Raw genomic sequence first — 110,667 nt, 5'->3', positions numbered from 1 at the left:
TCACAGTGCATAACAATCCAGCTGAGCCAGCTCTATTTGACAATGTACAAGCGCCATGTTCACAGTGATTGCTCCTTTTGGATCTCACAGACTCAAGCGGAGCCTGAAATCCACCTGGAGAAAAAGGTCACTTTACCTGAATCGTTACAGCACACAGCCAGCACGGAAAGCTCTCGCTAGCAATATGAATCAATAATATCCGTGGGTCCAGTTAATGTTCTCATAGAATTTTAATCCTGTTAAATTTTGGCTTTGCAGAAATTAGCCCAACTGACATGATCTTCACATTCAGTTAGAAGAAACCTTCTCTTTATGAAGATGTAAGTGATGCTACTCTATCCTCATCAGAGAATGGTGTCACGTGATGTAAACATCAGCATCTCTATTAACGTTTAGTTGCACCAATGCCCCAATCATTGTAAATGCAAATTACAATGTATTATTAATAGGGGAGGAAATAAATACAGACAGTCATAGAGATCGAGGCTAGTGTCAGTCCCCATGTTGTAAAGCATTATTTGGAAGACAGGAAAGACATTTTCATGCTCCCAATGCCTGGCCAGAGAAGTGAGGTAGAGTTTGCATGGTAACCAAATGTTATTTACATAAAACACAGAAGGACTCAAGATGCAGGAAGTCGAGGATGCGTAAGTTACGTCATCGCGCACGGGCGTTTCCGCTGTGACGCAGACCCGGAACGAATCACGTCTGTGTGCGGTGGAGGGGGAAGAAGAGAGCGGCGCACACGTTTGTCAAAACGAAAGCGTGAAAAAGTGTTTCATTTAGCAATTTAGGAAGAAACCGGTGAGCATTGTCCCAATTTTACATCAAACCTGACTAAAAATTGACCCTTGTTAGCGATATTTATGTGCAGTTTAAACAGACGTTAGCGCTTTAGCTAATGTTAGCTTCGACATGCCAGGTTTTGCCGGTCACTTGAGCGTCACCTTTGTGGCGTTTTAACGGTATTATATTTAAAGTAAACGAGCCAGCTCAAATGTTCTGTGCATGTCCAGAGGTTGGGGACTTAGTTGGGGATTCATCTCTTATTAAATATACTCCAGATGCGATCGCCTTATTTTGTATGGATCGTTAGCTTGGGGTTTGTTTGTGCGATCCATTCACAAATGGAATGACTTTTTTTTCCAAGGATATGAAGCATTTAAATGTAACATCTGAAAGTTATGTACCTGCAACTCTAAATATAATTTCTTTTCTCCACAGCACTTGCAAAATGTCTTCTCTGGACACTGTTATCAAGTCCAGACAGAAAGAGAATGAAATAAATGGGATTCTGACTCAGGTGGTCTGCACTGAGTTCAGCAATTACATATTTGTTGTTCTCACCCAATATGGCAAAATTGGATCACTGATATCAATCACACCTGACTCCAGGTCTACTGACATCAGCACCCCAACATTTTCCACCAAAGTACTGCTGGGCAAAGATGAGGTACGCTTGGGGTGGATGAGGGAGGTAATAAATAGGGGCAGTTACACAGGACCTATTTAAAGCTTCCAAACTGACCAGTTCACCTACAGTTATATGCTTCATGTTGGTCTTGGCTGTTCTGATTATCCACCTAAACTGCTATCAGTTTCTTTCAGAATGTAGAATATATTTTAAAAGGTTTAACCCCCAAACTAACATGGGCAATTTAACACTGGCCAGAATTTTCTTATTGATGAATTCTAAATGTTTCACTGCCATCCTTGCATTTCCTTATGTAGTAACATGTGGTTTGTATTTACTTGCAGCCGCTGACACACGTCTGCGCCAAAAATCTGGCAACTTTTGTCTCCCAAGAAGCCAGCAACAGGCCGGTCTTGCTGGGACTCGCACTCAAAGATTCCTCCATAGACGCAATAAAACAAATGAAAGAACTCATCAGAAGTTGTCAGGTGTGGTAGGAATAAAGGATCTAGATGAAGATGAAGCCTGGATTTTGCGCAGGCTGTTAAGAACCCACATGTTAATCAGACACATTAGAAATATATAAATATAAATCCAGTTTATGTGTCTCCAGAATGTAATGTTTTATAGCATTTTTCTATTGGAACGTACGCTTGTATTGATATAGTGATGTTTGAAATAAAGGATTTTGTTTTCATCTCTCTTTAAACTATAACACAGTCATTTCTGTTTTTGTTATTTCTTGAGCGACCCAAGTTGTGGTTAATGTTTACTGCAGATTAAATGTTTATTAGGTTTCACGAATATGTGAACTAGTGTTAGAGTTTAATTATAAAGGTCGTTTTTCAACACCGATGCACATTATGACAAAAATCATTGCCATTGCATTGTTTATATACACATTAAAATTTACAAACTAGGCTTCCTAAAAAAGACTTCATGTCGAAAATAAAAAGATATAAATTCTAAAAAGCTAAGCTGCTAAATTAAATAATTTATAGAGCTATGCTGTAGCGCTGTTCACCTGCGGCTTTTGTCCGGCGGCCATAAACGCAACGCGATGACGACACACGCAGGACACACGTGACCCGTTCACCTGTTCTCAACCTGTTTATCTTGGCTCCTCCTGGTCGCGCAAGGATAAGTTCGAATCCTCGTCGTTTAAACTGGAAAACTGACTTTACACTGGTTTCGCTGGGTAAACGCTTCGGGCCGTCATCGTATTTGATTGTTTTTTAAGCTGCGGTTTGTGGTCGCAGTTGTTCTGAGCGGACTTCGACCTCAGTCAGGTAAGCGCCTCGAACAAGGAAGTCAATACCTTTAAGCCCTTTTGATTAATAAAGCCTTTAATTTGCGCGGGGCAATGAACTCATTTAACAGGCTGCTTTTAATCGTAGATGTCGATTTTGTCGGGGCAGAACTGATCCAGGCTCCTCGGTGTCGGTCCGCTCTTTGACAGTAGGAAAGAAGCTTATGAAGACGGTGATCTCTCGCTGGATCTGGATGTATTTATGTGTTCTTACTCGGCAGTATTCGAACCAACAGAAACGACATTTTTACGCCACTTTTATTTCGGGGGGGTGTGTTTCAGATGAGCTTTCCTGCCGAAGTCATGGCTTCATCAGCTGAAAATGGCTCCATCATTCACCTGGATGCTCCAATTCTCCCAGACAAGTCGGACGTTTCCAACATGACCATTATCCGGACCGGGACCGGCGCGATCCTCGAGGATCAGTTCTTTTTAAACACCGTGGTGGCCCGGATGGTGTCGGGGATCTTTGTGTGGACCGCCCTGCTCATCACAGGTCACCAGGTGAGTCTCTCTCATGGCCTCCAGACATCGATGTTTCGAAATCGCCCAATCCCGAGGAGGCGTCAATCATTGCGGCATCAAGCGGTGTTGAGTAATGGAGCTTCCAAGCTGAGCACAGGCTCTGCTGCGGTTCCACTGTGACAGATTGCACCCCCCCCCCCCTTTGCCACAGGACAGAATCAAGCTCTTGGTTCCATAAAAAGGATTATTACCTGCCTGCAGGATCCACTTTGTTCCATCCACTGCAGTCATAAAGGATATCTCAGGCACTTATCTCTTCTCCCTGCGCCCGCTCCAGCGTTCAGCATTCTAGGGAAGGGAGGTTTGCTTCCTCATTTATATTCAGATGCACAAAAGCGGCCTTTCGGCCGACGAGAGCCGGTGACGCGCGCCGTCGGCGGTCAGGACGTGGAAGCGTCTGATCTCATCCCGCCTGCACCCGGAAACAATTCGCTCCGAGTGCTTCCTCTGGCATCGGTGGGTTTCCCCGCTGCGCACGCACAAAAGTATATGGAGATGGCGTTCGTGGGATAATGAGGAGCGAGCGGTGTTCGGCTGGTGGCTCTCCAGCTGTACCAGCCCCCATATTTAATTGATTCAACGTGCTTCAGAACAATCCGCGGGCTTGAAAGCCCGCACTTGTCCCCCATATGTGGGCTTTAAGTGTTTATGTTATGTGTTGTGGTTAATAACGGCTGTTCTAACATCTCTCTGCATCCGTGTTGCGTCCCACAGCAAAGCTCCTTCTGGGATTTGCGAGTCAATTTGCAGCAGATTGATTCCCGACGTTCCGGTGTTGCGTAAGTTTGGCCTAAAATTTGCCAGAAAGACGTTTTAATTGAGGTAAACAAGAAAGGTGTGTGCCACAGGGAGACCAGGACGGGCCTGCGGGCAGCAGCAGGAGCACCACCGGCCTGTGGGGATGCCGCTGGTGTCTCCTCTCATTTGGGTTTGGATGAACTGCGATGGACTGTTTCACTCGTGTCCCGAATGCTAAACCGTGAGCCGCATCTTCGTTTCCTTTTTCGCTGTAGCAAAACAACTTTAAGATGCCCCAGATTAGACAATGGCATCTTTTTTCTTTTTTTTAACGATAAGACGTCCCTGTAAGAGCCGCACGAGCGTTCCGCAGCTATGAGGAATGTTGGGAGGGAACGCTCATCAGAGATAAATCTGAGCCGTCGTGCTTCGGGTTACACAGAACATCCACTCTTGCATCAGACCGATAACAGGAAGTTGTGTTTGAGCAACAGCAACCTGATAGACGAGCAGGTTTTCTACTAATAAACCAGCTGATACCTCAGTGCTGAGTTCAGGTAAATGTGAGCCATTGTTTGTTAACCCCCCCCCCCCTTACACACACACACACACACACACACACACACACACACACACACACACACACACTTTGTTAAAGTGGCGTATGTTACGTATTAGTGTTGTCTCTGTAGTTAAAGTGTAATCACTGTCCCATTCTTGTCTATCTCTTCCGCATTTATAGAGGCCTCGTGGGTGAAGACCTTTGAAAGAGCGCTGTAAAATAATCCTGCTATCTCTTCATCGCCTTTATTTTCAGCGTTCCGAAGGGAAGTAAACTTTTCATCCACCCGAGAAGCGACGTCTCGCCACGGAGCGAGCAGCGCCGGGCGATGACTTTTAGCTGTAATAAGCTAAGGGAAGAGCGTAATCGATGGGCTCTGTTTGCTCTTACGTGGCTGACACGCCGACTTTATCACGCCTGCGTCCGTATCCAGGAGAACCGAAGGATTTGTCACCAGTTATCGGCGGCCGGGCGGTTCAAAGTCCAGTCCTGCCTTTTATCTAATGCAGCAGGACAGGACATTTCATGCTACTGTCACGAAGAGATGAGAAAATGTTGTCTCGATCCGATCATAAGTATCAGATCGGCCTTGTAATAGTATCGGATCTGAGGGGGGGGGGGCATACATAGCTGCTTTGGTATGAATGACTGTATCAGCAAACTGTATCGGTATCGCCACGGCGGTGGGTATTTAGTATCGGATCGTATCGGGAGCAAAAATCTGGACCGGGACAACCCGTTTCTGTTCCCTAGAGATGAGCATCGAACCCATCGTCATATTAACGACTTTATTTTCTCTCCTTTTTAAATTGTAGATCTATACGCATCTTCGGTCCTACACCGTCCCCAACCAGCAGCGCTACATCATCCGCATCCTCTTCATCGTGCCAGTGTACGCCTTTGACTCCTGGCTCAGCCTGCTCTTCATCAATAACGAGCAGTACTACGTCTACTTCGATTCCATCCGCGACTGCTACGAAGGTAACTGTCCCCTTTTGGATCGCTTCCTTCCCTCATTCATTCCTGCTGGCAAGCGGGAAGAGGAGAAACCGCCCGGACCCGTTTTCATTGTTGCTCATTGTCACGTTGGCAAACGTGCAGTGTTGAATTTCCACGTGTCATTTCAGGAGCAGCCTCCTGTTGTGCGCCCAGACAGTTTGTCGCCTAAGAATGATCCTGTTTATTTGAATTACTGGTTAAACGGGAATGCCTGTACAGTGGGAATGAACTCTGGTATCCGGACGAAGCACTGATAGATTTAAATTATAATTATGTGGGGCGGCATTAGCACCGAAGCTGAGTCGCGTGTTGGATTACAAGTGAAATTGATAAAAGGAGGAGGAGGAAATGAATAATTCAGGAGATTAGTCTCAACTTTGAAGGCCAATTTTGTGGCTGATTGATAGCGCGGTGCCTCCGAAAGCCACCGGCCTGCAGCTCCGGCTGAAATGTAGCTAACCCTCTCTTGACTGGACACCATCTGCATTAGCCTGCTTTAATCCCTCCTTAAATAGCAACAGAGTATTAGGAAGGGATTTCCAGGCCTCAGAACCCCGGAAGGCTTCTTAATGTAAAGAGTCAAACATGTATTGTTTCAAATTGTGGGAACGTTTGACTTTTTCTTCATTCTAAACATGTTTTCGGTCGAATCGAGATAAAATAACGCCGAGCTCCTCTTTTTTTTTTTGGCACAGCGTTTGTTATTTACAACTTCCTGAGCTTGTCCTTCGAGTATCTTGGAGGAGAAAGCGCCATCATGTCAGAGATCCGAGGGAAGCCCATACAGTAAGTTCCTCAGTCTTCCCGCAGCGGCGCTGCTCCTGGGAATGCTAATGATCCCGTGAACGTCAGCTATCCTTACACATCTTTGCTGCTCGGCATTAGATCAAGGTCTGTGTTTCTTGTTTACATTAACATCTGCTTGGATAAAGCACATCGGGTATAAACATTAGTGGGAATCAACATTCAGGGCAACGGATCCAACAACCTGCAGGGAAATCTGAGTGTGTAGCTTCATCTTTTTGTCTGCCGAAGATGAAGAAAATGTTAAAATTAGATGTGCTTATATCCTCTCTGGGGAGGATTGTGAAAGGCCTAATGCTGACAAGCATCTTGGAGTTATGAGCCCAAACATGTGCTGTAGCTCACTGATAAATGTCAGGTGCTATCTGAGTCTAGAAGTTAGTCTTTATCTGTCCCTGCTGCTCAGGCCCAGCCGTCCCTTCACCCCTCCACCCCAATTAAGGCTAATGGTCCAGGAAGGGTTACAGAAATGTAATTACTATCCATTAAGCCAGAGCATTTTCAAGAAAAAAACCTTAATACCCCATCTTCTGCGTGACCCTGGATTCTTGGTTCATTTCTAATTTTTAATCCCAAAGCAATTTAGCTAATTCACCGAAGATACCATGAGCCCCAGAAACTGGGAAATCCAGTGTTATCCTCGCCACCCTGACCTTCCCCAAGTGTTCCAGTTTGACGTATAGTTTATATTAAAAAAGAGCAGCACTCTGAATTACCTTATTCACCACTGGGAACTTGTCAAAAATCAACTTTGGGTCCAGAATTTTCAATGAGTGTATCAAAAACCCAGTGAGCAGCTTGTCTTCCATTTTACCTGGTTGTCCTTTGTAGAGTTCTAAACAAAACCAAGTGGGATTTACCCGCGTGGGCGGCTTGCATGAATAATATTGCCCTGATTTACATACGCTGCAGTCAAACGAAGCGCCACCCAGCTCTGCACGGAGCAGAATCCACTTATTAAAAATGAGAAATACCCTTTAAAAAAAAAAAGCTTTCTTATTCCCGATTCATCTGATTTCTTCACATCTTGGCCCACAAAAATGGGATTTCTCTCCAGAAAGTGAAGGAACGCATTGAGCAGGTCTCTGAGACAGACTCTCTGCTGTATAAGGAGGTGGCTCCCTTTTGTTTCCACAGGTCAAGCTGTCTGTATGGTACCTGCTGCCTGGTCGGGATGAGCTACTCCATCGGCTTCTTAAGATTCTGCAAGCAAGTGAGTTCCTCCCCGACTGTCTCGGCTCCCTTTCTGAAGTCTGCACAGGAAACAATAGGTGCCCAGCTCCCCAAACACCAAAGCGCTCCTGCTGGGCGACTTTAGGTGGCGGCGTCCGCTCTTACAGCCACCTCCAGGCGCGTTTTCTGACGTTCAGAAGATGAGCCGAGATGTGCGACATGCTAACTGGAAGCTAACAGCGACATTGTTATTAAATGCAATATTAAGGGAAGTGATAATGGAATGAAGGTGAGGTGGAGCCTCTCATCCCCGGCCCGTGAAGTTAATCCCAGCTAACCTAAGATAAATCTGATAGGCAAAGCTCACCAGATCAAACCGATTTTTAAGTAAAAAAAAAACAAAAACTCCTTCCTCGGTCCTGGCAGGCTTTGGCGTGTGCTTAAAAAGAGGTGAACAAATGAATGGGTGATATTGAAAAGCTGCCGAGTGTTGCCGTGGTTCCATGAGATAAGAGATTAAGTAGCTCCGGAATCCTGGGCCCTTTTTTTTTTTTTTTTTTTTTTTTTTTAACATTTCATTTTTTAAATCCTTTATCATATTGACAGACAGTTTAAGGTCTTATTTTCTGGAAAGTAGGCAAAAGTGTAATCCTGGAAGCGGCGCGGGCGGGTTCGGGGACTGATGGGGGCCGTCGCAGAAGCCATTATTTCAATAAGAATACACTTTTGTAATTTTGATAATGTGAACCAGTCAGTCCGGCTGATACTGCACTTTCCCGGCTCATCGGGGGTGTAAGCGTGCGCAGGCGTGGCGAGGGGCTGAGATTCAGCCCACAGTTCACAGGAGGTGGCCGCGCGGTCCCAGGTGACGTGAGTGCGTGACAGGCATCAAACGTCCCCGCGCATATCGCCCCCGAGGCACCTGGTGGTCGGGAACCTGTGTGAAACGCGCCGCTCATGCAGGAACCGTTGGAGGATTTCTCCGGCGTGTATAAAGATGCGTCAGCAAATTCTCCCCTCTTTAAGAATATCCGCTGTGACACGTTGGCAGCAGAAGAGGTTTACCGCCACCAAAGGCTAAATACCTCAAAGTAAATCAATTTAATAAAGCCATTTGGAAAAGCTCCCCTCCAGACTATCAAACTGAGCGCTGCTGCTCTGATGCACCCGAGCGCGGCCACAGGGATGGAACTTTCCTGCCGCCTCTGTTAAATCGGTTGGTTCTGGCTTCAGTACAGACCACAAAGGACTCCCATCTTATAGGATGGAGCACGAAGGTCTACCCCCCCCCCCCCCCCACCGCCCACATCCCCCGCATCTTAATCTTGTTCCACACAAACTTACACGTCCTCTGAATTAGTTGCGCCGCCGGTTTTCACGTATCCTTCCGCCTCCTGCTTGTTTGTCTTCTGAAGTGTGATGTGTTCCGTTCACCAGGCGACGCTGCAGTTCTGCGTGCTCAAACCCATCATGGCCGTCATCACCATCATCCTGCAGGCCTACGGCAAATACCACGACGGGGATTTTAAGTGAGCGCCGCCGTTTCTCGCCCTTCCTCGCGCTTTGCTAGCAAATCAAGCGTTGCAGAGCAGGACTGAGGGTGTTGAGCCTTCCTGTGGGCAGGGTTACTTTTTATCCCCCATCCTTTCCTGTGGATTTTCACTGTTTCACTTTGGTGTTATTATAAATGATTCTGGTGCTTCCTAGCTTTATTACGCACGTGTCACGAGCGCCGACCCCAGAGAGGCTCGTGGAGCCGGTCAAATTATATTCTGAGTGTAATTGAAAGCTCTAAAATATGCAGCACCGTCTGACTGATTCCCACGTGCAGCCGTGGCAACGCTCCGAATAACCCCGGAGTTCACCCCGCCCCCCCCTCCCCGCGTGCTTCCTTGTTCCCTGAAATAGCTCTCTCTTCTATGTCTGCCTTTACGTTCCCTAACAAGAGCCGTGATGTTTCCTGTTGTTTACTCGTACGTTCTCAGCCAGCCGTGCGCGCTGGTAATTAGTGTCGCCACAGCTAGTTCCACGGGGAACCTCTCCAGAATGCCAAGCGTTGAGGCGGGGGCGCTGCCTGATGGATAACGACGTCTGCCCCCAACATGACATAGACACGTACATAAAGGGATTGTTGGCTTTGCGGAGAGGCGGCGCAGGAATCTGGGGTTTCTCATCACTCTCTTCTCTCTGCGCAGCATCAACGGAGGATACCTCTACATCACCATCATCTACAACTTCTCCGTCAGCCTGGCGCTCTACGCCCTCTTCCTCTTCTTCTTCGCCACCAGCGACCTGCTCCGGCCCTACGAACCCGTGCTCAAATTTCTCACCATCAAGTCGGTCATTTTCTTGTCCTTCTGGCAGGGTAAACGCCGCCTTCCGTCGCTCCCTCTATCCGCTCCGCGCCCAGATCCCGCCTCACTGTTCTGTGGCTGCCTTTCAGGAATGGTCCTGGCCATCCTGGAGCGCTGCGGCGTCATTCCCAACGCCCTTTTCATCGACGGGCAGGAAGTGGGCGCCGGCACGGTGGCGGCGGGTTGGCAGAACTTCATCATCTGCATCGAAATGTTCTTCGCGGCCATCGCCCTGAGATACGCCTTCCCCTGCACCATCTACCAGGAGCAGAAGAGTGAAGTGCCAGGTGAGAGCTGAAGGAATGTTGCCCCCACGGGGCAAACGCAGCCTTGGAAGTGCTGGGAGTGACTCCGCTCCGCCCCGTTGGTGTTCATTAAGTTCATTAAGCCCAGAGTTTGTGCATATTTGCCAGCCGGCAAAGGCAGCGCTGCTGTAGGGGGTAGTGGGGGGTGGGTGGGGGGGGTAAAAGCAGCTCAGCAATGCAAAGGAAACCTGGTGAGTAATCGGAAGCAGCAAGCAAATTCCAACCGGGGCTCGGGAGGGAAAGCTCCGATATCAATCACCCAGCCAATTTATTCCCCCCTCCAGGAAGCTCCTCCGTTCCCAGTCTCCGGGATAATAAACATTTCTTTATGACTATTATATGACCTCCCTTTAAAACCAGATGATTTCCTGCTTGCCCTTCTTTTCTTTACGGCCGGCTGTCAATCATTGATCGCGTTGGGCGGTCACATGACCCGCGCGGCGCTACCCGCTGCGATTAGAGGTGGAGTCTAATTAGTTTTTGTCCTCTTCTCTTGCTCGGACAGCGAACCTCCCCCACATGCACAGCATCTCCAGCGGTTTGAAGGAAACCATCAATCCGGGCGACATGGTGCAGGACGCCATCCACAACTTCTCCCCGGCCTACCAGCAGTACACCCAGCAGTCCACGCAGGAGGTGGTGCCGCCCAGCATGAACGGCAAAGTGGCCACGGGCACCAAGAGCTCTCGCAAACTGGATAAAATCATGCTGATCACCTCTGACGACGAGCTGTAACCCAGCCGGATGCGGGGCGTTCCTGTCCCGGGCACATCTGGATCAGATGGAGGCGCAGATGGATCCAACCCAGCCGCTCCTGTTCCACCATTTCATTGTTTAGGACAGTCGACTCGTTTCCTGGTTTAAAGAATTCAGCGTTGGCAGGAAAGTTGCCCGTCACCAGGGCCCAGAAATCCAGAGCTCCGCATTTTCCCTGAATCAAACGGCTTGTTGTTCGACGGCGTCCCTGATTCCGCCGGTGTCATTAGTGTCTGAAGCGCGTTTTCTCTGATTCACATCGATTGTTTTTTTTGTTTTTTTTTTGTTTCGGCGAAGAGACGATTCACGTGCGACTCCGGGTGGGAAGCAGGTGGGACTTTTTCCACGGCTGCTCCGTTTGAACTTTTGTGCTGAGCGTTCTTCTGCGCGCTCCTGATGAATGGAAGGTCGTTCAAAGACACCTTTGTGCTGAAGCAAACTGCTGGCTGCAGCACTTTGCCAGTTGTTCCCGACGACTGTTGCGCGGGCAAAGTGGGTAAACTTTCCTCTGACAAAGTGAGAGCTCGTCTCTCTAACGCAACCTTCGGTTTCACTTGGAAGGACTGAGACAAATGGGCAGAATTTGAATCAGGAATCATGTTTTAACGTGTGATATTTTATATTTGATGGTGTGTGTGTGTTGCCAAAGTAAAACAGACACATGCCCTTTTGGAAATTCTTGTTCCTCTTAGGTTGCAGTTGGAGGCGTTATTAATCCTGGCAGGGAGATTTTACACATAAAGTTGCTGCTTTTAGTTAAACTTTTATTTATGCATGTGCCAATGTTGGCTTTTTTTTTTTTTTAATGGAAATGAATTCACAGTAATTGAATATATGAATAAGTAATTGGCCGGCTACCGTTTAGGCTCATTCATTTTCTTGTGTTTGGACCATTTGTTGAATGAAGCACATCCACACTTCTCAATGAGGGAGAAGAAAGCTTTATTTGAAAGTACAAAAACAGGCAGAGCAGGGCTATTTATAAGAATAATTTACCATACATTTCAATCTGAGCATTAACAGACTTTGTTTTTTACATGAGGGTAGTTCTTTGAGGAAAAACATGTCAATAAATGAAGGCAAACTAAAAAATAATTTAGGTGTTTTGTAATAAAATTACACAAGTGAATGAAATAAATAGAAAATATATGAGCAGAATAAGAGCAAATGGAAGTACATATTCACTTTATGCTGCCTTTATGTTCGTGTCTTACAGGTTACAACACGCAAAACATTTTGTCGTCGTCACATCTGTTTAACTACCTTTGTGTTTGTATGTTTATATATTTACCCACCCAACATTGAATCCGTGCGCATGCTTAATTCTCTGGATTTATAGAGCTTTATCTTAGCAAACCTCTTCAAACTCCATCACTAGAATTAAACCCTGTAGCTTGTCGGGCTGGAAAAGCTTATTTAATTAAACCCAAATTTTCACTGATCAATTTTAAACTAATATCCTTTTAACGCACAACTGAGCTCATTTTTTTCCCCCATAAATCGGTTCAGTTCCGTCAGCTGACGGGAGGGAAATAATCTCGCGGTGCGTTTAGTGACATCGGGGCCAATTTTCTTCCTGGATAAAAGCTTCAAAGGCAGAAAGGGGCTCGTCGATTTGTGAAATCTTTGCGGCTTTACTGCGTTTATTCACTGAGGTTTGTCTTTTATGGCGCAGAAACACTCTTAGACGGCCAAAGGCACCAGGTCGCATCCACAAACAATAAGTGCTACAATCAAACGACTGGTTTTCCAGCATTGACCTCGAGCATCGGAGGTCACTGTAACGTTGGTCAGAAAAGCCTTTAAATCATCTGCAGGAGGAGCTGCGCCTGTATTTTCCTGTTTGTGCATCTGCTCAGGTTTTTAATGTGTGAAAACCTCTCGGCTAAATCGCTCCGTGTGTATTTCTACACGTCTTAAACCGGCGGTGCTGCCAAGGTCTTTGATTCGATTTGTGGTCTAGAATTTTTTTTTAAAAAAACAAATAAAAAAGAAAGAATACTGTGCTGAGAAGAACTACTCGAAGGGTTAAGCTGCGGGAATAGTTTTCTCGTTGTAAATGTGAATATAACCTCTTCAGAAAAGGTCCGGCGTCGGCGTAATTCGACTTTTACGAATGATTACATGATCACACCACTCCCGGGATAGTAGAAGACATAAATATAGAAAAATATGTAATATCTATTTACTGTGTATGCATATAAAACTAGGTATCGGAGAGAACGTGGTATACGCCAGCACGGGAACGAGTGAAAGTACAAAACGAGAGTCACAACACAGCAATGCCCCTGCTGGAGAAAATCCCAGCAGGTTCTACAGCAGCAAAGTTCCCCCTCCTGTTCTCCGCAGCCGTGGAACAGTGGGAGAACTTCAATGTCCTCTGAGCCAAGAGACAAATCCCGACACCAACCATCTCCGACGACTTCGCTCCCGACTAGGAATGGATCCTCTGTAAGAAGAGCTTGTTTTCAAGTGAGTTTCATACTTAAATATCTCGTCATGTGCAACAGGAAGAAGCTTTTGTTTGCTGTGCTGGTTGAGCGGCTCCCTCCGGAGTCGGGAGTTCTTGCAGAAGAGGGCGCCTAAAGCGAGGAGAACGGCTACAGGTTGCAGACTTGCCAACGCCAGCAGCAGCACTTGGGACCCGGCGGCAGGAATGGTTTCTATCTGGACGGACTTCTACATGGAGAGACCCTTAAATCTGTAATATACAGGAAGTAACCTGAGCTGCGTCCCGCTTTAATGTGACCCCTCTCTATCACCATGATCCAATATGGATTACCTTCCCAAGATTTACGTACACGAGAGTCGGACGCCGCCCGACCGGTGCTGCGGAGTTTACGTGGTGTGGTCGGACCACATTCAATCATCATGTAACTCGACAGTTCCCATCGAAGTGCTGTGTTGGCAGAGCCCCCCCCACCCCCTTATTTCTTCAACAGCGTGAATATCTGTCGGTCCAAGTGAGGGATTATTTGGATGTGAGAGAGAAAGGCACGTGTTCCGAGGAGGAATCGATTTAAACCTACAAAAGGCTGACAGACTAATCCCAAACCTGGAGGAACCGGCGCACGTACGGAAGCCTCGGTTGGAGCAGCTTTACTTCCTGAAGTCTAATGGAGAGCCGCTGCAGTCAAACGCCGCAATGGGGCCTTTTGCACTGCTCGGCGCGTTTAGAGAGGAACTAAAGGGGGGGGAACCTTTTGGCTGGTGCTTGAAGGCAGCGGACGGCGTGGAACTGCAAATAAGGCGACGGCTTCGGGTGAATTTATTTTAACATTATTTGAATGTGAGTAAAAGAGAGGCCCGTGGCCGGAGCTGCCGCAGTGAGGCGACGGAAACGCTTATTGCCACGCGGCAGTAAACGCACCGTCTCCGCTATCATGGAGGAAGGGTCACGGAGGTCCGAAACCGGTGCCGGTGGGCCGGGGAGGCGGGTTTGCACAGTGACCAGACAACACAGACTGTGTGAGACAGAAGGGAGGACAGAGCTGTGAACGCAGCGTGACAGCTAAGGAAGAGTTTTGCCGACCCACTCCGTCCCTCAGTCCAACTACTGAGCGTCCTCTCAGTAGGGTGGGGGAGCGGGTTCAGGCTGGATCGGAACCGGAAAAGGACTAGGCAGGAGAAGGAGAGCCCAGTCCTGTCAACACTACGACGGGGCTGTAAACGGGGCGGGGCTGGAGTTGTTGTGGTTGGCAGACTTGACGATGGTGATCACGCTGGTGGTGGCCACCTTGCCTGGCGAGAGGGGCCCATGAGTCACAGTCCGGGCGAAGCACTGCAGGGCCTCGTACTTGGCCCGCAGGGCGTCGAGCTCCAGCCTCATGCTGGCGTTCTCTCGGGCCAGCTTGTCCACCTCCTGCTGCAGCTCGATCTTCTGTCTCTCCAGCTCCTCCTTCTGCGTGACACGCTTGATGCGGCAGCTGGCGGCGTAGCCCCGGTTCTTCAGGGTCCGCCGCCGCTGCTTCAGCCGCACCACGTCCTCCTTGGTCAGCCCGCGCAGGTGCTGGTTGAGCTCTCGCACGGACATGGCGACCAGCTCGTCGTCGCTAAGCACGGGGGCATTCTCGCCCGCTTCCCTCTTGATCTGCAGGACAGGAGCAGCGGATGAGCGAGAGCCCGACGTCCCGAGGAACCTCGTTACAAGCTTGACTTCACTTACCTTTAAAGCTTTGCTCGTCTTGAAATGAGTCGTCATTCCCTGCATGCAGACAACTGGCCAGAACCTCACAGAAGACCCACTGAGAACTAAACAGAAAAGAAACAGCATTACTACAAAATCTAGTTTACGACGAAAAAGGAGAATTTTTTACTAGACCAACGTTTGATGGTAGATTTTAACAACAGGAAGGAAACAATTCTGAGATGATAGGATGGTATAAGAGGGTCAGTGGTTCTTTCCAGGGCTGACGCAGCAGCAGAATCCTGGTCGATCAGCTAAGTAACTAATTAACTTGCCTGGCTTTAGTGTGTGAGAGCTATTAAAGTCACTGTGACTGTGAATCAAACAAGGTTCTCTTCTTCTTACCATTGCTGCTGCTGTTATTGTCGTTAAAAGGATTTCTGTTGTTGTCATAGTTCACTCGTCGTAATAGTAGCAGCAGTTGGAAGTGTAAATGGGTTTTGCACGTTGCAGAGGCACAACATAACTGTCACCCTGCCAAAGCTTTAAAAACGTCTCTGCAGGGTTGTCACACATGCCTGCTGCAGCGTCGGGGGACCAGCAGGGGGCAGCACAACACCACTTATCCGATCAGAGAGGGAGGCCTTTGTCAAAGTAGTTCACTAGACCAAGTTTATCCATAACAAACATCTCTCCCTCTCCCCCCTTCTCTCTCTCTCTCATGTAAACCTTGTGTATAATCTGCGTTTTCCAGGCTTCATGTGCTCATTACAGGGAGGCACATGCTCTCCTCTCTGCCGGGGCTAAAAAAAAAAAAGTGATCCCGTGAGAGACGCACAACCCCCAAGGCTCCATTTTGGGACCAGCCATGAGTACAAACGTACTGTTCCGTGCTCAACTGCTGCCATGGCAACGCCCTGCTGAATGGGTGTGGGAGTGTGAGTCACATGGTCACTAAAAGGGTAAACAAGTCTCATTCATAACCACAACACAACCCGAGCACAGTCGCATTAAAGAGAATCAGGAGATTTGTGCAGAATCCACCCCTTTCTTTTCCTTTTTCCCGTGACCTCCCCTCAATTCGGTCGGACGGTTTCCTCCCCGATCCGACGCCCGGATCGGTCCGCTCGGCCTCCCGCGTGAGATACAGCAGATCTTATCATCGTAATGTTGACTGTTGTGCTGAACTTTACAGGGCAGTGGATGTGCCTGTGGAAAATTCCTGGAGACAGAGTGTCACAGAAAAATAGTTTCCTTTCTAGTCACTGGTGTATTTTTGCTGCAATACAACAATGTATTCAGTTCTGAGTGCTGCGTCTGGCCGGCTGGATCCTCTTACACTGGGCTTTCCTGAGCTGTTCTATGCCCTTATTTAACTCGAGTGGATATATTTAGCTCGCAGTGCTGACACAAGTTTCTGCCAACTAAACAATTTAAGTGAACATGTGATAAGCAATACCTCGGCAAGAGAGCGAGTCTCTGCAGCCCAGCTGGACGAAGCTCTCGTGGAAGAAAAGCAGCCTGGGTGTGGCTGTTCTTTTTGGGATTTTTTTTTTTTCGGGTATTTTCACGTGCTACGGCTACACGGCTAATCCAGAGCTTTGGCGGCTCTTTGATGGGAGCCGAACGTTAGGCGCTGCCGTCTGAAGCGGCGCGTGCTTTTGCAGCAGGAACTGAACAGGAGTGCGCAGGCCCACGGAGCGAAGCCCAGAGAGCAGCTGCAGCTCTTCCTGAGGCCCTCGTGTTTTGCAAAGAGCTTAAAAAAAACCCTAAAACTGAACAAGTCAGAAGTGTAAGAGAGACGGACCGAACGTCCCCGACCAGCAAACAGACTCATGTCGTTGATGTTGCGTCATGAGGGCTCCCTGGGTATGCGGCTGAGCAAAGATCATGGAAAAGTGGTGTGTGTGTGTGTGGGGGGGGGGGTCTCTCTCTTCACACAAGAGGCCTCCAAGCTTAAACCAAGAGGCCGGATTGTTTCCCAGAAATTCTTTGGCCGCGTGTTTGTGTTTTTGCAACGTTTCAAAGTTCTCCTGAGCAGAAGAAGCACAAAGTGGCCCCTGTGACACAGAACCAGCCTGAAAGGGACTCTGGGAAAATACCTCAAAGTAGAAGCCGCACATGGCGCATTTCAAATAGCAATACCCCCCCCCCCCCCCCCCCCCCCCCCCCCCCCCCCCCACTCCCAACCCCTCAAAAAAAACCACATTCTTGAGCGAACACACATGTGCAAACCCTCACATGTAGAACAAACGGAGGGGGGGGGGGGGGCTTGGTATGTCCTGCAATGCTCTCAGCTGTGGGGGAGGTGGAGCTCAGACGATCCCGCTTGTAAAACAGCGGCTGCAAAATTCGCGAAATGTCTGGAATCCCGACGCGTCTCGCATCTTTCGCCTGCCCAAACAAATCCTGAAGCGGCCTGCGTGCGCGCATGTGGAAAACAGGAGTCTTCCAGCAGCTCCTCCGCTGCCAGACTCTGGAAACACGCTTCCATTTTTCCCCCCACCGTCTGTTTTCCACCCGTTCTCACGCGCCGCACCTTTATTACATCACTTTTTATTCTGTTCTACCCTTCAGGCCCATCGGCCAGAAACCGGACCTCACAGATTTCCCAGACTTCCCTTCCCTGCACGTGCGGGCCCACCTGGGCTCGGAACGCCGCGACGGCAGATTTGTGCGAGAGGGCGCAGTCACGCCACCTTTTGCTGCTAAATGAACAGCTTCTCCAGGCTGGTGAGAACGGCAGATCTTTCAGGGATTAAAGCACAAAGCCGGCAACCCCGGGAAAAGCTCCCGCCGCTCCTGCGTTTCCATCAGGGAGGCGGAGGGAGCGGCAGCGTGCGGCCCTCTGCTCTTTCTCCAGCGCAGCACATTTGCTGGGATCTTAGGCGAAGGAAATGGAGAGCATAGCTGAGCGGTGAGTCACGCTGTTTACTGGTAAAAGCGACGACCGGCGGCAGGGAATCACGCCCGCCCGATCTGACGTTTCCTGGAAAATCCCGTTGGTTCATGGGGAGGAAGGAAAAGTACACAAAACTGAAAATGGTTGGCAGCCTTGGCAGAACGTTGCTGTGGAAAAAGGAGAGATGACCAAATGTCTGAGCTAATCCCATTGTCTCCCATTAGGAGGGGCGTGGGGGGGGGGGGGGGGGGGCAGAGTTACACGGGACATTTTAGCCCGTTCTCGATTATTACGTCAAGGTTCCAAACTAGACATTCCAAAACAAAGCTCGGCCCTGCGCTCGAGCTACGGTCGCGGTGAAAATGGGTCTCCGTGGAAACGGCGAGCAGCCAGCCAGCCACAACGTCAACGCCGCTCTCAGGCCTTTATTTTCACATGCGGACGGTTCGAGTGTGTGTTTACGTTGTCGCTAACGTGTAATTTAGGCCACTGTGGAGCCAGGAAGCGGATCGACACTGGGATCAGTGGGGGGTGGGGGGGGGGGCAAGAGATTCCCAATAAAACAACCTTACTCAGGAAAAAACAAAGTGAAAGGGGAGAAGTGTCTGGGTGGGCAACAGGGGGGTCGCTGATGCTCTGTTAGCAGTCGACTCTCTTTCTGGTGCTTCCAAGGAGTCGGGGGGGGGGGGGGGTGTAACCACTGGCTCCCAGAGTCAATCATCAAAACTCCACTAGTCTTTTTTTCCAGTAAAAGGAGCAAAACACATCCTAGTGAACGTGAGTCATCACATCGGCGACCGCAGCTATTCAACTTTCACAATCCTGCACCACAAAAACGCCCCGCGTTCCCTTTGATCCGCCTCTGCGGCCCGCCGGGGACCCGGGGCTGCTCGCAATTAGCCTTTCTATTATTTGTTGTTGTTATTTTGACGGGGGGGTGGAGGAGGGGTGGGGGTGGGGGCTGGTCTCAATGTGCCTCGTCACCGTCACAGGCTGCGGCGGCGCGCGGATGACGCGTCCAGAGGCGACCTCACCGAGCCACATGTGAGCCTCATGACGGGGGAGTGGACCCAGCAGCCATCAGGCAGCCGGAGACGTGACGCAAACATTCGGCACCGCCAAAGGTCACCAGGCCGTGCGGCCAAACATGGTTGGCCGGGGGGGTCGGACTCAGCACAGAGCTGAAATCCAGCATTTCCTTCCTCTGTTGGAGTGATTTATGGTCTCTGGAAGTGCCCCCCCCCCCCTCCTTTACTGACTCCTAGGCTCTGTTGGTCGGCCATCAGCCGCGGAGGTCTGACTTCATCGCGCCCTTTGTCCCACATGTCTAAAACGCGGCCCACGTGTTGTGTCCAATGTCACGAAGCTGCTGGTGGAAACGGGCGCTGAAAGCAGCCGGACTGGCGACTTTCAGGAGGATGTGAGATCTTTGCTATATGGAATTAATGAGAAAATTTCACTTCCATATTCCCCAAATGAGCTTGCAAAAAGGTGCTAAAAATAACTCAAAAAGATTCTCTGGTGCGGCGGAGAAGCTGCAGCCTGTGAGACGCGCTGGGAGTATAACTTTCCTCTAAAAATTGTAGTAGAAATGTAGTAAACATTTTATTTATGTAGTCACACACACAACCTCGCGCCCACGAGATCCATTTTTGACATTTGAAAATCAATTTTAAATTCAAATTCGCCAGCAGGAGAGCGTCCTAAACTAAGGTGACGGGGGAAACGGTCGTTTTCGAGTGGTCGCTTCTCCCCCAGCACCGCTGACGCACTGATGTTCCAACACGTGCAGACGCTCCTGAAACCGCTGACAAAAACAACATTAACTCCCAGAAGCGCGTCCGCCGTGCGTGCGTCCCTCCACCACACGTTACCGTGACAACTTCCACGATCGAAAATAGGAATGTCAAAACATCTTCAACCCCCTCCTATTAAAAAAAACAAAAAAAAAAAACAGCCTCACCTTTAGGGACGCGCGGGTCTGCGGGCAGGAACGGGGGTAAATCCGGCCGAGCGGCTCTCCGGTCCAGGCGGCGGGAGCAACTTTACGCGGTCCGTGCGGTGCGTCCACCGGCGGCGGATCCTCGTACTGAATTAAGTCCAAAACAACAACAATGTCCCAACATTCCACGCGCTGCTTCCGCAAGCGCTCACGTCACCGGCTCCTCGTGACCGCCCCCTCCATTCATGAAAATAACTTTGTGCTGACGTCAGTGTGGGGAAGGGGGGGGTGGGGGTTGGTGGGGGTGGGGGGGGAAGGCCAGAAATAGACGGAGGACAGAGCCGGAGGCTGCTTTTTACTTACTTTCCTGCACGGCCCCGATGCGCGCACGATCAATCCGAACAGCAGAGCAGGTCCCGCTGCCGCGCGTCCTCTGACACCCTCCTGTTCCGCGCGCAGCCGCAAAAATGCGCTCGGACTGGGAGAAAACAGCGGCCACCGCCTCCCCCCACCACCCCTCTGCCTCCCTCCCCTCCACCTGCCTCTGGAGCAGCATTCCATTCCAGAGGAAAGTATGTGGAGTAGTGGCCCAGCGGTCCCAGGGTTCCTCCGGTCCGAGGGCCCCGTCACAGGTTATTCTGGGTGATGAAGCCCTCGGAGCCGAGCTTAGGCCACCACCACCTTTTAAGGCCTTTTCTAGTTTCCTTCTGCTTTTCAGTGATGTAAGAAGAAGGTTTGAGCAGTGCTTACACAAGCGGGAGGGGGGGGGTCTGGTGGTGGTGGTGGGTGGATGGTTGGGGGTTCAGCTGAGTGAATGAATGTGGCTTCGCTCAGTCCGAGAGGAGGAACTCCTCTTCTAACGGACGCGAAGGTGCCTGACCTGGAGGTGAAGGCTCCCGTTGGACCGACTGGTTTCAGGAATCAGCCCAGTTCTCCTGCCAGGTCTTACTGGGAGCCTCTCTGGGGACCAGCGGCGGCTCTCTTTCAGCTGCCGTCCAGCTTGTTGGGATTAAAAAGCAGACAGAAGCTGCTGTTTGTGTGTTTGTGTGTGTGTGTGTGTGTGTGTTTCTGAGGGTATTTATGATTAGCAATGTGATGAATGAGTCCACTTCTCTACACAGACTATTTCAGCTTCCACGTGGGGCTGGAAACATTGAATCATGAGGGATTAGAGATGAGATCAAACATGAGATGATCTGGCCAGTGATCCTCCAGGTCCGGTGATCCTCCAGGTCCGGTGATCCTCCAGGCCCGGTGATCCTCCAGGCCCGGTGATCCTCCAGGCCCGGTGATCCTCCAGGCCCGGCGATCCTCCAGGCCAGGACACCTGACACCGAGCAGATTAGTGATGACTTTAGTTCTGAAATGACTGGAAACGGAATTCAATGGAATCTGATCGATCATTTCAGATTACCGAGAGTTAATTAAATGAGAGATTATGAGATTCCTTTCTGATGAGAACAGATGATTTGGGCAGATTAGATCAAGTGGGAGATTTAATTAAACTGGAGGATGAGAAATTGAAATGATTAGAAGTGAGAGGTGAACGGACGGATGGAACGAGACCACGATCATTAATGGGATGCAGACGCTTTTTATTTACATTCGATGACTCCAACGACACCCAAACAAGCTGGTTCCCGTCCCTGTTCCCTGCAGAGGATTAATGACATCATCCTCCATCGGTCGGACATCCAGATGTGCACGTTTGCCGTGCGCTTCCTCGCGGCGTTCACAGATGACCTCAGATCCAAGCAGCAGAGCCTGTGGGGCTCCCATCAGAGGGACCTGCTGTGGGGTCTCAGGAAGTGACCCGGGTTCAGCTCGGACTCAGACTGGAAACCTGATCCGGATCAGCCAGGCCTCCTGTTGTCAAGGAACCGCTTTCTTCTTCCCAGCTGCTTTCAATTACTGGACGGTAAAAGGCCGACGTTGACCAGGCCGACGCTTTAACCCTCCAGCTAATGAGCCCGGTCAAATAAGAGGAAAAGAGCCTTTTTGCATGGAAACTTGAACTCCCACAGCTGGCACGGATCTGCAAACGTGCACCATTTCACGAGCAAGTGTTTCCGCAGAGCTGGAGAGTTCCCGCATGACACAAGATTTCACTTGGAAGCCTGACTGGACATTCCACTGACTTCACTAAACATGTTTCAGATGAGAACACTTTATGTAACCAGCTGGCAGGTCTGAAACCAGCGCCGCGGCGTTACAGTAGCGGGCTCGCTCGTACACGTCCACGGATGAGGACAAGCCAAAAACACCGACCGGATCCTCGCGGTGTTTCTGGAATTACCTGGAAGTGTGGTGACTATTAAGTGAGAGGGGACACTGATGCGGCAGCCTGAAGGCAGAGTCATCAGGCTGATGAAGAGCTCTCTACGGATACATGGCTCTCGTATGAATCACCTTCCTGACGCAAGGAGATGAAAAGGGCATCTGCGTCTTCATTTCTTCAGGATTGAAATGATGACTGGACTTAATGGCTGTTGGCCTAAACGAATTCAAACAAGTCATTATTTGGAATAGGTTAGTTCAACTTCTCTGATTACAGTGTTCTGTGCTGTTTGAGGGGAGGGGCTGGGGGATCACTTGTTAGTAATCGTACATTTACGTAAAGGATGTGACTCTTGTATAACCTGGAAACCTCCCTCCGTGTTTATGGAAAATGTGGGCTAAAGGCATTGGAATGAAGAAACTCGCCCCCTTGTGGTGTGTTGATGTACTGCGGATGCAATGTTGCTTAATTTGCATTTTAGTTGTGAAGCAAATTCTTAAAATACTATGAAATCGAATTAGCCATAACCCTAATCATATAAATAGATTTATTTTAACATACTTATACAAACATACATATAAATAAAATAAATCTATACACATAAACAATAAATTATTATTTTCTGTCTTAAGTAGTCTTAAATGCGGAAATGTATTTTGTATTCAGTTTATTTATGAGATCAACTATTTCCTAAGGACTCCCAAAGCAAAAGGTGCAAAAAGAGCGAAAATAATCCTAAATTCTGCCGTCAAAACAACAATTATGTCACTGCTGACGTCTTCTTTTTTCCCCTTATTTCATGCCAGTAATGTCTCGTTTCAGCGTCATCCGGTGGATGGAACTAATAACTGCAACGTGCCTACTAAGAATTTTCGAAGAGCATAACATGGAGTTGTTGCTTGCTCCGAGACAGACTTTGGACCTGTACCCTTGGATCTATATAATTTATGATAAGATCTTGGTGAACTATAGTTGTAACAGTGGTCGTTGACTATCAAATCACGCAGAGTGACATAATGAGTTACAGTCAATTAATTTAAAATATGATTTTCCCATGCAGGAATACCATCGACTATAACGCAACATAAGCATCCAAAGCTAACGTGACGGGGACTGACAACGCACATATACAAATCAAATATTTTTCTTTATCATGGAGTACTCTGACAATACTGAACCGCTTCTTCACGCCACTAGGTGGCGGTATTATAACGACAGCTCGTGATGCCGAGAAGTTGAAGAAGAAGAAGAAGAAGTCAAAGAAGAAGAAAAAAAAGAAGTCGAACTGAATGGGAGAAAACTGTGTTATATTCGTGTTTATTTTCCTTTCCTGTAATTTGAGTTTCCCCAAGGCCGTTTAATGAGGCATTAGAAATACGTAAGCTCATTTTATTTACTTCGTGTAAATTATAGGCATTACTGATCATCATCTCACAGCTAAGCTAATTGAAATTGCTAATAGTGCATCTGTTTTTATCCGTAGCCTCAAGTCCAAAATGTACTATGAATGTAATTAATATCATCTGCTGCGCATTACGTTGCAGCACGTTTAACGTTTGTGTTGTGACATTAAAAGTTGCATCTTTGCTTTTCTCCCCGTTTTTCACATTTAGACATATGGCTAGCTAATGAGTTGATCTGCACTGGATTTTATGTGGTCACCATGAATCGTCCAAAGCCCACAACCCTGAGGCGCCCCAGCGCTGCAAAACCATCAGGTACGTGACCACACCTTATTTTCTCCTGTTGGTTTTCCTGTCAAGCAGCCACTCGGCAATAATGTCCTCTTGTAATGGACGTCTTCCCCAGGTCATCCTCCACCTGGAGATTTCATTGCTCTTGGGTCAAAGACTCAGGGTGGAGAACCCAAAGCCCCCACTGTCCTCCTGAAGCCGGCATCCACAGGTCTCCCCACTGACCGTAAGAGAGAGACATCGTCCACGCTGCCCTCCTCATCGGGTTTGTCCAGCCTCACCAAACGCCCCAAACTGTCCACCACTCCTCCAGTCAGTGCTTTGGGACGACTTGCTGATGTCGCAGGTGTGGACAAAAGGGCGATATCACCCTCGATAAAGGAGCCATCAGTGATACCTATTGAAGGTAAACAACAGCCTAATTTCTGGTAGAACTCTACTCTATTTATGTGTGCTCATGTTAAATTGCTGTTTATGCCGGTAGTCTCACCAGTGGTGCTGTTGGATGAGATTGAAGCCGCTGAGTCTGAAGGAAATGACGACCGCATTGAGGGACTGCTGTGTGGAGCGGTGAAGCAACTGAAAATGAATCGAGCCAAACCCGACATCACGCTGTCCCTCAGTCTCATGTTTCTGGCCAAAATCAAGCCCAATGTTTTTGCCACCGAAGGAATTATTGAGGTACCCTCTATATAAATGACGTTTTGAGTTTTCGAATGCCCAAACTTGAAAGCATGGATGAGGTTTAATCGTTTTTGTTACTCTCCAGGCGTTGTGCAGCCTCTTGCGCCGGGACGCTTCGATCAACTTCAAAGCCAAAGGGAACAGCCTGGTGTCTGTTCTTGCTTGCAATCTGCTGATGGCAGCCTACGAGGAGGACGAGAACTGGCCAGAAATATTCGTTAAAGTAGGAGTCATCTGGATTACTGATTTATTTGAGTTGCGTTGGAGCTCTCTCTCAGTGTCTGCTCTATTGCCAGGTTTACATCGAAGATTCTCTGGGGGAAAGAATCTGGGTTGACAGTTCTCACTGCAAGAACTTTGTTGACAACATCCAGACTGCTTTTGGGACAAAGATGCCCCCTAAGAGTATGTTGCTGCAGGCTGACACTGGCCGCTCTGGTGGAGATCTCAGTGCAGGTGGGGCTGAATCTAGGATGCCCGCAGGCCTGACGCATGTTGAAAACAAGTCTCGGTTGGTCAATGTCCTGTCGGTGTGTGTGTGTTTAGGCAGCAGTCCTCATCCTTCAACACCAGATGAGGATGACGCACAGGCGGAGCTGCTGATTGCAGAGGAAAAGCTCAGTCCTGAGGATGAAGGGCAGATCATGCCCAGGTGAGAATGAATGAGTCAAACACATGTTAAACTTTTAGTTCATAGGCATTTGTGGCTTTAACTTTGGTGCTTTTATAGGTATGATGAACTGGCAGAAAGCGTGGAGGACTACGTTCTTGAGGTCCTCAAGGATCAGTTGAACCGCAGGCAGCCGATGGATAACGTGTCTCGGAACCTGCTTCGTCTCCTGACCGCCACATGCGGTTACAAAGAGGCGCGGCTCATGGCTGTCCAGAGGCTCGAGATGTGGCTCCAGAACCCAAAGGTTAGCGACTATCGCCCTCGACAACCGGGCTTAGCAGTAAAGAAAGAAGCAATACAAACATCACTGGCTGTATGTTCGTATGTTGACAGTTGACTCGACCAGCTCAGGATCTGCTCATGTCTTTGTGTATGAACTCTAACACCCACGGAGCCGACGACATGGAGGTCATCTCCAACCTGATCAAGATCCGACTCAAACCCAAAGTTCTGCTCAACCACTACATGTTGTGTGTCAGGTCTGCCGAGCCGCTCACTATGCGCCATAACACAAAGGTCACACTGGGGCTGAAACGAACTGGTGGTTTTTTCACTGATTTTCCAGAGAACTGCTGAACGCTCACAGGGACAATCTGGGCACGATGGTGAAGCTGGTGATTTTTAATGAACTGTCTAATGCCAGGAATCCTAATAACATGCAGGTCCTTCACACGGTGCTGCAGCACAGCCCTGAGCAGGCTCCAAAGGTAAAATGCTGCTAGTTCGCTGCTCGCAAATGTTCATCTATTTGTTTTAATCTTATCTGTCAAATACGTCATTAACTCCTGCCTCCATGTTTTGTGTGCCTTCAGTTTTTAGCGATGGTCTTCCAGGATCTGTTAACCAATAAGGACGATTACCTCCGTGCCTCCCGAGCTTTGCTGAGAGAAATCATCAAACAGACCAAGCATGAGATTAACTTCCAGTCCTTCTGCTTTGGTTTAATGCAGGAGAGGAAGGAGACCAGCTATGTTGAAATGGAGTTCAAAGTGCGCACATTTGACTGATCCCCCCTTATTTTATCGTTGCTGCCGTGAGTTTAAGCACGACTCTGAAGCGTTTGTCCTCGTCTCTCCCGCAGGAGCGGTTTGTTATCCAGGTGACAGATTTGCTGACTGTCTCCATGATGTTGGGCATCACGGCGCAGGTTAAAGAAGCCGGCATTGCCTGGGACAAAGGAGAGAAGAAGAGTGAGCGCTGTCTTTCTTCAAAAGCTGGGTGTGATCGGTGATGTTAACTAAACTGTAGTTCTGCTCTCAGATCTGGAGGTGCTGAGGTCCTTTCAGAATCAAATCGCTGCCATCCAGAGAGATGCTGTGTGGTGGCTTCACTCTGTGGTTCCTACAATCAGTAAACTTGGTGCAAAAGACTACGTCCACTGGTCAGTGATCTAACAAGGAAATCCTGTTTTCATTTAAATAATTGTTTAAATGATCTCTTTCGTGTGGACAGCCTGCACAAAGTACTTTTCACAGAGCAACCAGAAACTTATTATAAATGGGACAACTGGCCTCCAGAGAGCGACAGAAAGTGAGGAGTATTTTTTTTTTTTAAACAAATTTTAACTGCACTGAGCACTTTGACCTTACCGAGCTTGTTTTTTTTTGTTCCTCAGCTTCTTCCTTCGCCTCTGCTCAGAGGTGCCTCTGCTGGAGGACACACTAATGCGCATCCTTGTCATCGGACTGTCGCGGGATTTGCCTCTGGGCCCAGCGGACGCCATGGAGCTCGCAGATCACCTGGTCAAGAGGGCTGCTGGGGTTCACTCTGATGGTGTGTGAAGGTCGAGTGGTGCCAAAGCCACGTGAATTTTACCGCCATAGTGGGGAAACCAGAAATGGAGGAAATATTTTACGATCAGAATTCTGTAACATTGACTGGATTGAAACACTTTTTTACAGACCTGGAGGTGCTGAAAGTGGAGAGAATGCAACTGATTGACGCAGTGCTAAATTTGTGTACATACCACCATCCAGAGAACATCCAGCTGCCTGCTGGGTACTGTTGTTACTGGCGCTATGCAACTTTCTCTGGACATGTTTACTGCCTCAAATAACAAGGGAACTTTAATATTTAAGGTACCAACCTCCTAATTTGGCAATATCCACCCTCTACTGGAAGGCCTGGCTGCTCCTGCTTGTTGTGGCTGCATTTAATCCACAGAAAATAGGTAGGGATTTATGTTGCAGACATATAATATCTATATTTCCAAGATATTTAAGGTTATTTTCTTTTCAGGCTTGACTGCCTGGGAAGACTACCCTACTCTGAAGATGCTCATGGAGATGGTCATGACAAAGTAGGTGAACGTTGCCTTTTACAGAAAAATGGTGTTATCTAAAGCAGTCAACCCCATCCTTCATCCCTGTGGTTCCACAGTAACTACACATACCCTCCGTGTACGGTAGCGGATGAGGACACAAAAACCGAGATGATCAACAGGGAGCTGCAGATCTCACAGAGAGAGAAACAAGAGATTCTGGCCTTTGAAAGCCATCTGGCTGCTGCATCCACCAAACAGACCATCACAGAGAACAACAGCTTGCTGCTGTCTCAGCTTACAAGTTTGGATCCACAGTAAGAAACTGGGACATGACATCATCGGCCTAGCTCATGAGAATATGTAGTCTCGTTTCCTTTAATGGGAGTAGTGGGAGAAGAGTAAACACCATTTCCATTTTTGAAGCCAATCCATCAGAGAATATCCAAAATCCCTGGCTTAGATTGGCTCCCAAAGAGAAGTGTTCTGCCAGATGTGTGAATGGAAGTTAGACTCTTGTCTTTCGTCTGTGTTCAGGGGTCCTCCTCGTCGACCTCCACCTCAGGTCCAGGAACAGCTGAAAAGCCTGAATCAGTCTCTGCGTCTGGGTCACCTCCTCTGCCGTAGTCGCAACCCCGACTTCCTTCTCAACATTATCCAAAGACAGGTAACGAAATAGAACTTTGGAAAAAGAAAAACGGAATGAAATGAGAAATTTGGAATTTGTTTTCATGTGTAGTGTTTCACTTGAACACACTGGAATTCTCCTCAGGCCTCCTCTCAGTCCATGCCGTGGTTGGCTGATCTGGTTCAGTCCAGCGAGGGGTCCTTGGATGTGCTGCCAGTGCAGTGCCTGTGTGAATTCCTTCTGCATGACGCTGCTGATGACAGCCTGCCCATCGACGATGACGAAGAGGGCGGGAGTAAAGAACAGAAAGCCAAAAGGAGACAAGTATGTGGACCATGAACCCAAACGTTACAGCTTCTACATCCACAAAATATCTATGACATGATAAAACGAATTTTAACCCCAGAATAACTGGGAGTAAAACCCACTGTTTTATGTCGGCTTCTGTCTTGTCAGAGACAACAAAAGCAAAGGCAGCTGCTCGGACGCCTCCAGGATCTGCTTTTGGGTCCCAAGGCAGATGAACAGACGACCTGTGAAGTGCTGGACTACTTCCTGCGCCGTCTCAGCTCCTCTCAGGTGGCGTCGAGGGTATTAGCCGTGAAGGTAAAACCCTCTGCCGTGCGTTGCTGTGTTCAAAGAGAGGTTTTGTTCATTGTGCAGTTGTGTGCAGGGTTTGTCTTTGGTTCTGGGGGAAGGTGCCTTGAAAGATGGAGAGGAGCGAGACCAGCCCATGGAAGAAGACTCTGTGGATGCTGAGCTCCTGTCTGGGTACCAGTGGCTGTTACAAGACCTCCCAAAGCTCCCTCTATTTGAGAGTGTCAGAGGCATGACATCCACCGCTCTACAGCAGGTCGGAACCCAACAGTGGAGACCCTGCGGTCACCCGAAGCAGATGGCTGATTTTAGGATTTTTCTTTTCCTTAAAGGCAATTCACATGGAAACGGATCCACAGATGATCAGCGCTTACCTCATTTACCTATCCCAGCATGCACCAGTGGAGGAGCAGGCATCTCATAATGACCTGGCTCTGGTAACACTGCTTTTCTTAGCTCTTAGCCGTGTTCTGTGCTGGCGTGAATCTCATCTTCAATCTTCTCCACCTTCCCCTCCGCAGGATGTGGCCCGACTTATCGTGGAGCGCTCCACTATCATGAACAGTTTGTTCTCCAAACATTTGTGCAGGCCTGAGTCTGACGCCGTGCTCTCGGCTTTACTCACCATCTTCTCTGCTTACATCAAGAGGATGAGGAAGACTAAAGAGGGAGAGGACCTCTACAGCTGGGTGAGCACCATTTTCTTTAGAGTAACTGATAAAAATCTATCCGGATAAATTTGTGTTTGAATGTAATGGAAACAGGTTGAGGTTGACAGCATAGTACCTCTGTTCCTTCCCAGTCAGAGTCCCAGGATCAGGTGTTCCTGCGTTGGACTACTGGAGAGATGGCCACCATGCACATTCTGGTCGTGCACGCCATGGTCATCCTGCTGACTCTGGGGCCCCCCAAAGGTTGTCCTCTTCATGTTGCAGTGAAATGGAGAGTAAGACCATGTTGACCAGTCTGTTTGTTTGTAGGTGAGAGTGATTTCTACCTTCTGTTGGACATCTGGTTTCCTGATAAGAAACCTCTGCCTACTGCCTTCCTGGTGGACACCTCAGAGGAGGCCCTTCTGCTCCCTGATTGGTTGAAACTGAGGATGATCCGCTCAGAGGTTTCTCAGCTGGTCGATGCAGGTACAACCTTTCAGAGAGCACAGAGAGTCTAGCGTGGGTGTGTTGCATGTTTCCACATTTTTAAGAGAGCACTATCTTTCCCCAGCACTTCAGGACCTGGAGCCGCAGCAGCTGCTGCTCTTTGTGCAGTCTTTTGGCATTCCAGTATCCAGCATGAGTAAACTGCTTCAGTATTTGGACCAGGCTGTCTCCCATGATCCCCAGTCACTGGAACAGAACATTATGGACAAGCGTAAGAGTGCTAACATGCATTGCTCAAGTTAATTTAGGGTTCTTCTTATTTTTATTTTTATTTTTTGTTTTATCTTGTTTCAGACTACATGGCCCACCTGGTAGAAGTGCAACATGAGCGAGGGGCCACTGGGGGGCACACTTTCCATTCATTACTGAGGTCTTCTCTTCCTCCGGATAAAGGTTGGTGGCTTGAGTGGAAGAGCGGTTTCAATTTTAATATCTGAGAAAAAGCTTTTAATAAATATCTGTAAATGTCTGATTTTTCCTGGCAGATTCTGTTGAAACGAGTAAAGCCAAGGTGACGGTGGAAATGTCCCACAGCTCTGTGAAAATGAGAGCGGCTGCTCAGCTTCCTGTCATCAAGCCCGACGACGATCTGACCGGCATTCTTCTGCAGGTGGGCCGTGCTTTTCCATTCGTCACTCAAAGTCCCGCGTTACCTCTATGTCCCATCACCTGAGCTGTTTTCTATTTTCTGAACCTTTTCAGATATTCCCCATGAAAGTAGACCATCGTTGGCCCGGCCCCCCCGCCAGCCAGTTCTCTCTGGCCTTGCAGCAGGCCCTGGCTAAGGAGCTGATGAGGGCCAAGCAGGGTCAGAACCAGAACGGAGGCTTGGCGTTCCGGCTCCTCCAGGCCATCACAGCCCTGCTCACCTCTGCTCACGCGGGGCCTATTGTCATGTCAATGCACCGCAGCCATGCGCTCTCCTGTCCTCTGATGAGGCAGCTTCATCTCTACCAGGTAAGGCTGGGTGGAAATGTGCAGCAATTCCTCTTCTTCGTCAAACACTTCAACTCTTTTTGGTGGTGCTTTTTGTTGTCGTTCCAGCGTCTGGTGTCCCAGGACGTTGCTTTCTCCTCACTGTTCATTAAGGTGATCGTTGAGATGTTAATGTGGTTGGACAGCCCAAACGTGGAGGGAGGACCGTTAAAGACGCTGCTCAAATCCTTCGCTGGTCAGAATTCTCACAAACACATGCAGAGCGACGGTGAGCAGCCCACCTCTTTCTGCAGCTCAGCTTAGGACGCCTCTTTTAATCGACCTTTCTCTCCGCTCTGCAGTGCGAACAGGTTTCCTCCACATCGCTGAGGCTCTGGAAGTTCACCGAGACGCAGAAGTGCCGCTGAGAGCCGTCATCGCGATGCTGAAAGCGGGAGACAGGTGTAACACAGAAGCAGAGCTTGTCGTTAAAGGTTTGCTTGGTTTGACCGTGCAATACTCGCAGGTTCATTCAAATCTCTTGACCGTTCGCACCGTTTTGTTGTGTAGTGCTGCAGGGCCTGATGGAGGCCAGGTCGCCCTACTTGGAGGAGCTGCTCTCCCTATTGATGACACAGAGCGGCACAGCAGGCTCTGTCACCACTCTCATTTCCCTGTTGCTGCAGAAAAGCGAGGAGGGAGCTGTGAAAAAGGAAGCGGATTCCAACAAGTGAGCGCCGCGATTCTATTTCCCTCTTCAGTCATGCAGGAAACATTCATATTTGACAGGAATAAATGACAAACACGGTTGCCTCTGTCAAAAAATAGCAACGCGGGGCTTGAATGCTGTGGCTTTGTACTCCGAAACTGCTTCAGGATTTGGTCGGGAGAGGTTTAATTGGTTTTGCAGGCTTGGCATCGGCTTAACGGTGTGAAAATCACTGAACACTTTAACAAATCTTCTCTGCCTTGGGTTCCAACCACACTGGCAGTGAGGTCAGGTACACACAGGATGGTTTCCTTTTGTCGCACAGTCTGGACCGATGCAAGCCTCCGGAAGATGAGAACATTCAGTACAGTTAGGATGTAGAAGTGTGAGGGTGGCAGGTTTAGGAAATTTGGTTTTCTGCCTCTGTGTAAGAGCTGAGTTGTGTTTAAAGGATCACTGTCGAGCTTTCGGACTATACTCTCGTGTCTACCCACCTCACCTTTGGTCTGATCTTCTCCACCAGCTGCGAGGTGACAAAATCTGGACTGAGTTCTGGATTATTGGTGGACTGGCTGGAACATCTGGACCCTGAAGTCACCTCCGTGTGTCCAGACCGTCAACAGAAGCTGCTGTTTGCCCTCAACAAGGTGAGGTCATGCGCTCTCCTTCCTGTCAGACTGGAGTTGCTGTTTGCTTGGTGTTAATGATGCCGCCGGTTGTGCTCTTTCCTGCTCCAGGCCCGAGGAAGCCCTGCCTACAGACCGTACCTTTTAGCCTTGCTCACGCATCAGTCCAACTGGTCCTCCCTGCTGCAGTGCATCAGCACTATTCTCAGCAAGCACAGAGACTACAAGTACTGCCTTTTAATTCTTTCATTGTCATCCACTGGTCTCGTAATCAACAAATGTGCTACGAAACATGTGATGTCTTCCAGACTAGACCCGTCCTCCTCTCTGGATTTCCTCTGGGCCTGCAGTCACATCCCACGAATTTGGCAAGGCCGCGACCAAAAGATCCGTCAGGTAAGATCAAAAATCCACCCACGAACGCCACCGAGCCCTTTGGCGCGACGGACTACTTTTCCTCCCGCGCAGAACAAAACGGACAAGTTCGTGCTGCGGCTCGCCTCGGAGGAGCTCATCAGCCTGGTCGACCTGATCCTGTTCGAGTCCGAGCTCAACAGCCGCGAGTCGCCCGGCGACGACATGGGCGGCCTGGACCAGGTGGCCTGCTCCCTCATCCAGTCCAGGCTGCCGCTCCTACACTCCTACTGCAACGGAGATCTGGAAAACATCAAGAAAGTCTCCGAGTACCTCATCAGCTGCACAAAGAAATATGAAGACAGGTGGGGTTTAAATCAGGTGTAACCCGGCAGATTTAGTGTTTCTATTAACTCAGCCGTCTAATAGAGACACATATGCTCCTCACAGTTTATTGAATACGGTTTTCCCACCTATTCCCACACACTCTTCTCTACCTAATTAGCTCAAATATGGAAAACATTTTTTTTCCCGTTGTGGTGGCTTTGTGATAAATGCGCAGTGAATCGCACTAGCTTTGCCTTCTCGGCGCAGATGAACTTTTTACACTTCCTCCGTCAGCCACAATGCCGCGGAGCGGGGAAAACTCGATAATTAGGTCTATTGGTGTGAAATTAAAACCAGCAGAAGTCGTCTGTTCTGTGATCTCTTTAAAAGCTCAGTGTATTATAATGAAGCCAAGAGGATTATTGCCGAAGCTCTAAACTTGCCTGTGTTGTGAATTCCTGCTCTGACTTAGCTGTCAGAGATCGGGGTGCAACTCTTTGTGGAGGCAAACCCTCCTTTCATGAATATGTCTCTAGTTATTAAACTGCTTTAATGAGGAAACTTTGGCCAAGGTCAAACAAAATTAGGATCCAAATTACAGTATTTTAAGTATAGCTAAGCTGTCTGGTGAAGCAGTTTGGCCGGATAAAAATCACGTTGAAGTAAAGGGTTTTGGCCTCGTGTTGCACACACACGCGACGGTCTGTCTGGCATTCTTCCCGCGAAACCTCGCTGTCACGTAAGCTGCTGTTTATTCCAATTACACACCAGCTTTTGAACAACAAGCAGAGGCTTTACGCTCAGTCAAGGTCGCTCTGATTAGCGTAATGCCCGGTTGTTGATACAAGAGAGAGAATCATTTCAAACTTACAAGAACAGCCTCAGATTTTTTATTTAAGACAGTGACTTCAAGAAAACGGCATCAGAGTCGCATTAGATTGTTTTTCATCTGCCTCTTCTGTTGTAAAGTCCGTTCATTATTGTTGCCTTCAGAGAGAAACAATAGAGAAGTCCGTTATTGTCCTCCGGAACCTGTGATCTGGTAGTAATCCATTAAAACCCGATGGATGAAAGCTTTATTTTCCTGTCATTTTCCCTCGGACACAACTATTAAGTGGAAAAGTTGTGGCACTGACAGTTAAAGGGCTTCAAGTGGGGCAGAATCGGGGATTACGCTGCTGAGCGTGTTGTTGTTAAGCCTCGAGCTCCAGTCAGAGTGAGAGCGGTGGCGGCGGAGCCGTGCCTCTGAAACGCTTTGTCCTTTCCTTCTTGCAGCGTGATCAGTAAACGCTGCCAGAACCTGCTGTTGCAGATCTACCTGCACTTCCCCGAGGTCATCCAGCACGTTACGCTGCCCGAAGGCACCTTCAGCAGCGGGGGGGCGGCCCACAGCAACAGCTGCAAGGTAGAGCGATGCGTTGGATCGGGCCCTTAAGAACGATTTTGGAGTTATTTTGCGGTCCGTGTACGTTACGGTCGTGTCTGTCTCAGCTGGACGTCCTGGTGCATCGCCTGGTCACGCTGCTGGCCGACGTGGGAGATTCAAAGTCCGCCGAAAATCGCGCATCTGACGCCAACCTTGCGTGTCGGAAGCTGGCTGTGTCTCACCCCGTCCTTCTGCTCAGGTGAAATCGATTATTTGTTGACGCCTGACAGGTTTTGCTCTGTAAGACAACTGAACCCTGTCCCCCCTGCCCCCCCCCCCCCCCAGGCATCTGTCTATGATTGCAGGTCTTTTGCACAGTCGAATCCACCTAAACCTGCACGAGTTCAGGCAGCAGAACCACATGACCTTCTTCAGCAACGTGCTTGCTATCCTGGAGATGCTGCAGCCGCTTGTTTTCCACGGCGACCACCAGGGGGCGCTTCAGGACTGTCTTCTCTCCTTCATGAAGGTCCTTCAGGTGGGTGTCTCGTGCTGTCAAACCCTGACAGATGCAGGATTTAGGCTTGGAATTTGATGTAAATATGAGCAAATATCAGTCCGCCGATGTGGATATTCATCTTTGTCCTTGTAGAACTTTCAGAGGACTCGCTCTCCGTTGATCTTCATCAATAAGTTTTTGCAATTCACGCAAAAGTACATCACCCACAATGCCTCAGCGGCCATCCCTTACTTACAGAAACACTCTGACATCCTACAGTAAGTCCCCCCCCCCCCTGCAGATGTGGCCATTCTATAGCGAGGGGTCATTTAGCTTGTGTTTTTGTGCCCTCCAGGGTTCTTTGTGCAGAGAATCCAGACCTGGTTCAGCTGAAGTCACTTCTGGCCGGACTCACTCTGCCGGTGAAAAGTTCTTCTGCCGAGGTTCCACCAGAAGAGAGGGACGGTGAGCCTGGACCCATCCGTTGTTATGAGCCACAACCATCGATACCAACCTGTCTTTGCGCTCCCCCCCCCCCCTCCAGATGATCTTTCCTCCGGTTCCCTCCCTCTCGTCAACATCTCAGCCTCGGTGTCGCTCAGCGGCGCAGACATGACCACGTACGTGAAGAAGATGTCGCGCGGGGAGGCGGTGGAGGGTGAGTGAGCGAGCGGCGCCGTTTACCCACAACTCCCGCTTCCATACGTCTAATGTCATGTTCCCACGGTCCGCCGCAGACGTGCTGGAGGTGTTGACGGAGGTGGAGGACAAGTCGAGGAGAAGCCCTGAAATCATCCAGTACTTCACCGTGAGTCCGACAGCCGAGCAGAAGGTCGAGCGAAGCGGCGTCCGGCGCCTTAATGCCTGTGCCACTGTTTACAGAGCGACCTGCAGAGACTCATGGCTTCATCCGAGGAGCTGTGTCGGAACATGGCCTTCAGCCTGGCGCTGCGCTGCATCCAGAACAACCCCAGGTAACGCGTCGCACCCACCCAGGAAGTGGCTCCGCCAGCCTGTTTAGGGTAACCGTGGGTGCCCTCTCCCCTGCAGCCTGGCCACGGACTTCCTGCCGACCTTCATGTACTGTATGAGCAGCGGGAACTTCGATGTGGTGCAGACGGCCCTCAGGAACCTGCCAGAATACGTCCTCCTGTGTCAAGGTCAGGACTTCTCTGTTATTACGATTCGCAGGTTTCCTTAAAACGTGGGGTCGTGACCCAATTTTGCCCCTCCGACAGAACACGCAGACATCCTGCTGCACAAGGCCTTCATAGTGGGCATCTACGGACAGATCGACACCAGTTCCATGATCGCGGAGTCGATGAAGGTCCTCCACATGGAAGCGATATAACCATCATCACGGTTTCATTGGCTTCAAACGTTCTTATTCCAGCAGTTTGGCTCTGCTGCCGCTAGTGTTGGAATCTTCATGATAATCTGGTGAAAGGGTTCAAAGCCCCCCATGTGAGCTGATTATTAAAGCAGCTGTTATTTTAGTAATACTTTAATTAGGGCATTTATGGCCTCTTATAGCATGTAAGCCATTTTGAACTGATAACAATGACACGGTCAACAATAATTTGAAAAGATAACAAGAATTAAAATGTCATTGAGTGAAGTTATTGTGCCCCATTAAAAATGTGCCAAATTAGACTCGGTCAACAACGTTTTAATGAATATTATACTAATGCACGTTATAATTCTCTGGTTTAATTAAATTGAAGGATGCTAATTGCCTTTTCAGAAATTGTCCAGGAAGCTTTTGTACTTCTGCAGTCACAGTTCCTGTTTGGATAATGACTCTTCTGGCTGGAACTGGTCTCACATGGACCAGTAGAGCGCCCAGTTGGAGTCGTTACTCGGGGCTTTGGTTCAAACGGGTCTCAAACAAACATCCTCAGCCCCCCCCAGCTGATACAAATGGTGGAATTTAGGAATAATTTAGCCATCGATTCCAACTGAAAAGCCAAGATGAAACTGTTTGAATTCCAGACAGTTTCCAGACTGGTTCTTGCTTAAAACCAGTCTGGAATCCGGTTTTAAGCACGGAGCGCCCCCCCCCCCCCCCCCCCGCGTTCATATTCATTCATTTCTGAATCATTGCTGCATTAAAGGGAGCAGAAAAACAACATTTCACCGGAGTAATGGGGGGAAATAAGTGGAGTGTGTTTGCGTTTCAGCCCGGTTCCTCTGACCCTGATGAAATCAGCCGTCGCTCGTCGCCGGGCTGTGACGGGCAAATTAACGGCGTGGAGCGCGTGCTGCGGCGGAGGCCGCGGCGCCGCGAGTTGTTTTTGCTCGTCGTCACCGACGATATCTGAAAACCTCTTGATGGATGTCAAAGTCCAACAACACGCAGGCGTGCCGGTAAACTGGGAAAGTGGAAGCTCCCATTGATGGTAAATTAGGCATGGTGGTAATTGTTCAATCACGGCGGGAGGGGGGCGGGGGGGGGGGGGGTGCGGGCCGCCCGGGTCTTTTCCAGCTCGTTCTGCTGCTGGTGTTTTGTTACAGAGCGAAGAGTTGATGATGATGGCAGAACAAGCCCACACTGGTGGGTCAGTGGAAGCTGCCAGTCAAATAAGAGGTGTTGGTTAAGGCTCACTTCTGTGTGAATTCATTATCTTTGTCTCCCCCCCCCCCCCCATCGTGCCTCCAAATCCCCTTTAATGAATATGTATTCACACATTCAGTCCTATAATTAACTTGATCACATGCAGCCACCATCCGGCCCCACCCCTCCTGCTCCCTCACGCCTTAATTGCACCTGTACGGTGTCCTATAACTCGCCGAGAGCTCTGTTTATGGTTATCAATCAACCAACCACACAAGCCGTAGCGGACCCGGGCTCTTGGTCAGGCGCCAGCGTCCTATTGGCTGGGAGGCAGTCAGGCGGAACAGAGATGAATGACGGCTAACGAGAGGAAGGGGGGCGTTGGGGGCGGGGTTGGCCTGTTGCTGAGTGGTGTGACAGACCACTGACAAGTTAACCACCCCTGCCTTTAGTCACCGGGCACGCTGGGTGCCCCCTAATGCAGCTGCTAAGAGCTAACCGCTCATTTATCCAGGCTGAACGCGCTTCTTCCTGTAACGACGCAGCTGCCAGTTGAGCGCTTGTGCTTCAAACGGTCAGTCGCAGGCCCCCGACCCTGACCCGTTCAGCCGGATCAGGTCCACACCCCCGCTCCAGCCTCTTCGGTCCTCCCCCATCTGGTTCTGGACTTCTGAGATCTTGAAAGATGTTGCTGTTTCGGTGATTTCCCCCCTAAGAAATTCCCCTTTCCCCCCTGAAATAGTTTGCACGTCGGCCCCGAAGACACCTGGAAAAGTGCAGGCACGCGGCTGTCAGTGGGCCCTCCCCTGTCAGTGGGCCCTCCCCTGTCAGTGGGCCCTCCCCTGTCAGTGGGCCCTCACCTGTAAGTGGACAGTGGATGAGCAGCGAGCAGGAATGCGACCGGCGGAGGCTCCTCGCCGTCTCTCAGCTTACAGGAGGGGCCCCGATGTGCCGCTACCTGCCCGCGCACATCTGTCTGCTCTCCGCCTTCCTCTCGATGGCACCCCGGCCTTAGATCATCTCCTCTTCCTCCACGCTTGAGCTGCGCTCTGGCTGGCGTGGAGGAGGGGGGGGGGGGGGGGGCGCCCCGTCTCTCGCCTCTCTCCTGCCTGGCACTTTGATGTCTCAAGTGTGATTGTGCGCGGATTGTGGCAGCTTTCCCTTGAAGGTTTTGACATGAAAAGCAGGCTGAGCTCTCAGGTTTACGCCACGGCCAGTGATCCAGGACTAAAACAATCAGCCCCATTGCTGTGGGATACTATTACCACTAAATGACTCGCCCCGCATAGGGGCTTCCTCAGCCATGAAGGACCCCTTTTCTTGCCCCCCCCCCAGTTATGGACACATTTTAGGAGTGTTGATTGAATTAAGCTGATCCGTGTTCCCATTCATGGACTTTGGAAACTTCTGCAGATGCCACGGCAACCATCCCAGCAACACGGGGGCAGAAACGTGAAGAAATCCGAACGAAAAGGGGAGCAGTAATTGCGGTTAAGCTAGTCTGATAAGGGAGATAAGGTGACATGTCATTAGCAGCAGAGACATTAGCGACAACCCTTAAGCTTCGCTTACACTTTCATTAAATATTGATCTTATCTGCGCCGATCGCCGCTGCGGCCCGGGCGAACGGCGCCGGGTAGATGGATCCCCGTGACAGAGGAGCCGGCGATAATCATCCATCGCGCTGCTGACATTTGACAGAACTCTTGTTTTATGAGCTGGAGTGCCATCGCGGCGGATGAGAGGGAATAATAATGTGGCGTGATGGCCATCGCCATGGTGATGGATGGTACTGTGTCGGAGTGAGGGCAGAGCCTCAGAGTTAATCCACTTCAGCCGCATCTGTCTGACAGGGGGAAAGGCAAATCTGGCCTGTGTCATTCCTATGTTCTCTGTTTAAAAAAAAAAGGGGGGATTTTTTTTCTTAAGAGGTTGAAGAAAATTGGCTTTTTAAACCTCACTGGAGTTTGAAATCTTCTGGGCACTGTTGGAGGTTCCTAATCCACATTCCGCCCCTCCTGTCCAGGATCTGCAGATGATCTGGTGATTGCTGTTTTATCCGTGGATCTCGTGTTGCTTTGTCGTCCCGGAGACACCTGAGAGACTAATGAGGCCCAACGTGAGCCATTACCATTGTTGTCCTAATGCCTCCTTCAATTAGCCACGAGCGGCTCCTCGGAGCGACGACTGTCAGTCCCTCCCTCGCTGGGGTTTCACCAATTTTGTTCCCGATTATCTGGATCAATGGGCATTAAAGGACCCAGGGAAAGACAAACACGGCGGTTTGTGGTGGGGGGGCGGCGGCAGAGAGAGGGGGGTCCGCTTTCAAACGGAGCAGAAATCCCCGTAACTACCTGTGCAGCGGGGACAAACACGGGCGCCATTCAGGTGTCAGTCCCGCCACACACGCTGTTTGTTTAGCCACAGCTCAGGAGACACTTTTAATCTCCGCTGCTTTCCTCACAGAAGCGGCGATCCGGGGAATTATTCCTCCCCATCTCAGTCTGTCTGACACGAACATTAACAGATTAAACTTTAGATTCCCCCCACCCCACCCCATGGTTGCATCACCTTCCTGCTCCCTGATGAGCGGCGACGTGAGGTGGCTGATTTGGGGTCCAAAAGTGCTGCTGCTGACCTTAATTCTGTGTGTTTTTTAGCATTTTCGCGTCACAAACGCGGTGCGTTCGGTGGCCGACGGACATTTCGTCACCCAATCCTCAGGTTTCAGCCTCGCCGTGAAGCCCAAAGGTCTAATTCTGCCCCCCTGTCCTCAGCCGAGGCTTTAATTTAATGTTTGAACAGGTGCGGGTCAAAAGGTCACACCTCCGCTCCGGCCGCCGGCGGCCACCTGCAGAGGCCTCCATCGCGGCTCGCCGCCGTCACAGACGACGGGCGTTTAGGGAGACATTAATTCACGCGGACGGCGGCGTCTTCTCATCAGGGAGCCGTCAGCACTAAGCTGCAGCTGCCGCCCTGGAAAAAAAAAAAAGTGTTAATAATCTTCCTGTCTGAGACGTTAATGTGTTGATGCGCTTTGATCGGAGCCGGAAGAATCCCGCAAGTGTTCCGGAGACGGCGAGGAGACGGCGAGAACAACAGGTAAAACCGTCCACAGGAGGGGGAAAAGACATTTAAATAAGTTAAAAACATCTGGAGTCTTTTTGTTACTTTACCCCTCAAATAAATGCCAGTGTTTTTATTTAGATCCTGATCCCACTTCCTGTTTTTCCCACTTTAAAGGGATTGAGACCGGGAAGGGGGCGTCCGGCACAGAGAGGAAAACTTTCTCTTCACGCATCGCCGCACGAGCCAAAATGTTCATCCCGTCGCCGCCGTCATCCTTGGTGATTTTCAATCGCAGAGGTTAAACGCCGCAGAAACGTTCTGGGGGGGGGGGAAACATATTGGTGTCGCGCAGCTCGAGTTGATTATAAATCACATGTGTACTGCTGAAGGCAGGCGCAGGATCACATGACAGATGACACCAGGCTGGTTGACAAACCAAGCGCTGCTGCTTGTCTTTGAGGTCATGTGACTGGGAGAGGGGTGGGGGGGGGGAGTTAAGGTGAGACCACCTCCAGCACTCGAGTTTTACCTTTACTCTCCAGGCGACACCTGAGCTGAGCCTCAGGCGCGCTGCAGCTTTAACAAACCCTCGCAAACATCTGCCGGACGTCCACATCTGGGCTTTTCTCCCTCTGGACCTTAGGATCCAGTTCCCTCCTGAGGCAGCAATCTCCTCCTGGACCCGCCGACCCTTGAAAGCGTGGACATGTTCGGCCCCGGGCAGCTGGTTTCCACGCTCCTGCCTGCGGTGTTCCACTCACCGGCGGCTCACTTTTTCCCCGCTTTCCCGAGCAGGCTGGCGTCCCAACCCCAGATCCTGATCCCGGGGCCGTTCATCACCTACGAGTCCCTGAGGAGTTACCTGCAGCCTGATCCATGCAAGGAAGCCTTGCTCCTGGCCACGCCGCCGGTGGGGATGGGACCCCTCACAGAGGTCATAGGTAGGGCCAAACATTTCTCAAATTTCTGGAGACACAAGTAAATATGGAGGAGAGGTTAGCCACCAGCTCATAGCTAATGATCAATTATCAGGCTTCCTTAACTTGGGCCTGATGCTTCCTCCACTAATTGCCCAATTTTGAATGGTTAGTTGGCTGCCGCCCGTCGGCGACTGTGTAACCGCTGCTCCCGTTATGCGCCCCAGACGAACAGCGGCCGGTGAAGCAGCGGCGTGCACGGGCGAACTACAGCAGCTGGCAGCTGGAGGAGCTGGAGAAGGCCTTCGAGACCACCCACTACCCAGACATCTTCATGAGGGAAGCCCTGGCTGTCCGACTGGACCTCATCGAGGCCAGAGTGCAGGTGAGCCGCCTCCTGAACACCCTCGCAGTCCGCTAATATCAGGGACTCGCCGTCCCACCTGCTAATTTGATGTCTTTGCTCCTGAGGAATTCACATCTCAGTAGAATGTACAGAAATGTCTTTTTCTCTTCGTAGGTTTGGTTTCAAAACCGCCGAGCTAAGATGAGGCGGCAGCTGAAGCTCCAGGGTCAGCTCTCCCGGCCCCAGTTGAACACGGACCAAGAGGCTCCCGAGGCGGCGAGCGGGCCTCCGAGGCTCCAGGCCGACGGTTCCGACGGCGAGCACTGCGAGAGGCAGCGGGCGCGAGAGAGCGGGCCCCCGCGGCCGGGGGCGGGGCCGGGGGCGGGCGCCTGCGCGGCGGGCGCGCACCTGCCGCCCGCGGAGGGGCCCAGTTCGGAGGAGCTGCGCTCCAGCAGCATCGCCGCGCTGAGGGCCAAAGCCCGAGAGCACGAGGCCGAGATCCACAACACCATAAACGTTTCAGGAGGCGACGCACAAACACAGGAAGCTGGCGCCAGACGGGAGGACTGATGGCTTCATCTTCTTCCTGTTTGTGCAGATATTAGCGCTCATTTGTCACCGATGTACCTGAAGGTGTCCTGGTGCTGCTGTGGAGGCGTCACGATTCCTTCCTGCTCTGTACTCCAAAGCTTTTGACCATCTCGTGATTTTCTTTGTCCTTTTGTCTCCGTGTCTCCGTCCTCTCGTCTCATTATCCTCCCTCCTCTCTCCTAGTTAATTATTCTCCCGTGTTGTTGTCGCCGCCTCATATTCCGAGCGCGGCTTCAATCACCGATCGTGTCTTCAACACGTCGCCTCGTCACGGAATCCGGGGAAATTTCCAACCGACCTCTCGGGGTCACCGCCGCCGCAGAGATGCAGGATGTCGGCGTGCGTGCACACGTCCTCACAGGAAACCATGGAAATAGCTGAGAAATGAACTCATGGAAAGTGACACCATGAGCGTGCACAGCTGCTTTTTCCCCCTCTTCTTCTCTCCATGAGTGACTTTAAAGTACAGCGTGTGCAGGTTCGCCCCGGAAAATGCGGGACAGGAGTGAACAAATCACGTTTGTTCACTGTCAACATCTGCGCCGCTGTGACGGAGCGCTCGTTCAATCAAGGTCATTTTTATCCAGTTCTGTTAGATAATTAATGTTTCACGCCAAATATTTGACTTAGGTTAAGGACATTTTACCTACAGATGCACATCCAAAGCTAATGTTTCCTATTTTCTTAAAATAAATAAACGTCAAGCTGAAAGTTGCTGATATTAGTGGCAGAAACTGAAATGTGTGATGAATAAAAAGTATTTGTTGGAGACTGTTGGGAGAGGTGTGCAGCAGCTGCCCCCTACTGGGCACAAACGGGAACGCGAGTCCAAAAACAGAACTAAAACCTACATTAACGCCATTTTTTTTTCATATTTTCTCATTTCTTTTGACAGTAGATCCGGTGTGATTCAATCACTCCGGACGTTCATGTTCAGCTCACTAACCCGTGGTGTCAGAGGTCAGTGCCTTTAAAATACGTCATAATATATATATATTTAGAACCAATGTGTCTGTTGAGCTTTTTTAGGACCTCGTGATTTGGACTAATTGGGTCAGAACTTTCCTGAAACAATAACTGGCCTCAATTAGGCCCAAACATGGACGCAAAACAAAGATGCGTCATGTGCGGTGACCCGGACACGTTGGCTGAGACAGAAGGACTCGTTTTAACGTTCAGAAATTGGTCTTTTTCGTCGATGTAAACGGAAATTTAAAAAACAAAGAATAAATCCCGCAACGTGGTTAGAGAGGGACCTCAGTTCTAGCCCAGGCTGACCTCTTTACGTGAAATCCAAAACATCTCATTCATTATTCAGCATTATTCCGAAGCTTCATCTTTCGTTTTCATCTTTTTCCCCCCTGAAACGCACCATCCATATGTTTGATTTAAACATCGTAATTTACCTGTGTGACTCTTGCGTCTGTGGATGATGGATGGTGGTGACACCCACCCACCCATCCACCCGCCCGCCGCCACCGCCGGCGCGTCCGGGACCCTCCGCGCTCCCTCAGCTGGAGGAAACAGGACGCAGCTGCTCTCCAGGCTCAGATCCTGACTTCCTCTTTAGTCCCGCTCATCCTGCGGCTCCTGCGCATCGAGGAGCCGCTCGGACTGCGCCGCGTTTGCGTTCTTATGGCCGCCATCAAGGCTTTGGAGCAGTGGTGCCGAGCGCACTGCGACGGCTACCGGGACGTGACCATCACCAACATGACCACGTCGTTCAGGAGCGGACTGGCTTTTTGCGCCCTCATACACAACTACAGACCCGACCTGATGTAAGTGTTTCTTCCCCGGGTCACTTCTGTTCAGCAGTTTTTATTAATACTTAATAAGTTTAAGCTGCTGTGACTTGTGCTGTACTTCTTGTATTTATTTGATGTGACACCTTTGAGAAGCGCCCTGTTGTGTTGACCCCTGAAGGTCAAAACACGGAAATTCAGTAAATATGGGAACTTATTTTAAACGTCTATCCAACATATGCCTATAGAATACTCTCACTCCCTCACACACGCACCCAAATACTGCACACAAGTTCATAAATGCCCACAATATGAAGACATTTTCAACATTTCCAGGTAAAAAAAGGTCTTCAGAAGGTTTGTGTGAAACGTTGTGGTGTTCAGTGCTGTATGGTAAGGGTGGGACCTGGGGGGGCGCCTGCTCTCATTGTTTATGTTGGCTCCTTATCTCTCTTGTCTCAGAGACTACGACTCGCTCAGAAAGGAGGATGTGTTTGAGAACAACAGGCTGGTAAGACCAGAACTAGCTGCAACTGTTCTTTATTGCTGCTAAAGTTTTCATTTTTGCTGCTTTCATCCTGCTCAGCTCATTACTTTGGTTAACCTCTGCAGCACCCAGGAACCCCCACCCCACCCCCCCACGCCCCATTATTGAGTGGAGCAGCTTCCTCTGACTATATTCCCTCTGTATGACTTCCTCTGGACTGTCCTGACTGGAGCTGGGGTGGATTATTCATTTTGAATGAGGCCACCTGACCCCCGTCAGGATGGTCCGTGTTTAGAAGCTGTTTTTACTGATGACTGTGGCACGAGAAAGAAGAACCGGGAGCCGCTTGCGAGGCTGCGGCGTTTTTATTGGCCCAGCTTTGCTCCCTGGATGTTGGCTGGACTCGGACGTGAGGCAGCTGTAATTCACACCCGTCTATATTTCATGGACGGTGTCAGATTCCTCACAGGTGTGGAGTTAAATAAGAACGCGCCCTCCCTTTCCCATCACTGTTGTTTATTTGGATCCCAACACGCAAAGAGGAAGTCACTATTCCTTATGCTTTCGGGCCACGGACGCTATTTAAAGGAAATGTTATTGTCTAACCTTTCTACAGAACTGAGGGACACTCCTGTCCCCAGAGGAACCCATTGAGTTTAATTTTAGACGGCCCCTAAATGTGTTGTTTTTCTGACCAAGGCTTTCCAGGTGGCAGAGGAGAAGTTGGGGATTCCAGCTTTGTTGGACGCAGAGGACATGGTGGCGCTGAAGATCCCCGACCGGCTGAGCATCCTCACCTACGTCTCCCAGTACTACAATTACTTCAACGGTCGGCCCCCTAGTGAGGACGCGGTTGCTTTGGAAAGCTGTAAAAAAACTGTCCCGATGCTAACTTTTCCACTTTTCCACAGTGGGAGGAGTCAAACGGCCAGCGGAAAACTTCAGGGAGGCGCCCTCTGGGAAGAAAAACCTCCCGGTGGTCGCCGGCACCTTCATGCCCAGACCCACCACTGAGATTCGTTTGCCGCCCGCCGTCAATACTCGGAGCTCATCCAAGGGCGACGGCGTCCCCGTTGAGGTCAGTCCAGTAAAGACATTTGTAACAGGTGAGCGTGGAGTGTGAGCTCTTGGTTCTTCCACAGACGGCAGAAAGCGGCAACAAAAGCGGCACTCTGAACAGCAAATGTGCTGCCTGCAAGTGTCACGTTCACCTGGTTCAAAGGCACTTTGTGGAGGGAAAGCTCTACCACAGGAGCTGCTTCAAGTAAGGATTGAACCAACGTCCACTGGACGGTTCCTGCATTCCTCATTCCGTGTTTAATGAACCCCTTCCAGGTGCTGGGAATGCTCCAGTGTGCTTCACGCGGGGGGCTACAGGCCGGGGAACCAGCCGGGCACATTTGTCTGCAACCAGAACAGCTGTAAAGGGTCCTCCTCTGTCTCACCTGGGCGTCCGAGTAGCAGCGGTGAAACGGAGCCAGCGCGGCGCCCCTCCTCCGTGCTGCTGGCTCCTTTGAGGGCTCCTGTCGAGCCCGTCGGTCCCAGTCCGCCCTCCAAGTCCTGGACGGCCTCAGCCCAGAAGACGCAGTCGGCCCGGCAGAGGTTTTTCCAGGCTGATGTCACGACCGGTGACGCGACACCGACAGAGCTCAGCAAAGAGGGCGGGACAACCACCGTGAAGACGCTGGCTGAGGAGAACCGCAACAACAACAACAAGCGTCCCTTCACCGTCCGGCCAGCGGACCGCCGGTGAGTGTCTTCAAGGTTTCTGCAGGTCCCACATCCAGCTGATAATGAGACCGATTCGTCTGCAGGTTCGGAGGCGACCCAGTTTCCCCCAACGGGCCCAGTTCAAGAAATGGCAACCAGGTCCAAGCCTCGGCCAGACGCTGGGTGGGAGACCCATCCGATAAGGAATGTCCAAGAGAAACAGACGCAACCGGCTCGAGACCGGCAGCCGTACGCTCAGACGCCAAAGGCAATCCATCCCAGTTGTTCTCCATCCTTCTTTCTGACTCCCGGCCAACACGCTGCCCCCACTTCCCCCAATTGTCTCCGTCTGTCTGCATTCACAGGAAACAAAGCCTTTTTGTCACTGCTGTCCCATTTACGCAGCCCTTGCATTTAGCGCTGTGACATTTTAATTTGTCTCTCACGCACTTAAAAACGAACTTTGCGATCCGAGCCGTCGTTCTCCCGGAAACGCCGTTCATGCTCGGGTGGAGCCTCCTGACAGTCAAATCATTGGGGATAATAACAGAAGTTATTCCGTTTTCACCAGAAGACATCGCACTGTCTCTTTTTCCTGCTTTTACCTAATGAAAAGCAGGTCCATTATCCGACATCTGTCACCGCGTCTCCTGTATCATATGCTAACAGTAAAATATTCCTCTGCAGTTTCCCAAAGGCGATCGAACCCCCCACCTCAGCCCAAATCAGGAGCAAAGTAAGTGTCCCTGTTTGTTAATGTCTGCGGGTCCACTTATGTCCAACATGTGTCCCCTCCTGCTGACATAGAGACGCTGAACCTGAGCCAGGATCCCCGTCCGCTGGTGTCGCTACATCAGGCCTCTCCGTCGCTCCGCCACCCACAGCAGCAGCTCCAGTCAGTCCTGTTTTCCTACCTGGATCCTGGAGGGAGAGCTCCCCCCGCCACCCTGGGCCCGGAGACACCAGTGAGACACATATTTACGGCTCTGTTTCTTAACCTAAAACCTAATTAGGTGAATCGTTTTACAATAACCAAGGAGAAGCCTCCACGGTCAGGACAGCATTCCATTTGTGCCTCCAGGTTTTAAGTGCGGTAGTCAGCACCCCGTGAAGCCCCCACCTCGACGCCCAGCTGTGGAATCTATTAGCGTGTTGAGCCGCGTTCCTGCCAATCCTGGAAATCCGCCAGGTTTGATTAAAAACATCGCAATCCCGGCAATCAACACACACGCGAGCGGCCTCGGCCATCGCGTCAACAGTCATCCCGCACCAGGAACGAGCCAGGAGTCAGACGTGACAATGCGTTCCTGAAGAGCTGCCATTAAAGGAATATCTAATTCCATTTTATCTACCTCTTAGGTGCTAAAAAAGGAAAGTATTTGTCACCCACCGACGCCTCCAGGACTGAAATGAGGTCACCCTCTGTAAGTTCCCTCCATTAAGTCTCTTAAGAGATTAATTACCAGCTCTACAAATATGCTTTCATTACATTGCCCTTAAAAAAAAGGGAAGAGCCTCTTCAGATTTAAGCAGCCCGAGTCTGGAATTTCAAAGCGTCCGATCCCGACTGGAGTTCTTTTGTGTTTCAGGTGAAGCCTTATCACGTTCCAGCGGAGCAGATCGAGAGGCAGCTTGGCGAGATCGAGACAAACGTGGCTCGCTTGGAAAAAGAGGGCGTGGCGCTGGAGAAGAACCTCCGAAGCTGCGAGGAAGGTGGCGACTTCCTGTCACTCCTTCGCTTCCTCTACTTGTTTAGACCTGCACGTGAAACACAATCGAACGGCCCCTCAGATAAAGTTCCGGGCCGTTCCCGTCTCCCTCAACGACCTTGACGCGGGTTTTGATACTTTGTTTGTTCCGAATGTCTTCTGCTGCTTCCCTGTGAGCAGGAGGCCTGGTTGCTCACTCGGCACTAACATGCCCCCCCGCCCCCAAACCGCTGAAGTGGTTATAAACCTTTGTCTTTCAGAAGGGGACGGGGACATCCTGATGGACCCTCTGATGGTCGACTGGTTCAACCTCATTCGGAAAAAGCAGATGTACATCAGGAAGGAATCAGAGCTGGTGTACTTGTAAGTGAGAACCTAGCCGAAAAAAATAATATGGAAGGTGTTTTTGACAATAACCCCCCCTCCTTCAGAGCCAGGACCCAGGAGCTGGAGCAGCAGCAGCCTGGGGTGGAGGGGGAGCTCCGCAGGCTGCTGGAGAAACCCGGTGAGGCTGCGTTTCCAGACCCTCGACTCGGCCGATGCGTCTTTCCTCCCGCTAAAGCCTCTGACCCGCTGCAACAGATCACTTGAAGTCCAGAGAGGAGCAGCGGCAGGAGGAGAGGCTGATGCAGAGACTGGTGGAGATCGTAGACGGCAGGAACGCCATCGTGGAGGGCCTGGACGAAGACAGGCTCAGGTACCAGGAACCGGCAGGGTTCCGAAACAGTTAAAGACGAGCTGAACTGCGAATGTGTCTTTAACAGAGAGGTGGAGGAGGACCAGCAGTTAAACGAAATGATGAAAAACCTCGGTGAGCAGCCTTCAGAACGCATCCTTCCAACATCATCCCAAACGTTGTTCCAACAGGCACCGTTTTTGTGTTGAACAGGAGTAAAAAAAGCCAAACACAAAAGGAAGGCCTCCATCTCGAAGCTGTTCAGGCGAAGGAGTAAGAGACGAGTGGAATGAGGTCTGATATTTATGAACTACAAAAGAAAGAAAGCTGTAATCCATCGGCTAATGAAGGGATGTCAGTCATGTCTCATGTTTTGCCTTTTTGCTTTGAACGTTGAGTTAAAATGTCTTATTTTCCCCTCGCAATATTAACCGGCTGTTCCCGAATAACTGGTTTCCCCTCACGCCTGAACACACCACACTCTCCGATGCCTCTTTTTGGTGTATTTTCATATCCAAAACGTTAATTAATGCAACCACCCAGGAAACAAATGTACTTGAAAACGGGGTTTTCTGAGGGCTGAGCTGTGCAGGATGGATGAGGGGGGCCCCTGCAGACGCTCCTGTCCTGCTCTGTACTGTAGGTGGCAGCCTGGACCTGCTGCATCACCGGGCAGCCGCTTGGAAATCCAATTTGCCACAGCGGGGACAGTTAATTTCTTTGCTAATTTTATAAATGCTGCAGAAACGTTCGGCCGCGCTGATGCAATAATGTCATGTGAAAGAGGATTAGGCCGAGCGGCAGCTTATGGTGGGAGAAGGCTTATAAACTATAGGTTTATCTTCAAACTGGGTTTAATTAAACATTACTCTTCACTAATATCTGCATCTGGAATGCTCCCCACCTGAGCCATTACAGTGTTCAAACACGGTTTGTGTCCCGTCGTGTGTGAAAATGCTATCCGGGCTATTTATCAGGGGCGCGCGCCTTTGCCTCGCGCGTGTTATTAAATCTTATGCTCCATTTTTTTTTTTTCTTAAACTCGAGTCCTCCAATAAATCACTTCCTGGTGAGCAGGTGAGGGTGATTTTTACTCATTAACAGCCTCTTTTTAAAAAAAATCTGTGAACATTTCCGCTTTTGACTGTTAGTTTAACCACAAACCCCCTAAAAAGATGAAACTCTAAACCGGCGCCGGGGCCTTTTTTTTCTTTTCTTTTTTTTCTTTGCCTTAAACCTGCGCCATAATCTCACGGCTGCACGTGCGTTCGCGGGCGCCATTAATCGCGCGCCGCAGCCCCTCGCGAGCTGCCTCATTTTGAGATGCGTGAAATTGTGATGGTGAACTTGGAAGGCGTTTTTCTAGCCGAGCGCATGTCGGCGACGGTTCTGGTAGGAAAATGCCGGGCGTGATGCGGCTGACAGTCGAGACTGAACGTGTGATATTAGAGTTAATTAAAGCTTTGCGCCCCATCTCCCGCAAATGCTCGCACTTCTGCAATTAAGAATCAAAGGCGAGGGCTTAGTGTCAGGGGGGTGTCTAATACATGGTTTTAACAGGAATGGGACCTGATTTGCCGAGCTCCTAGCGACAAGCATTAACAACAGCTTCAAATTAGAGCGACATTAATATTCATAAGTAAAACAATTCATCCTGTGAATATGTGATGAAATGGAATCCTCTGAGGTGAGCTTCTCGTGTCCAGGCTGCCACCGTTCATTAAAACACGCCGTTACCCGTGAAGTGCTTAATCTTTATGAAAGGTGGGTAAAAAAAAAATAAATAAATCAGTTTCAGCTGCTCCCACGCAAAAAAGATGGAGGTCGTAATATTGTTTAGGCACCTTTAAATTATGATCCTTTATATTTTTTTTTCTTTTTTAGTGGTGTCTGATCGGCCTCCTGAATAAAAACGTTAAACATTTGCTGACGCAACTCTGTGACTGCAATGGTTTCAGTACCATACTACTCATACCTGAGTCATGTAGCTTTAGCAGCTTTAGCCTGTCCCACAACACAGCCTGTGTGTGTGTGTGTGTGTGTGTGTGTGTGTGTGTGTGTGTGTGTCGTCTCATTCCAGCCCCTGCCACAGTCTCTGCCACTAGCCTGTAATTATGATCCTCGAGGTAATTTTATCAGGCTCATTAGCTCTGATGAGTAAACGAGAAGCGTGCCTCTAATTTATTGGCCATCCATGCTGGAGACTTAATTCTCATCAGAGAGATCATAATATGTGCACAGAGAGACGGATACACAGCACATACGTGCAGCGATACGGCCAGCGGAACGCCGAGGCCCGGGAGGTTAGAGGTGGCTCGTGGTTGGAGGGGAGCTGGGATTATTTTAATAAACGTGGCGCTGACGCGCCGAGCTGCTGAACAGCGTCACCTTTGATTCCGACCAAAGCCGCTGTTTGTATCCCGCAGACTCCCCTGACTTTATCTCCCCCGCACAAAATGAGATCCTCGAACCCTCCGCAAACAAAATTGCATTGTTTTGTTCCCTGTTCAGTAGAGATGATCCATTTTCTGCGTCGGGGAGCATGTTCCGGGAGCCGGGCTAAACGCGCTCGCCGTTCCCACTGTGTGGAAATTTGCATTGAGGGGAAATTATGCATGCTGGCGAGTGGAAATGAAATGTATAAAGTGCATGACTGGTAGACTTGACAAGTGCAGCTTTCATCCATCTCAAATGAATAATTTTCACTTCCCTTAAACATCCTTAATCCAAGCATGTTATCAGCGGGCGTGCAGGATTCTACCAGACTTCCTCCTTAACGGCGCAGCAACTTTCGACTTGCCTGAGATTCGCCGCCGCGGTTGCTTACCACATGGTCTTAGGGACTCACACTTATCCGTTCCTGCTGGTTTCCTGGATCAGTAAAATTCCTCCGAGACACAATATATACATAAAGCGAGTCTTAATAGATAGCAGAATGTCTCACTCTCCTCTCCTCTGTGCTGCCTCAGAGGCGGGCTGTATTTTACCTCCGATTCACACTGGCAGAACTCGCAGGATGGTGTGTTTTTAAAAGAAAAAAAGGGAAAACAAACACGGTTGCGGGGTGGCCCTTTGTCCTCTGTTCCGGATTTCAGTGACAGACCCCTTCATGCTGGAGCACGGTGGCTGGGAAGAGCATCCGTAAAGGGATTGAGAAGGATATTCATGGTTAATTACTCATTTACAGCCCAGCATCCGGCAGTTAGACAGGTTATTTTGGGGAACGTTTGCGGTTTTTTTCCACCCCCCAGCGGAGCGCGTATTTACAACCACGTCGTAGCAAACGTACCCTGGCGTCCCAATCCATTTAATGCGAGGTGTTTCCTAAATGCCACTGACAATAAACAATTAAATGCGTAATTGCTGTTTATGCCGCTAATCCCTGTGATAGCCTCTAATGCTAAGGGTTACCTGGCTATTTTCAACATCCACTTTCACAGGAGCGCCAGCTCAAGATAAGAATATTAACCTCATCAGTTTCAGGTAACTTTCAACGTTTTAACATCTTGTCTTAAAGACCTGTGTGTTAGCAGGAGTCTCAGCCTTGGCATTTAGTGACATTTTAAGCCTTTTAACAGAATCCAGACAGGGATTTGCAGTTTCCAGCAAAGGAAAATAATTTATATCCTCCTTTCTGAGAAACTGTGGGTAGAGGGATTAAATGCAGCACAGAGATTTGTATGTGGTGTATGTAAAACAATATTGTGACTCAGTTAATACATTTTCCTGCTACCTACTTTCATGCTTCGAGGAAGTCGGGTTTGTTACTCATTGGGCTAAAGTTGCTTTTGATGCTTATGTGGGTTTTTCTGATTTTTGTTGGGTTTGAAGCGTCCAGATCAGCACCTGAACGCATCACAGAAGAACCCTGAAAGTCAATTATTTTGCAATTTCCCTCAAAATCTTTGACTGTCTCCCTCGCGTTTAGCGTTACATCCCGAACGCCGCCGCGCAGCGTGCGCGCGGGCTGTGAGCGATGGCCGGGAAACACAAAGGGCCGTCTCTGCTCGCCGGATGGTTTGCACCACACACGCAGCTCTGTTCTCTCTGTGGGCAGGCAGCTTTGATGCTCAGCTTCTCTTATCTGTCGCCCGGCAAGGTTAATGAAGTGGTGGCACTTTTTGAGGAAGTAAAAATGGGATGAGTGGCAAAGACCAGAGGAAGCTTGGAGATGAAACGTGGCGCTCTTAGCAGCTGTAAGTGGCAATTTTGGTGAATTACATAGACAATGAGGAAGAGGGTTGTCATCCTCTTAAACATAAGAGTTGTGTGAATCAAGAATGGCTGATTGCATCTCTTTCAGTTGGGTTTTCTGTGAAATTACATTAGCATTTCTGCGCCACTTGTAGCTTGATCTGTCAAACATCCCCTTATGAGGCCAAGTCAGTGTTTCCACTCTGTAATGTCATGAATTATGTTGTGGACGCTAAAAAGGACTCCATGAAATGCTAAGCAGCTTTTCTCTTTTTGGGGGGTTTGTCGGAGGCAACAAGTCGGTCATAACTCACAGAGGTGGCTTATTTTATTTGTAATAGTTGCAGTTTAGCTTAAACAAAGTGCAGAGATGCAGGCGTAATACGCTAAATATAACTGGTGATGTAGTGCTAATGCTCCTTATTCTTTAGCTTTTTGGTTTTAATATTCCAATTCCCTTTGCATCTATAAGTGCTAATAGGTAAACAGACCTGAATGGAAGAAATGAAGCAGGTCTGTACATGCCAATGAATTAGCATATAGATGAGTTCATCTCATACAAATAGTGCTCTTTTGCCCAGAACTCCCTGCACTGTGCAGAGATCATGTATGTAAAGTATGCATGGCGCAAATGTAAATTAATCCATTTCAATCATCGTCCAATCTAATTTCTCTCCTCATTCCCCCTCTTGCTTTGTGAAACGTGTGAAAATGTTTCCAGGATATTTCACTGAAACTGTTCCTCAAAAGATGCTAAATTGTTTGAGGGGGATTGTCAATTCCAAATAAACAGGATCGGGATTTTTTTTTTTTTTTTTCCTTTAACAAAAGCGTAAAATCAAAACAAAGCTGTAAAAAAAAAAAGAAAACGAGCGCCACTGACTGCCTGTTTTGTGTTTTGATCCTCATTATTGTAATTCCTCAAACAAACACCACCTCTGTGAAAACACAACTATTTGTTACATAGCTCTTGTTAATATGCTAAAAGAAGCTTATGGAATTGGGTCAGCTAATTAAGCAATTAGCTTATTTCAGCTCTGTGGTCAGGCTGTTACTAATCTACGGCATTATGAGCCAAGATCTGCCAAAACCAAGAGGCTTGCGCGGCTGCGCCTCGTATCCCGTTTGACAAAGGATCATGTTTGAAGTCATCCTTCTCGGAGGCAGAAAGGCAGAAGACTTGTCTCTTTCCGCTAATGCTCACGTTTCTCATGCAAATCCCCCCAACTGAATAGGTTGTTTATTGTCTGGTAAATATATTGAGACATTTATGCGGCGCTGTTGAAGTGTTTGCTCTCTGCAACTGTAACTGTGTTAACACACATGAAATCCCAGACAGATTAGAGTCTGATGGCGCGCGGGGAAACAGAAAAAAACACGATGAATGTCGGAGGTTTTCAGCGGAGCCAGCCATGTGTTAGCGGCGCCACCGACACATCTGCGGATTAATCTGAAATTTTCCTTTCGCTGTTCGCTACTTCCAATCTGGAACGGGAAGGGATAATGTGACATCTTTCACCGGTTCCGCCATGTTTAAAGTTTGTTGGAGTGGTCGTGCTGTGATAAAATAAGAGTAATTAGCAGATTTCTAAATCGCTTATATATGTGAGGGGCAAATTTATCAATGGGTTTTTTACATTTTTTAGGGTTTCTCGGCTGTAAAGAGGGTTCATTAAACCGCTGCTCTTGTAAGTTTCAGACAACAAACCCAATGGGCTGTACGGGCAAAACTTATCATCTTCGCTGCTGAATAAGCAACAATGTTGTTATTTACATTCGTTAAAAGACTCTAATGCTGATGGAAGTCTTTTCAGATTATTAATAGCATTTTGATGAGCAAAGTCTGAGAGAGGAGTGTCCCTAATTGAAGGAAAAGGCTTGAAATGCATTGTTAACGGGTCAGAGCGGCGCCACTTATGGCCCTGATGATGATATGCAAGGTGTGGAAATGCGTTTCCAATCTCCCTGGCTGGAGCCCATCAGTTTCCATTCAGATGTGTGTGCACTTGTTCATTAAGCTTATGCGTATCATCAACCGGCGCACTCATTCTATCAGGCAGATATGGCAGGGATAAAATGATGTGAAGGATGGAAATTCAAACAACCAGTCTCATTTGCAAAGGTCATTAAAGCCCAGCATACATTAGAAAATCTGCTAATTATGAAATGGCTTAACTCCACATTCAGTGGGATTATGTCTGCTCATTTAGAATATGTTGATCCCCTCCCTTACTTGTCACCAGACAGTTGATGTATGAGACTTGTGGCACAGAACTAATGTTCCCAGTGCTTGTCGGTCATCTTAACTGACTGTAAAAAGTCCATAAAAGTGGCCGTCTTGTTCGCGGCGAAGATCTGCGTCAACGCCGAGACAGATGCGGTTTTAGAGCCGCTGGGAAAAATCTGTTGTGCTGATGATATTTGGATCATCCACTTCATCCTTATTTCATATTAAAGTCAAAGTAAATAAAACCCATTAAAGTAATTATGGCTGTGATTAAAACCTTTAAGCTGCTTTTTGCTTCAGATGTTTTACCTGGAAAATCCTGCAGAGGGAATCAGGCGGTCGGGTTTTATTTCTTTTTAAATACAAAATTAACAGTAACATCCGAGATATTATACTTTTAATGCGACACGTCTGAAATATTGAGGCTACAGCAGCGTTAGATTGGCATGAAAACGCTAAAAATGAGCAGATGTGCTTGTTGTTGCCTGCTAACTGATGACCTCTGCTCTGAGGACCTTTCCGAGCGACGCCCACCTTGTACACCTGCCTGGATCAAATCACCCTGAATTTGGTCTATTTAATAATCCAATTGCCAATTAAGACGCGCGGCCCTGCTCAGATCTATAAAAGGTTAATAAGCCTCAGCTGCAGTGTGGTTCTCTTGGGTAAATGTCACTTAGATGTGGGCCAGCGTGGGTCAAGATCTCCCTCCAGATCTAAATTTAATCACATAGCATCGTCTGGCCCCGTCCTCACCCTCATTAGTCCCTCGCTCGTGCAGGAGTGTGATCTGCCCTGTTGGAGCCCCGGCACTCTCCCTTCAGCCCCCCCACCCATGACCCGGACGTGCCATCGGCCGGCGGAATCCACACATTTACTAACCTGAAGGCCAAATCCAGTCCGGCTCGGCGATTTGTTAGCCGAGCCGCCACCTGACGGGGCCCCGCGCCACCTGTCGGCCCGCCCCGCGTAATGGCGGGGTGACCCGAGCCGTTCGAGCAGCCGCCTCGTCTTAATTGTCTCCTCAGAGTTTAATTAAGTAGCTCATCTACCGGCCAAAAGACGAGGGCGGGGGGGAACGGAGCGCCGAACCACTTCAAATCCACTGACACAGAGCGGATCGGGGGAAGATGGCTGCCGCTGCGTGAGGTGCACCATGACGAGGATGTGCACGATTAGAGCGGATACATTTCCATGTTGTTTGTGTGTGTGTGTGTGTGTGTGGGGGGGGGGGGTACTGTCACGGACTCTGTGTGCATTACGAGTGTGTCACTTCCTTCACCGCCGCGCGTTGAAAAGGCGTCGCGGCGTCGGCGAATCCACACGGACCAGGATGCAAAATCATTTAGTTCTGAATATTAATACGAATTATGTACAAAATGGGTAATAATTCTTCTGCCCTACAGAAGTGATTAACATAATTCTGATAAATAGGCAGATGGCAGAATGTGTGAATTGAGTTCGATTTATCTTAATTAATATCTTGAACCTACTTGGAGAAAGGTAAATGGCTCCAGCGGGGCCGGAGATGTTCCTCTGTCTTGTGTGTGTCTTTCTCATGGCCCTGACATGTAGCGGTGGCCCGAGGATATTAGGTGGCTCTCCAGGTATGCAACACACCCGGGCTGATAATGAACACACACACACACACACGTTTATAAAACAGACGCCTGAACTGCTGCAGCTGGGAGGCTAAACATTTATCCTGCAAACACCTTCCTGCGAGCTCTGATCCGCTCTGTCCAATAAAGTGTGAATTTCTTTTACTCACCACAAATGAAGGCAATTAAAATGTTAATTATTACAAGCAGAAAGGGGGACAAAGGAATTCAAATAAATTGATGTATTGACATTTTTAATTAATTCATTGGGGTTCCTGCTGTGTTGGATAATTATGCTTAAGTGTTTAATTACATATTTTGATGGGATCCTCAATTACTCTGGCTTAATAAAATACCATTAGCCCGTCTCCCAGGTTCTGAGCTGGTATCCATTGATGTATTTAAGTAAAATATTAGATTACGGGCTGCCGGGGATGTGCGGCGGGTCTCCAGCCCGCAATCTCCGCTAAATCTCCGTTAACCTGGAAGTGGCTTCTCACATCAAAGTTTGACACAGCGGCAAACAAACAATGTCAAATTTACATATTAATTAGCGGCAGCCGTGCGAGCGTCGGTTATGAATTCAAATGCGCGGCTCTTTCCGGCGACGCGCTGCCACACTGCCCCCTTGTGGCAGCATCAGCAGTAACCCAGAGGAACAATTTACCCGGGGCCAAAGGGCAACACCCCCACCCCCCCCCACCCCCCCCAACAACAACTTCATGTTTCAATGTCAAAGTTTCAGCACAGGGAAGACATTTGTCACCAGTTTATGTTCCGCTAATTCCTCCCAACAGTGACTCCACCGCTCGCCACCTTCCCCAGCTGGGTTGCAGATCAGTGGGAGCAGAACACGCGTGTGTCTGCAGGCTCCGTGGCGTCGACACGCGTTCCTTCATGTGTTTTACACCCTCTTGTTGGGAACGAGGCTCCTCGGCGACGGCTCAGAGGCAAGATCCTATAATTAGAACACAGTTCAGTTGGTTAGCAGGTAATTTACCTTGAGGGTGGGAAGTCTAATTATTGCCTTTGAAAAGCTAATTTAGCTTCAAACACTTTAGGTGTCTCTTCGGCAAAGGGGAACGTGTCCTGGAGCGCAGCCCAGTCGGATATGCTTTTACTGCTTCACGTTTCCGTGACTGACAACCGTGTGGCGGAGGTAAAACCGCGAGAGGAGGCGGACGCCTTTGTTTTTCTTCACCGGCGCCTCGACCTGCCGATAAATGCTCCGAGCCGGCGGCCGTCTCATCTGGCAGATGGTGTTTATGAGAGACGCCGGCTCCCGGCAGAAGCAGGGACTGGGACGGGATCACACCGGAGTCTCTGTGGAGCGGCCCGGCCTGGTTACCTGATGGCGGCGCCGCGGCCTCCACCTGCCGGAGGGCGGCGTTCACACCACGGTCCCTGGGCTCCACCTCAGAGACGGCTGCTATTAACAGCTCGCACCCCTTCGATCAGACACTTTTTAAACAGGAAATAAACATTAGCTGGGATGATCCTGATATTTCCAGGGAGGTAAAAAAAAAAGAAAGGCAGCGACGATTTAGGCGATTTAGGATTTAGGCGCCACATTAGGTCAAACGCCTGTATATGGGTTGCCGATTTCTCCGTCCGGTCTTAAAGGGCACTGGCTCCGGTGAACCTTGTTTACTCCTGGCTGCCGGGGCGTTCAGTGACACCAGCAGAAGCTGTAGGACAACAGTGTCCGTAGCCGCGGGGAACGGTGACAGGTCCACCGCCGAAATATGTGCAAAGTGTCAATAGTCTGGATCTCCTCTGTCCAGCTGGAAGCCTCTGAGCTGCTAAAACAGAGCCGGTGATTAGGACACAGTCACCCCAGTCATTGCCAATTCAGATGTCTCAGCCACCCCGGGTAGGACGGTTTGATCTGCCTGGCTGTCATTGATTCACAAGGCTTCCAGCTGGAGCAAAGATCCCATTGAAGCGTGAGATAGAAGCCTCTCCATCTTGGCACATCTTGGCCGGCTCAATCCCCCGCAGGCCATTAGGGATGGAATATGTTGTTTTCTATTTTTTCCTCCAGTAGAAAAATACAGTCTGTCTTCATGCTATAACAGCCATTACTTAATTGTGCCGGATTTGCCGAGCAGAGTGTTGCTTTAATTAAGCAGCTAATTGCAATGTAGCTCTTGATTAGCTTTGGGGGATGGGAATGTTCAGACAGGCTGATACGTTGTGCACACTTCAGAATCATTTACAGAAATTGAAGCTAATTTCGCTCTCTGTCTATTGCTGCATTAATTTAATTTGGGTTGCTTTTAGCTCATTAACACTTCTAATTAATACGTTGACACCACTATTAAGATGTCTCTCTTTGAAATTGCTGTCTCCTGATAATCAGGATGGAAGAGGCTGACGAATGGCGGCCCAGCGACTGGGGAAAAACGTGGAAAACTCCTTCAGAGTGACAAGAAGGGAGACGCCGTCCTCATTTATAAAGCTCTAATATCACGGTGGACACTAATGGGGGCTGTGACGGGTGTAAATTGGAAATGAAAGGAATGCTGATTGTTTTAAAATCTGATCCAGCACAGGCGTGCGCGCCCACGCGCACACGTGCGGGTAATGCTCGAGGGAGTCGGGGGGCGGCGGGGCGGCGTCGGGGGCCAGATGCCATACACAGCTGAAGATCACGCCTGAGTGGCCGTGTGTTTGGGTTTGTCGTTTTAATGAGCAGAATTTAGTGACTGTGGGCTGGTTACGCCCGCGAGGAGCCCCATCACGTTACCCCACTTTAACCAAACTCCACCGGCTCGTGCACGTTCTGGGTGGGTCTTTTTTTTTTTCCTCTGGCAATTATAGAATCAAAGGGCTATTTTTTTTGCAATTAAATTCACGTGTGAATTTCACTTCAGCCGTGTTAAACCCAACACACACACACACCCATCATCCACAAAAAAAATGCCACTTAATTGATCCATCAAATCACAAATCACAGCCGAATGATTAACTTCGAAAGCGGCCTCGGCGGCGCCGCGCCTCCGCCTCCCTGATTGACTTCCTCTCACATTCTCTTCCATAAGTTGAGAAATAAGCATCGATCGGGGGCAGGATGGCGTTATTTGGCACGGCGATCAATGGAGGCGCTTGTTTTCCTGCTAAGTGCTTCCCTCACTGAGTTTTCCTGAGGACGGGCCGCTGTAGGAAAGCCTTCTGTTTAGCACTTCATTAAAAGCGCCTCTAATAGGAGCCACTGGGGAGATGCTCCATGCATCGTGTGTAAAAGCCAACAACATCTGCATCAATTAACCCCTTCGTCCCCACGGGGCCCATTAGGAGGAGGAACACCCTTTAAAGCCGCATATGGTTTTAACTCACAATGGAGAGGGAACACAAATAATTGCTTGTTTGATTTTACTCATTTTGTGTGCGTTTGTGTGTGTTTCGTGCAGCTGATGTTTCTCGGGACTGCGTTCGTCAGTTTTCCCGAAGCCGAAAAACACGGGAAAAGACCAAACGTGTGTCTTTGACACAGCTGATGAGCCAAAGGAAACAGTTGTCACATAGAAAATTGCTGTCATAAGAAGCTAATTATGCTTTATGACGCCAGCCGCGCATTCTTGGTGAGACCGGCGCCTTTTCATGAGCAGACAGGTCCAATTAGAGAATCTCCAAGAGCCGCCACAACAGTTGGGACACCTGAAATCATTATTGGCAGGAGGTCTGCCCGGAGTATTTACTGAAAAACCTCTCACCGTCTTTTATTTCCCATTCAGACTGGATCGGGCTGCTCTGCTTCTCCCGGCACCATAATTAACACAGCAGATATTAAGAGAGCCCAAATCCGAGCTGTTTAACATTTCACCAGTTAAATGTTAAACAGCTGGTGTGAATAGAAACAGTCTGTTTCCCTTTCATTTAAAGAAGGGGGAGGCTTTTCTTCTCCTCTCATCACCTGTCGGCGGGCGTTTATCCTCCGGCGAGCGGCGACAGCGGCGACGCTCAGCCGACCGCAGATCAAATCAGGAGTAATAAAATCACTCATTTTGGTTAATGAGCATATTAACAGCAGAGGTAGTGTTTAAGCACAAACAAGAACAACAACATTAATAATTGCAACTCTCCAGTGCCTGGCTGATGTAAGCTTTAATAATTAACAAGTCTTTGTCTTATCCCCTGGAGGCTTTATTCCCATTATCCAACTAAGTTACAAACGAGTAATTACGCTTTCACCCGACGGTCACGACTGTTTACCTCACAATGTCCCCGGTCCAGTTTTAATGGTCCACATCTATCCGTCTTACCTGACAGAGGCCTGACTTTAAGGCGAGGCCTGGTATTTGCGCTTATTTATTTTGCTCTTTTTTCCTCCCCTTATTAGAGGATTACTCCTCTTACCTCCTGTGTTTACATATTAGCGCTAATCCAATTGAGTCAACAAGGGCACTTAGTGCAGGCTATGAACTGAGTCTCGGGGACTTAGAAAAGGGAGGGGAGAGGATATTAATTTACTTCTTCTGATTTTAGGCTTCCAGGGAAAATAGTTTGGAGCATCTGCTATGACAAATGAAGCATTGCGAGAGCGCATGTTGTCAGGAGGAGCAGGCTGGGGAGCGAGGCGGCCTGTAGAGGGCGCTCCTGGTCGCTACTCTGTTCCTGAACTGTGTGCCAAATGAGGATCTTCAGACTCCGGAGTCACAGTTCCCATCATTTTCTGCTAAAAACACACAAACAATCCAGATTTATTTATTTTTTGACAGTGGTCAGGATACAGATATGCGCTCGGTGTAAGTTTAGTATTTGATTTAGCTGCAACGATTTCTCGTTAATGAGGATCCAGATCCCAGAGCCCCCCCCGCTTCTGTCTCCCTCCCTCTGCCATCATCTCTATAACATCAGTCATGATCTTTGACCCGAGGGCCAGACCTCGTCTCAGCTCAAACTAATTAGCCTTTGATTGCTGTTGACTGCACACAACACGCGTGGCACACTGGAGAGGCGTTATGCTAACATGGGAACTGGTTGCTACACTGGTTTGAGCACGCAACGCGCTAAGCTGCATGCGCTAAAAGATGCATTGAAGATTTTCCACGTCCCGAAACGTCACTCCTCACCGAGCCCAGCCTAATGTAGAAGAATAGCCTCATATTATACAGAACTCAATTAATATGTCTTGAGCTTTATTGGCTCATTATACAGCCTGTATTTGTTTAGTTGAACCATTTATCTTCCTCTAATTAGCTATAGATCAATAAAGCAATTGATTTTGCAGCATGCTCAATGATTCTGCAGGCTGGCGGGGCGCTGCAATACAAACGGGCCGTTACACGCAGACACAAACATGACTCCTCAGATTTCCCAGAAGACTTTGCACAGTCAGTCACCACATACATCAGAAAAGACCTCATGAATTACTGATCGCGGTCGGAAACGGCGTCATTTACAAACGCAAACAGTGTCTGAGCGTCCCATCTGTGTTTGGAAATCACGGCTGAGGCGGTTTTTGTGAGCCTCTTCGGAGGGATGAATCACAGCAGAAGGTCGCGTCCACGTGTTTGCACGACGTGTTTGGTAACAAACATTTTTAATGGTTAGCCTGTCTGTCTTTCTCTGCGGCTCGGAGACGACGCAGCTAATTAGATTAAACACGCACTGGCGCGGTAAGCTAGCCTGGCAACTGGACCCACAATACAGACACGGGACCACAAAAGGGGGTTAATGTGCTGCGCTGGTTGCCGTGGCTGGGAACAGAGGGTGGACTGCAACAGGGGGAGAAAACGTTAACCGGATCGCCCTTGGAGACGTCAACAAACGTGCAGGCGAGCCAAACGTTCTCACAACAAACTGGCGAGGAGTGGCTGAATGAACCGGTGTTTCAAAGCCGAGAGGAGGTGGAGCAGCTCGGCCGGCAGGTGTACGTAGATGAGAGAAGGTCGGCCCCGCCCAGCCTGAGAACGCTACAGAACGCACCACAGGAGGAAAGCCTGACGCGGCGTCTCTAAGGCTACGCCAAAAAAAGTGACCTTGAATCGGATTTTTTTTCGCTCAAATGTGACCTGAATGAACAGCAAAACTCGTATTTTCGGATACGTATCGGATTCTCTTGAACGCGACTGCGGTCTGAACAGCCAGGTCACGGTTGACTTTAACGCCTTTCTGGAGCGGCGAGCGTCACAATTATGAGGAAAACGGACAAGGGAGTCACCATGGCGACGACAAACATGGAGGACAGTGAAGCTGGAGTTAGCCAGTGGATAATGTAGCCTTAGACTTGATTCCTGTTTGGGGTGACACTTCGGTGCAAGCCAAACTTGAAGGCTCCTCTCGGAATCGCTCTGTTTTTGAAAGAATTTCCAATGAAATGTCCGAACGGGTCCGTTGGGGCCACACGCTGTTTTTAAAACTAGACCAAGCAGACTGGCCCCCGTGTGATCCGAACCAAAGAAAAAAATTGGATTTGAGCAAAAAATTTGAACTGAGGCCGAAATTGTTTGTTGACCACGACGCTGCTGGTTTTAAACAATTTTTTTCTCCCCTAAAGTCTCTTATTCCTTTTAACTTATTTGTCCACATTCACTTCATAATAAACTTAACGTTTTACATTTAAAGGCCCAATTGTGCAGCAACAGAAACTTTGGAGGTGTGTAAATGTAATGAGAAGCTTTAATTTTATTTTACGAAATGACAAAAAAAAGACAAAAATACCCCAATGTTTTTGAATAAAAACGGTGGAGGGGCAGATGAGTGTAAGGGCTTTTGTGTGTGGCAGAACAGAGCAAGTAAAGTAACACCCATTAAAACATAATTTGCGCCTTTAGGCAGTTCATTAATATAGTGAATGGTAGAATCACACCAATATAGTCTGTCCTCACCTTAGGGCACCATCTCTATTCATCAAAACACACACACACACACACACACACACACGAGCTACGAAGCGGCACTTGGGAGACAATAGAACACTGTACCGTGTGTAAAATGTCCCGCAGTCACGTTGAAATCTCCTCACAAAGTGATGATGTAAAATTTGGAGTCTAAATTTTGATTCCATTTGTTTCAACCGCACTTATTGTGCGTTTGCCAGTACGCTGCAGGAAAGGTCAGTATTGTAGTTCTACTTAAACATCCAAGTCCCTTAGTATTGCTGCACAGCTCCATTACAAAAAATACAACACTCTTTTTAACTTTTATCAGATTTTCCCCGCATAAACAAACACCGAGAGGCGGACTACAATGACTGCAGTCCCGTCCTCCGCCACAAGGCGACTGGTCCTCCATCTTTTCCCCCGTGCTGCTTTCTGTCTGCTTCCTCCATGAATTTTGCTTCCTTTTCATCACTCTCTGATGTCCAGCTGCTCCTGTCAACACCTTCTTGCAGCCAGCAATTCATGGCAACATAATGGCAGCTGAGACCCCCGTGATGAACTTCAATCTGCCGTTTGCAGAGGGGGCTTCACCCCGAGTCAGGCTAATCAAGGGAAACACCCCCTTCCAAGAGGGAGGGCGTCTGCAGACAGATTGAGCCCAAGTTACCCCGTAATTACCCTGCCACTGCCCCTCTGCTGCAAGCTGCCGACTGCATTCACAGGCGGCAGAAGCGCAGACACTTTGGCGATTACTTTCCAATCTGTTTAACATCCGACTGCAGCAAACTACATACATGCCTCCATTACATTCAGACCCGACCCCCCCCCCCACACCCCCCCACATCCCCACCTCCAAAACCAGCATTTTTTACAGCCCCAGAGCACCAGGCATTCTGTGCCTCCTAAGGTAACAGTGCAAATGTGTCTTGCCGCGGGTTTCGATTATTTCCAACTTGGCGCCGTCCCCGGGGGGAAACTTCTCAGGGCTTTCTGAATTTTATTAAAGAGTCCACAGCTGATTACTTGGTGTGAGGTGCACAGGTTGGTGCATTTTAGGCGTGGAGCGCAGGCCTGACAGGGTCATGTTTAACATGTCCACAGGCAATCAATTCACCTTAACCCCTCCTGGTACTCCAGCCCTCTCCACCTAAGCTGTCCTTAATAACCAGGCAATGGCGAATTACTGATAAGGCGCCAGGGTCTCTGACCTATATATCCCCCCTGTATGTATTGGGGGGGGGGAAAATCCACCCTGAAAGAAACTTACATTTACAATGCATAGAAATGGCGAGATTAAACAATCGCACTTTGGAGGGCTGTGAAATTCACTTTGCATAGCAGCGGTTGAGGGTTCGTTTCATGTTTCCTGCACAAGCGCCCTGACGGAAATAAATCAGGCACATGCAGAACATAATTGGCTAAAGAGAATAAAAGCAGCGCTCTCCAGATTATGTAACATATTGGGTTTTTTTTAGAAATTCAAACCCTCTCTCCTTGTGACATGAACAGTGTGTTATTTTTTTTTATTTTTTTTAAAAAAAAAGAACCACCAGAAATGGAATTTGTTACATTTGAGTCTGGAAAAAGTGTCAAAAAGCTGGTTGGTGTTTTTACACTTATTGGGTTAAAAAAGCCCCAGTTTGATGACACCTAAATTACACAGACACTGATTTATTGTATTAGCGGAGTTTTGTCGGGCTTATTTTCCTCTGGAACTCTTCTTTAGTTCTGTGGTTACACTGCATTCCTCCTACATGTCAGTGACCTCCGTGTAAGTTTTTACTTAACAAGCGTGCAAAGGGTTCTACATTTGCCCTCATATGACAGTGACTAATTGCCCTCAAGATGCTAGCTGCTTGTTAGGCAAAAGGAGGATTCTCTTGCTCCTCACTCGGCTAAATTAATTATTTCTCTTTTTCAATTCGCTCTACCTTATCTTATAAAGGTTAGAAACCAGATTTGAAGATTTTCCTTCTCTAATTCTACGTTGCTAATTTTCGGTGTGGAATTGCTCCTCTGCTATGTTCCTCTCATCCGTCTGAGGCCAATTTACGGTACAGACGCCATCGTCATCATGATTTAGCCAGGAAAACGTACGGAGGTGAAGGATTTCCTGCATGACGACAGCCTGGGAAGTATCTTCTGTCCCTACTGTACCTTTGCAAGTCCCCCGTCAGACTTTTCTTTGTTCTGTTGGTACCTGTGCAGCTGTCGGGGTCGCGGCTGTTGAGATAATTAAGAATGCGAGATGGAGGGGGTTGCTGAATCACTAAGGACGGCAATCTGGCCGGAAATTGTGCTGTGGCGTTACCACCCTGCTGTTTTGGTATTTATGCCCACTGTTTACACAGAGAACACAAGAGGGGTCCGCCAATCGATGCCATTATCTTTGCTAATGCGGCTACCGCGGATCTATCGGGCTCTCGTCGCGTAATGACCGAAATTAAGCTTTGCTGCACCAACACGGATGGCGTTAATCAGCCAAAGCCGCTTCCTCAGAGCTAGCTTAAACAGCCGCGTTCTTCAGGGTCTCGGCCACATGCGCGCCATCGTTTTCAGCTCGTCTTCCCCCAACCTTTACCACCCTGCACTTGTCCCCAGACAGGTTTCAGCATATAAATTTGAAAATGATTTGTCCTGCCCTCTTAATAATAGATGAGAGAGCAGAGTCAGGGTCCCTTCAATAAACTCCATCCCCGCTTTAATTAGCGAACAATAAAAATTAAAAAAAACGGCAGCCCTGCTGAGGACTTTGGCTTTGGCTCCGTGTTAGTAATTAAAACTGAAACCACCAAAAGGAGAGGAGAGGAGAAGGCTCTATTTTTAACGGGCAGGCTGTTTGGTGCCGAGTGCCCGTATAAGGTTCTGCAATAAAGAGTGATAATGAAGGTGTGAGACCTCTGGGGGCTGACTGGGCGCTCGCTACAATGGCTGCACTCACACCAGACTGAAATGCAGGGAGCAATTAGAGGAGGCAGTGCATAGACTGGCCACTGGAGATTAGTTAACACCTCAGGAGCTCTGCTTCAGGACAGGCACATGCTTGTTTTCTTTCTGCCTCTCTCTCTTTTGCTTTCAAGATAACACACTACAGGCTCTAATGATGAGCTTTATTCAATTGACATCTTGCGCCGATAACGTTTCCGCCCGTCTTCCCGTGACGCACAAGGTTCCCGATCTTTTTCGAAGGCGCTCGCAGTTTTTTCCTTCTTGAATTATTCAGGGGGTGTAAAATCTCTCACCGTCGCGAGCTTCTTCTCAAAACGTCGGTTTTAGCGCCATGACAGGAGCCGCCTGAGCAGGAAGAGACCTTAAGTCCGAGAACCAATCAAGAGGACATTGTTAATGGAGGCCACATATAAGCCGTTAAGCCAGTATATGCATAATGTTATTTAATTGGAGTTATAAAAAGCCAATTAACCCCCTCCCCCCGCTCCCTTTTGCACCCTCCTGTCCTCTTTCTTCTCATTTGTGTGAGGGAGATTTCTAATCTGCGACAGTGCCCAAGTTTTGAACATGTGAGTCCGGAGTCACATTCAGACAGAACCCTCTCCTGTTTGGATCCGGTTGGAATATTCCTTCTGGGCGGGGGCATGGAACCTCTTTGGTGATCTCTCTCTTTTGGAGTCTCATTCTCCGACCTCGCAGAGATTTGGAAAATATATTCGCTGGCAGGAAAACAGCAACAGTGGGTCGCAATATTGGATCTGTCAGGCTCAGGCCATTTAAATTTCAATGGCAGCAAAGTGGGGGAGGCAGACACTGTTAAATATGATGCTTGAATGAAAATCTAAACCCTCCAATACCTCTAAGCAATGTAACTCAATGAGATGAATTAACTGTAAATGCCTCATTCTCTGTGTGAGTGTCTACCAATTTAAAATCTCATTATTCATATAAGATCCTGAACAAGGTGACTCTTAGGATAGATCGAATAAGTGAAGATAATCTTACTGGACAGTTTTATGCAAATAGGAAATGTATTGAATCAACTATGAGGAGAATGGGGAATCAAATAAGCTAATAAAGTAGAGTTAGGATGAAAAACACCATGAATAATGTTTCCCCGCTATCTCAGCTCAGTGCTTATACGGCTGCCTGCGAACTTACAAAGTGTATTAATTCAAAGGAAGCTGTCATTTAATGTGTACTCTCTATAGTATTTGGTGAAAAGTATTAACAGTTTGCCTCAATGAGCTTTTCGGTGACGCTAAACCGGCGAGGTGCTTAATCTCCATTGCCACAATCTGGAGATCGGTGCAGTTGTGAGACGATGATATTTTAACCCACACCGCTGGCAGCAGTGTAAATAGTGCAACATTCCACGATGCACAAGCGTTTAGCGTTCACTAGGATCACTTGGGCCATCGCTAATAACGGCTAGCCGGAGAAGGTCCGTCGGACAGAGATTGATTACACGCCGTCCCGTTCACGGCAGCGCAGGTCGGAACAGGTTCATCCATAATTCATGGTATAAATAATGTAACATTCATTACACAGAAAATATGAACTTTTGTTATGGTTTGTGTTGCAGACGCTCTGCTTATAAAGCTAACATACTCAGTACTTTAATTTGGTGCTCACCCCAGGGGTGAAGCCAAATGACAAATGCAATGATATAATTATATAACAGCCTCGCAGACAAAGCCTGCAGATAAAGAAACTCCGACAAAGCCGAGCGCGCTATTAAGAGGGGGATGCATTGTATTTATTAACCTGCAGGATTAACCTTGTCCAGTAACCGCTGCGTATGTCAGAAGGCAGATTTGCTTCTTTTTCTTATTTACGTCCGGTCATACAGACAAGCTAAAGGAACGGCCCCCTGCTGGTTAAATGACTTGAGATAATTCCGAATACATGTACTTTATGAGAAGAAGCAATTTAACACTCAAAGTTGTCTCAAGTGAGAGATTTTTTTTTTCTTTTTTGTGGATTTGCAAAGATTTATAGCAATGACAGCTGTGTGTCAACGACTCCGAGGCTGCCGTAGCCCCGGCCATCACTCCACATTAGAACTTCCTTTGAACATAAGTACCGTATATCTGGGGCTGACTCGGTGACATGCCGCGCGAGTCTGCAGCTGGGAAATTATACATAGGCACGCGCAACAGTGGTTGGAGGAAGATAAGCGTGCAGGAGGAAGCGAGGAATTATATAAGAGATCATGGAATTGTGGGGTTTAAACTTATTTATTCAAGAGAATCATTTTAAAATAATAATAAAGTGTCTCTAAAAGCTCAGTTCAATTCAATCCTCCCTTGTTTAGATAGTGCAGGTGACCAAAAAGTGTCCGTCTCTAGGAAAAACTCTTTTAGGAAAAAGGTCCTTGAAGCAGGACCTGTTGTCCTGGAATGTTTGTGAACCACAAACCGATAATTGCATCATAAAGGTAAAAGGCTCTCGGACGGGCGCGGGGAACGGGGGGAACGATGGTGTCGTTTGTCGATCGTGTGGTTGGAAAAACGAGCAAAGCTGTAAACGATTGAGCCGGGCTGCAAATATGCCAAACTTGAATGGAAAACCTGTGGCGAGGACAAGGATCCCGTCCCTCCGCTTCCCTCATCCGTCTCCACCGCACTGGCCAGGCCCATCTGGATGGAGGCTGCTCGTGCAGGTTCATCATCTCCAAATCCCTGCACACACATTAACCCAACCTCGGGCTTGACTTCCTGCAGAATTTTTCTCCAAACATCCCCGTCGCTGCTCTGCAACGCAGCCTGACACGAATTAATTTGCGGAAAACTTCCGGGCCCCTTGTTATCTCCCGGCCTTGTTGGAACTAAAAATATTTGCCGTGAGACTGGAGCACATTTCCTCTTCTGCGCTGATGAGTTATTAAACACCTCTGTCAATAAAAAGCGTGGTGAATGCTAATTTTTGAGCCCTCCATCAATAAATGACCATGAAAGCACTGCAAATTAACCTCCAAATGTCAAGGGAAAGGCCTGCACCACAGCTATTAGTGTCTGCAGCCCAGGTAAAGAAGATGACACGCTATGGGTTGATATAAATGATTATGTAAATGGACGCCTAAATTAATTTTATTCACACAAAAATGTATAGCGTGTTTAAGGAGGTAGTGTGGGGGAGGACTGTCAAAGCTGCTAATTGCTCCCAGTTGATTTAAAGGGTTCACGGTTGTGGTTTGTACATGAAAGTGTCAAAAATAACCCGTAATATCACATTTCTCTCATTATTTTGGTGCCGCTGCCGAGTAAACTGAGATTTTTACACAGAGAGACAAAATCATCTGGTGGTTTATTCTCATAAAAGCATGAAATACAAGTGAAACGGTTTATTAAAAGTTGTGTTTTGTCTTCCCTCTGGTTGATCCTCTGCTTCTGCCAGGAAAAATGACTATTTATTCCAAAATCAGTCCCCCCGTGCTCGTCTGACCCTGCCGCTTGTGCCATCGCACGCACAAGAAGGGTGAAAATAAAAGTGCATTTTCATAACATCGAATTAATTCCTAGTGGCTTAAGTTGTGCTTTTAATATGGCTTCATATCCATGAAAAATAGAGTCGCTTTCAGACAAATTTATGCACGCTTTCAGCAACTATCCAGAGGAATAAAATCCATTAGGGTGCAAACAGCGCAGAGATGCACAACCTGTGGTTTTGATGCTACAAATCGTTCGTCATTAACCTCCTCTGTTATTTTACGCTAACCAGGGCCTCCGCCGGAGAACCGACCGGGTTAGCAAGTGGCGGCGCTAAAAGCAGCGACATTTTGACCCTCCATTACACGCCGTCCATTACACGCGCACCTCCGCGAGCAGCTGTTCGACAACGACGCGTTTGCATTTGTGATGTTTCAGCTCTTCCGCGTGCGAGGCCTGTCCGGGAAGAAGACGGCTCTGTTGTGTGAACTTGCAGGTCAGCGCCACGGCGCATTCAGCCACACGTGATAAGTCCATCCAGCACCCCTGACAAAAGAGGAATATTCATCCCCGTAAGTCCCGCCGGCGGTTCAACACTCTGACGACGGCGTCCTTCTTTAGCCGCCAATATCAACAAGAATGTCAGCGGCGGACCGACGTCTGTCGGCATTGTGTCGCAGGAAGTGTCGCAGGAAGCTCGCCTTAATCCCTGACAGGGCCCAGAGTACAGCAGGGATACGCTCCGATAAGAATGAGATTATCGTTCATAACTTATTCCAAAAACAAACATGTCTAGAAGGAACAGAAAGGCTTAGGTCTGCCCACGTATACACCAGCAGAGAATATTCAGTTATTTATGCCGCGTTGACATTTAGAAAAACAACAGAGTGGATCTTTATTCTTAATGTTACCATCGGATGACGATGTGCTCTTTAGAGTGCAGAAAGTAGGAGAGGCCATATAAAATTTCTTTCCATAGAACAGTCCAAACTTTGTTTTCCTCCGCTGGGGGACTCTTAATGGCGCTGATGTGGCTATTGTCCCATCTGAGGCAAAATGAATCCAAAGTGCACGTTGTGTCTGATACTTTCTCCAACCCACAGCAGGGAATCAACCAGACAAGGCGTGAATGTACAGATTTCTTATGCTTCCGAAGACAATATTTCAGCACTGCAAACGTGCAGATGATGCCCTGGGTAACAAGGCAATATCATGCTGACATTTTGCAACAATGCCTGAAATGAAAAGGTTATTTCGGAGCTGCCTGGCATATATGTACCCGTAGATCTGCTTGATTTCTGTACCTGCAAATCCAGCGTGCTGATATTTTGGAAGCAGTGATTATCTGGTGTACGTTCGCCCGTGTAACAGGATCCATCGCTCGGTGACTCTGTAAGAGCTCAAAATTACGTATGAAATTAGCCAACATGTTTCAGCAAAGCTCTTCAAAGTTCAGGAAATTCAACATAAACACACTGTACGAAATAAAATTTTTACTTTTTTTTTTTAACATCTATTTTAAGTGTTTGTGCAGCGAGGTAACACTAATTAATCACAATTCAAGTCCGACAAAAGCCACAGCTGACTTTTACCATGAGTTCTGTGTTCACAAGTACACACACAAACTCGTATTTGTACCTCTGTGGGGACATTCATGCACATAACGCAACATTCAAAAAGTCCTTTGAAGTTTTTGGGACCAGCCAAAAGGGACTTGCTATGCAAAAATGTCCCCACTTTGCTAGTAGAATAGAGTAGCTTGGTACTCAATATGCAGCCAATACAAGGACATGCGTACAAACACACACACACACACACACACACACACACAAATCAGCTTGCTAAAACACCCTTGTTAACATTTTAAACCCGCAGATCTATGAAAGGTGATGCCGGGGAATTTCGGACTCCCTCTCCCTAATAAACACGCTGCTGATTTGCAATTCCAAATCTGGAGCACAAACAGGGGCTCGGCAGCACCAGCGTGAATCCAACTCAAAAAACCCTTGAATAGATTTTGAATTTTAAAAGCGAGATCAAATGAAAATCACACAAAGGCGGCAGCAAGTGGAATTGAAAGTGTGATACAGATGAGGCGGATGTTGTGGGGGGTACGGATGAAAACAGGATTAGACTCCACAGGCCTGGTTCCCACAGATTGCTTGAAATGGGGAACAGATTTAAAGCAGGTACTGTGTGTTGACAGGTTTGGTGATTTTTTTTTTTCCCTTTTCCTTTTTTTCTTCCAGCATTTCTTACACATTTAACCAGACCCATGTCAAAACCTGTTTACATGTCATGAAAGGAAGCGGAACATGTTCAAATCGGGTAAGCCATTGAAGAAAAAACTTGGACGATTTGACAGTCGGAGTCTCTTTAACGTTGCTCCCGGTTGGAGCTAGCTGAAACAAACGACGCGGCTGCTGTTAGCCCGTATTAAACGATGGTGTGATCGCCACTGGGTGGTTCTGCTGCTTATGGAGGGGGGGTCGAGCTGGTGCGCCCCACAGACAGAGGCACTCGTCGGTACACGGGCTGCGTTGTTGTGCCTCGATTTCCTCCCTCAAATCAAAAATGGGCTGCATGCTTAAGCGTTTCCTCACATGTCAGCAAGTTTTAGAGATTAAACTGGTTCATATTTAATGGGATAAGGAGGAACATGAGCTTCTATCCAATCCTGGCCCAATTGAGTGTTTTTAATGCAATTTGTCAACTCCCTCTGCTAGTGGGATTTGTTCCATACTGTTAGACGTGGAGTCAATTACACAGTATCTCTGAAGAGTATTTTACTTGAGAGATTGCTCATCTGGCAATATTAAAGCTACTTAGTATATGTTTGGCAGGAGTGAGGGAAATAGTGTTAACAGGTTTTTAAATGCCACATCCACGCTTTCTTTTTAAAAGCCTGTGAGATTCAGAAATGTTTTTAATTTACAATTCACATTTATGTAAAAAAAAAAAAAAAAATCACAGTTGCCAGGAACAGTAAGGTTCCTTTAGAAACACAAGAGCAAACAAAACATTCACTTACCTCTATATGTGATTTTATGTGTCCAAAATGATTAATTATAGACTTGAAGCATTACAAATGACTCACCGGTTAATGTTAACAAATATTGTCCCTTAAGGGCCTCTATTAATAATTTCATATTCTCTCCAAATATTATTCTACCTACCTGCTGTGTGTGATCCCATTTCCCCCCCTTTTTTCCCCGTTTTGTGATCATACATAATTTAGTCCCCGGCCACATCTAATAAATGATGTTGACATATGCTCTCGCGGAGAGCACTGCCTGGAAGTGTTGCTTGATAAGCCTCTTTGCATTCTCACCGGATCCAATTTTGCCCTATCAGTACACGGCTGTGCTCACATGGTCCAGCAGGCCCGGAGATGTCCCGAGGCTTCAGATTAGTGAAAAGTGTTTGACGCTGGAAAGGGGGAGTGGAAAATCAAACATTTGTCATTAATCGTTAGGGCGGCTGTATTATATTCACAGTGTCATTAGTAGAATTTCAGGTGAAAACCCTTTTTTAGGTGTGTGTGTCTGTGTCCTTATATGTGCTACTTGTTCTACTATCAAAGTGAGGACATGTTTACCAAGTGGGACCATTTAGGCCGGTCCCCACAAGTTGAAATGACTGGTAAAGGGGCAATATGTGGTTTTAAGGTCGAGTTTTTGAATTGGATTTAGGTCAGGATTAGGGGGTACATTGGGATGGTTGAGTACTGGTTACTGTACTGTATCTGAGTTCCCATAAATGCACAATTACGAGGATGTGTGTGTGCGTGTGTGTCTGTGTGTGTGTGTTGAAAAAAACTTTGTGACCAACGTCACCAGGAGGAGGTGGATTAAAAATTTAAATTGCTTTAAGCGAGCATATCCAAATATTTGTCTGTTCTCATTCTGAAATGAATTCCTGCAGTTCAGTCCTCCCTCAGCTTCCTCCTCCTCCTCTTCCTGTTCCTCTTGTACACAGCCTCAAGTATTCAGAGAGAGGGAGCGAATCAATCTAATCAATTCCCTTCTACCAATTGTTTGTTGTTTTTTATTTCTGCTGACCACACCTCAAGGATTAATATTTGATTAGCCTTTAGGAGGGGTGGAAAGTACTTATTAACCTTATTTGTCAATCTGTCAGTGCCACTGCCAGGATTGTGCCTTGCGGCAGGGAGCGCAGGGGCCAGAGGGGGGAGGGGAACACTTCAGGGAATATCTTCCTTCCAGTGGCTGCCCTCCTCTGGATGTTTCATCATAATTATCCATTTTAGGCTACTGCCACTAGCATGTCGTTCATTCCTGCATCTCCAACACATCTGTTAATTGATATCACGAGCCACACTCGCCGCATAATGCGTTGTTTTGTAGCTGCTTCCTTCCACAATTTGACCAATTACGCCAAAGTCTTTTTAGGATGGATAACAAGGCGGTTGCGTGGTAGCTAATTTTATTCAGAGGGCTGTGAAAAAAAGAAAAAAACAGGGCTGACACCTGGGTCGTTGTCATTACAGTTCATGAAGACGAAGCATTTGCTTATTTAGAAATTGATGAGTAAACGTCCGCACTGTAAGCGGCCCTTTTTTTTTCATTAGTAATTTTAATTAAGTCTTCTGCGCGATGCTGAAATCGACTCGATGTATAATTGTTCATTATACGTCTTGTTTTCTACAGTGGGGAAATTAAGGGGCCTCAAACGGATGAGTCTGAGACATGATTAGTCTTGTTCATCCCAAATGTATAATTTTTTTAATGCCGGGTGTGAGCTCCGCTGCAAAGTGAAATTGATACTCGCTGTATGGAAACACTTAATGAATTGCCAATTCTGTTGTCAAAATCAAGCTATTCTTATGGGAAATTTACCGGGAGGATGCACATTTGTAGCTTTGCAGACGGCCATATTTAATTTGGTTCCTTTTCCACGCACTCCAAACACAATTTTACAAAATTTAATGCTAATAAATGCAGCTGTCACTTGTTTACAGGGCATGCCTGGGTATGGCGGCGATGACACCTGCGAATGCTCACTGGAAGGCTCCGGTATCCGTTTCCTCCACCTCTGTGTTATCTGTGGCACGCCATCAAGCTCAGTCAAAGACCATCCCGGCGTTCGCAGCGTTAATTACAGATCCTTTGATGTGATAGAACACAGGCCTGTAGAGATTGATTACTCTTTGAGCTAAGTTGTCTCCCAATTACTTAGACAATTAGCCAACTAATTAAAATACTTATCCTGTGCATTGAAAGAGGAAGAGGAGGGCTGCTGTGAGTATCTCCCTTGATATATGAGCTGTCAGGGATTCTTCAAGCCTCTTGGCTGAGGAGGGAAAGACCTGGTGAGACGGCTCAAAGAAAAAAAGAAAAGGGTCCAAACATGAGGCAGTGCTGCTGCAGATCTGGATCATAATGTGGATCCAGCATTTAGAGGCATTTATCACTTCCTGTTGATGGAAGATGAGGATGTTTGATGAAGGATTCCTCCTGAACGACCTGCTCAAATATCAAACCTTCTGAAATGATCATTTTTTAATGGGGCTGGAGAGATAAAACAGAACCCGCACTTGGTGCCCTGAGCTCTCCGAGGACAAATAAAACTAACCCGCTCAGGTATTTCTATGTATTTACATGAAAACCATTTGTAGTTACTCTAGAAATCGTCCGTCTGAAGGTCCCCACAGGGATTTGGTTCTCTGATAACAGAACAAAAACTAATGCTTGAGATCCTCAAGAGACCTTAAAGTATTATTATTTTCCTTCAGTAATATGAGCATAGCCAACACGCTGCTCACTTCAAGCTAGCAATATTTTTTGTGCGTGTTTTTCATTTTATTGAGATTTTACACACGTTAAATTTGTCTTCTGTATCTGCATTTAAATGAAATAGGTTATTTTTTCTCCCAGCATCTCCCTGTCGCACTTATTGCCGTGTCGTCTTAACCCCAGATGGACCGCTCCATTATTGGCCCCTGCATTGTCATGTTAATGTCCTGTTATCTCTGCGAGGGACAAATGTGCGAGGGACAATGGGGACGTAGACATGCATTCAATTTATGCATTCATAATTGCTTTTGATGATGTAGATAATTATGTTACACTCCGCAGAGACTGTTAGCACCGGACGGCCCCAAGATCAAGAGGGAAACGTTGTTTTTTTTTCTTAATCAACTATCATGAAATGTAATGTCAATAATATTGAGAGAACCCTTTCAGCCTCCGTTGCTTGAACAATTTAAGATAAATATTCGGCGGATTCTCCTGAAGTCACTGCAATCAGCTTAGAAAGCTTGTGCATGCTTGTATCATGTTTGAGAAAACTCGTAACCTCTCTCTCTCTCTCTGTGTGTCTCTGTCCCTCTTTTTTTCCGTCTCGCAGCGGTGTGACTGATTGAAGTTGTTGGGGCAGGTTAGATCAAAAGACCCCCTGTGATTATGGGGTCAACAACACTGGAAGAGCCAAGTCTCCCTCCTCATCCTCTAATCATACACTATAGAAAACAATCTTAGCACCACTTAACCTGTGCAGGGGCCCTGATATGGCTCGCCATGCTCTGTCTCCATTAATCAATCAGCTTCAGGCCGCCATGTAGATGTGTTTTACTGTAAATGTGAGGCTGTTTTTTTTCACTCATTCATTCATGATTCAGTCACATGTCTCGTCTGTCCACAGTACGTAGATTGCTGTTGCCACAAGGAGAGAACAGCCCTAAACCCAAAACCTTTAAATATTACAATGAGCGTCCTATTCCAAGTCTAAATTTTGAAATTTGCCTGCAGTCTTCATAAATAAAAGGTCAAAGGTGCTTAAGTATTTCTTCTTCCTTTTTCTTCATCTTCGCTGTTTTGTTGTTGCAAAAACACAATTTTCACACATGCACTTAAAGATGCTCCAGAGGGTCGACTGGGTGGCAAGACGGCCGCGTCACTGACGCCACGCGTCTAATATCCCTCCCCGCTGCTGTATAGAGCTGACTGCTCCTCCAGCTCAGGGTGCTTAGGAGGAACATAAACTACCGGGATTCGTCCCATTGTCTCTTAGCACTTAGTTCCCCCTCATTTTTAGAGGTTATTTTGTCCTCACGAGGAGCAGAAGGTTTTCAGTGTCAGCGACGGGTGATTAATGACTCGCCGTGGTTCCCTCCTGCTGAAAAGTGCACACTCAGTCTAGACCGAGATTTCCCCAACCTACCGCCTCTCCACTTGCGGAGACATCCGGAGACCATCTCAGGAATCCCGGATCCCAGAGAGACATCTTCCCTTTGAACTTATTTAACGGCAGAAGTAATTGATTTGGAGAGTGGCGTTTGCGCGGCTCCGTTCCCTCGTGTTTAATCAGGCCAAATTAGCTGAGCTAATGAAGAATCAAAAGGTGTTTCATTAGCTTGTTTGTGCTTGTGTAGCAGCAGTGAGGAGCTCTGGTTTGTGTCAGAAACACAGAAAACCACGGTGCAAAATGAGAGCACCCTTTCCTCCTGGACGCCACCTTCCGCCATCCCTCGCATCTCCCCACCTTCAGCAAATACCACTCCTGAATAATGAAAGCCGGGCTCCTCTCGTATGAAGCACATAGCAAAACAGGAAGGAAATAATGAATACATTTGCCGGCAGGACGTGTTTTGCTGGGACGAGGCGCCGTCGCTCTGTGGAAACCAAGCAGGGAGCCACCTTTGTTTCCTGACCTTTACCATCAAACGCTATTCCTGTTTCCAAATCCCTCCGAGTGCCAGAAACAACCCGACTCTGCAGAGGCCTATACGACTCAAATTATATCATTTGTCCAATTTGCTATTGTTTCATCCATGTCAGGATAATTTGCTTTGGGTTCCTCTGTAATGTCTGGGGCTTTGTCTGCGCCCCCTGAGAGACCTGCGATACAGTGTCTGCCCTAGATAGACTGTTTATCAAGTGCCCCTTGTTCTGTCAAGTTGACTTTCCAACCATGATGCACAGATAAAACACAGCTTCATTTCAGCGGCTCTCTCAGGAGGACGGTGTCCGCGGGCGAGACGGGAGCTGCCTGTTTACCTGCGGTATTAATTGGGTCAGAGTTACGGACGTGGCGGAGGCTGTTTCATGGAGGATAAAGAGACGGCAGTCATCATTACTCAACACCTACTGTATAATGACAGCTTCATCACTCCCTCAGCAGCCATCTCACTCCTAATTAATCTCATCATCTCTCCCAACAGTTGGACAGTCGGCAGCTAAACAGATTCAACATATGTTGCCGTCGCTCTGAAGGAGCCAGTATTCGGTTCAAATTTACCAACCCGATAAACCTCCATTCCATTTGCTTTTCTGTCATTACCTCCAGCCGCTCCTGGCCAGTCTGCCAGAGTCATAATTAATTTTTCTCCACTAAATTGGTCCATCGAAGGGTCCTATTTTATTTTTCCTCACATAAAAAAGGCTGGGAGCGTCGCGCGCCCAGAGTAAGGGTTTTGACAACCGGTGGCGGAAAACTCATTAATCAGCCGGTGAACTCGGTCGTTTTCTGCCTCCTGGGTTCACCGAGCACAGACAGCAGTCACAGACAATGGCCACCAAGCACACTGGACTCCCTGACAGCACCGGCTCCTTTCGCTGGGACAAATGTGTCTATTTCACAGGTGCTACTGGAATCAATATTTCCCAATTGCAATATCCCAGTGTCGAAACATCATCGCTTGCCTTCCGTGCCTCTCCAATTAATTGGCGCGCTTGCTAAATGTATCTTTGCACATTATCTTGTTCTATCTTTTGATTGCATGTGCTTAATTCCTTATCATAATTGGAGTTGCACACTGCCACAGGGCCAGTCACGTCTCACTGCAAATTAGGCTTAAGATTGTTTACCCAAGTTTGGACGCCCCTCACTTCTACCAGGAATTTAATAGCACGAGAACCAATTACAAAATTTAGATTTAAGGCGGGGAAATGATGCAGAGTGACATTTATTGTGCCCATTGTTGCGTGTTTATTCTGAGGGGGCGATGATGCACTTCCACGTGAGCGCTTGAGGTGTTCTTCTGCAGTTTTATCTCATTCCCAATAACACCCTGATGGTTCCCAGCTCCCGACCAGTGGTTCAGTCCTCAACACAAAAGGATGGCGGTGGTCATTTGGGCTGTCTTGGTAACAGGACATATCTCTTGTGAACGTGTTGTTTGCACGTCAATTGTCAAATAGGTGTCCAGAGTTTAAGGTAGCAACGAATTATGTAATATGATGAAGAAATCGGTAATTAGGACAATCCTGTTGCATCTCATCGAGCATTTGTCATCATTTCAATCAGAATCAGTTAAATCTGAAATCACAGAAGATTTCCGGATCTATGTTTGAAGGTCTTTTCTCCTGATGTGAAGTCTGCGTGTGTGGAAGTAAATTTGGCCAAGAGAGGAGCTATTAAAACAATAAGCACGCAGCTCCTCTGAGGCTTTTCAGTTTACTTTGGCACAAAAACAACAATGAAAGAAAGAGAGCAGTTTTAATTTATCCAGTTGCTTTTCTTCAGACTAGTTACTTTTTTTTAATCGTCCATTGAATGCCTCACGTAGCAGCTACCACGCGTCCGTCCTCAGGATAGAATTCCTGTTCTTACGAAGGTAATTCTTCTCCTCTTCGGTCTCGATGGAGGCATATTGGCAGAGTCTGTTTGCTCTGTTAATTAAATTTTCTCTTTGCAGCAAATGAGGTCATATTCCATCCACCGGTGTAATGTCTCTCTCTTGTACAACAAAGGGAATGCAGAGTCCTGGAATCTTTACTGAAACAATCAAGTATATCATTGTTTGTCCGTGGATCTATATTTTTGAGGCATGCAGCCGCGCTCACATTTGATGCCACTGCTCGTGGTTTTTATTGCTTCAATTTTACAGACAGTTGGGATTAATGTCAGTCTCTATAGCTTCCAGGGGGAAAAATGGCCAATAATGTCGGAGCCTTTTTCCATTATTCCCAGGCTATATGGGATGAAATCATTTGTTCTTAACTCAACTCGCAATATTGTTAGGACTGTAACGGCGCGCCATTTAAAATGTCGTTCATCTTGATTCATGTCATGTGGACTTACTTAGAGATGATCTCCGGGGTGGCGGTTTGTGCCACGCTCATTTATTCCTGGCCATAAATAAGCGAATGTTTTATGTTATGGAGCACGTTTTTTTCCACTTGACTGTGATTGTGAATGACAGATGTGTCTTATAAACCTGGGAAAGTGATATTATGGGTGTTGACAAGCATATTCGATACAGAGGACTGCTGGCTGCCTCATTTCCGTACAAGTTTGTACAACCGTAAAAGATGTGTTTGGCTATAAACAGGTGCTTATTTTCACTAATGGGAAATGTTGGGCCGAAAAGATAGGTAAAATAAAAGCATCCGTCCAATTAAAGAATGAGAAATTACCAATTTGATATATTTCTTTCTATATCCACGTCTCTTTTGTTAAAGAACACTTGAGCTGAAGTGAAATCAAAGGTTTTATTTACCTGCTCTGAGCTATTTAGGAAAAGCTAGCTCCCTGTCTTATGCAGATATGACATGTCATTTTATTAAAAACCACTCTGCGTGTCCGACCATTTTAATTACTTCTAAATTCAGCATGACTGGAATTATGCTTGGGTGTCTGAAATTTAAAATGTTTGGAGAGTCAAAATAAGGCAATTTACTGTGTTGGTTTAATGGTTTAATTGTTCGGAGTAAACGTTGGCCCTTTGAGTTAGCGCTGCCGTTGTTTTTCTAAAAGTTGGGGAAATGTGACTCTTCTTCAGCTTTTTCTTCCTGGCTGGATTTCTGACTTTCATTCCAGATGCTCTGAACTCCCCACTTTACTGAATATCCATCAACAATGAAGCGTTTAAAGAAGGGGCAGCCTTTGTTCTCTGCCTACACATCTGACACTGGTGACTTTTGAGCGAGCAGCTCATTAATAATGATTTGCATAACAATGGTCCCACTGGAGACCACTGGTGTGCCTCTGACTGGTGTAGTAACATGAAGATGCAACAAAGGGCTTGACAGGAGCAAAGCAAATAATAGAGAGCCACTCGTTAAGGCAAAGTCTATTCACTCTTTGTCAGAGGCAACACATAAAAAAAAACTCTTTTAGACGTATGCTGTATAAGAAAATGGCGTTTTTGATCAGCAATATCAGCAAAATTAATCTATTTATATGGCCAAAATTAGCCTTCAGCTACATGCTAAGTGCAAGAGAGCTGTGTGAAAATGGTGATGTAAGCCATGATGGCCCACTTGGGCTGCGTCCAAAAGAAGAGCAGCAGAAAAGAAACTGTAAAGGTCAGATGGAGAACAGCCTGTATAATTTTCACTTGACTTTATAGCGTTTGTGAAATAAAGCTGCGCTACAGTAGCATCGCTTTGAGCCGCCCTCAGGCGGTACAGAGGTTGTTTTTTTTTTTTTATTGTTATCCAAGAGATCTTAAAGAGGATGATACTGGAATCCACTTTCCATTATGCTGCTGTTGGTATGTCCATCTTGTTACACTTTTATAGAATGACAATCACAGAATTAATAACTGAAAAAGATTCTGGAGATAATTAAATCTATAAACAAGAACAGAGATCAAGCTTAATAGATACTTATTCATTTTAATGTGGCCATAACATATTACGTGTTGTAAAGGAAATCACTCAATTCCCGTAATTGAAATGAAATATTGTGGGGAAAAAACAACTAACACAGATAGAATAAGCAGGGGTTAAAGGTGGAATAACATGAGGGGCCAGCAGCTGGAGAGGGATCATAAAAACCTTAGCAGGCTGTGTGAATTAATTAAGCAGAGCCCAGAGCAATATTCCTTGAAGCATCCCAGAATTCCAAGCTAAGGCCCTGCACGGTGTATTCCCCTTTATAGAAGAGAGGGACTATCCACACTTAAATGTAAACCAGCTCCAGAAACGACTGCCCAGAGCTTCCAGCGCAATTATGAATCCATAAACTAAGTATTTAATTATTTTTTTTTATCATCGGCTGCTGTTTTCTGTTTGAAAAGCTGAAAATATCCAGATTCCGGCACGTGCAGCAGGCAGGAGGTGAGAGGAGCCTCTGATGAGGCTGGGAGTGCTGTCAGTACTCCTGAAGCAACGCTAACACATTTCTTCTGGTCTGGAGGATCAACGCTGACTTCAGTAAGCCAAAACATATTTTACAGCAGTAAAATCACATAATCCATTAATATAGCTGCCTCCTAAGACCTGAAGTTGGGTGATTTTTTCCCCCCAGATGTATAATAACACATTAAATACACTACCGAGGCTGCCGCCGGAGTACAATAGGAAGTGACAGAGTTTCGCCTTCTGCCTTCTTGGGATTGCTCACAATTACGTACCTGCACAATAATTGTATGTTAGGAAGAATAAAAAGGCACGTGCGGGTGAAAATGCCGATATTTGAGGACGCTTTCCTGTTACGGGACACAGCGAGCACGTGGAAGATTAAAGAGGCTGACAGGAAGTCTCTATTAAATTTGCATGAGCACATTGTGTAAATCTGCCGATGATTGCCTGACAGAGACCCCGCGCTTCAGCCTCGCATCCCCAGCCTCTGCACACCGGCCAGATGGCCACTTCAGAATGAGATTGACACAGTGTTTTAAACTGATTTCATGCTAACTCTCCAGAGAGGCGGACAGACCATCCGCTCTGTTGGGAATCGGGATTACAAAATAGCCAATTAAAAAGGAAAGTGGTGAAATCTTGGCCTGATAAGGTGAAGATTAAATCGGTTATAGTTTATTAGGCAAAATTTCTTATTAGAAACTATTCCTCTCCAAACAGATTTCCATTACGGGCTCAACTCCTTTTTTATCTGCAATCCTTTATCCGATGGCTGTGCTCCGTAATTACGAATCCTCCAAATAGCAATTATGACACCGAATGGACAGCATTTCCTCATACATTTCATTCATCCTCCATTATGGCTTTGAAACACGGAGCATCTTGGAAATCCTCCTCGGATGACAGCAGCTGAGCCTGACCCCCCCCACCCCCAACCCCCCCCCCCCCCCCCCCCCCCCACTCGCTAAACACACACTACTTCAATTTGCACAAATTAAAAAAAAAATAATGAAAAATTAGAAAACCCAATTTGTTGCCGCTGAACCTTCAATGAAACTCGTGTCAGATTCCTGTCCTTGTTTCCCAGCATCCATCATGTGCCCACCGGGCACCGCGTGTAATTACTCTTGGAGAATGGCTGAGCAGATGCGAGGGCTGTGGGTGAGACTCCGGTGGGTCCCCGGCTCCCTGGATAACCGGCGGTGCCTGCTCTGCTTCAGAGGCATCTGTGCCGCACCTGTGGACAGAGTGGTGCCCCACCTGCTCCCAAATATCAGCTGTCTGATTTTTGTTGTTTTTTTCCCCCACCTCCCCTCCTGCTGCCCTCTCCCCCAGGTCGGCCCGGTTCATGAGAAAGACCCCGCCGAGCTATTCTCACCTTCTACCACTTCCTGAAAGAGCTCCACGGCCCGCCTGGGCCCAGTCTGCTACCTGTGACATCGCCTGACCTGGACACCACTCCGCCGGCCTCCTTGAACATTCCCGATCTCACCCCCGCGCCTCGGAGCTCAGCCGCCATTGGCCGACGGCAAAACACACAGATGGTTTATTATCCCGTCTTTCTTTCCTCTAACCAAACACCGAGCTCATATTTGAAGGCTGCCGCCGGATCCCTTCATTCTCTTCCGAAGGCCCGGAACAGTGGCTGAATCAGATTGATATAGATTGAATTCTTACCCCGCCTATTGTGAGCAACCATTTGTATTCATGAAATCAAAGTATTTACCTCTGAGATGAGCATCTACGGCGTATCGGCACCCTCACTGGAAGCTGAAGTGTTGATAACACGAGGCAATAATACCCGATCGCATTTCCATCTCTGCTTTCATCTGAGGATCTCAAAGCCCGTTACTTTGTGTGGAGATAACCAATCCTCCGCCAGCACCGCGCAGGCCGCAGTAATTGCACCCGGCAATGAGGAGTCATTAATATTTTAGAAAAATACCACTGTATGGTCCCGCCAGTGAATTTAATACCTGTAGATGCTGTGGCACATATTATTTTTCTTTTATCATCTGCTCGGCGTGGCCTACATTTCAAAAGGGAATTATTTTGAGCTATGGCTCTTTTCTGGCTTTTTTTGCTTTGATATATATTTTTAATTCCTGCATTTATTTGCAATAAAGCGCGGGGATGAACATTTTGACTGAGCTCCCTATTGTTGTCAGTTTCCGTGATCCGGATGTTTTTAATGACATAATTTCAGTTTGGAGGGGGGGGGGAGGGGGGGGGGCAGGGAGGGCAACTTTGGATCGCATCTTGAGTTTGCAATATTGGGAGTTGGCGCGTTGGAGCACGCTGGCGACTGTTGGCAGGTCTCAAAAGTCTTCGCGTTTATGGTCCATCAGGCTAAAAATCCTTCAGCTGTTCCATCAATCCAGCAAAACAGCTTAATGAAACACTGGCACTGTTTCACGGGGCCGTCTATGGCATATGTGGCGCTGCCGCCTCTGGTAATTTTCATAGGCATGTTCATATGTTACCTTAAACACGGAAAAAAAGGGGGGGGGGGGCGCGGCTTCAGCTGTTGGAACAGAGGCTTTTGGTGCAGATACAAAGCCCTGCCATGAGGGATACTAGGAGACCCTGTTTGATTTCATTAGAAGGGAAAACGAGATGGAAGTCTTGATCTCGGAGGACACTTAGCAGCGCCTACGGCAAAACTGACAGACATAATGCTGTTTGATTTGCAACACAAACAGAACAGCTGACAGCGAATTAATGTTTTACAAACAGCGTTTAACACCCTCGCTGATGAGGAAAACAGGAGGGTTAGCGGATCGAGTATCGGCGCGTAAAGGGATCGAGTATCGGCGCGTAAAGGTATTGAGTATCGGCGCGTAAAAGTATCTGAAAAATAAAAATCGGATGGGAATTCTTAGTTTAGAACCAGTTGTTGAAGCTGCAACTACACTGTGACCCTCTGATGAAGACGGTTGCGCCTTTTGCACAATTACCAGCCACACGTCCGCGCTCCGAGTCCATGCACAGATTTGTTTTAACACGCTGTTCTGGTCTGAGAGGCTGTCGGGGTCTTCTTTATTCATCCGTGGCTGACAATCATACTTTATTGAGAATGGAAAAGTGACGGCTAATTGATTTTACAGCAATACCGATGGAGAGACAATGAATGTGCCATCAATTCAATCCGCTATTTAATGGTTCCAATTTAGTCCGTAAATGCTCACTAAACTAATTTCACTGGGTGCAGCAATCTGAAAAGCTATCATATCTCTAATCTCCTCCTATATATTCATAAGGAAAAGCGAATTTAGCCCATTCCAAGGTGTGGAGAGGATCTGTTAGTGCAGTGTAAATGTTTAGAACGTGGCAATTGAGTTCATTTATAAGGATATGAAAAGTTTTATTGGCAGGGTCAGTGGAGTGGAACTGTTGGATAATAGGCAGTTACCGAGAAGTGTTTGAAGGCTATGAAGCATAGAGATGTAGGGAATAAAATGCCGGGACATACCGTAATCGGAAGCTAAACTGAAATTCTGAAACGCCACGGCTGTTAGATTCCCACTGATAAAAGGTTCAGTGGCAGAGGCCATCGCTATTCAACCATCTATTTATTTTTCGCCGCGCAGGCTCCTCAATTTTGGCCAAAAGTGGGAGGCAGTGAGCCGCATATGCCAACGCGGTGCGAGATGGTGATGTGGATGCAATGGGCTCTATTTTTTCCATCAGAGCGCTTCCCGGGCCCAATCACCATCGGATATGGCTTTGTTTCGCAAAGAGAACAGGATGTTAATGTGGCTATTCTCTCAATAAACCGGCAAAAATGCAGCAGTTTTTAAAAGATGAGTTCATTCAATTCGCAACACTATTCAGCGCCCATCAATGTGACCTCAATACTTCCATCTCCTTCACTGTCATTTATTTCTCCCTCCTGGCACTATACGGACAAATACACACCAGAATTTACACGTTTTTCATCCCCCCTTCTGCTTTTCTGTCTACTCTTCTTCCATTTCTCCAAGGTCCTGCCTTTGTTATCCCAGAATTGCTTTTTTCCCGTTGTTTTGTAGGCTACGCGCATTTAAGGTCAACCGCTGCACGCTTTAAAAATGCAGCCTCGCTTGCTGAGGGTGTCATGTAACCTGGATAGATTTCAGCAGGGACGTCTCTGATCACATCCTGTCACTATGGAGATTCCATCCGCGAACCCCCCAGAGTGTCACACACTCGGCTCTTTAGCACGGACCATTCCCACCCCGCTGCTGTTTGTTTATGAGCTGCCGTTCAGACGCCCATTTAGGACATTTTAGCCGTATGTTAGCCTAAATAGATGAAATCGGGGTTGCAGTATTGGTGTTTGCTGTTGTCTGCATCAAAGCCCGAGATGAGCTCCCCTGTCGACTTTGCTAGATGAGTGCAGGAGAAGAAGAAGACTCGGATGATGGCGATGATTCCTTTGTCATAAATGTTAATATGGACGCGTTGAGCGACGTCTCCGAGGATGCGCACAACTTGGCTAATGTTGGCAATTACGGCAGAATATTCCACTTTAGGAAACACAGACGTGAGAGATTAGCTCAATGTCATGTTCCTTTTGGGAACGGCGGTCTTGCATAGACGTTCCCACGAGAAAGAAATGTAAATATGTTGTACGTGTTGTTGGTGTTGACACGTCAGCCTATGCTGGGCGCTAATGAGCACCACTGTCCTCAATCACAGGCTGCACGAAAAAGAGGTTTCAGCTTTTAGTACCTTGTTTAAACCCAAACAGGAATGATTTCATGATGTTAAGTGGTAATTTAATGGGCTCCTCTCCTTTTTTGAGCAACTTGATTAGAATATCCACCGTGAGATCGTCTCTTCGGTGTTCTGGACTACTTTTATCTTGGCAGACATAAATTAGGGAACCCTCTGAGGTAATCGTCCCAAATATATTCAGTTTTCCCTTGTAGCCCCGCAACATTCCCCATCTCAAATGCAGTTTCTATTTTTCATTTTCTGATCATTTTAACACAACGTTTAGCCCAGATCTTTTCATTGTGTCCATTAATGTAACTTGGACGTTGGCCTGCGGTTTGTTGACGTGATGGCGCCGTGACCCGGATTGGCGGGCCCCCGCTGCCAAATAAGGATGCTGTGACACGGGCGGGGAAAATACCTTTAATCCCCGACAAACAAGCATCTTTGGCAGCGAGTGGTTTTTGTGTTTGGTGGCGAAGTCACGTGAGGGCGGGGACCTCGGCGTAGCTAGGGGAGCACGGCTCGACACAGATAAGGGTGATCATGCTGAAAATGAGTCATGGGTAAGACGCCTATCTTTGGATACCCAGCCAGAACCAGCTTTACCAGTCCTCATCTTTAACTGGATCTTAGAGACAAAACTAAGGATTGATGCTCCGCTGCCTTCGGCCAAGTTTAGTTATTTACTGGACGGGTTGTGAATTCCAATGTCAGCGTTTTCCAAAACATGGGGCATAAAGAAAAATATTAAAGAAATAAAAGCATTTTTAGCCCCTCCACGATCTGATCTGAGCCCAGTCTCCAGCAAATCCATCCCAGTTAAGCGAGAAAGATGGCAGGTGTTGACGGGAGGGCTTTTACTTTGCGACGTGTCCTCCTTTCCTCGAGCACGCCAAAGCGCACGGCTCAGGCCGTCTGAGCACGCGGTGCTTAAGTGCACAAACCTCATTTTCAAATTTATTTCAACAGTGGGGGAGAGATAACAGTGTTTCGGTGAATCACCAGTATTCCCTTTCAAATCACATCATCCAAGTCCCAACACACTTGACTCTGGATTAGAGGAGCCAGATTAAAAACCTCAATTTAATTAGAGTGAATGGATAGATCTACCACTTGAAAGAGCAATAAGTAAGGTCCCACTTATAGAGAGATATCTGCTGGCCCGCCGAGGTCTATACACCCCAGGTAAAATTGAAGATGTAATCTTTCTAGTGCAAGAATAAACTCTTCTGGCTGCCAGCCGGGGATACACGGAGACCGGTGATGTGCCCCGCTTTCCAATCACAGCCTGCAGCCTTGTAGCCTTAATGTGGATCAATTATGGGGCAGAAGAGTCACTGTCACATATGATTCACAATATCAATTTCATGCTCCTGGAACCCGTTTGGCAAGTGTACCCCCTTTTTACATCTGCTAACCAATAGGAAGGCGACGTGTCAATGTGAAAGTCAATTTAATGGTGTGACAGTTAACCAGTGAATGCATTGTCGGGGAGATTTTCCCAACAGTTTCTGTCTGTCAAGGCCCCATATTTATTTATTTGCGGCGCAGCCACACACAAATAAAATGTCACATTTCATTTGCACGACCCACCCTTTTGTGATGCAAAGATTTGCCTAAATGCGAGCCGTGGAGACCGCTCGGGCTGATTAAAGGCTCCTTGAAGCGTGCTGGAAAAGCACACTGGCTGTTTAGAGAAAGGCAGATGCTACGTGGGTGAATGTCCCTAAATCTTCTCTTCTGAATGAATTTCAGAAGAAGTGATCAATCAATCATAGCTGGTTCTGACTCTGCTGTGACAGAAAGGAAATGCAAAGTTCATTGCTGAAAGGGATGTGCTCTCCTGAGACTCCAACGCACACCGGCGGAGCCTTGTTAGCTTAACGTGTAACACCAAAAGCTAGCCAAGCGTTGTGACACAATAAAGCCTTATTTAGCTTTGATATTAATACAAATTTGTTTTGTATTAATATCTGCTGTTATTTTGAAGTCCAGCATATATCATTAACGTAATGACAAAAGCAAGAACATTCTGTTCAGCTAGCTGTAGCTTCACATTAGGGAACACATCAACTAATGGTTCTGTTCATTAAGAATAAAAATGATGGCTACGGAGCCAGAAACAACAGGCTGAAGAATCACCGCAAAATTTAGAATTAATTTCCAAATGCAAACCTTCTAAACCTGACCGCCCCCTACAGGCGTGGAGGTGTGTTTTCATGCAGGTGCAGAAGTTCGGACCTACTTTGTCCCCACTTTTGTCTGGGCGGCGTGTTCCATGTCTGCTCTAGATTTGTTTGACATCATGTCAGCGACTCGTTCGCCACCTGCCAAAAGGTCTGGAACGCCACCACTTTCCCCGTCAGACACACCGAGTATTATCCCAGCAGGTCTACTCAGCTGCAACAAAACATTAAAGTATCATTGTCCTCACACATTCACGTAGACAACAGAGGCCACCCATTTACCAGGCCAAGCCATGGCGCTCTCAAGGAGGCGCTCTCCGCATCCACGGAGCGGCAGGTTTTTAAAAATAAACATGCAGCAGTGCCAAAGCCATTTCACATTCTGAAAAGGCGACAGTCCACTAATCTATGAATAGGGCACCCAGGAACCCCGGTGACAAATGTTATCTCAGCGTGACACAGAGGGTTCAAACCCATTCAGACCCCCCACCCCCACCCCCACACCCCCAACTCACAGGCCACTGCTAAGATTATGTCACTATAATCCCCAAGCAGGCTTTTTGTCGCCTAGATGGGCAGGTGATTCCACGTGTGAGCAAAACAGCCCTGCCAGGGCAGCAAGTAGGAATTATTATTTATTCCTGGCATGACAATTGAGCCTGGACAGTCGGAGCGTTGTCATATTGTATGTGCTCGTGTGAGGTTTAGGGAGATCTGCTTCCAGTCGGCTGAAAAAATACTGTCAGCGCCGGATTACGTTTTGATTTTCAGGCTTTATCTTTGGCTCTTGCGGTCAGGTGTATCGGGAGCAGGGGGGCGGGGGGACTGTTCTTGTTTGCTTGTTAGCGTTCTAGTTGATTGATAAAGAGCAGCTGCATTTTTGACCGGTTAGCAAACATTTTTGCCGCGGAGCGCGGCGGCTGTTTGTCACGCGTAAACAGGCAAATGGAGTGCGAGGAGGTCAGCGTAAAAAGGCGCGCGCCACTTTGCTGATCCCAAAGGGAACACAACTTTTATTCAGATGGCTGTTTTAATTGATCGCCGCGCTGATATTGATAAACTAATAGCGTCGGGGTTCTATAATGGCATGTTTTCTCACCCTCTGGAGAGTTTAAGGGAATTCTCATTTTCACCAAACAGCCATTCAGCCACTGATGACTTCACCGGCTTTATATGATTTAATTGGGTTCGCATTACCTTTAATTTAAAGGATGATGCAGCCTTGGATGAGGTCACTCATGGGGTCGTGATTCGGCGCAAAGTAATTGAAGTTCCCTCATTTGGACGAGGTTTTTTTTTGTGGGGGGGAATTAATCGCTGGACGCTCAAGGACACCGAACCAAGATGTCCAGAAATAAGATGGGATTAATTGAAAATCTTAATTACTTTCTGAGGGCATAAACATCTCAATATCAATTAAAATGTGTTTCCACTTGCTCTTAGAGGATATGAGGTGCTGCAGTTAATTAGAGGCAGAGACTGACGGGCGAGCTCACCGCTTTTTAATATAAGCCCCTCGCTTGAACTGCCATGATTTACTCCATAAATAATGCATTCCGGGCTTTACTTCTCCAGCATTCCTACCTGTTATGTGAAAATGTTGCAAGTCACTAATTCAAAGTTGAACAAAGTTGAAGGTTAGATAGATAATATGAGGCGCGCTCGGGTTATAATTCCAGTTTCTTAAATTATAGAGTGCATATTAAGCAGAGTTATATGACTGAGGCCAACAGGGAAATAATATCCTCCAGCCGCTTCGCCGCTGCTGAGCGGTTGACTGAGCAGATAAAAGCTCGGGTAAAAGCGGCTGCCGGATGAGGAAATGTTTTGGAGGTGTAACAGTGATTGTTATTCAACGGACGCCCTCGCCACCACCCACCCCCCCACCCTCCGCGGCCGACGGTGTGGCCTTGAGGCCCTCCTGTCATCTCGCCGAATTTCACACTTCCAATTTCTTCCCCAGTATTTATTCATTTATCTACCATTTTTCTTAATTCCAGTTCATCTTCTGGGAATTGTTCAAGGACCTTTGTCTCACTGCATGTTCTCCACCCCCACCTGCCCCTACTGACCCCCCCTTCCTCCTCCCGCCAGTCGCTGCAGCTTTTCTGCTCCGGCTGAGAAAAGGGACCAGTCATGAGCCATTTAACCAAGGGGAAAGCAGGAGGGCCCCTCTAAACTGGCATTTCTGAAGCAATCTAGGTAGTGTATTCGAATTGCAGAGTAACAAATGGACAGTGGAAGGGGTTTGTAATGGTGATTAGAGTCTGAAATTGGTTCAGATTTACAGTGTCAGTCAGAGATGGAGGCAGAGGAATAAGCAGTCTAAGCGGTCTAATGGATCCATCAGCTTGCTTCGGCTGCTCAGTGGGCCGAGTGGGGTCACCAGCCATCCGCAGGCACCACAAAAGCACTTCAATTTTGTTAGGAAATGTATCAATTTAACTGACTCGAGCGGCACACTGAAAACCTAATGAATCTGGACTCAATTTTCCAGCACACTGCCTCTATGAACTGGAGGAAACAATGTCGGTGTTGAAGGGGTGAGATCGGGCCGTCCCCATTGGCTGGCTCCGACTTCCCAGCCCTCGGCGCGACCAGTCAGGGAAACAGGGGCAGGCCTCCGTTTATCCGGCCACGGCAGCGGCGCCGACTGCTGTCACTCATCTAACAATCACATCATTAAAGGTAAATTGGCTTCTATTTCAGCGGGATGATAATGCTAATTGAGTGGCAAAACATAATACCGGGAACTGTTGTGAGCGTTAAAGGGAGGAGGGGGACAGATTAAACGGCCATACAATGGTGGGCGTCAGGCATGGCAGATGTTGCTTTGTGCGCAGGACTGCGTTGACATATCTCCTGCTTGTCAGGCCTGGGCTTTAGGAGAGACTTACAGGACAGGGGGCCAGATGGTCCCACGCAGGGGCTGAATAAAGCAGTTAACCAGCGGCGCCATTTAAACACAACTCGGCTAAGGGATGCGCTAACTGCAAAACAAAGAAGGAGTGACACAGCACTATCGATCTGGCTACAGCGGCACGGATCTGACGGCCAGCTAAGGGAGGAAGTAGCGCGGCGGTTGGGTGTTGATGTAGCGGCCGCTCGCCTTCTTGTTAGGGAGAACTGTCAGGTGGGGGCCGGCTCATAGTCGGGGTCAAAGTATATTGTAGAACGCTTTAGATAGATAGAATCTAATGTTGCTTAAGTAGATTAAATTCAACTGACTCCCATTTGCAGGATTACCCTGATGCCTTTCTTTTTTTTTTTTAATGCCGCACACCTTCGAGTGCATCCGAAGTTTCGGACGCTGGCTACTTACAGGCCGTGATATAACGCTCGTTGTCAGCCTGTTACGGAGCTGAGAGGCTGCCCCTCCACTTGACCCCACCATTATGGCGAGCGCTGATCTCATTTGACAAGGCCGGCTGGAGCAGCCCTCAATGTCTGACAAGTCTTTGGAGAAAATCCTTCTCAGCGCCGTATTAATTTGAAATGAAATGAGAGTGAAGGTCTGGCTTTAATCAGGGAGCATCAGGTCCCAGAGTGTGCTGAGGAAGACTGTGGCCCCTGATTTACATGAAGGATGAGCAGAATGGAACCATTAGCTGAGCCACGTTCCCGAATCAAACAGGAAACATATACGTTCAACACTAGATATCCTCTCTTATATCCATAGCGTGATTGTGAATAAAACGGCCGCACTTTGGGTCTGTTTTCAAATAAAGGCGTGACGACCCCCCCCCAAACCCTCGCCGAGACATCGCCGCCCTGTCTAAATTGTCTGAGCTGTGTTTGTTTCCCCAGGAACAAATATAAACACAGACAGATTTGTGTGGCTGCCCTACGAAAAAAGAAGTTAAGAGCTGCTATTTCACAGGTTCCCGGCGACTGTTTTCCCTCTCCGGTCAGACCCCCCGGTGTTTGACTGGGAGACATTTAATCGAGGGACTGGCGGTTTCATATCGGTAACAAAAATCAAATAATGCAAGATGATTTACTCCCCCTAGCAACTGGGGAGCACACACTTAGCAACCAGCCAAGCCCCAGGCCTCAGTGTAATCAGCTTGAAAATATTTCAATTATTGTGTTGATTTTAGTGGATTTGAGAGGCGGCTGGCGCGCGGCGTAGAACATCAGGCCTATGACCTGCAGAGGAAGGCATTGATTTAAACAGGTGTCAGCAAGGAAATGTGGAGGCAATTTAAATGGGAATAGGACAGCAGAGTCACTGAGCATTGTTCAGTATGTGTATGTGTGTGTGTATGTGTGTGTATGTGTGTGTGTGTGTGTGTGTGTGTGATATCCACCCAATGCTGCCAAATCAGTGCAGCTCAGCAGAACTAAAAGAATCCACCTGGAGGAATCATCTCTCTGCCACGGGCCGCTGGAGCTCAAGGATTGCTTCCCTTTCCCAGCGTAACCCCGCCGCTTCTTTTGTTTGGTCAAATAAAACGGGACCCTTAAGTGGATCACAGGATGCTTCGGTTCCACCGCTTCGCCCGATCTCTTCGGCGCAACTCGCGTCGTGAACAGTGACGGGAGCCGGTGAGATGGGGCAACAAGTACATGCTAAGACACCCCAGGAGTTCAGTCCATAAGTTGACATAAAGAAATACAAGTTCTAAAATGTGCTCCAACGTGTTTTACATCCATCGACACAAGTGATTATTGTTGCAATCAACATACATAACGTCTTAATAATGATAACAAAAATAATATATTGCCAGTTGAAAACATCACATTAGACACGCAAGTCCCTGAATAAATGTTAACAACCAGTCAAGAAACACTGTGTGTGTGAGTGTGTGTGTGTGTGTGTGTGTGTGTAATTATGGTATGAAGGAGTATAAAGTCCCTTTGTGTGGAGAACTTCATTTTCCATAACTTTGGGCCTCTGTGAGGGTGTTACTTTAATAACAGAAACTGAGCTGATTCCTTACGCTGACAACACGCAGCAATTAAATGTGTTGCTCTGTTTTGTGTTTCTCTCAATTGCTTGAATCGAGTCTTGTGTCGATAACAAAGCGCCTACTGCTTTAATGTGGGCTCAACGCGTAGGTGTGATGTGTGATGCGAGCGTGTTTGCTTCTTTTTCAGAACTCAGACGTTATTTCGGTTCGTTGGGAAGCAAAGAATTCTTACATTATTCATTATTACCATAAGTTCAATGTGGATTGGAAACTCTGGGTTGAAAATTAAACCAAGCAAAGTTTAGGCTGTTACAGCAATGGCTGCTGGGAAAAAATGTTGCTGTTGAAGGGTCTGAGAAAGAGCCCACTTTAACGAGATTTGCACTTTTGTTCTTGTTGGGGAGGGGAAGTTGTTAAAGTGATACTGAGTTGTTTTTAGCTCACAAGTTATTATAGTCCTTCGTTCTTTTCAAACACAGGAGAGTTTAGAAGAGTAGAAGGAACAGGATGAGGCGGGGCTTAAGAAACGCAGGGGGCGGGGTTAAGGAAACAGGAAGAGGAGGGACTGAGGGAAAAGACGATATAAAAAAGCTTCAATAACCGATCACTTTTACAGTCAAACTTGGATTTGTGGTCCTAAACAAAAACTCCTCTCGACATTTCCCATCATTCGCTTCAGCTTTGTGTTGTGTTTGGCGTTGCGGAGGCTGTTCACCTGACCCAAACCACTGGTTTAACTGCAACAAAGTCATTTATTGTTCCTGGAGCTGCCATGTTCTTCAGCGAGATCCGTCTGGAGGTCTTCCTGGAGCAGAAGAACCATCAACTCTGTCAGGTTTCTGAGGCGCTAATGTGTGTGATCCCATTAATTGTTTGACAGGATGTCACATTCAGCAGTTACTCCATTATTATTCACACTGATGGGAGGTCTGGGTGTCAGGTGTCTCCATTTAATTGTGTTGTTTTCTATTTCTCCTGGATTCTGTGGGGACCTGAAATCAGAGTAAATGTAGCACAATCCACCTCTGCTCTCTCCTTTTTTTTCTCCTCCTCACACTGTCTTTCTCCCTCTCGCACTCCTTAATTGGAGACACCGGGGGCTCACATCACTTTTCACTTTAATCTTGACCTTAGAAGATAAACCACTGATAAAGATGAGAATCATTATCTGCCCAGAGAATTCAGGGAATAATTTCCTCGGCTCATGTTCTATTCATTAATGGGAAAGCACTTCTGTCGAGGAGGATATCTTGAATTTGCAGGCTTGCTGTGATTTAGAAAAGAACATCCCCGTGTGTGTGTGTGTGTGTGTGTGGGGTGTGTGTGTGTGTGTGTGTGCGTGTGTGTGTGTGTGTGTGTGGGTTTAGACACAATACTTTGAGATTGCATCTGCCAAGTGTCTCAACCCCAACACAGCTGCTATTAATAGTTTAAGCAGGTAACTTCAAAATATCCTTCTTTAACTAATGAATTGAAACAAATATTCTGTGTGGAAACATATGTTGAATGTTCCGTCTCTGTTTCAAAGACAAAAGCAGGCCGTCATTAAAGGTGTAAACCGTCAACTGTCAACTCAGCATGACTGTGGGGCTCTTAGACCTAGCACCTCCAGCTAACGAGGCTAATTAGGCTAATGTGTATTCGCGTTCAGTTTTAGTTTAATCGTCTCATCATATATGTTGAGGTTAAACTACAAGTGTAGAAATGGAACCTGCCCCATGTTTGCTAGCTCTACCTGGATGGGCGAGGCCCTCCTGGGGTTCCTGGTGGGTGCACACCTGCGCTGCCTCTGTAATCAGCTCACCTGACCCTCATTGACGCAGGTGGCCGCAGTATGAAAGGTTTGTCCTCCTCTCCGCTCATCTCCACTATTTTGTTGAACCTCTGTGGTCATTTACTACTCGACTCTCTAGAAACTTTGTATTTGCGCCCTCTGGTTTTTGAAATAATTTTTAATTGGATTTCTGGATCACAGACTAAGTAGTGCTGCCTCGTCTAACTGGGCATTTGGTGCTTTTGAGCAGCCAGATATCCTCCATTGGACCAGCCAGTCGGCCCACGTCCCGGCTCTGTCCACCCATCCTTGTCCCTTCAGCCTCTGCTAACAATAAACATTGTTCTACCCGGTTGGCAAGATGACTCCCTCTTGTGTAGTAAGCATGCGCTTAGCAAGACATTGCATAAATCCTGAATTAATCTCATTAGCAAAGTGTGCTAATATAGGGACAATTTTGGGGTGGACAGCTCAGTAAAACATGCACAGCTAATGTCTGTGGCCATATGCAAATATGTGAAAGATGGCAGAAAATAAGAGTGCATCTAAGAACTGAAGCAGCTCGTCTAACATTAACCTGACAAAGTGATAAGTTTAGGTCGATGGGAGAGGGCGGCCATTAGGAAGAGAGCAGCCTGGGAGCAAAAGTGTTGATGATGCGAAATGGACTCCCAAAAAGAGAAGGTTGTGCTTGAAAACTGGCCGACGAGCGCTGCTTCACCGCGACCCTCTCGGTTCCACTCACATCAGATTCTCAGGCTGTGTTGTTGTTCCCGTCTGCCCCTGCTGGAGCGTCCACTTCACGAAAGTCCTTCCATCAAGGACAAAGTCACCTTCCTCTGGAGGAGACAGGAAGTCCTCTGAGACACACCGGCTCCAGAGTCTACTGCTGGAACTGGGTCGGCTCACCTCTCTCCTGCAAGTCCTGTCATTTTCTCCTTGTCCTCCCTCCCCATCTCTCTCTCTTTTCTCTTGATTGACTTGTTTTCTGGACCCTCTTGACATTAGCGCCTGCCAACAAACGTTTGTGGTCGCGGAGGTGATTCAGTGGCTTCAGGATCTTCACAACAGGCCAACAGACTAAAATACAGGTGCGCTTGAACGCAGCACTGTTGTCATTTCTCAAAAGGGCAACCAAAGACAATCTATGGAAGCAGCCAGAGGTTTCGAATGCGGGATCAGACTCAGTTATGGGCCAATTAGATCTGCAGCTAACTAAGCTATCTCCTGAAAAACTCTGAAAACATTCATCTGTATCTGGGGATTAAATTGTCATTTAGCGTAGGGCCGGGCTAAACATTAGCATCGCTCTCTCCAGCCTGTGTTTGTAGCTAAAGAAGCTGCAGGCAGCACTTTAATTATTGCCTCCCTTTCTTAATCACTTATTTTGAACAGCCCGACCACTCATCGATAACAGAGAAATGAATGTTATGTCTTAAAAAGCTCCTTCCTCAGGTCCTCCTCAGACTGTCAATAAGGAGCTGGACGGGAGGAAGGCTCCTCCGCCGTCCTCAGTGCTCCTGATGGATATGTTCGCACCTCCCGGAGTAAAGGGCATTGATTATGTCCCGCTATCACCGCTAATTTGCTTCCAGCATCTGCAAAATAAGCCTCTTTATGACTAATCACACCCGTTTACAGCCGCGCGACAGGGCCTTTTATATCCACAAGTGTGCCAGCTCTCCAGCTCGTCGTGTCAATATTGAAATGTTTCTGGGCTGTCGCATCTCACCACTTCCTTAGCGCAGATGTGATCGATCGGGCTGGCTGCAGAGCCCAGAACGCGCTCCCGCACGCTCTTCCGGTCACATTTCAGGCCCGGCCGAGCCCCATTAAAGCAGAACCGGACCTCGCGTGGATCTCTGAGCTTCGGGGCATATTAATGGCAGAAAGTGTACGTGTCAGTACCGAGCCCGGGATTAAATAATGTGCGTGTAATCGAGGGGCTGGAGGTCTCGGATTTGACGTGCTACGTACATTTGCAGAACCCACTTTAATGGTCCAGGAAGGGAGCTGGTGTGAGTCCACTTTAGAGGACTTGTCAGACCCTTTTTAATTGCAAATTGTAAAGTGTCCAACACTGAGCTCCTTCTTAACCACCAACTACCATTGGACAGGTCACATGATTGTTCTTCTTGTTGTTGGTGTTATTGTTTCGTTAGTTTGACTGAAGAGTAAAGGAATTGTTTATTCCAAGACTTCTCTTCAACCGGGTCATACTGGACCGGAACCCATCAGGTGGCGTCAGCAGCGGCCCGCGCGGCGCTTTCTGGAGATCTAAGACAATCATAACATAGACGAATACATTTGGACAGCATGGCTTTAACACCGGAGAAGGCTTCCCATCTTGGGAAGTTTTTACACTTCACACCTCATTAACCTCCGGGCCTCCGATTCCTGGGAAGTGGAAGAAGGTAAACACTTGTCTTCCTCATATAAATCCCCGTTTAGCAGTTAGCTCCGCGCTGCTCCAGATAACAGCCGCTGTTCTGGTTTGCATCCAGACTCTGTTGTGTTTCAAATATCCGTGCGCGAGCGTGTAAAGGTGACATCACAGCAGAGCGAAGAGCCCGTTTCATGATACAGTGATACACCTGTGACGGGGGGGCGGGGGGGTATTTGCGGTCAATTTCAGATTACAGGTAAGATCCTCGTCCTGCACCTTCATGGAGGACAGGTCACGTCTAGCAACCTCTAGCACGAGCTCAGGCAAAGATCAAAGTTCACGCTCCTTTCTGGGAATCTTCTTGCTAAACTCTGTGGGGTCTTCAAACGGGCACCGGAGTCGATACGGTGGCCTCCGGCCTCTAATCCAGAGATCCGCCAGCACTTTTGTTCCGTCCACACGGGACCCGCTCCCGCGCCCGGAGCTCGTTCTTCCTCGGATCACAGCGCTGCCTCGCCTTGGATGATGCTTCTGCAAACCGTTGGGACGCGGTTATTGAGCAGGAGACGTATGGGCACTCTCCCGGAGCTTTAAGGAAACACCTGCTGATGTTCTCGGGGGTTCTGCCGCTGCAGCACGTACGGGCCGACCCGAGAGTGATTCTCAGTGTTCAGGCAGGACAAAGTATAGGTTTATTGAGCTCTGACAGCCAACGCTGTGGTTGTCTGGCATCACTGACAAAGCAGGGAGGAAAATGGAGAAGCAGAAGCAGGAATCTTCTTTTTTATGCTTTGCTATTGTAAATGTAGCTGTGATGTTTTGGAAGGTCACCGAGAAATGAGAACTTTTATTCAGAAACTTTTTTTCGCACGCAAAAATCCTGAACCCCGACATGTGTTCCTCATCCTCAGCCCTGCTTTAGAGGCTTTTTATTTCTCTCCTGACTGAATCCGGAAGTCTTCTCTATTTTCTTGCGACATCCTGGCCTCCACATGTTGGAACGGTTCATTTTCACCGAGCTAAGAGCCCCCAGAGTTCCCCTCACTTTGCTCCTGCTTCACCTGGCTAATCGTAGCCATCGGTCATCAGCTATGAACTGTCTGAAGAGGCCTTGCTGCAGTTCTCTGGACAAAATTAGAGTTCTCTGGACAAAATTATTCATAAAATACAAGTTTGTGACTCCACCGCTGACTTTTGAAGCTGAATAGTTTAAATGTAAAGAAAACACACGATCCAAAAAGGATGCTAATTTGACGCTAGTAGCATTCAAGCTCAACTCAAAATATGTTCCACATGCACTTTTTCATGTTAAATGACATTGTCGCCACACAATGCTGCCGGTTCTGTTGTGTGCTGCTGTTTTCGCACAAAATTTGTATATACATATTTTTTAATTCTTTTATAAGGAACCACAACAGTCGCTCCAATCGATTCAGCCACGTCTATGGTTTCCCCTTCAGAATTCCTCTGTTAACGTCGGTGTGCAGAAAAATCAATCCTCGCTTTTGGATGAACCTTCCCCTTGAACGGCATCCACGATTAGACCCAGTTAAGAACAACAAGGCTAATTATTAGCACATGGGAGTTGGATGGCATTTATAGAGGTTTATATCACAACATGTTTACACGAATGTGAAACACCAGAATGTCACGAAGATTATGTAGATTATGTGCAACAATGGGCTGAGCCACGTTAGCATGCAGGCTACGTGGCCTAATTTACTCACCGCTCAGCACTGTAGTCTGAACCCAGTCCTGTAAAACCCACTGGGTCTGGAGTCTGTCTCCAACCGGAGGGTCCCAGAACGGTTCTGTCACCGTGGGGCCCCAAATCATCCACCGCTCGAGTATTTTAGGGTCAACAGGAAGTAGACCGCTCATGTGAAGAAGAATAAAACCAGACAGACTGTTTTGGTGTGACAAACCCACCGGTCACATTAGATAATGATAGGAACAGGTGGAACCCCTCTAGGAGGACCTTCATCACCTCTCAAATCCAGCACGCACGTGCGCTCGCTGAGGAGAGGAGTCTAATATCTAATCCTCCCCCTCAGCCATTCTTCCACAATATCAACCCCACATCATGGAGAAATGTGCAGTTTTTAACAGGGACTTTATTGGGGGGGGGGGGTTATTGGATTCATCCGCCGTCCGTAACTTCAACAGTTTGGAGACGTTTCAGTTTCAGGGGTCATCAAAGAGTGTAAATGCAGCTTGATCAGCCTTTTAGTTCATCTGTTCAGGAATTTCTATTGTTGCTGAAGCTCCTCGTGTTCTTCCTCCTCGTCGCTTCTTCTTGGGGAGAGTTTTTTCAGGTCCGATTGGTGTTGATGTGTTATAATGATGTGTTATTCTGTTATCATCAGTCAGCTGACGTGGCCCAAAGTTACAAAAGACAATCTCGACTGCCCAAAAACCAACATGCAGGTCAAGTTATCGATAATTGTAGGCTCTATATGCTTAAACGCTTGGAAACGCTTATTCCTCTTTTGTTTATAATTTTGTGAATCATTTTCTGATATTTTTTCGACTTCACGTGCAGCTGCTGAATGTGAAAGAGTGAATTTCTTCAAGTTTAAATAGAAGACCAGAGGACGCTCGTGATCATTTAACGAGGAGGATAAATTGTTGCGTTTAAAGCACATTGGGATGGGAGAGAATCATCCTGAAACACTCTGAGATAATTAAAATGATTTTAAGGAAATCGATGCAGATGGTAATTTCAGGCTTATCCGCAGGTATGCGCGGCGCAGATAAGACTGATTAAAACCAGCGGCGCATTAATGAGGCTGTAGATGTGAAATAATCCTAAAAGACGTGGCAGAGTTGCTGCAGGAGAAGCCAAATGTCAAGTGCCATTTGATTTTATGGAGGATCTTTTCTTTCCTAAGTGACACGGCTCTTTCTTATCCCGGCCTGGAAGATCCCGCTTCAGCTGAGCCGAGCGTGAAACTTGGGAAATTCTCTCCCTGTCACACCTATTTCGCAATCTCCTCATTTGTCGTGTGTTTGGAGGAGGCAAAGCCACAAATGACACGCGCGAGGCAAACTTTGAATTCTAATAATATTGTCATTTTCAGCTAATAACGGTAAAATAAACCCAGTCTGGGCTGGAATTAAGCCCGCCTGATTATTTCTGCAGACCTTTAATGTCACGGCCGTAATTAATTGTGCAAATTTGTTTCTATTAAATAAAACTAACACATATTGAGAAACCCCCATTAGCCTTAATTAAGCCTGATATCCTAATTTAGGAAACGTGTGGTTGAAAACAAGCCGTTTTGGTATAGATTTTTTTTCTCTCTGTCTTCCTCCGATAGTGAAAAGCCTACCAGCTCTCTGCCTTTAGGCGGCTTTTTTTTTTTACCCTCCTTTGAGAGTTGGAAATGAGAAATGGAAATGGAAATACCAGGAGGTGCTAAATTAGCTGCCTGATCTGCACTTATTGCCGCATGCAGGCCCCTATTACTTTGCCAATCTGCGCCTCTCTTTTAGCATTCCGGGCATGGAGGCGCTCCGAGATAGCAGATTTATCAAATGGGAAAATGAATGCGTGATGATCAGTTAAATTGAAAATCAGCGTCTGCATGACAGCCCGACCTGACACCTTCGTAATTAGAAAGAAAAATGATGGCGTCCGATGCATAATAGAGCAAAAACAATTTACACTCTCCCATAATGATCCGCCGTTCAAATTGAAAATTTCTCAGGGTATAAATTGAATTCATAAAGTGTGATTCATGGACGACACAGCTCCTGGAGGCTGCCTGGGCATATCGATTGATAGTTTGTCTTGAATCATGCAGCGTGCAGCTCTTAGGCAAGAAAAGCTTAACTACTTAAGCAAATCGCTAATTTCACCTTAAGGCCACCAATGTGCAGCCAGCGATACTCCCATTCAGCCCGCTAATGAATTATGGATGAACTGGGCAGACATCCCAAACAGCCTGGAGAGACACACCGAACAACCTCAGGTTGGTTCACAGCTGAAACCTTGTGTTTTTAGAAAAGATCTGACGGCGCGGCTGCGTCGATTTCGCCTTAAATCGACTCGGAATATTCAGAATGTCCAAAAAAAAGACCCAACTTTCCTGCACCCGAAGGCTAAAATCCTACAGATCAGATAAAAGAGAGCACGTAAACACGGCCGGGTCTGTCTAATCCCGCACACAGACGCACGGTTCCACCTCATGCGGGCCTAATCTTCCGCATGTTCTCTGCGTGTGTGCCATGTTGGCTGCTGTCTGTCCGCCCCTGCACCCCCCCCCCCCGCACCAGCCTCATAAGACATCGCTTCCTGGAGCAAACAGCTGCACGGGTGGAAATTTATGTAAATATTTGGAGAGGGACGGCGGCTCTGAAATTCATCTGCGCCGGCTCAGACGCGAAGCTTCGCCCCTCCGATTATTTTCAATTTATTTGCAAATCAAAACACTAAAGGCGGGCGGGATTTCGGCGGCTGCGGCCCAAAAAAATCCAGATCCCGTTCGGGTTTGTATTTTTTTTTTTTTTTTTTGTTGTTTTCATCTCTATTTCTGCCCTCTGTGCTGCCACAGGAGCCGCAGCGTCGCCGTGATATTGTGGTCAACGCTGCTGATATTGCGGAGGGGAGCAGATGTCCCAGATCGCGGGGAGGAGGGGGGGGGGGGCATCCCCGGGGACCCGCGACCCTTTACAACAAATGTGTTCTGCTATTGTAAATAGGCACGTTCGCCACGGCCCGTCCTATTACCGCCGACGCATGATCAATAGGCTGATAAGGCGGAAACATCAATGTAAAGCGACAGAACAATGAGGGATATCATCGAACATCTATCTTAATATAGCGCCGCTACAAGGGGCCCTCACGGTGGGGGGGGAAGGAGCAAGAAGAGGGGGGAAAGAGCTCATGAAAATGCCTCCCCACGAATCTCCATCTCCCGTCCAATATGCACAAACACACACACGCACGCCACGCACACACGCTCCCAGCTGCCGGGGCTATTATTTTCCTATTTCAATTTGACACCCAGGCCTTTTCATGCTAATTCTATTATTCTTGGAAGTTTATGTGATTTCATATCACTAGAAATCGGTAATGTATTATAACCCCCTTTGAGCTAAAATAAACTGAATCCCTCTGCAGTAGCCACCGGGAAAATAATTACTTTCATATCAAAACTCTGCAGGAGTCGAGCGGGTCCTTTTCGCCTCGGGCCCCTAACCTCATTTCAGTTGGGGCTTATAGATGAATAAATTTGTTAAGGCAATATACAAAGTACAACATGAGATTTCCTCCTGCACCGCGCTGGCTGCTATTTAGGCTCTCACACGCTTTGAGGTGCTTGTATACAATAGATTTATTTAAGAAAAAACTTACATATATAAATAGTATAATACCTTTTTACAGCTCTTGAGGATTTTTGTTGGTTTTTTGACATGTTATCACACATTAAAAGGAAATCTAAAGACTCCTGACTCACGCACACGCTCGGGAGAGAGAGAGATGGAGAGAGAAAGAGAGAGAGAGAGAGAGCACAACTGTCAGAGGATGGAACCTGGAGATTAGATGCAAAGATTGAAGCTTTGGCCAAATAAATGCGTCGTTTCAGTGTTTTTTGTTTGTTTTTGTTTGTTTTTACCCTCGGTGGTTTATTCCAAATCGACGTCTTCTTTAGAGTCCGCGTTATTCTCTGCGCAAGTGCTGACAGGCTGCTCCTTGCCCTCCGAATGCCCCTTCCTGTCTGCATCCACAGGCTGGATGACTTGTGCACCGTGTTCGTGAGCGAACGTCGAGTCGCCGCAAATAACCGAGATGTGAGTGCTTTTGCCGGCGCCCGGGGCCGCCCGGGGCGGGCTGCCGTGCGCCTGTTCCGCGGGTGTCACCAACCCGCTTTGTGCTGACGCGTCTGCAGAGTCCGGGGAGCCGCTCCTGCAGCCCGCGGAGCGCGCAGAGACGCCGGCGTGGCTCCTCCCCGCTGGGGGGTCACTGTCGGGATTCGCCGCCGCCGCCGCCGCCGCCGCTGCTGTGGGCTTCAGAGCCGTTTGAGGAACAATGAATCCAAGCGGCTGCGTGATGGGGTAGAGCAGGAAGTGCCCCTTTCCGATTAAAGGCCGTGAGGCGGGTAAGGCCGCGAGGTTGCGTCTCGGTCTGGAGTCCGAGAGGAGGCTTTCCACGCTAAAAGGGTTGAGTTTCTGCGCGCCGGAGGTTCTGGAGCTGCCGGAGCACAGGCTGGACCGGTGGCCGGCGTCGGACGAGTCCAGCTCGGGCGCGTCAGCGTCTTGGTCCAAGTGTCTTTGGTTGTGGTCTGCAGTCTGGAAGGAGTGAGGTGTTTGGTCGCAGCTCTGGTTCCCCCCCACAGAGTCAAAAGGCTGGCAGGGGATGTGGTCACTGTCGGTCACGTGTGACACCCCGCTGTCGCTGTCCGACCCCGGGGTGTGAAGTAAATCCCCGGACTGTAACCTGTTCTGGGACTTGAGCAGGCGCCGCTCCTGCTTCCGCTTCTTCTTCTCCTGCCTCTCCAGCTCCCTGCGGGCGATCTCCTCCGGGGCCATGGGCTCCCCGCTGCAGGTGGTGGGGTGGGCGTTGTGAGCGGGTCGACCCGGACCTTTCTTTGTGTTCTCCTTTTTCCTCCATTTGGCTCTGCGGTTCTGAAACCATACCTGCAGAGAGGAAACGGGTCAGGAACATTCTTCCAAATATTCAGTTTGAACAACGCGGCGGTTCAACAGAAACGTGTTTTTGACGTCTGTGCAGGCCCTGAACTGGCCCCGGGTGACCTGGTTTGTGTACAGAACAGAACACAAAAAGTTGGGTTAAACCTTTTGTACCTCACTGTATGTTATTAATCAGGTTCCAGGACAAATTAATACGTCTTATTATTATTTTTATTACATAAACTCATCAATTGTCCCACATTTTAGCTATTTAAATTGTTGGGATTGCATAAAGGATACCCCTAATAAATAATATGTATTCATTTTTATTTTGGAGCTTTTTGTTTAATATTTGACGGCTGCAATAAAATTATCTAATATTAAAAAATGACTTAAAATGGAAAAAAACGCCCTTTTTACCAAGAGAAACAGGGCAGTTTTAATTTGAGCTATTAAAGGTCAAGTAACACTGGTGCTTTGGGTTATTTAAATATATGAATCCTGTATATTACTGAAAAATATGCGTTTGAGTGGTCTTTTTTATTGATCACGTGGTCTTTATTACTATTTATTATCCAATAGTGTGTAATAAACACATTGTCTGTATTAGTGGACAATAAGGAGCCAAAATAAAGGCGTGCAGCACAATAACACCGATGCTAAATAGATGCTGTCAGTGAGGTTTTACCTGAACTCTGGATTCTATCAGGTCCAGCCGCAGAGCCAGAGCCTCCCTCATGAAAACATCGGGATAGTGGCTCTCATTAAAAGCCTTTTCTAGTTCCTCCAGCTGCCAGCCGGTGAAATTTGTCCGGGTCCTCCGCCTCTTGCAGCCGGGGCTATCTTTGTCCGGGTCCCCCGAGTCTGGCGGCACAATCACAATTGATTTTTTTTAAAAAGGAAAACAAAATAAAAACGAGAAAAATGAAAAGTAATTTCACATAAATCGACCAAAACCCTGCGCGCTTGGAGCTGCGGACGGCAGCGTTCGCTGTGTTTGCTTCAATGGGATCTGCAGCGTTTGTGAGAGAAGAAGAAAAGCCCTCAGACGGGAGCAGTTTCCTTGTGTTTACTGGCTGACAGGAACAATGTTTCCCCTCTGGTGCGGCTCCAGATTTGGCTGCTGATGGAATCGAAGTGGGAGGCGAAGAGAAAGCGTCTGCCTGCGTGTCTGGTTTGTCCTCAACTTGTGCGCCCCGTCTTTGTTTCTACAGGAGATGTTATTTAGCAGCGGGCTGTGTAAACATGGCTTACCTGTCAGTTTGTAGTGCTGGTTATCTCCATTCATCCCGCAGCCCGACGACAAGAGGGGGTTGGAATTACCCACCGACGCCGCGCAGGAGCCATTGAGTAATCCGTCTATCGAGAAAGGAACCGCGGACGCGGACTGAAGTTGGTGCCCGGTTAATTCGTAAACGTGATGGTGGCTCAGATGGTACGGGAAGCCCACCATCCCGCCGAGAGAGCCTCCGAACTGGGCGTGAGGTGGATCCAGTATCCTGCTGTCCATCATCCCGCAGGCAAAAGGAAGCGACGTGTGGAGGCCGGCGGTGGGAATTTAAAAAGCATGCAGCGAGTGTGGCCAGCGAGTCGGGGACATGATGTGAAGGGAGGGATGAGCTCTACTTTATCCACATGAACCTCCCAATAATTAGCCCAGTCTCTGGGAATATGAGGCCCAATGAGAGGCGGTAATGGGCTGTGACGTCAGAGACGCGCTCTGCAAACGCTCCCCGTATCGATTGCTAATTAAAGCTGACATCCACCTCAATAAACAATATCAGAGCTGTCACAACAAGACAGGAGGGCTTTGATAAGAACTACATCGCAGCTACACGGGGGACCCACCGGGAGGAAGGGCTCGCTGAATGCCGGGAAGAAAAGACTGCAGGCGCAGAGGTTCGGCCGGAGACGCGGCACCAAGCGCGCAGCGTTCCAGCGGATTAGCCAGTAAATACAGCCACGTTTGGACTCAACACAGCTGCTGCTTTACAATTATTTTACCAATATTAGCTGATTAAATTCTAGCATTTCACGGGATGTTGGTTTATCAGAAATTCCCATTGAAATATGTGTATATTTAATTAAAATGCAACGTGGAGTTTTGGGATTTTTTTTTCTTGTTTTATTTTTATTTTTTTGGGGGGGTGGGGGCACCTCACCTCACCTCACCTCACCTCACCTCATCCTGTCCTAGTTATGGATCAGCATTTAAATCCATTAAACCCTTAAAATAAAGCAGGGTCCGTGAACGCACCTGCGATTATGGCCGCACGTCCAGGAGGGACCCGCATGACTGAAAGCAGGACGGAGAATTAAACTATGTGACCATCCAGCCTCTCAATAAACCCCCCAAAATCTCACGTTACAGGAATTCCCAACACGTCCCGTCAGAAATTGGAAAGCCCTCCTCCACTTGTGCAATATGTGACGAGCCCAAATCCTCTCTGCTCATTAGGTTTTCAAATAATTAATTCGACTTTATTTATCCCAAGTCTGGCGCTGTCATAATGTTAATCAGAGTAGAAATTTCGCACCCCACTCACTCCCTGACCCTTGGCACCCGGATTGGCATGTTGTAATAACCTGAATCTCTCAACAGAAGCTGCGATAATTGTTACCCTATTAGCATGCAAATTGTTTAATTAATATTATTATGAGGGAGGATATAATCCGCTCGTCACTTGACCCCCGAGCCCGAATAGCAGCCCTCTGTATTTCAGCGCGTGCAGCCCCACATTCTAACGAACTCCTCACAAATCTGCCTTATTTATCCTTCCTCCTCTTTTAAGCGCTTCTTTCTTCGGATTTTGAGGGCGATCTGATGAATAATTGCCCCTCTCTCGGTCTCTTTTTGAACATCTAAAATTCAGTGATTGCTTTTGGTCATTTTCAGGCACGACTCCAACACACACACACGCACACACACACACGCACACACACACACACACACACACACACACACACACACGCAGTGGAAGGCAGCCCACACAGTCTCCTGAGACGTTGCATTTAAATCCGTTTTTCTTCCACCGGATGACATTGTCAGATTCCTGCTCAATTAACCCGATCATCAGGCGACCGAGGCCGGATTCAGCCGCCTTCGCCGTCGCCTCGTTACCGTTTGTGTTTTCCGAGAGACAATAACGCACAATAAAAACATTCTCGCGTCCTCTGGCTGATAATTGTGCCTGTTTTCTTGCTGCCGAACAGCTGATTGATACTGTTCATTTCAGTCGATGGCAGCTAATGGATCGTGTTTCTATCAATGAATTGATTTAAAGGAGGGGGACAAATTTCGCTGTTTAATGTGATGCACAAAGAGCGCCCCCCCCCCCCCCCCCCCCCCCCCCCCACACACACACACACACACACACACACACACACAAAAGTTTTGAGTGCACGATGACATCACCAAAGCTAATTCCTGTTATTGAATGTGCGTGTGGTTTATTTTTTTGAGCCCTCAGTGTTGTTGTCAGGCAGCCAGTGATCAATAATCAACATCATTTCATTTAAAGCTGCGGATTACAGAGTCCGTTTCTGCTATTTTCATCGTTGATTGATTAACTTTATCGACCAGACGCACTTCTCTGTGATCCCAGTATCACCACAGTTCAGGCGGGACTGGTCCTGAGGAACTCTACACCCCCCTCCCCCGCCTCCTGTCCATGCGTAATTGCGTTTTTACGCAGACGCGCCGTTTGGACACTTTTTACGCATCACTGTTTCTCCTAAACAAACGCAAGTCAACACTTTTTTATCATCACTCTCCCTCTAATGCCAACTTTCCTCTGCTGCGTCTGTTTGTTAAGAGGATTTTGGAGCGCCTTCCTCCGGATAACTGAATTTCACAGGCGTCGCCAACTAAATAAAGATGTTCACGGGATACGACCCAGCCCCAAATAAGACCTTATCAGGACAGCCATCCAACTCTGATGCTTCCTTCAGCAGCACAGAATCAAATTCATTTTTAATTAGGCGGCTAAATTAATAGGCGGCAGTTTAGGAGTTTAATTACTCAATTAACTTCACGCACGTTAATTTTTAACTATCTAAATTAGGTTGCACATTATTCGATTTGATGATAATTATAGAATTAAATCAAAATTAATTGTTTTGGATGATTTGGGTGAACTAGATGCAGTTCCAATTAAACATTGAGGGGGGGTTGAAAAAGCCAGTTGCCATTTTAAGCTCGCAAATCCTTTGATTCGATTTTAAGCAAGAAACTCTGCCTGGAAATTTTCCTCTGATCCCACAAATTCTCTCTCCTTCTAATCCCACAATTAAAAGTTTCCTCCCATCTAATTATCTGTAATTGTGCCGCTGTCAAAGTAGAATGGAGAAGTGAAAGCGATTGATTTGGACTTTTAATTCAGTTCATTTCTGATAGAAGAGAAAGTAATTCCCTTCAAATTACCTCATTCAATCCTGACACCCTAATGCCCTTCAGAATCTTTTTTCCTCCTCTTACTCGCCAGCATTTATATATTAAAAATGAAGCTAGAATGACTAGTGCCTCCTAATAATAATAACCAAACTTCCATTAGAATAATAATTTCATTTCAATTAAAACTGACTTATCACCTTTGCTAAAACGTGCTTAATATGCCGAAAATTATCAATGCTTGAAGGAGCCCAAACTGGGGAGTCTAATTGTAATCAGCAAATCAGAGGTGCTTGTCGCTGCCGTGCCTTTGCAAAGAGGCAGTCTCGGAAATAGAACTAATTTACTCAACTCCCCCGGGAAATCCGCTCAACAGATTAACATTTTCAAAATATAGTAATGATATAATTTGAGAAATGGTGACGCCAATTTGTGAGGAGCCTTTGTGCAGAATAATTTGCATTTTTTTTCCTCCCTTTGCCACCGCCTGCATTTGGCCCCCGTTAATTACAGCTCCGCAGATGAAGGCTGTGCTGTTTGACTCACTGCTTATTATTCAACTTCAATCTAATAATTCGACTCTACAGGAATATAAAAAAAAAACTGCGTAGCCTATCCGAATTTTAAGCCATCCTCCATATAATCCCAAATGGTTTCGGATGGCTGCAAGTATGAATAGGTGAATATATAGTCCGCCTGTCACTGCGGGTGTCTGTTATTGGAGCTCATATAGCTGCTGTGCGCGACTCGGCGTGCGTGTGCAGAAGAAAGACTCTCAAGTTCCGGGTTTGCTTGAGTTTAAGCGTGTTGGACAGCGTCAAACAGCCCTAAAACTCTTTCCTGGGAGAGCATTTAAGTCCGCAGGTCACCTCCTGCACAGGCTCAATAATCTGCACCCCCCCCCCCCCCCCCCCCCCCTTTAAAAACTTTAGAGGCTCAAGCAGCCACCAGGAAAACTAAAGTTGGGACGTGGCACTGACGAGCTTATTAACACCAACTTGCTTTTCTTGGTGGGTCTATTTCGGCTGCAGCCAAATGAGAAGCGATGGCAGGAGAACACAGCCCGCTTGGTCCCTCGCTGCTGCTTCACAGACAAAAAGTGTTGACTCCACTCTGAAGTTTGGCCATCTGCTGCACCAGGAAAATAATAAATAAAATAATAAACAAAGCCCACAGTTGAAGCAGTGACACAAAAAGAGACTGGAGCTGAACGTGAACTGCAGGGGAAAAGAAGAATCTACTTTATTGTCTTGATCCAAGGCTGAACAACTGAAACGGAGGGTAAACCTGACCCCCTGCAGCTCCGGCCATGCCCTTAAAAAGTGTTTAGCCACCGTTTTCTGCACGTGCACGCCCACCTGCATATTGTCAAACATCCGCTGGCAGGTCTGAACGTTCTTGACCCCGCAGCCGATGTGTCACCAAACCAGATTCAGCAGAGACGATCTTGACTCGAAGTCCTCTGGCGCCCTCTGGTGGTTATTTAGGCTCCACCAGCTATTACTATTAAATTGGCCTTGTTGGGTGATGACAAACGTGCATATTAGTGATTAAATGAAATAACGTGAAGCAGACTGAAAAACAGGAAAAACTATTGATCTTTAATATCTACTATTGGATTTAGATCTTTTGTTTCCCCTCAACACTTTCGAGGAGATGATTGTCCACCTGCCCGCTGGTAAAGATGAATGCGCAATGGGTGTGTGCGTGTGTGTGTGTGTGTGTGGGCCTGTGTGTGTGTGTGTGTGAGCCAGGTGTGATCAGAGAGCAGCCATCTGGGCGCAGCGTTAGCGACCTGCAGGTGCTGCAGAGAAGCTCTCGCTCCTCCTCAGCTCATATTAAACATCTCAGAGAGGATTTCACTTTAAATGATTCCATTCTGGAATCATTAGGAAATATGCTGGAGAGAGAGAAACTCAGGC

The 110,667-nt window shown here is 47.7% G+C and overlaps 6 protein-coding genes across 14 annotated transcripts; 4 read left to right on the top strand and 2 right to left on the bottom strand.

Moving 5' to 3' along the window:
• The first annotated feature begins 2,497 nt into the window (after positions 1 to 2,497).
• On the top strand, positions 2,498 to 12,031 carry tmem184a (transmembrane protein 184a). Of its 2 annotated transcripts, none has more exons than XM_029836841.1 (10): positions 2,498 to 2,702; positions 2,817 to 2,919; positions 3,006 to 3,227; positions 5,364 to 5,529; positions 6,243 to 6,333; positions 7,489 to 7,564; positions 8,962 to 9,053; positions 9,720 to 9,889; positions 9,968 to 10,165; positions 10,689 to 12,031. In XM_029836841.1, the coding sequence occupies exons 3-10, from the start codon at positions 3,006 to 3,008 to the stop codon at positions 10,916 to 10,918; spliced, it is 1,245 nt and encodes a 414-aa protein (XP_029692701.1). In that variant the 5' UTR covers positions 2,498 to 2,702; positions 2,817 to 2,919; the 3' UTR covers positions 10,919 to 12,031. The 2 variants fall into 2 exon arrangements, with proteins under 2 accessions (XP_029692701.1, XP_003964908.2); XM_003964859.3 differs by having other exon boundaries at positions 2,498 to 2,703; positions 2,812 to 2,919.
• mafk (v-maf avian musculoaponeurotic fibrosarcoma oncogene homolog K) lies at positions 11,868 to 20,417 on the bottom strand. Of its 2 annotated transcripts, XM_029836852.1 has the most exons (4): positions 20,273 to 20,417; positions 19,931 to 20,056; positions 15,105 to 15,190; positions 11,868 to 15,029 (listed from the first exon to the last, which is right to left on the bottom strand). In XM_029836852.1, exons 3-4 carry the CDS (start codon positions 15,147 to 15,149, stop codon positions 14,592 to 14,594), a joined length of 483 nt encoding a protein of 160 aa, XP_029692712.1. In that variant the 5' UTR covers positions 15,150 to 15,190; positions 19,931 to 20,056; positions 20,273 to 20,417; the 3' UTR covers positions 11,868 to 14,591. The 2 variants fall into 2 exon arrangements, with proteins under 2 accessions (XP_029692712.1, XP_003964907.1); XM_003964858.3 differs by lacking the exon at positions 20,273 to 20,417 and having other exon boundaries at positions 19,931 to 20,192.
• A 3,005-nt stretch (positions 20,418 to 23,422) lies between these two features.
• On the top strand, positions 23,423 to 36,422 carry ints1 (integrator complex subunit 1). 2 transcript variants are annotated; one of them, XM_029836824.1, is made up of 48 exons: positions 23,423 to 23,565; positions 23,801 to 23,905; positions 23,997 to 24,287; positions 24,366 to 24,562; positions 24,651 to 24,788; positions 24,862 to 25,021; positions 25,112 to 25,217; positions 25,296 to 25,482; positions 25,572 to 25,717; positions 25,804 to 25,945; positions 26,051 to 26,227; positions 26,320 to 26,428; positions 26,487 to 26,619; positions 26,691 to 26,768; positions 26,854 to 27,011; positions 27,140 to 27,236; positions 27,317 to 27,408; positions 27,477 to 27,537; positions 27,618 to 27,815; positions 28,036 to 28,165; positions 28,271 to 28,450; positions 28,583 to 28,732; positions 28,800 to 28,979; positions 29,056 to 29,160; positions 29,245 to 29,412; positions 29,526 to 29,637; positions 29,704 to 29,862; positions 29,948 to 30,094; positions 30,178 to 30,276; positions 30,369 to 30,493; positions 30,586 to 30,840; positions 30,928 to 31,087; positions 31,161 to 31,292; positions 31,369 to 31,528; positions 32,031 to 32,154; positions 32,245 to 32,360; positions 32,442 to 32,529; positions 32,602 to 32,852; positions 34,090 to 34,219; positions 34,306 to 34,439; positions 34,526 to 34,718; positions 34,833 to 34,957; positions 35,035 to 35,144; positions 35,224 to 35,337; positions 35,417 to 35,487; positions 35,562 to 35,653; positions 35,730 to 35,839; positions 35,918 to 36,422. In XM_029836824.1, the coding sequence occupies exons 2-48, from the start codon at positions 23,851 to 23,853 to the stop codon at positions 36,028 to 36,030; spliced, it is 6,558 nt and encodes a 2,185-aa protein (XP_029692684.1). In that variant the 5' UTR covers positions 23,423 to 23,565; positions 23,801 to 23,850; the 3' UTR covers positions 36,031 to 36,422. The 2 variants fall into 2 exon arrangements, with proteins under 2 accessions (XP_029692684.1, XP_003964906.1); XM_003964857.3 differs by having other exon boundaries at positions 26,499 to 26,619; positions 35,918 to 36,332.
• A 962-nt stretch (positions 36,423 to 37,384) lies between these two features.
• Positions 37,385 to 42,901, top strand: LOC101066107 (retina and anterior neural fold homeobox protein 2). 3 transcript variants are annotated; one of them, XM_029836849.1, is made up of 5 exons: positions 37,385 to 40,335; positions 40,477 to 40,599; positions 40,946 to 41,243; positions 41,447 to 41,604; positions 41,740 to 42,901. In XM_029836849.1, exons 3-5 carry the CDS (start codon positions 41,009 to 41,011, stop codon positions 42,133 to 42,135), a joined length of 789 nt encoding a protein of 262 aa, XP_029692709.1. In that variant the 5' UTR covers positions 37,385 to 40,335; positions 40,477 to 40,599; positions 40,946 to 41,008; the 3' UTR covers positions 42,136 to 42,901. The 3 variants fall into 3 exon arrangements, with proteins under 3 accessions (XP_029692709.1, XP_029692708.1, XP_029692710.1); XM_029836848.1 differs by having other exon boundaries at positions 37,385 to 40,599; XM_029836850.1 differs by lacking the exon at positions 37,385 to 40,335 and having other exon boundaries at positions 40,561 to 40,580.
• A 748-nt stretch (positions 42,902 to 43,649) lies between these two features.
• micall2a (mical-like 2a) lies at positions 43,650 to 76,478 on the top strand. Of its 4 annotated transcripts, XM_029836836.1 has the most exons (18): positions 43,650 to 43,934; positions 44,361 to 44,409; positions 45,085 to 45,226; positions 45,297 to 45,463; positions 45,528 to 45,649; positions 45,721 to 46,134; positions 46,200 to 46,363; positions 46,783 to 46,831; positions 46,903 to 47,060; positions 47,132 to 47,284; positions 47,455 to 47,519; positions 47,685 to 47,808; positions 48,065 to 48,167; positions 48,236 to 48,309; positions 48,387 to 48,501; positions 48,569 to 48,615; positions 48,694 to 48,774; positions 76,079 to 76,478. In XM_029836836.1, exons 1-17 carry the CDS (start codon positions 43,792 to 43,794, stop codon positions 48,771 to 48,773), a joined length of 2,169 nt encoding a protein of 722 aa, XP_029692696.1. In that variant the 5' UTR covers positions 43,650 to 43,791; the 3' UTR covers position 48,774; positions 76,079 to 76,478. The 4 variants fall into 4 exon arrangements, with proteins under 4 accessions (XP_029692696.1, XP_029692697.1, XP_029692695.1 ...); XM_029836837.1 differs by lacking the exon at positions 76,079 to 76,478 and having other exon boundaries at positions 43,651 to 43,934; positions 45,085 to 45,214; positions 48,694 to 50,250; XM_029836835.1 differs by lacking the exon at positions 76,079 to 76,478 and having other exon boundaries at positions 43,651 to 43,934; positions 48,694 to 50,250.
• Positions 76,479 to 103,033: 26,555 nt separating this feature from the next.
• Positions 103,034 to 106,458, bottom strand: uncx (UNC homeobox). Its single transcript, XM_003964854.2, has 3 exons — positions 105,610 to 106,458; positions 105,044 to 105,219; positions 103,034 to 104,361 (listed from the first exon to the last, which is right to left on the bottom strand). The coding sequence occupies exons 1-3, from the start codon at positions 105,866 to 105,868 to the stop codon at positions 103,351 to 103,353; spliced, it is 1,446 nt and encodes a 481-aa protein (XP_003964903.2). The 5' UTR covers positions 105,869 to 106,458; the 3' UTR covers positions 103,034 to 103,350.
• Positions 106,459 to 110,667: the final 4,209 nt, after the last annotated feature.

The sequence above is a fragment of the Takifugu rubripes genome, chromosome 5, assembly GCF_901000725.2.
Source record: "Takifugu rubripes chromosome 5, fTakRub1.2, whole genome shotgun sequence".
NCBI classification, from domain to species: domain Eukaryota; kingdom Metazoa; phylum Chordata; class Actinopteri; order Tetraodontiformes; family Tetraodontidae; genus Takifugu; species Takifugu rubripes.
The sequence above is the reverse complement of the archived record's forward strand: the minus strand, read 5'-3'. Positions and strand labels throughout refer to the sequence as shown.

Excerpts from the sequence above, each read along its gene's own strand:
- tmem184a (XM_029836841.1), top strand. The coding sequence starts at position 3,006 with ATGAGCTTTCCTGCCGAAGTCATGGCTTCATCAGCTGAAAATGGCTCC. Across the intron at positions 5,530-6,242 it reads CATCCGCGACTGCTACGAAG|CGTTTGTTATTTACAACTTC; the intron begins GTAACTGTCCCC and ends TTTTTGGCACAG. Across the intron at positions 9,890-9,967 it reads TTTCTTGTCCTTCTGGCAGG|GAATGGTCCTGGCCATCCTG; the intron begins GTAAACGCCGCC and ends GCTGCCTTTCAG.
- mafk (XM_029836852.1), bottom strand. The coding sequence starts at position 15,149 with ATGCAGGGAATGACGACTCATTTCAAGACGAGCAAAGCTTTAAAG. Across the intron at positions 15,030-15,104 it reads AGACGAGCAAAGCTTTAAAG|ATCAAGAGGGAAGCGGGCGA; the intron begins GTAAGTGAAGTC and ends CCTGTCCTGCAG.
- ints1 (XM_029836824.1), top strand. The coding sequence starts at position 23,851 with ATGAATCGTCCAAAGCCCACAACCCTGAGGCGCCCCAGCGCTGCAAAA. Across the intron at positions 29,863-29,947 it reads TTCTCAGCTGGTCGATGCAG|CACTTCAGGACCTGGAGCCG; the intron begins GTACAACCTTTC and ends ATCTTTCCCCAG. Across the intron at positions 32,853-34,089 it reads ACAAAGAAATATGAAGACAG|CGTGATCAGTAAACGCTGCC; the intron begins GTGGGGTTTAAA and ends TCCTTCTTGCAG.
- LOC101066107 (XM_029836849.1), top strand. The coding sequence starts at position 41,009 with ATGTTCGGCCCCGGGCAGCTGGTTTCCACGCTCCTGCCTGCGGTGTTC. Across the intron at positions 41,244-41,446 it reads ACCCCTCACAGAGGTCATAG|ACGAACAGCGGCCGGTGAAG; the intron begins GTAGGGCCAAAC and ends TATGCGCCCCAG. Across the intron at positions 41,605-41,739 it reads TCATCGAGGCCAGAGTGCAG|GTTTGGTTTCAAAACCGCCG; the intron begins GTGAGCCGCCTC and ends TTCTCTTCGTAG.
- micall2a (XM_029836836.1), top strand. The coding sequence starts at position 43,792 with ATGGCCGCCATCAAGGCTTTGGAGCAGTGGTGCCGAGCGCACTGCGAC. Across the intron at positions 45,650-45,720 it reads TACCACAGGAGCTGCTTCAA|GTGCTGGGAATGCTCCAGTG; the intron begins GTAAGGATTGAA and ends AACCCCTTCCAG. Across the intron at positions 46,364-46,782 it reads CGTACGCTCAGACGCCAAAG|TTTCCCAAAGGCGATCGAAC; the intron begins GCAATCCATCCC and ends ATTCCTCTGCAG.
- uncx (XM_003964854.2), bottom strand. The coding sequence starts at position 105,868 with ATGATGGACAGCAGGATACTGGATCCACCTCACGCCCAGTTCGGAGGC. Across the intron at positions 105,220-105,609 it reads CCAGCACTACAAACTGACAG|ACTCGGGGGACCCGGACAAA; the intron begins GTAAGCCATGTT and ends TTGTGCCGCCAG. Across the intron at positions 104,362-105,043 it reads TGATAGAATCCAGAGTTCAG|GTATGGTTTCAGAACCGCAG; the intron begins GTAAAACCTCAC and ends TCCTCTCTGCAG.